General features: G+C 36.1%; 3 protein-coding genes across 3 annotated transcripts; 2 read left to right on the top strand and 1 right to left on the bottom strand.

Moving 5' to 3' along the window:
- Positions 1 to 1,158: 1,158 nt before the first annotated feature.
- Positions 1,159 to 5,243, top strand: LOC129242735 (probable serine hydrolase). The gene is made up of 2 exons (XM_054879538.1): positions 1,159 to 1,409; positions 4,071 to 5,243. Exons 1-2 carry the CDS (start codon positions 1,386 to 1,388, stop codon positions 5,085 to 5,087), a joined length of 1,041 nt encoding a protein of 346 aa, XP_054735513.1. The 5' UTR covers positions 1,159 to 1,385; the 3' UTR covers positions 5,088 to 5,243.
- A 38,032-nt stretch (positions 5,244 to 43,275) lies between these two features.
- Positions 43,276 to 120,256, top strand: LOC129241329 (uncharacterized). Its single transcript, XM_054877589.1, has 4 exons — positions 43,276 to 44,421; positions 46,910 to 47,158; positions 49,965 to 50,109; positions 119,933 to 120,256. Exons 2-4 carry the CDS (start codon positions 47,084 to 47,086, stop codon positions 119,938 to 119,940), a joined length of 228 nt encoding a protein of 75 aa, XP_054733564.1. The 5' UTR covers positions 43,276 to 44,421; positions 46,910 to 47,083; the 3' UTR covers positions 119,941 to 120,256.
- LOC129241330 (uncharacterized) lies at positions 98,799 to 103,670 on the bottom strand. Its single transcript, XM_054877590.1, has 4 exons — positions 103,615 to 103,670; positions 103,283 to 103,489; positions 103,074 to 103,228; positions 98,799 to 99,101 (listed from the first exon to the last, which is right to left on the bottom strand). Exons 2-4 carry the CDS (start codon positions 103,284 to 103,286, stop codon positions 98,934 to 98,936), a joined length of 327 nt encoding a protein of 108 aa, XP_054733565.1. The 5' UTR covers positions 103,287 to 103,489; positions 103,615 to 103,670; the 3' UTR covers positions 98,799 to 98,933.
- Positions 120,257 to 144,179: the final 23,923 nt, after the last annotated feature.

Below are 144,179 nucleotides of genomic sequence, written 5' to 3'. Positions count from 1 at the left end.
CCCAACAACCTTAGATAATTGATTTCATTTCGTTAACGAGTGAAAAATAAAATTTACAAAAGAATTTCGTTTCATTTCAAAGCAAAATTAACGACATAAAATCTAATCGTTAACATTTAATATAACAATTCCACATAGCTAAAGTGTTTAAGCGCAAACACCAGCCAAAAAACTCGTCAAATCCAATACAAATATCATAACGCAAACTCATTTCAAACCCATCCTTCATAGCGTAATTATGTTGGGTTTGCATGAATTTGAATATTAAATGGTGGCAATAGTGTTCATTTATGTGATTTTTTGTGCTTTTGTTAGCTAGTCAAAATCTGGACAACTTGATTGGCTGCCGACGTCTAAAATTTAGCTATATAGTCTGATACATACACAATAATGAAATAAATGTAAATAACCACAATTTCCATCGAACACGCGTTGGAAACGGTTGGGTTTGGCTTTGGTGCAAACGTGATGTAAACGATAATAAACTGAATCGTTCCAATAGAAACGATTTTTCTTTTTGGATGGATCCTTTACCTGCATATCGCTCATTTACTTCAATAGTTTATATGTAACTTAAAAACCCAATATGTAAGAAAAATAATAAGAAAAGTGTTCAATGTGGCTAGCGGGGCTGTTAATCGATATTGTCATGATTTATCTTACATAGCATACGAGTAAAATAAGAGTTTTTGGTCATTTTTCCATACTTATCTCAAAACAAATTTTTTTTTATTATGATCTATTGTCGTAAATGAACGATGTATGTGAAAGATGGCTCGTAACATTAGTGGAAAGCTAAGAATGATAGAAAATATAATGCACACATTTGTTCACTTTCTGTACTGACATCACTTTATTGTCAAATTCACCAATAATGAATGGGACGTACATATGTAATTTGTATGAATATTATCAGTATAAACCCAATGTAAACTAAGAGTCATTCGTATTCTCCAAGATTAACTAATCATATGAACGCTTGAAGCTATGCTCTTTCTAATGCTCATATAGTATGTATAATTTCACACTCTTCTAAGTGAGAGACATTTCTTTAATAATGTTACCTCACAAATACTCGTGCAAACAAACTGCAGAGCCAATTGAGCATTTCATTTGAAGAATTTGTTGATATTCACATTCATGCTGAAGTTTAGTTAATTCATTTCGATTTAGTTGGTCCGTCTTGTAAGTTGTTTTCGGTGTTGTTAAAAATACTTATGAATAAAATAATGTTAATATACTCGTGCGTGCATTATTAAACGGATAAAACGTTGTCTCAATTCTCAATTAAGTGGTAGTAAAAAAAAACACATTGAACTTGAAACTGTGCAAAGAGCAAACTCTATCAGCAATTTCTAGGCATTGGTATACAAAAAACTTAAATAATGTTGGAGGCAGCGCCACGTGAGGTGAGTGAATGTTTGAGTTTCCTCTCCAACTCTCACATGCTTAAAACCCTGAGTGTGTTGAAAACATATATGGAAATACCCTGCAGGAAAAACATTAGTTGGGAACTAGAATACTACTAGTTTGGTTTTCAGCTAAACTAGTTCTATCAAAATGTCAACAGTCCGGCTATGCCACAGCAAAATACCAATTCATACTGGCCAAAATATATTCTAGTTCAATATGTTTCTAAAATAACCGGTTTTAATTCAGCTGAAATATAAAAAAAAATCATTGCATTCCACTGTAGAAAATACGTTTATTCTCAAAATTAAATAAAACTTCTTTCAGGTTTAGTAATTGGTTAAATAATCAAAAATTGGCTCAAACTTACACTACACATAGTGTTAAATAAAAAAATAAAACAAATTCTTAAAAAAAAAAATGGAAATAAAACTTAAGGTATTTACTTTAGGACAATAAATTTAATTAAGGCTAGTTAAATTTTGGATTTATACATTTTGTGTACGATTGGCGCGCGGATTTATCTGCAATGGTCCGTTTTTGAAATAAAAACCTTTTTAATTGCATGTCTAGTTCATCGACATCTGATTCAAGTGCCTTCAAGAAATCTTAAGTTGTGGCAAAAAAAGTGAATATGGCATTGTTATATAAATGACTTGGATATAATGTTTTTATAACAAATGTTTATATCAGTATCTACTTTTTTATCTTAAAAAAATCAACTAATTTTAAGACAAGGCGATTACTTTATTACTGGTATTATTCTAGTCAATGACGAACTAAAATAATTTCTTCTATAAAACACCAGTATCCGAACTATATTGGTTCCATATTAGTTTGGCTGTTCCCTGCGGGGTATGCACAAATTTTGTTGAGTGAGCGAATTCGTATTAGCTGGTTTTTAGTTAATGCGTCACACATTTTGATAAAGCCGGCTGGTAGATACTCTTAGTTAGGAGACAAAGTTCAGCCAGATTTTTACAAAAAATGCACATACATATATGTATGTATGCAATGGGGGATGTATGTAATATATGTTTGTAATGCGTTGTGGCGCGGCTACAGTCAAAGGTCAATAAAATGAACCTTTTTTGTTTAGACCAGATAATCAAAGTTTGTGTTTGAAAACAATGCCGTTCAGATAAACTTGCAAAAATACTAAAAAAGTTAATGTTATTTAAGTTATCGCCATATTTACCATTTTCTTTTTTGGGAAATACATTTGAAATTTATTAAAGAGAAATTTGTAAAGAGAAAGTGAAGTTTGACTGCTAAGTGCATTTACTTTCGTGTATTTAGCTATTGAAAAGATCATCATTTTTTTTTAATACATTTTGAACGCAGAAAAATCATTTCGCTCTTTCAGATTATTATTGGTGCCCCTTTTTTTTCATGTGTCCCTTAAACTGTATAATTACCATTTTTACCGGAAAGGGTAAATCCTACCATTATAGTTATTTGGAATACAATTTCGTTGAAATGACTTCCACAGCTGGCTTTACAGTAGTTCATTCTGTTAACGTAATTTTTCAGTACATATTGACGATTTCGACATTTATCTTAATTCCGCTCTGGATGATTAGCGTAACATTTATCCTTAACAGCGATCCACAAAAAAATACTCTAATGCTGTCAAATCGCAGTTTCTAGGTGCCCAGTTGACATCACCGTTTCGGCTGGTTACTCCATTTTCAAAGTCTGTGCATAATAATTGCTAATAATAATATTTAAAGTTGGCCACACAGCCATCCATCTTGAAATCAATTTTTTTGGGGGGAATAATGCTTTCACGCCCACCATTGGCTGCAACGTCGGCTTCTTGCTCGAAATTGAGAAATTTAGAAAATTTTTCCGTAATGACGCCGCCCGATCAAAATTCACACATCAGGCCAAAACTAGCAGCTGATAAAGAGTTGAGGTCGGCTATTACTGTGTGTTTTAAAGGTCTACCTAAAATAGTTTGAATTGAACTTCTTCCTCATAATTCTTAGTGTATTGAATGAATGAATAGGTATGCACTTCGACCCTCTACTTATTGCAGTAGCTTCTCCGAACCCTCTCAATAAACCTAAGATGAAGAAAGATTGGGCTGAGGGTATGGGCCTTTATATCGGCCATAATATCTAACACTTATTTCAGGTTTGTGCCTGTTTGCCTTCCTTGAGATGGCATACAAAAGTTTTTCGAAGGAAAATCACTCCTTTTCGGGCCGAGTAAAGCCTTAGGTAGTTTCTAGGGATATCCCCGAGTACTGGAATCAGGAAAGTAAAGATACTTGAACGGGTTGAAAAATTATAAATACTAATTCAGTCATGTGGTAGCGATTAGGTCTTTAAACCCTCCTTGTCGTATTGCCTATCTGATTGAATCATCTTGCGTGTCAGCACTGAATCAGTGGAAGGATCTTTGGGAGTTTACCAATAATATTCAGAAGTGTGGACGCTACGATTAGGATCAATAAGAATTTATTCATCGTATTTTCTAATCTTAGTCACTATATAGTCACAAAGCTGAAATTTTCAAGATACACAATAGTGATATGCATACTATAAAGCCGGTGATATAAATTTGAAGAAACGTAATCCTTTTGATCTGTTGCACTATTTCTTATACATAAATAAAAAACTAATTCTGAAAATATTTTGCTCTACTTCTTTTAGTACGAAGATATTCGCATCGCTGTACCTTGGGGCCATATAGCAGGCCGTTGGTATGGCAATCGTAATTTGCGGCCCATACTCGCTATCCATGGCTGGCTCGACAACTTAGGCACTTGGGACACATTGATTCCTCTGCTGCCGCAGCACATTGGTATACTTTGTGTTGATCTGCCCGGGCATGGACATTCGTCTAATTACCCCAAGGGTATGCAATATCACGGCATAGATTTTATAGACGTTATAATGCGTGTTATCATGGAATATAAATGGCCAAAGGTTTCATTACTGGCGCATTCGCTTGGTTCAATAGTTTCCTTCATTTACACTGCGCTTTTCCCGGACATGGTGGATATGCTAATAGCCATTGATATTATTAAACCTGCCTACAATACAGAGAAGGAAGAAATAAACCAGCTGCGCGTGAATGCTGAGAAAATGCTTTTGGAAGACGAGCGTAGCAATAAGTTGGCGATGTATGAGCCACCCTCGTATACATACGATCAATTAGAGCGGGTGCTATTCGAGGGTTCGCAAAGGTCGGTTGATATTGATAAATGTAAACACCTGCTAGATCGGAATATTGCTAAGTCAAGAAAATTTCCGGAAAAATATTATTTCTCGCGTGATAGTCGTTTGAAATATTATAATCGACTCATAACTTGGCCCGCGCTAGATTTAGAACTGGCTAGAAGAATTAAGAATGTGCCATATATGGTAATAAAAGCCACCAAGTCGAATTACATGGGAGAAGATTCTAAGGAAATTATCGAAATATTGCGCCAGAACAATCCACATTTTGAGTATCACGAAATTGATGGAACACATCACGTCCACTTAAATAATGCGAGGGAATGCGCGACTGTAATAAATCCATTCATTAATGCTCATAGGCCAGCTATGCCGGATACTTGGACCGTTGATGATGAAGAGGAAACTGCAGTTAAAACGAGTAAAAGTAGAAACCGTCGCAAAAATGCAGCAAAAAGACATTTCAAATGGCTTAGAAGTAAATTATGAAGAACTGGATGCGACACAGTTGACATTTCAATATTCAATGTGAATAGCCTTAGAATAAAAAAAGAGTATTATTTGTAATTATAATTTAGTGCTGGGGAATTCATTAGCGCGGTTCGGGGCTGATATCAAAAAATAAATTTTATTTAAGAAAAATTTGGTACATTTTTTTCGTTTTTTCTATCCTTTTGCTACTAGTTTCTAGGTACTTGAGTTTGTCATTCCATTTTGAATTTGCTGGTATAGTATTAGGTAATAACTGAAAACAGTTAGCGAGAGACTGACTTATCATTGTTAGCATTTTGGTATAAATATGTCTATATCTATCCTTATTCCTTTATGCTGTTACATACAACCGTTACGTGAGCAGAATTGTAATACCTTTGAGCACAAGTGCGCGAATATTCATATGTCATTGTTCTAATTCGTTCATACGTTTAATAGGTTTTGCAACCACATAGGTCTTGGGCAAACATTGTATGTAGAAATAAGCAATAAGAAATATTTTGATGAGTAAACAATCAAATGGGCCAGCATTGAAGGGAAAACGAGGATCAGATTACTGAACCGGACGATTCCTGAAGGATTGCTATAAGAATTCAATACGGTACACCTAAAATATCGTCATGATAGTCAAATTTAAGTTATATACCGCCGTAAGTTTAATTCCGAAGAATTTATCGCTAAATATCGAATTTACTAAAAAATAATTTTTTTTATAATATATATATAACTAATAAAACAAATCAACGCAAATTAAGTTCTGAAAAAAAACAAACAAAAATAATATAAAAAATTGGCAGCGAGTTACAGTGAAAATTAAATACTAAGTAATTAATAAACTTATAACGAAAAGGATTTGTTACCTGAGCATTTTGAACATTAAGTGATAAAAAGAGTAAGGTAAAAAAAACACAATACCAACAAACAACAAAAACAAAAATTACGGAGCTTACTTACAACCGCATTCGGCAATCGCAGTAACCGAATTTATAACAGAAACTTCAACAGTAAAGGAATTTAGAGGCGATAAATAAAATGATTTATCTGCATTCACTAGAGATAAAGACACAAGGATCAGTCCTCGCCGCAAGAAGGACCTTACGGCCATCACCGACATGGAAAGAATAAATGAAGTACTTATAAGAAACTTCGGGGTCATCAATACCCTCAATATTAATACTGCCGATAATAGGGACAACCGCAGCAAAAGTAACTGAAGTCGTAAAATGTGACAGGCAGAATATAGAAGAACACCTCAAACTTTTCGACTCAAACAATCACATTGCAATAAACACCCCAAACAGGAACATACAAATTAACGATAACTTCAACAAAATATTCAAAAAATCGTAAAGTTTGAGAGAAAAATCATTTCGAAGTACGAAAATCGAGATATACATCAGAAACTTCCGTACCTAGAAATACTACTAAGAATTAAATTACTTAGAGACAACATACTTGTAGAACACACTCAGAATAGCCTGGCCTCAGCTAGATTCAACTTACAGTGGCTCAATAAAAAATAAATATATATATTGTATTAAAATGCAAATCTATTGCATTTATAGGTCACATTTATTCTCGTTCTTCAAGCGTATTTTTCAAAATTATTATACAAAAAACATAAACAAACTTCAGCTCATTCGTACATATAAAATACAAACATAAAAACTTAGCAAAATACCCTATGATCAAAAAGTTCCGTGTATGTTTAATTTAAACGAACTGCGCACGTGTGAACCAGCCCATATTTTTTTCTTATGTTGGTAGGACTGTAAAACACAAATTTATCACTTCTTAGTGCCATCGGATCATTTGAGAGATGCTGTCCGTTGCAGAAAGCCGGACATGTGGCCAAACAATTATTGGATTTTGCAGGATGATAACGCGCCATCCTACCGAGTCCAAATTGTGCTGGATTATTTGACCAAAAAAAAAAGGAAATACCATAGTGCAAGCACCGTATTTACCTTATATGGCCCCGTGCGACTTCTTTTTTTTTAAGTTACCCAAGTTGAAGTTACCGCTTCGTGAAAGGAGATTTCAGTCGATAGGGGAGATCAAAGAGAATGCGACAAAGGAGCTGAATACCTTCCCTTCATCAGCCTACCAGGGGTTCATGGAGGACTGGGTTAAACGTTGGCGCATGCGTGTTGTTTCAGACGGGTCATATTTTGAAGGAGATAAAATAAATTTGCCTGAAATTTCACTCTGTTTTGTTTTATTTAAACGTTCCCGGCACTATCTGATCATAGGGTACATGACAAAAAAGAACTCGCACATTTATATGAAGTAGAGTTAGACAAATAATATTTAGAAAAACAATATAATTTATAATTAGTCGGCAAGTCTTTATTTTTTCTTACATCATTCAGTCTTTTTGGCATGGATTCGACCACTTTTTTGCATGTTAAAGGATCTATTTCCCCCACTCTTCTTCAATAGTATCTTCTAGGTCTTTCGTGCTTCTAATAACATGCTCTTTCAGTTGGTTTTCAAAATGAGCCCACAGATGTCCAATTATTTTGAGATTATGGAGGTGTTTCAAGTACTACAGGACAGTTGTACATAAGCCATAGGCGGACATCAAGTGCCTTGTACTTGGGATCGTTGTCTTGATAGTATTGGTATTGTTTGTGGTCAATATTGCCGTTAATGAAGCATAAACCCACCTCCATGTTAAACTGTCGGACGTCAGTTTTTTTCTAGCAACTCTTCATTAGGTTTCCTTCATACATATGATTGTCCATCAGACTGAAATATGTTTATCTTGCTTTCATCTACAAATAAAACGTTCTTCCAGAACTCGAAGACACTTTGGCAATTTTATTCTCTTGTGTCGGTTAATCTCGTTGATGAAAGGTTTTTTTGGTGCAACTTTGCCATTATAATTATTCTTTCACAACACTATACGTATGTGTATACTTTCGGGGTTGCAGTTAATATTGAGCTGTTGGGCGACTTCTATTGCCACCTTAGGAGTGCATTATCCACCGTTCATCTAAATCCGAAAACAATTTTGGTCGTCTCGAGTTCTTTTTATTTACCACGGATTTGTTTTCTTTGTCACGTCGTATACAGTCGAACGGGGGTTATCTACTATTTCTGTGATTTCCCGAACGGTTTAAATTATTTCATGATTACTAATAATTAAATTTCTGACTTCTAAAATTTGGACTTTTATTCAACAAAGCAAGACTGAAATTTTATTTTATTCATTACGTTTGCTTCTTTCTAAGCACTGTTCTACCGGGAGCAAATTAATTGCACGATTCTTTGATTTAAAGTGCCAACCAATAAAAAATTCTACATTTTTGATACTTTACTTACTCAAAAAATGTATTTCAGAAAAACCTAAAAGTCTCAAAATTATGAAGTAATCAGAAAAATTGAAAAATTTTAAGAAAAGAGAAGAAATTATGGAAATTAAAAAGTTTTAATAATTGTAAAAAACACGAAAGGAATTGAAATTAATAGTACACGAAACATTCAACTATTGATGAAGTACATATGTATGTAGGAGAGTTCGAATAATTGAAAACGCTTTTTAAGAAAGAAAAACTTGCTCTGCGGTATTCCTTGATGTCTCCAAAGTGTTCGACAAAGTATGCCGCTCGACTAAACTTCACCCAGGACACAATCAAATATCTTCCAATATACATATATAAATGATACACAAGTTCGCTACTCAAATACTGCAAAATACCTGGGGAGGACTCAAGACAAAAAGAAAAGGAATTAAAGTATAGAAATAAGTCTATATGGTCCTACGGCGCACAGTTATGGGGCTGCTCCAGCCAAAGAAACGTTCAACATTTACAAAGCTTCCAGGAAAAAAATATTAAATGTGCAGTCGGTGCTCCTTGGTTTATCTGTAGCTCCGATCTCGAGCGTGACCTAAATATTGACTCGGTAGCAGACACAATAATAATGCAACAAAAGCCCCAAAGCAAGATTGAGAAACCACGTCAATATGGAGGCCTCATGTCCTGTTAATCCAACTAACTGGAGAAGAAGATTGAAACGCAAAAAACTCAAGGACAAATGGACTAAATAGAATCACACCTGAAGTGTTGTATGTACCTCATATTAAAAATTCAAAACGAATTGCTCGTTAGTTAATAATATTTTTCTTTGTAACTAGTTGCAATGTAAACTTAAAAAAAATCTAACAGGAACTAGCTTTATTTTATTCAATGCTGGTGAACTATGTATAAGAAGTTGAACATATCAAAATTTTAATAAATCATTTACACCCAAGTATGTAATAGGCTACTTAAAATGAAGCACCAATTTATTAGTATTAACCAAATTGAAAATGTCCAGAAAATCCAAGGACTTACCTTCCACAAAAAATCACATCAAGTAAATTCTTGGCTAACAATTTCAGTTATTGTAGTGGTAATAATAGCCTTAGCTCGTAATCTTCAGCGAAGTAAAACTATTGAACCTAATATAAATGCAAAAACCCAGGAGTGTTTTCAATCAAGGGCGGGGTGAGTTGCGCCAGTTTAGAAAGTTGTCAGTGGATATGAGATGCCTGGAGTTAAAATAATGAAGACGAATGAAGATGTTTTACGAAAACATGATTTTGTTCAGCTGATAATATTTGGATCGTGACAACAAATAGCTTTAGTTCTTGCCTTGTTCGGAACATGGTTTTAGTATAAAATATTAAAATAAATTTATACACTGCCATATAAATGTGGAATGTGTTTTTGGTGGTAATTATGTACGTGCATATGTCTGTGTAGTAGTTTGGCGCAGAGAACGGATGCCTTGTTTAGTTGAATTGTCGAAACTATAGTACGACTTTAGAATATTTTATTGTTGTGGAATTTTATTAAATATCATATATTTTAATACAAACCAGATCATACTTTCCCAAAGGCTTTCAACATTCAGAATTCGAATGATGGGGCATAATTGTTCTTACTTTTCCGAGATATTTTAGTTTAAAGTTAAGGAAAACGAGATTTTGGCATATATTTGAGGTTCAAAAGCAAGGCGTTTTTTTCTAAATAAAAAACCCATTCAGAATGCTAAAAGTACAAATATTTTTCTTTTGAATTGATTTGAGTTTGCCTTAAAATTGAATATTCAAGCATTTATTAAGTTTAAGACTTAAGAGTTTTTAATATTTATGGCTGATTTATCCACAATCCAGAGATTCTGCATTGCTACACAGAAATTTTCCGACAAAGTCTTTTTTTTTAATTTTCTTAGCACTCCTTCGACCCTACACCTACATATTTTTCAGGTATTTAAAAATAAGAGTTAGAATTATACACATGGGTAAGAAATATTGGCTCTAACTGACTCTAACACTTAAAACACTAAAAAAGCCTTTTTATTTTAAGCTTTATATGTATGATCTAGGGGCAATATATTTAAAGAATCATTAAGAAATTTCTAGCTGTAAGCACTCTACATTTAATTTCATTCAAAATCACCGTGAAGTGCCGGATAATTAAAAAATAATAGCTCCACTGGGTTATATGTATGCAAAGCGATAACTTTATTTTCTTGTCTTCACACTTGAAAGTATAAAAATCTAAATGTTAGCCTTACGCGCCAGGATAAGTGTGCAGTGCTAGTCATAATCTTCTTTCACTTCTCATTCTATTTGTCGCAAATAAATTTAAATATTTCTTAATTTTATCCAAAGGTACTTTTTACATGCCGTCGTATATTTGACTTATGCTCCGTCGCGGTTTTATCTGTCCACAAGGTAGACTTAAAAATGAATGGATTATGGGCAATGTAATATATAAATATCCCATCTCCTCGAAAATTTTTTCTCTCTCTCGACAATATTATTGAGAAATTTATTACTTTGTGTACAAAGAGGGTGAAAAATTAATGGGCCTGCCAGAATCGCACATTTATTCAAAGCAACGCTAACACATCCAGCCAGCGTCCTCAACAACTTAAACATCGGTGGTGCCCGCCATTCCAGCTTTTGGCACTATTGTCGTTCAAATGATTTTGTATATTCATCATCAGCTCGTAAAGTGGGTGTGTTGCAGTGTCAGTGGGAGACTGAAACAATAAAGCACATGCAAAGAAAATTGGCGACGATGACATCCAAATTGCAACAACTATAATAGCAAAACACAATTTTGCCTATAAGTGTACTTCTTGTTTGTATGAGTGCTTAAGTTCTCTTTTGGGTATGTACGTATGTACAGCGGCGAGCATAAGTGAGTGCAAGATGTTTTTTAATACTTCCAATGTTTTTCTAGCTAGAATTTTTTTGTATATTCTTCATTCTTTAGCCATAACTATATAATATAAATCCAACTTGCAGAACTCTATACAAAATCTAGAAAAAGTTTAAAAATTTGCATCTTATTTCGAACTTTTTAATCTGAATCTTAAAGAAATGTTTGGGCATGCACTAATATGACCCATGCAATTATAATAGAATAATAGTGAAAGCCTGTTTACTGTATCCAGGTTGTTCATTACATCAAGGTTAATATTTCAAAAATTATTTTATTTGCCCAAAATAACACAACTTTTCTAAGAGTTTTCCACTTAGATGCTAAATTGTCGGGTGAGGGAGAATGTTGCACATCTTTTTATTTATTTCCGAAATTGTTGATTTTGCTACTCCAAATATTATTGTCAAAGATAAAACACTAAGCTTTTTCGATGTTTTCAATAGTTTCAGATTTTTTCTTAAACGAAAGGAATTTCCTTACGGACATGATGGCATAAACAAATTATTAATATTCAAAAACTTTTGAATACACTTATACCGGCATACGTCCACCCAGATATGGTTTACACTCGATAAGAAAACAAATATTTTTGTTGCTTTCTGCTTGAGATTGCTTTGAAAATTTTGCTCACTATTTAGAGGCTCTCGACTGTTCACTGTTAAGAATAGTGCACTCAAAATTCTTAGTGTTCACTATATCCAGACACGACGGTATGTGGTATTTGTTAAATAATGCCCAATATTAAAAAAATAGCAAAAAAAAAAAAAAAATAAAAATATTTAAATAAAATATTAAAAAAAGTATCATGCAGGCAGTTATGCTCGCCACTGTAACTCCAGCAAGAAATTGTTGATGTTGTGCAAAAATGGAGAAAGGACGACAATGTGTTAAATTTAAGACGCCATTATAAATGACTATTTTAAGCTAAATAAATTGTTTGGTATTTGCTGTTTTGCTTTTGTTGTTGTTGGTTCTCTTATTTCGATAGTCGTTGGTCGATGGCTTTGCAGTTCATGTTTCACCATTTGTTTCTGCTTCTTTCCAACAAGAGTGGTGGCATTTTTTCAGCTTTGCATTTGCTTCACATCCGCTTGAAGAGCAATTTGAAGTACTCTTATGCATTTGAGTAATGAATGTGCATTTGATTGGCAAACATTTTTGCCTTGTTTCGAGTTGCTGATGCATGAAATGAATATGTCAACGATGACATTAGCACCAGCCGTTTCTGTTTGACTCCAATTCCAAAGTAAATGATTTTTGAGTAATTGAGTGCAACTAATATTTATTTTTGAAAATGCATTGCGGAGGTAATTTATGAAAAGTTGGAGTTTGTGAAGCTACCCGAGTGTTCACCCACAGATTAAGTAAATGCCTTTAATGGATCATGACACGGTAGGTTTATTTGTCGAACCCTTTTGGCATTTTCATAAATTGATAGTTTATATCACCTTTGTAGCTTCCGATTAGTTATTTGTCGAATTACAAACTTCCGGCGGATTCTATGTTTCAGCAACGTCAGAGTTGGACATTCGCAAAGACAAAGCCGATTCTTGCAGCATGCTTTCATATCCGCCAATGCCTGCCTAGTGATAGTTGCTCTACAAAAGTTGTAGACACTTCTGCCCCTGATCACTTTAGTAAAGCCGTTGTGTTCAGTTAATAATAATTTGGTCAGAGTTCTGTTGCTATTCTACATGCTTAAATATGAGAACATATTTTCCTAGCAATTATAAGGAAGCTCGAATTTCTCTTTGTATTTGAGAGGGCATCCTAATACCTTAGCAAATCCGTTCGCCTCTTTATTTCCTCCGATTTTCATAAAGCCGCGAACCTAATCAAGAGAGATCACCATCGACTGGGCATTTGAATATTAATATGAATTTGCCCAGCTCGATTAATTTTGATCTAGTAATTGGCGATTCTAACGCTAATAGCGTTGCTTGGCTGCCTAAATCAATATATTACCGCTCTCGTTCTGTTAGTAGTTTTAATTTCGAGTTTCAAAGAGCATCAATCCCAAAATGTCAGAATGATAACAGGAGTCGATATGGACATGTTTGTCTATTCGTCCAGCCATCTGCCTGCAATTTGGTGTAAATGTGGCACTACTCTTTGTCCAAGACAGTTTGCTATTGAAAATGGGCAGAATCGGTCTGTCATATAACGCTAATTTTTAAAAAAGAAAAGTTATATCATGTGTGTTATGAATAAAGCAAAATTATTCAAACTTGTAATAATAATAATAAACTTGTGTAAATAATGTGCCCAAGGTGATCAAATGCGTTTATCTCGGTAACGGCTTCATAAAACTCGCTTAAACTTTGCACACACTTTGACCCCGATTTTTCTTAGATTATCAACTAATTGACAAGCAACTACCTGTATTTATTTAAATTAATTATTATTACATTATTAATTATTGGTGGCCGCCGTAGCCGAATGGGTTGGTGCGTGATTACCATTCGGAATTCACAGAGAGAACGTTGGTTCGAATCTCGGTGAAACACCAAAATTAAGAAAATCATTTTTCTAATAGTGGTCGCCCCTCGGCAGGCAATGGCGAACCTCCGAGTGTATTTCTGCCATGAAAAAGCTCCTCATTATTATTATTACATTTAGAGGTTTTTTTAATATTTTTTTTATTTAAGGAAATTTTTTAATAATATATACATTCTTGTTTCGGAAAAAGCTTCTTGATGCCGTCGCTGGCATTTACGTACTCTGAACACTTCATCCAACCACATGTTCTGTGAGTGCCAGCTTTCTTATAATGAGTCCTGTAATGCATTTCGTCTTCCTATTTTAGGTCTTTATTAAATGCAACCTAGTAAGTATTTCCGCAACTAATATTTGAAAGGCAATCGGGTCCAGATAGTCAATATGCCAAATTTTTCGCGCGCAATTCTTTTCGAGCATTTCACAGTGCACCATGCCCTCCCAGTCCCACTAAACATGTGTCATGATCTTTTTTGGATGAAGATCCAGCTTGACTATCGGCTTTGGCGTATCTCCTGAAACCACCCACTTCTTTCTTTGCCTCATACGGATATATAGGCACCATTTCTCATCTCCCGTGACGATTCGGTAAAAAAGTGCAGTTTATGACCACGTGTTGCTCGATGATGGGCGAGATGCTGAGAAGCAATTTGAAGGTGACGTTATTTGGTGTTTTTGTTGAGCTCGCGATGCACTTAGGCTCTCAATTTTTCGGTAAATCCCATTGAATGAAGGTGATTGACAATCGTTTTATGATCGTAGCTCATTTTTTTCGCCAATTCACGTTCACCTTCAAAAGTGATTTGAGACGCTTTTCATCGAATTCAGAAAACTTTCCGCTGAATCCGCTTTTGGAACTTTGCAAACCATTCCGTGCTGTATACTCGCGTATGTGGCGGCCTGCTTCGGCAGCTTTTTGTCCTCCATGAAAAGCACAGAAGGGCAGGTGTTGAAAATATTGATTTTTGCCTCCTGGGTATTCCATTTCTAATCCTCAAAACTAATAAAAAGTTAAATAACTCAAAAACACAAAGAGTTCTGAGTTCGAATGAATACTTACCCTTTGCCAAACAGTAAACAAATCGTTGTAAAATAAATGAAAATACAAAAACGGTATGAACTTTTACCCCAACCCAATACATATATAAGTTTGTTTGTTATACAGATTTTGTCAGTCATTCTGCATTTTTAGTTTGTTTCACATTTTTGTTTATCTAAAAGTATGCATAAGTATACCAAAGAAATGAATTTTTGTTCAAAATTAACATCGTAATCTTATCTCAGTTACTATATTCACCGGACTTGGCACACATCAACTGTTTTCTGTTCTCAAAGCTAAATATACTCCTGAAAAAATTCAGCTTTGCCACTATTGAGGAGATAAATATTGTATCGTTGGAAGAGCTCAAGGTAAGGCCAAAAAGCGCTTATCAGAAGTATATTACATATGGATTGGGGAGAGCAAATATGTATTGAATAAGTATGTTTTGAGAAAAAAGAAAAGTCATCTGTCTACTCGGCCACACCTCATACACTGATCTGGCTATAGGAAATAAATGCCCAGTTAGTCTAGTTCCGTAGGTTAACACTTATTAGTTTTTTGTGTTGTTTTTGTATTTTGTTTTTTTGTTTGTTGTTTTTGTGCCAAGGAGCTATGTAAATGAGTGGTCAAAGATCAACGTTTGAATGTTAATTGTTTTATTTATTAAGAATCTGTAGGTATTAGATTGGTATATGGTGTTAGGTATGTTAAGTGCGAAAGGTAAATTGTAATATTTCAATTATTTAATTTATTTGATATGACATCTTAGGTGGCAAACTGTCAAATAGCCGGAAAAGAAACTTAGAGTAAAACAAAGTAGCTACACCACTAATGAACGCGAGAAAAATTTAGTAAAGAAATTAGAAGAGGAACATTTAAAAAAATGGAATAATATAAAAGTTGATGTCTTGAGTAATGGTTGACAATTTTTTTTCGTTCTTAACTAACTCGGTCTTTCGAGTGATTTTTCTTGGAACAAGCTTCAACTTTTTCTCTTTGAAATTTATTCTCTGCCCTCTCTTTGACTTGCAGTATCACTCGAATTAGTGTTCCTTTTTCAGCTTTTATATTTGCTGCAGCAATAAGACATTGTTCATCGTACTAATTCTCTCTACATCATTAGCTTTGAATGATTAACTTAGCTGTAGGACGAAATACGAGTACAAAGAACTTTCAAGGATTATAACTTAATGATAGTTGTTTTAAGAAATAAAAAAAAACAATTTCAAAAAAGGAATTTACATATTCATGTTTGTATGCATTTATGCATGCATGTTGTCATTTTAAGCGCTTTGGTAAAATATTTGTGGTGTGGTGGTTACCTCTCCATATAAGTATGTATGCATAGGGTTTTTCATTAAGACCGCTCGAACTTTGATATCAAATGAAGCAAATACATTCAGTGATATTGTGATATTGTTTTTTATTCTGAATTTGCATTTAAAAATGCTAAAACTCTGCAAGCAGTGACTTAAATAGAAAAAGAAAAATTGACAACGTGACAGAGTTCACAATGTCAAAACATAGAAAAAACAATTACTATGCTATTCTAGACATTAACTACAAGAGTGTAATGAAGTGATAGAAAAATTTGAGCAGTACTTGTATACCAACAATTTAAGCAACGAAATAAGTGAACAAATAAAAACTGGTGATACAACAAATAATATCACCGATACACCAACAAGTGCAAAGTCAATTACAAATCCAGTTGACTCTACTATTGTAAACAATGACAGTGAAACAAAAACAAACACAAATATCAAACACAAAAACAATAGTAAAAATATTCCCCCCATAAATACATTTGATATAGAATTGAAACAAATTATAGAATTAATAAAAGATGGCTTAATGATAACACAATTCACAATAAAAGAATATAAATAAAACAAGGTAGCAATTTACCTAAAAAACGTCGCCGACTATAAAAGACTTCGAGGATACTTAGAAAAATCTAAAGTCAAATTCTAATGATATACGCCTAAATGTTTGAAAACAAAAACTATTATATATTAATGAAAGGACTAAAGAGTAACACCGACACCAAAGACATTTTGAGTGAACTTTGCAACTATCAAAGCGATAACCTTGAAATCCTCAAAGTAACACAATTCACTACCAAAAACTCAACACAACAAAAAATAAAACTACAAATTTTTATGGTTCAAATAAGTGCAGAAAGCAAGCAATGTTAACGAATTAAATTATATTAAAACCATTTTATACCACTGCATTAAATGGGAACACTTACCTGGGCCTGAGATAACTCAATGCAGGAATTGCCAAAGCTTCTTCTATAGCGCAGCTAATTGTAACCTACCAACAAGATGTGCAAATGTAGCGGAACACATAAAACCGAAGACTAGATATTCAAAAGGTCAATTTAACTATTTAAAATGCATCGACTATGATAGCGACCATTGCACTATCAAAATCAACGCTACTCGTAGGGATGGCACATTCTATCTTACGTTGGTAGGCAGTCCAATACAAAGAACATTGGACTCAAAAAAAACCAATTGGAAAAAATTTCGAAATACCTTGAACACACAACTTCAGAAAGAGATTTTGGCACCAAACTTAACTAATTCCGAAATTGATCTTCACTTGCTTAAGCTAAATAAAATTATTTAAGCAGCTGTAGAAAAAAATGTACCAAAAGTAAAGATAAAAAATCCTACCAATACTCTTGTAAACCTACCTATAATAAAAACACCAGTGAAAGAAAAAAGTTAAATTCTTATTAACATCAAAAATCTACAAATATACCTCCCTCCTAACATTCTCCAACAAGATAAAACAAAACTAAATCTTATCAAAAAACTAATCAATGACAATATAAATATTCAATTTTATATTATCAACTTGAACACACACTTATTTCCCTTAAGAATAGCGACCCCTGAAAATTTTCAGTAAGGAAACGAACATTTCTAAAAAACGACAACTCAATTAGTCTCATAAACGTTCCTTTTAACTCATCACATATACTTCAAAAAGCTGGCCTTGATTGCAATCTACTAGAAAAAAATTTTACAACAGACAACTACTCCATCAAAAACAGTGAAGATATACCCGATGTAGTAGGGCTTCATTTTGAAGCAATTCATTCTTCAAAACAGTGCAAACCTGACAATCTCGTTCACTTACAGGTGCAAGAATGCTTCAATAAGTTTTTAGAAACAAAAACTTAATTCGACAGCTTTCGAGCAACCAAAACAAGTTTTGATGCCATCAAACAAGCCAATAATTTAACCGAAGAACAAACAGGCAACTGCTTTATTCCTTTCGATGATCTCTCAGATATATTTTCCAATCTTAAAAGTAAACTGTCCTCAGGCTTAGACCAAATACCTAACATTATTCTGAAAAACTTATCCCAAGAACTAATTTCAGAATATTGCACACTATTCAACAACATGTTGAATAATGCCTATTTTCCTCCTATTTGGAAACTTTTTGAAAAATCTCCGACCAATTAGCTTGTTACCAAACATTAGTAAAGATTTTGAGGTCGTAATCAACATAAATATAAACAGGATCACTAAAACCAACAACTTAGTGAATTCTAAACAATTTGGTTTTAAATATAGACATTCAACTATACATGCAATTAACCTTGTGACCTCCGAAATTAACTGGAGCTGGAGTAAAAAACATGTCACAGGAGTTTGCTTCTTAGACATTGAAAAAGCTTTCGACAAAGTGTGGATCGAAGGCCTGATATCTAAACTCATAGGCGTTCTTTTCAATCTCTTTATACTTGACTTACTGCATAAAATAGACAATATCATAGCCTTTGCTGATGATATTGTCATTTGCCATCCAGACAGAACAATGAAGGATATTAACAGATTGTAGAAGATTTTGCAGCAAACTGGTATCTTAAAATAAATACAAAGAAATGCGAAATCATTTTGTTTCGTCCGCACATAAAAAAATGCAACTCAAATATCAGGAAAAATCTAAATATAATATCGAACGAAACCAGAATCCCTATTCAAACCACTGAGAGAGTCAAATATCTCGGTATTCACCTTGATACATTTCTATACTATAACGATCACATTAACCTCCAAGTCGAGAAGACCGCAAGAACTTTCCATATCTATAAAAAACTGTTTTCATCAAAACTACTATAGAAGAAAGTCAAAATATTAATATATCAAACCCTGGTAAGACCGATACTCACATATGGTTGCTCAATTTGGTACAACCTTTCACCTTTAACTCACACCACCTTTTTAGTCTGACTACCTTATTTTACTACTTTTAAGCCTTTTATTATAAACAAAATCTTGCATCGTTTTTGTTCCCTTTTTCCCTGCATCAAAGATATAAAATATTTTAATAACTTCTAAGTTAAAACAAAATGAATTTCAATACTAAGGAAAAGTTACTCGACATCAGATAATATAGGTACTTGAGAGCTCGTCTAGAGACATTGTACGACACATCATTACTATACTAATACTATTGTTTATTGTACATAGTACTTAATATTATTAATTGGAAACAAATAAACAAATATAAAAAACAAACAAAAAATGAATAAATGGTGACATTCAAAGCGACAATTCCAGTCTACATAGGGCAAATATTGCAGGTGGGCCACAGAAAATAGTCGAGCGATGTTAGTGAATGTAGGAACCACGCGTGATGACGAAGTCTTCTAACTTCTCATCCAATAAGTACAGTGCACTCTATGCAGTTGGCAAGTGAGCTCCTTTTGAACTTACATATATAGAAGGCCTTTGCACGCCATTCTAAACCACGAAAAGTTTGTTACCATTGTCAATATCTGTTATTGACAGTGAGCTCACCTCCTTGCACATCTTCGAAAAAATATGGGTCGATAATGCAGCCAGATTAAAATCCGCACCAACAGAGACTTTTTCGTAGTGTAGAGGCAGCTGATGAAATCTGATATTTGTGCTTGTTTACTAGCCGCTCAGCCAGAGTCAATCACTGAAGATAATTTTCTCCACGATGCCAGGATGTAGCTTATGAAGTTTTTGCGAACAGTCCATTAATTTTGATAATAAATTTTAATAATTTCAACAGACTAGGGATGGCGCGTACATCCAGTGTGTGGGTAATTAACTGAGCTCCTTCTCAAATTTGGGGTGAGCGTTTTGAAGTTGTCTTACAAATGGAGAGGTCTACAGATTTCAACCGCCTCCCACCGGCAATAGTTTTTTATTGATGTGGTGTTTTTTTATTAGTTTTTTTATAAGGAGCTACATAAATATTCCAACTAAATTTACTATTACTCATCGCTTGCCGATAAATTTTCTCAATCAAACAATGAAATTTTGTAATTAAACAAAATTTATTTTTGGAAAAATATCGATAATCTTTCACGTATGTGCATAATTCACTATACAGTAGATTCTGTTTTTATGCGGTATATACGTTCCGCAAGAAACAGCATAAAAAAAGCTACCAATTCTATAGTAAAACTATAGATACGTTTCAAAAGTGCTAAGAACCGCATAAATCTGAAATAATGTAATAAAATCGCATAAAAAAGGGTACTAGTCCCATATTATAACTATAGATACGTTCCATAGACCGCATGAATCTGAAATAATTAAATAAAATCGCATAAACAAAAAATTTTATTTTTGAATATTATATCTTTATTTAAGAAACGTCAGAAACGAGAAATAAATGTGCATCAGAAATAGAATCAGACAATACCCGCATGTTGTGCATTCGTTTAGGATTTGGCGTAAAATCACTTTCGTCACTTGAGGAAATGTACACGTCTGATCTGGATGGTAATGCAGCCGGTTCCATACTTGTAGGGTTAGCATTTCTGATGTAATCTGTGATGAGTTTTTGCTTAGCTGGTTTATAATCTTGTTTATACAATTCCCGATAGATCGACATGCATTTTTTAATTTTTTTAAAAATCGCACTATTTCAAAACCGCATAAAAACAGAATCTACTGTAATTGATTCTACTTTTTGATTAAAACTTACTAAAAAAAATCATATGCCACAAAATTCTAGCAAAATTCGAGTGCACCTATTGAAACCCCTCTTATATGCCTTTATGCTTTTTGCTGTAAGGATGTACTAATGCTTGTGTGCATGCTTATTATCGTTTATAGAGTAATGCGTAATATGTAATTAAAAAACAATTTAAATTTATGCAAAGGGTAAAACGAGTGCTAACGAAACATCAGTAAGCAAAGCAACGCAAGGTTAGTTGGTGTGGAGTTGGTGGCGTTGGTAGTGCAACAGCAGCGCTCCGCAAGGATTTCTTGTCTCTGTAGTCATTACCGTAAATACCTTAAAGTGTGAGGGAGTGAGTGCACTTAAAACTCTTGAAACTCAAGCATTGTAGTTTTTGAGTAAAATAATTGCGAAAACAATTCATCGGCGTAAAATTTGCACATTTGCACTTAATTTAATTTGAAATGCAACGAAGTAGTGAAATATGCAAATGAGGAATTCCCGACGCTGACGAGCGAAAAGCCTTTGCGGCTCAACTACACACCCACTCACATCAGAACACATCGTATACAAATACAAATATATGCATATGTATACATATACACATTTGTATCCTTTCTATGTGAGCGAATACATTTGTATTCACATTTACAGTGGCAGCACGTGCGTTTGTATAATTGGGTTTTTGTTTTTTGATTCCAAAATTGTAGTTGGAGAGTACGATTTTGGAAAAGTTCTTACTAAATGGAAACGGAAAATCTCTTAAAATCTAGAAAAGTATGTATGAATACATATACGCGCTAGTATATAGTAAACAAATGGCATCCATTTGCTTGAATCGTAAATTGTTTGGCAATTAAAAGAAAAAAATCTGCTTTTGCAAACTGCAATTTAAGTTGGGCCTGCAAATAAGTGAGACAGCACACACACACACAGCAATTTCCATTTCATTAATCCAATTTGCATGAAAAAGTTGTAAATGAGAATTTATTGGAAACTGAGCAAATTATTTCCGAATATTGTTAAACTTTTTACTCGCATTTGTATCGGGTGTGTTTTTAGCTGCATGAGAACCATCGGTATCAATAACTATAGACTCACTGCTGAGAATGGCATACTGTGTTCACATTTCTATTCAGTAAGGTTTGGCAAGGCGTCATTAATCGGTTTATGCCATTAAAATGCTTCTAAACTGTAGAAATTCACTTTGAAAAAAAAAAATGAAAATGAATAAATCTGTTCGCGAATCTCATAGTTCACTTTTACGTCCGATTTACACGCTGGCGGCATCATGGAATTTTACGCTGAAATGTGGGCACTATCGAGCCGTGCTGACTGAATTTTTGTTTCCAAAAATTAAGCAACTAAATATCGACGAAATTTGGTTCCAACAAGACGGCGCAACTTGTCCTACAGCGCGCCTAGCAACCGATTTATTGCTATATTAAAGCCACCATTGAGGCCATACGAACAGGTTTATTGGAAAAAGTAGTCAAAAATTGGATTGATGGAATGGACCATGCAACTCGTAGTCACGGCGAATATGTGTCGAATATCATACTCAAAAAATAAATACCATGCAACTATCTGGTAGATTATGATAAAACAAATTCATTTCAAAAATATTTCTGTTTTGCATTATCATTTTAACTTCTTAAGCTCTTAAAAAACACCCGATATAAAGTATTGAGTTTATATATATATTATATGTTACGTATGAAGTATGTGTAATAAACACTGGCGGATGCAGAAGCTTGCTAAGAAGGGTTGAACTTTGCTAAAATTATTCTAAAACCCATGACACAATAATTTTTAGAAGGTATGTTGAGTTCAAAATTTTTGGCATAAGCAGTGTCTGTTGACAAACACGCGATGTTGCCACTGTCCCGCGATGCCCCCATGTTCAATGGGATTTTCACGCATTTTTACTTATAACTGGTAATCCCAATTTTATTACGAGTTTAATACACACTTACTACAGCTAATCACATCAATAAAAATCATATAAACGCAAAGGCAAGAGTGCAATGTTTTGTGTACTTCTTGACGTTAGGCTAGGTTAGGTTGACCTGGCTGGCTGAAAGCCATCACATACACCTATTCGTCCTTATTTATACCAGATGGAGCTTAACCCTTACGGTTCCTTGTAGTAGGCTTCTTGTAATACCACAAGCCTGCCTATTTTGCGAATCTAAGTAAGCTCTGAAGCTCTAACCTCTCTTCTTGTAGAGCTCCTAAACATTTCATTCAGGTTCAAGCTAATGCAGCGCAAGAACATAGAAGGTTTTATAAAGTTTCCCTCCCTTCTATGTAGTTCAAATCTGCAAAATCTGCAGCTATCGTTGTTTGCGATTCCAATTTTGTATGCGTGTGCCGCCAACAAATCGTGACCTGTCAGTATATTTCCGATAGTTCTACTTTCCTTTCTAGACAGGCCTAGTACGAATCTGGCGTATTTATCTGCATTCTGCGTATACATGATTTACGTCGTTTTACAAGTGGCTAGATTATTCCATCTCCTGTCTATCCGTATTTTCATGTTCGCAGCGTTGTTTGCCATTGTATTGGTATGTATATAGGTTTCAGTATGTCGTTTTCTTGTTCGATTTGTATGTAAACAGTGCTTTTGGCAATCTCATCTACAATTTCGTTTCCTACAATGCTTTTATGTCCGGGTACCCAATGGATGTGTAACCGTCTGTCTGCGGCTAGTCTCTCTATTCCCTCGTCATAATAACGTTTTTAGATGAAATTTCATATGAGTTTATTGCTGGTGCTATTTTTGCAGCCTTTCCTAAAGCAAATACTTCTGCTTGAAAAATACTGCAATGGTCAGGAACCTTAATTCGCCGCTTGATGTCGAGATCTGCGCAATAAATCCCTGTAACTACTCCGTCCATCATTTTCGAGCCGTCGGTAAATATATTAAGCATAGAGGATAGGTTTCATACCTCTTTTCCACCCATCTTCTTTTATTGTTGGTCGGAAACTCTTCGCCCAATTGTATTTCGGAGCCATATAATCTGTATTGGTCCGATAACTCATACCTATTGAGCTATGTCCGAATATTTTACAGGTAAATGCTCCCGTTGCGTTAAGTCGTACTGCAGATCTAGCTGCTGGACCTTCTACCACATCTTAAAATCGAATCTTCACTTTTTTCCAAATTATCTGAGAAAAGATTTTACTAGTGTTCAGTTCACAAAATCCATGAAATTTTGTGAGCTGTATACCCAAAAAAAAAACGAAATCGTGAGATGTGTATAAAATACCTATATATTTTGTTTATTTTACTTTTTTTCATTGACTTCATTATTTATTGCTTCCTCCAATTAACATTTAGAATATTTGAAAACTTATTTTAAAATATTATTAAAGCATCTTTCTGGTCTAGAGACTTGAAAATTGAAGGCGTTGAAAATTGAAAAAAAACAATCGGTATTAATTGAAAATCGTTTTTATTCATTAGATCAATTATTTATTTACAAAAAAATATATTTTTTTTTCGATAACAATAATAAAAAAACATTGCTTCCTCTAACGTAACCACTGGCGTAACTGATTGGACTGCTCAGATACGTTCGGCCGATTATTCATTAGATGATATGTCGCTATGGTGGGTAGCAGATTTACAAAAAAAAACAAAAAAAAATTTCTATATATAATATTTTGCCTGTTTATTATATTAGAAAAACAAAAAAACAAATAAGGGATTTTTTTTTCACGTTCTCTCTCTTAAAAAAAAAATAGAAAAATTGATTATAAAATTATAATTCTGCTACCCGGGAGAGCCACAAGTCTACTCAATGACATATTAAAAATTTAAATCAATCGGTTCAGTACCGCCAACTCGGAAAAAATAGTTTCGAGAAAAACACGGTTAACGTGCTAACGTGGCGTCGGACTCCAAACTGGTCTCGTTTTCAAGGACTGCAACGTCTAAACTACAACGAATTTCAATATAAAAATTTGCAAGTATATTTTTGAAAGTATAAACTATCATAATATGAAAAAAATCGATTTTTGGAAATTCTAGACCAGAAAGGTGCCTTAATGCAATCATAACATATTTTAAAATACTGTATATGAATTTATCATTCCACTGATTGATCAGACATCAGAAAAATACTCTTACGGAGTATGGTAATGCTTCTAATTCAAGCCAGCCTAACTAGGTAAACTAATTCGGTTAACGTCATCCACTGTTTCTAGGTATGTCAAGCGTCGCTTAGAGAACAGTACGTGTTAGAGCTCTGTTAGCCAAGACTTACGACTTAACTTGGTTTCCATAGAATCTTGGAGATGATTACTCAGCACGTCATCACGATTGCACCAGCTATAACAGTTTTTTATTGCACTTATTTACAATGTTTTATTTTGTTTACTTGTTTACTTAACGTCTCGACACTAAATGTTTGATGACTTTCAATGGTGAATTTCAATGAAATTGGCTGTCACCATTGCAAACTACATGAAGTTGGCAATTCAGGTTATGAAATATCAAATATTTTAAGTCATAGGTGAAATGGTTAAAGTGCCAGTCTGGCACTCCTCAGGCAGCACTGAAGCGCCGTTTTGATACCATTATGAGACCTCCAACAGGCAGATATCTAGAGTCAGCCAGAGCTACTGATGTAATGGAGAAGATTGGTGGGATTTAGGTTGGCGCACTGCCCCAGGCTGTCGAAGAAAGGAGCACCCAGGGATCTTAGTCGTCTAGCTGCCAAACCCGGTCATTTACAGAGAAAATGCTCTAAAGTCTCCTTTTCTGAAAGGTCCCCACAGCTTCTGCAATGGGGGTTAAATGGTAACCCTAGCTTTTCCGCGTGTGTGCCGATCGTCCAGTGATTGGTAAATACAGCTACGAGTTTGGAAATTGAATGGCGAGGAGTTCAAAGACTTTCTGAGTCCTTCGTATTTGGACGAATTTTATTTAAAATAGGTAAACAAGTGATATGGCAGCATGATTCCCTCTCACCTCTCAATTTATATAAAACATATAACTTAGGAATTTAAAATCTATAGCTCCATGTTTTCTAAGTTAATTGTCGTGTAGGGTAATCAACATGTGTTGGCCTAAGTTAAGCTTCACCCCAAGAGCAGACAATTTGAAATACTTTGCAACTATAACCTTACAACTATTCAACGGAAGCAGCATTTCATTGTTTTTAACATTTTTTATGATGAAAATTAAAAAAAATTTTAACTCTTAACCATGTATGCAGTAAAACACTAATTTTTGTTCTATACCTATTTATTAATTTATAAGTAGAATTAAGATCTGTCAGTTCTTTTGGTTGCGTCATATTTGTTATCCGCATAAGTCCGGTTAGTCACTATACTTACGGACATACACCGTTCGTCACGTCCGTCATTTCACACATGTAAAATGTGGATTTTTTGATTAAATTGGTACCACAAATAACACCATTTCTGTAGATGGTTAACATGGCGGATAACAAGAAGTTTTTTTTACTGTATATAAATTATTGTATTGTGCTAAGACCTAAAAAACTGAAAGTCCTCTCACTAGAAATTTTTTGGAATTTCGGACTATGAATAAGTTCGTGCGGTTTTTTTTCGAAATTTGAAACTTTATTGACGTAAAATGGTTACAAATTTAATATTCAAAGTATTGTCCATCGCTTACTACTACTTTTTCCCATCTTTCTGGCAATTCACGGATTCCCTTTGTGAAAAATTCGGTCGGTTTTGCCGCAATCCACGAATCGATCCATTTTTTGACTTCATCGTAATTACGGAAGTGCTGGTCAGCCAGGCCATGTTGCATCGATCGGAAGAGATAGTAATCGGATGGCGCAAGGTCTGGACTATACGGCGGGTGGGGTAGGACATCCCATTTGAGCGTTTCTAAGTATGTTTTGACCACTTGTGCAACATGTGGCCGAGCATTGTCATGTTGCAAAATAACTTTGTCGTGTCTATCGGCGTATTGCGGCCGTTTTTCTCGCAGTGCTCGGCTCAAACGCATCAATTGTCGTCGGTAGACATCCCCCGTAATCGTTTCATTCGGTTTCAGTAGCTCATAATACACAACACCCAGCTAGTCCCACCAGATACACAGCATAACCTTCAGGCCATGAATATTCTGCGCCGACGTCGATGTTGAAGCATGGACAGGGTATCCATACGTTGCCCGACGTTTTGGATTGTCGTAATGGACCCACTTTTCATCGCCAGTCACAATTCGATGCAAAAAACCCTTTCTTTTGTGCCGTTGAAGCAGTTGTTCGCATGCCATAAAACGGCGTTCAACGTCTCTTGGCTTCAATTCATACGGCACCCAATGGCCTACCTTTCGGATCATTCCCATGGCTTTTAAACGTTTGGAAATGGTTGATTGATCAACTCCCAAAGTTTTTGCAACCTCTTCTTGCGTTTGAGCCGGATCTTGATCGAGCAATTCCTCCAATTCGGTATCCATGAACTTTGGCGGCGCACCCTCGCGTTCTTCGTCTTCCAAGCCAAAATCACCACTTTTAAAGCGTGCAAACCACTTCTGGCACGTTCGCTCAGCTAGAGCATGCTCACCATAAACTTCCACCAAGATACGATGACTTTCGGCTGCTTTTTTCTTCATATTAAAATAATGAAGAAGAATTCCCCGCAAAGACACATTATTTGGCACGAAATTCGACATTTTCAAGTGTGGTAAAAATATTGTTGTTTACGCTTCAAATAAAAAACTTATACTGACGTTTGTGCCTTACGACAGTAGCTCTCCAATGAATGTTTGGAAATGTGGATCGATGGAATAATAATCAAGTTACGCCATCTGTTGTAAAACCGCACGAACTTATTCATAGTCCTATATAAAATTTTGTTTGCTGTGGCCCTAAACATATTGGCCCTTAGTTTTAGATAAACTAAAAGCAGGTTTTAACGACTACAAATAGGATCTAAAATGAATTTTCTAAAAGTAGCGTGAAATTAAGCACCCTATCCAAATTTTTCTAATTTTTGCAAATGTCGTCTTACCTCAATCATATTTGGCACTTGAGACAGCTGTAGTGTACAGACAGTCAAGCAATGGAGGCCGTGAATTTCAAAATAAAGACCTCTATTTTTATTTAGTAAAAGAGTTATTCAAAAACAAAATTTATAAACTAATTTGCGCTGCTTTATTGTTGAAAAAAGTACTTATTAACTCCATGTTCTTACAATTTTTAAGGCTGGTTTTTTTCATAATAATTTTATAAAATTTAAATATATATTAAAATACAATCAAATAAAAGGAAAGCATTACGAAATTTTGCGATATAATCGTGGCAAAAAAAAAAACAAATAAGTAGAAGCCGTATGAGCTTGTTGAATTAGGTAATAATACGATCACATATGCATTAATCACCTCTAAATCCACCAAATTAATCTAACCGTTAAAATATGGCAGATCACCTGCAAAATTGACAATCAGTCGTCAGAACTGCTTTGAGAGATTTTTCTTCATAGAAATTATTTTGGTGGAATATTTCGGTCTTTTTGATTTCTTTAATTATTATTAACGATATGAAGAAAAAAGGATACATTGCGCAATTAATTGGCTGCTAATAATAAACAGTGGGAGGAAATCCGTATGCGACGTTTACTGAATACTGCTTTTATTAGAATTATGTTTACAGACCTGTTTTCTTTGCCGGCATAATAATAAGTATAATAAAATGTAAGTTTAAAGTTGCGAAAAAATTCCGTTGATTTCTTATAACTTTTTCCTTGACGGTGCTGCGTATTATTTCCATATAAAAAAGTGCATTCGTTATATTATCACAAAAAGTAGAGCGAATTCAATAAAAATATTATTGTTCTCGTATTAAGAATATCAATATAACATAGAATAGACTAATAAATCCTACTCTGAGGATTCAGTGTTCGACTGTGTAATTTTATACCATCTCTGCAACGATTTTCCGAAAGCTCTTCAAAATTCTATCTAATCAATTTTTGTCGAATTGTTAGCGAAGTCTTTTCCCACATTTAATTCTTCATGTAAAATATAGAGTGCTCGTTGATATGAGGTACCATGGTATCAATAATTTCACGCTTAAGCATAGTACTAAGTTCGCGTTTCACATGAAATGGTGCCAAATCCACACAAGATGCATTGCCGTGAAATATGCGTGAAATTTCGTATGTATCTTACGACAAAGTAGTATACCAGCAACATTTTTCACACCTACTTAAAATGCACACATCATTTAAAATTGACCGAACACCGACAGTAGGAATTTTTAAGCAAAACGTTTTCGCAATGAGTATTATTAAATCTTCCTTATATTTTTTGTGTCAATATATGGGTTTTCCAAACAGAGATGTCATTTTGATATTCAAAGAAAAATGCTACTTTTAATATAAATGATCGGATGTTTATTTCATTATAAAGTGGAAGGTATGCCGTTAATAGTGGAAAACAACATCTGGCAAACGACCACCACGACCGCGCTTACAGGACAATATCCTTTTCATGAAATTTTCCATAACCGGATTGCAAAGTGGCTGCCCTATATCCTCGATAGCCTCACGAATTCCATCCTTCTGCTCTTGAATCGACCCTGGGCTGTTGGCGTAGACCTTCACGTGGCCCCAAATAAAAAAGTCACCTGGTGTGAAATCACAAGATCTCGGTGGCCAATTGTGATAACACGGAAAATTTTCCGGTGAAAGATCAATGGTTTCGTTGCTTGTGTGTCTCGTAGCGCCGACTTGTTGAAAATAATCGTTGTCCAGATCAATACCATCCAATTCCGGCCATTAAAAATCGTTCATCATCTCTTGATAGCGTAATCCATTCATCAATAACACCTGTTATTGGAAAACCCTTTATTTATAATTGAAAACACTTTGCTTACCAAAATTTGCTAATTGTTACTGGGGTGATGCTTATAAATTTGACGTTTCTTGAACATTTCACGACAAGCCAAGTGCATGTTGCTGGCGAAATTTCACGGCTGTTAAGTTAATACTAATCCTTAGTCAAACTTACTTATGTACTTGTACTATGGTATATGTTATTGAACTTATTGGACGTGCATGTACGACCAGATTTAAACTCTAAATTCCTTCGATGAAATGAAATTGCACATATCTTTAATACTTGCTCTATTTTTCTATGAATTTCTTCCAAAACAAGGAATTTTATCCCTGTGAGACCTAGGGCTCTTTTCATCGTAAAAAATTACACTGAGACGCCGACTTCAAATAACTTGCAAAGAAAGAGTGAATGAGTAGATCTAAATAAAATATTTTATGTGTCCAAATGAAATCGAAAGTATTAAAATGGCGTATAAATTTGAATTCCTTTACTGGTTAGTAGGTGTTGCTTTCAATAATTTTCAAGTCACCTCCAAAAAGTGGAGCATCTACCGCATGTCTTGGCGAAATGTTTGTTAGACTGGCTTGTGAGTGAATAACAATCACACAAAGCTGGGATCTTGTTACAAAATGGGTTTGCCGCATTTGAGGATTAAAAAAATCAGCGGGTTATTATGCAGAAACCAATGCATCCGCAGAGAGTATCCGATGACTGAATGGCATTGGCGAGAGGTGGAATCAATTGTACGATTTCTGAAAATACCAAGCTACAACTTCTTGTAGACTGAAGTAGAAGGCATGGGCTCTACTTTTTGCGCAGTCCGTAATTGTGTTGTCCGCCAAACAATAGTAGGATGGTCTCACATATTGTTTGGAAAGAAATAGCTGGAGTAGTTGCAAGACGATGAAATTTCGCACTTTCGTTGGGATTGGACAAGTTAGGGAATTATGAAAATGTGGCAAATATCTCTTTAATGTATATACTGCAAAATACCTCCATAAAAGAAAAAACATAAATAAAAAAAAGTTTACAATGTGATGTAATTCCAAATTTCTTATAGAAATTATATAAGGATCAAAATTTGCTAGTAGCCAACTTCTTGGAAAGCAATAGTCTGTACTTTCTGTAATCGCTGCGAAATCTTTCTTTCCCTTACAGTAGCTTCTTCAAATGTAAGCGTCTCGTTTTTTAACTCGATAAATTCAGTCAACGAATTTATATTCGGATCACAATTTCTAAGTTTTCACCTGAGACAGCGGAGGGCGGAGAGAAGCGTCAAGGTCGTCAGTTATAATGTCCTATTTTTGCTTAGCTATATTTATTAAAATAAATATTTGCCCGATGGCATTGATTTTTTCTCTATTTTGACAAGTAAATGCTATACTTTCATCTAAACCTACAATAAAAGCAATCATAAAAAATGTTATTAGAAACATACATTCCTCAGTTGAATAAAAATCTCAAAGAGTTTGCTAAAATAAAATTTTACTGACTCCTGCTATTATTTTGTATAAAATAATCAATTTCGTAAAAAGCTATAATAAATGTCTGTCACCCAAATATTGCTTTATAAGGTTAAATAAATCAAATATAAAAATGGAATGTTTACCGCATAGGCGGATGCCAAGTGACTGCCTGATGGTGTGATGTGATCCATAATCCGATAACTATTCAAAACCAAAAAAAAAAAATTAAAAAAAATGGTGACCAATTTTCAACCAACTTAAGCCACCAAATACCCCTTCAGTTACGACCTTGGTTATATGTGTGTGTGAATGCATATATTATGCAAAAACACAGAAAAATGTAATTGTGTACAAAAGTTATTTTGAAAAATCTGTGTATGTTTATGTCAGATCTTGACAGAAATAAATGCATATAAAATAAAATAAAATAAATCAAATGAAATTCTCTGTTTTTAATGGTTAACAATACAAAAATTTCAACTATTTGTCACCCGCCTCCTTCTCTTACTGTTATTTGCATTGCCATTGCAGGGTAAGTCAACACCAAACTGCAAGTAAAATCCAAGCGAAGGCTCTAGAGCACACACACACACAAATGCATACATAAATAACCTGACAGTACGTAAGTGCATTTATTTTACAAAATTTTGTTGCAATTCGGGCTAAATAAAGTATTTCCTCACATCTATGCATATTCATCAGTAATATTAATAGGCTATTTCAAGTGAGTAATTAGCATTTTCCCCCAACTTTTTTGTAAATTGACTGTTTTGAGTGCGGAATGTATATGTATGTGTGTTAAATATAATATAATTCGAGCGGAGTTATGTGGGCAATTCTTTGAATATGCATGAATGTTTTTCGTAGGATGTGTGGACTTTTAGATCGTTTCATAACTAATTTCTTCGCACATACATATGTTACAAATTTGGCCTTAAAGTTATTAACACAGGTTTTAAAATGTATGAATTTTGGACATATACATATACGAGGTGTGTTCAAAAAGTATCCCGAATTTTGTAGGTTACGCAGGTTACGTATGTATATTCGAATTTCAATTTTTTTTGGCAATATGTTGGTACTCATGTCTCTCACTCATGCCGACGAGTTCGACCACTTTGAATGTTCAGTTAATTGTTGGCAGCTGCTTTGCTTGCACGTGTTTCGGCTCGTCTTCGATTTTTACCTATTCAAAAAGATGGATCAAAAAGCCTGTGTCAAATTTTGTGTGAAAAACGAAATTAAGTGCGCGGATGCATTCCGAATGTTGACTGTGTCATACGGAGAAGCTACTTTGGACCAAAGTAACGTTCATCGGTGGTACAAAATGTTCTCAAAAGGCCGAGAAGATGTCCGAGAAGATGTGAACGACGAAAAGCGTGCCGGTCGCCCGAGCACTCCAACAACAGACGGAAAAATTGAAGAAGTGAAGAAAATGGTATTGGCCAATCGTCGAATCACCGTTAGAGAAGTTGTTGAGGACCTAGACATATCGATTGGCTCGTGCCATCCGATTTTTTTCAATGTTTTGGGCATGAGACGGGTCGCCGCAAAATTCGTACCAAAAATGCTCAATTTCAACCAAAAGCAGCATCACATGAACATTGCTAATGAAATGTTGGACTCTATCCCCGACGACCCAAATTTCCTCTATAGGGTCATAACTCGTGGCAAATCGTAGGCTTATGGTTATGACGCGGAAATCAAAGCTCAATCATCTCAATGGAAGCTGCCGCATGAACCAAGACCGAAAAAAGCGCCCCAGTTCGGTCGAATTTAAAAGTTTTGCTTACCGTTTTCTTCGATTGCAGAGGCGTTTTGCATTATGAGTTCTTGCCACAGGGTAAAACGGTGAATAAGGAATATTATCTGCAAGTTATGCGTAATTTGCGCGAAGCAATCCGCCAGCAACGCCCGGATTTGTGGAAGAAGAAAAATTGGCTCTTGCATCACGATAACACGCCTGCTCACACATCGTTGCTTGTGCGCCAATTTTTATCCAAAAACCACACACTAGTGATGCCACAGCCACCGTTTTCCCTAGATCTGGCCTCCTGTGACTTTTTCTTGTTCCCGAAATTGAAGAGGCTCATGAAAGGACGACGCTACGCTGCGATTGACGAGATAAAGACGACATCGAAGGAGGAGCTGAAGAAGATAAAAAAATGATTTTTTGAAGTGCTTTGAAGTTTGGGAAAAACGTTACCACAAGTTCATAATATCGCATGGGGATTACTTTGAAGGGGACCAAATAGATATGAATGAATAAATAAATAATTTTTGAAAAAACACAAAATTCGCTATACTTTTTGAAGACAAGTCTAGATGTTTCTCTGCAAATGGAGTGATCTATAATTTTGTATTGTCTCCGAACGGTAGATGGTTTTTTCATGGCCGAAATACATGATTGCCATTGCCTGTGGAGGGGTAGCAGCCACAAGAAAAATACCCACACTGGGTTTCGAACCGATGTACTATCGAATGATAGTAATAATCAATCTCATTAGACTACAACGCAAATTGAAGAAAGAAGATGGCGTCTTCTCAAAATCGCTACTTTATATTTCGCGATTTTGACAAGTGTAACGTCAGGTACAGGGTTGTAGTTTGTTTATTTCTAACATCTGGAAATACGCTTTATGCTTTCTTATGCCAGTGTGGAGCTTGCGCACTTTTTATGCAAATGTGGCCAACATTAAAAGAAAGTGTACACCATTATTTCATTATCCAAATCAGACCAACAATATTCCCCATCGCTTTTAGAGGCCGACTTCTAGACCACTTTGCTATTTCAAAAAAGCACCCGTAAAATTCAGAAAAATGCATGCAATTTTTATTTAAATCGATAGAACAATCCATATAATTTATTGTTTGAAGATTATTTCATGCAAATGTTGACGGCGACTGCCCTTCAAATGGTCCATCCGCTTAGTCCAATTTTGGCATACCCTTTCCAATGTTTTGGCCGGTATCTCACATATAAATGCTTTAATGTTGCCTTCTAATACGTTAATTGAAGCAGGCTTGTCTGAATAGACATGAGCTTTAACAAAGCCCCACAAAAAAAAATCTAAAGGCGTTATATCGCACGATCTGGGTGGCCAATTGACAGGTCCCGAACGTGAAATAAAATGTTCACCGAACTCGCCTCTCAACAAGTCCATTGTTACGCGTGCTGTGTGGCATGTGGCACCGTCTTGCTGAAACCACATGTCATGCAAGTCAAGCTCTTGCTCTTTGGGGGAAAAAACGTTGGATATCATTTCACGGTAGCGCTCACCATTCACAGTTACGTTACGATTCGCAGCATCTTTGAAGAAGTACGGTCCATTGATAACTCCAGCCCATAAAACGCACCAAACTGTGACCTTTCCTGGATACATTTGTAGCTCTTGCAATTCTTCTGGCTGATCTTCACTCCAAAATCGACAAGTCTGCTTATTTACGTACCCATTGATCCAAAAATAAGCTTCGTCGGTGAACACAATTTTTCGACTTCAAACTTTCTTAACAGAACACGCATTTTTATAATAAAATGCAATGATTTGCAAGCGTTGTTCGTTGTAAGACGATTCATGGTTAAATTATGGACCAAACTGAAGATGGTTGACAGTGAAACAAAACACGAAACGTGCGTCAGCTATTTAAACCAACTGTTTAAAAAGATAATAGCTGAAAAATCACCCGTTATATATATATATAGATTCGGTCAAAAAAGTACCGGGAATTGTTCAATAAAACGCAAAATAATTGTTTAAGCTTCAAAATTTATTTGTCGCCTTCAAAATGGGCTCCATTCGAGGCAATACACATATGCCAACGATTAGTCCAGTCATCAAGTCACCCCTTCAACGTATTTGAAGAAATATTTTTCAGCTCCTTCAGCGAATTCCCCTTAATGGCCTTTTTTGGCGAAAAAAGTGTTCACAATATGGACCTTGTGAGACGGTGCGTCCATGCGTTTTCTTTCCACAAATTGGCCCGTTTCCTATGCATAATCTCTTTCAAACGTCGCATAACTGCCGAATAATATTTTTTATTTACTGTAGAGCCATTTAGAGCGATGTCCGAGTGCACAACTCTATGACAATCAAAGAAAACGAGTAGCATGACATTCACTTCTGACCGATTATGACGTGGGCTTTTGGGTTTCGGCTCATGTGGACAGCGCCATTCAGCCACTTGCTGATTGGTTTGCATGTCAAACTCATATACCCACGTCTCATCACCTGTTATGATGCGATGATGCCCTGGATAAACGTTGGATCCGAATTCACTTGCTCAAGTATGTGTTCGGCCACCTTCTTCCGATGAATTTTTTGAAAGAAATTAATCTTTCTTAGAACGAGTCCAGCAGCCACTAGTCCAATTGATGGTGTCAAATGTTGCGAATTGATTCGTGAGACACGCTCACGAGCTACATCCCTCAATGATGGTTTTCCCGCACCATTTCCTTGACTTTGTCGAGATTTTTCTCCGTTGAAGACGTTGATGGGCGACCAGATCGGAGCAAAATTTCCACGCCTTGTCGGCCCTCTGTAAAAGCCTTATATCACTCGTAGACCCGTGTTTTTGATAAAGCACACTCGCCATAGGCTTTCTGCAACATTTTCAACAAATCGGCACATGAAATTCCGTTCAAAACTCAAATTTCAAGACAAATTCTTTGTTCGATATTTTTATCGATAGTGAAAAACGCAGAGCACACCTGCGGTTTACTGATTTAATTAAATGCCAAAAATAAGCTAATTGACAGATCATGTCAAACTCCTCGACTCTTAGATGACAATTGTACTAACATTCCAACAAAAAAATTTAGACATACTATATGTGTAACGCGCGCTTTTTAGATGAACAATGCCCTATTTTGACAGAATGTATATGTATGTATAATTGGCACTTATACTGTTTTTGGGTGTTTGGCCGAGCTTCTCCTCCTATTTGTGGCGTGCGTCTTGATGTTTTTCCACATTGCTACAAGGCAACTGACAGCTGTATCGCAAAGTTTGACATTTTTTGGCTTTTACGTACTCAGAACGTTTTGAAATACCAGCGCTATTTGTGTTGTTTACAGTAACTTAAAAGATTCATCTCGGTCCAAAAATGGAATTAAATCGTGAACATTTTCGTGCGATTATTTTTTACAACTTTCGACGTGGATTAACTCAGCAACATTGCATGGATGAACTTAATTCATGTTTTGGCGATGAAGCTCCACCAAGGACCAGTGTTTATGGATGGTATGGTGAATTCAATCATGGTCGTAGTTCACTCCAAGACGAATTTCGTGAAGGTCGTCCAAAATCAGTTGTTGTTCCGAAAACCACTGATGCGTGCGCGAACTGATATTGCAAGATCGTCATGTGACCTATCGTGAGATTGAGACAATCTTAGGCATTAGTGGGACCAGCATACATTCAATTTTGCATAAACATTTGACTGTCAAAAAAATTTGTTCGCGTTGGATCCCACACAATTTGTCAATCGCTCAAAAAAAGGCTCGTGTGGATTGGTCGTATTGTTACTCTACCAAAAAATTAAAGTGGAATTAAAAAAGATAAATATTGTTGTAATGGCGAAGTTTCACGATCTGACTGGCAGTAATAGCGAACTAGATGTCAAAACCAAAACATGAATTAGCATACGAGCCGCCAGATCTAGAAATTACGATAGTTATTAGGAACATGTATGATATATACGAGTATGTCTGAACCTCTCCATATCAATTTACTAATTGATCGATTTCTGTTGTCTCTGGCATCATTACATAATCGGCATGTGGTCTGACCAAATCTGTTTGCCTACTTTAAAATTATCCCCATAACTCAAGGGATTCTGATCCACTGCGCAAATGTAATTTGCATTTATCGACTTGTCCTTAGATTTTCGGTGTCATAGCCTGCCTTTAATAGATTTGTGTACATTTTTTAAATTTCTTGTGGTATTTCGCCAATTCTTACTTTATAGTACCCAATAGTAATTATGTTACATAGTTATAAAAATGGTCCTCATGGGTATAAAAAGGGGATTAAAAGTAGAAGGTCATCTGTAAATAAAGCTCCAAAACATTATCAGCTTTTTACTCATTATTGCTATTATAGGTATTTTATGCTTTACGAACAGTGCCCAGGTACTCGCTAAGCTGAGAAACTAGAAACCATGTATGCAAATTCTACTGAGCCCTCACATCTTATGAAAGCTAGGTTGTTGTATGGAAAATTACCATTAAGTCTATGCAAAATCTTCAAGCTAACAACAGTACATATTCCTTGTTTGCAGTATTAAACACACTTGGCTACGGTCGCTTAGCCAAATTTAATTTGATGAGAAACAAATAAACGCCGCGTCGCGTCGGTCCACTTCAGAAAATATGTATAAATTTGTTCATACATACTTATAGATATAATCATGATGCGAGGCAGTTATCCAAATCCCTAAAAAACACAATTCGTTGATAGTTATACCTGTGTGTGTGTGTATGTCTGTTTGTATAAATGCCGGTTGGTGACTATAGGTAACTTTTATTATGACAATGAGATTTTACATTTTCCAATTATTTCAAAATGTGTGCATATATACATACATAAATAGGTACATATACATAGCCATAGATAAATACGTATAACTGAGGTTGCCATGTACAAAGAGCTTTTCCCATTTCCTCGCGTAAATATTGAATCAGAACGAGACCCAGCGTATTTATCTTTCAAATTGTCGACAAACAACATAAAAACTGGAACCAATTGCACAATTCGACAATGGGGAGCTTCTCGCTTGTAATTTCGTGGGAAATATTGACACTCACAATTAATATTCTTTTAAATGCTTAAAAGCTGAGTGGGAAGGACGCCTTGTTTGCGTATTTTAATTGGGAAATTAGTGACATCCTACGAGCTAACAAAAACCAAGAGGGTGTGGAGCTTAAGAATAAAAATTTAAATAACATTAAAAAACTAGTTCGATGTATTTTCCTCAATAGGAGTATATTTTCAGCAGCCAGTTTTAGTTAATAGGTTGAAAATTGGTGTTGTTATAAAGGTGGAACAAACCATTGAAAGCCGAAAAGTGTGGGACTTGCCTTTCATCGCACTAAAAACCCATCCCCAGACTGTTTCTCTCCTTCTATCGTTAAATATTACTTCGCGGAGGGGGAACGATTAAGAAGTAAGTAAGTATACCAAGAACATCCAAGGAATTTAAAAATTCTGTGGGATAATTTATCACTTCGTCCTGATTCATGATGCTGTTAATGGATTTGTATATAATAGAATCGCCTGTAATTTTCTTCAATTGCGTCCTTTTCTAAGGTATTTGATGCAGTGTTGGTTATATCGGTTGCTGATATCCGACACATGGGTGTTCACTACGGCTTGTAACTCGGTTCATACGATCAGTCCAATAAATCGATTGCTAAGCGTGCTGATTAGCAAGTTGCGCCTTCTTGTTGAAACCAAATGTTGTCGTTTAGCTGATAATTTTTGGAAACAAAAATTCAGTCAGTATCGCTCAAATCACTCACCATTCACCGTAACGGCAGCTCCTTCCTCATTCTCGGCGTTAAGCGATTCATAAATGGTATTTTCCTTGCCAATCCTTACTTACTAAAAATGCCAGAACAGTTTTCCATGCTCAGCTGTCAAACCTTAGTTTTCGATATCGATAGCTAAAAATACCCTATATTTCGGTATTTTGTTAGGAATTTCTGATAGTTTCTTGTGACAATCCCTTGATCTTGAGTTGGTATTATTGTTATCAACATTGGGCCTAATTCAAGGATTTAGGTAATGCCTTTTAATCCTACCTCCAAGAGAAATTCATCGTGTGCCTTGCAGTTTAATTCTCTATGCTGTAAAATCATCAGATGTCACCTGAATAAATTCCTAGTTTAGACAGATGATAGCTCAGCATGCAATACTGAGTCACAGAATTCGTATTAAGATAATACTTAAGTTGTTCTTAGATTGGCCGATGCATTCCTTCACGGTTACGAGGATTCAGAATTACTTTTGAGTGTCTCAAACCAGGTAGATTGTGCTGGTATAAAGTAACTCCCTATGAGTATTCTGAATCTGGTATGTTGTCCCAGTAAGATTTCTTTCGATATTCTCTCTGGTTTAGAAGTTAAATGGTTGTTTAAAATGCAAGTGCATTTCCACTCTCCTTCTTCTTAATTGGCGAGGTAACCGCTTACGCGATTTTAGCCGAATTTAACAAAGCGCGCTAGTCGTTTCTTACTCGTGTCGTGCTAACCGGCGCCAGTTGCGCACACCAAGTGAAGCCAAGCCCTTGTCCACCTGATCTTTTCGACGCAGAGGAGGCCTTCCTCTTCCGCTACTACCACCAGCTGGTACTGCATCGAATACTTTCAGGGCCGAAGCGTTTCTATCTATTCGGACAACATGCCCCATCCAACGAAGCCTCTGGATCTTTATTCGCTGCACTTTGTTTATGTCGCCGTAAAGCTTATACAGCTCACTTGTTGGTAAGAGAGATTCTACGTTGGATTTCCATTGACATTATTATATGTAGGTGTTAAAGCTGGTCCCTAAATAAACGAAGTTTTTTACAACCTCGAAGTCATAACTGTCAATAGAGACGTGGGTGCCGATACGCGGATAAGCTGACTGGTTGTTTGATGATAGGAAGTGCTCAGTTTTGTCCTCGTTCACCACCAGACCCATTAACTTTGCCTCTTTATCCAGTTTGGAGAAGGCAGAACTAACAGTGGTATTGATAAGGCCGAGGAAGTCAATATCATCGGCATACGCCTGCAATTGTACTCTCTTATAAAAAATTTTGCCTGAGCGATTAAGTTCCGTGGCTCACACGATCCTCTCCACCATCAGGTTAAAGAAGTCACACGACAGCGAGTCACCCTGTCTGAAACCTCGTTTGGTATCAAACGGCTCGGAGCGGTCTTTCCCAATTCTGACGGCGCTGCTGATATTGAGCAACGTCATCTTTCATAGCCGTATTAGTTTTGCGGGGATACCAAATTCAGACATCGCGGCATATAGGTAACTTTTTTTCGTACTGGCGAATGCAGCTTTGAAGTCGACGAAAAGATGATGTGTGTCGATTCTCCTTTCATGGGTCTTTTCCAAGATTTGGCGTATTGTAAATATTTGGTCGATGGTGGACTTTCCAGGTATAAAGCCACACTGATAAGGTCCAATCAATTGGTTGATGGTTGGTTTCAGTCTTTCACACAATACGCTCGCTAGAACCTTATAGGCGACATTTAGAACAGTTATCCCGCGATAATTGGCACAGATTGTAGGATCACACTTTTCTTATGGATTGGGCAGAGTACACTTAAATCCCAATCGGCAGGCATGCTTTCATCCGATCATATTTTGCATAGAAGCTGATGCATGCACCTTACCACCTTCTCCCCGCCATGTTTGAATAGCTCAGCCGGCAGTCCGTCGGCTTTGTTGTTCTTTAGCCGCGTTATTGCTATTCTCACCTCGTCATGGTCGGGTAGCGGATCGACAATACCGTCGTCAACGATTGGGGTATCGAGACCTTCACATTCTCAGTGACATGCGCAGCTGTCACTATTTAACAGGTTCGAGAAGTGTTCCCTCCATAATTTAAGTGTGCTCTGGATGTCAGTGACCAGGGCGCCGTCTTTGTTCTTACAGGTTCCCCCGGTTTTAAAATCTTCTGTAAGGCGCCGAACTTTCTAGTAGAATTTTCAGACGTTGCTCCTGTTGGACAACATCTCAATTTCCTCGCACTCATGTATTTCGGCCTCTCATGCATTCGCCTTCTCACGTTGGCTCAGCTAGCCAGAGGATACTTAGGCTAATCCCGGAAGTTGTGATGTGCTTGAACTATATGTAGAAGAATCGTCTTGGCCACTCCCAAGTGAATGGCGATAAGTAACTTGTCTCACTTGCGTGGACTTCTACATATGGAACCATCCTTGCACTTCCACTATCTGGTTAAATTTGCTATACCAGTTGGTCATATCTTTTCATTGGGATATCTGTATATGAGGTATATAAATCCTTTCACAGCAGTGCAAGGAAAATTGTGTACTCGTATTGGAAAGGAAAATTAGCTCTAAGAGGAGATTACACAAAGTTAGGAATTTCCGTGGCAATCTTCACAAAAAATGTATAGAAAATTAACCCAAAAAGGAAGTTTGCTAGACAGATCACGATTTTGCGGTAGCTACAAAGCATTGGCGTTCACAACAACAATATTTCAAAAGTAAGTGAAAGCCAAAAAAATTTGACCCAAATAGCTGAAGATAGTGCATTAGATAGAAATGCTGTTTGGCTGGCAGTCTCATCCTAGTGACAAAGAAGTAAGGAAGCACTAAATTCGGTTCGGACGGAACTTTATATACCCAAATACATTTTACTAAAATTTAATTTGGAATTGCTGTTAATTTTTGGAATAAAGCATACTTATAGACAAGGAGAGTAATAGCATATTTTATTAAGTCGTTATTGAGATACACACATTCACCTAAAAATGTTCAATGCTCATGATTTTATGGATTACAACAGTGTGATATATGACGAATCTTTGTCAGAAAGCAAGACAGTTACACAGTTTATTTGGGCGCTATGAGACGCTTACATGAAGTAATTCGCCAAAGAGAAAGTATTTGTGGGAAAACAATGATGGATTTTATATATGTATATACTTGGCGTGTACACCCTTTTTGGGTGTTTTGGCCGAGCTCCGTGGTGTGCGTCTTCATGATGTTCCACAAATGGAGGGGCCTACAGTTTCAAGCCGACTCTGAATTTTTTATGAGGATCTGTTTAATGGCAGAAATACACTCGGAGGTTTGCCCTTGCCTGCTGAGGGGCGACCGCTACTAGAAAGAACGAGATTTGAACCTACATTCTCTCTAATTTCCGAATATTAGTCACGCACCAACCCATTTGGCTGCGGCAGTCACCATCATTGGCCGTGAATTTTTGACCAAGAACGAAACGAGCCATTCAATAGCGATCGAATTCCCGTTCAGCCTGATATGGCTCCCTGTGATTTTTTTCTGTTCGATCAAGTCAAAAAATCGCTACGGGAAACGCGTTTTAACGGTCGAAAGGAAGTAATGAAAAAATCGAAGACGGCTCCGATGGCTTTAGAGTTCCAGAAATGTTTCCATAGCTGGGTCAAATAGTTGATGTGGAGTACTTTGAAGGGGATAATATCACTTTTGAGGAATAAAATTGTATTTTGAATTTTCTGAATATATTTTGAGAATTGCTTGATTAAAGTGGATATTATTTTTTACTTGAGTTATCGTACGAACCATTATGATGTTACATACATTATGAGAAATAAATTATAATAGCCTTATCTCCAAGTGCGTGCGGGTATAAAAAAATCGCAAAGAAATTGAAAGCGGATATCACTGAGCTTCTTCTCGTCAATTCTTCTTTAACGTGCATTTGTGTGTTTTCTTAACTTTTTTTATTACGTTGTGTATTCCACTTGATGGCTTTAATGGTGTATTTATTTCGCTCGCTTACCAGAGTTTTTGGCTCAAAAACTTCGCACTACAGATGGGAAGCATGAAAAATTCAATTTATGCTGCTTCATCGTAAAATGACTTAAAGTGTTGTTTGCTTCTAAATAAATGAAGGAGTTGGGTAGGATGTTGTGTGACACAAATAAGCAGATAATAACAAAACAAAAAGAAAGCAACAATTTTGCTATTATGCTAGTCCATACCCTGGGGCTTAGTAGAAATTGTAATTTGTTTGCGGCGAACAGTGACAAGTTGGCTAATGTGCTTTTATACCGCGATACTTGTGCGAAAGAAGAAGAATACCACGAAAGTAGGAATACACGAGCTTACAACGATAGAAAGCTACAAGTATGAATGGTATAAGGATGACAAGCATATTAGCAGGCATTATCAAGGCTGCAAAGTAAATACAGTTTGCCAAATTGATGCAAAAGGACCTCAGGTGTGCAATTTAGCAAGGTGCCTAAAAAGCTTATTTGACCTAACATATTTATATTTATATACGTACACAAAATCGTATATGCTCGTCTGATGTGTTGATACGAGAAATAGAAAAAGTTAGATTTTTTAAACCATTTTGTTATTTAAACACTTTCAAGTTCGAACTATTATAAGTACTCTAAGGTGAATTTTACTGTTTCACTCTCCTTACAGACTGAGGGGATTCCCATTATATTTATGCCACGTCATTCCCAAATATAAACGAATGTCAAAGGATAGCTCAGAAGAGCTCCAGTAACGGAGGGATAATTGTGCCACTATGCATAAACATGGAATTTTTATTCAGTTAAAGATTTAGACCTATGCAAAAAATGAATCATTTATTTTTTCAATTTGGTGAATGCCATCAACTTATATGCTCTTGCAGTGGATATAAGGTTCTGTCGAGCATATTGTGTGAAATACTAAAACCATATACCAGCTCACTGATTGGACTTTATCAGTATGGTTTTAGACTTGAAAAAACCAGCATCGACCAGATCTTCCTACTACACCAAATCCTGGAAAAAATCCATGAAAAAGATAATGTCATAACTCATCATCTCCTTGTCGATTATAAGTCTGTTTTCGATATCCGATAAGGAATCGCCTATATGCCACAATGTCTGAGTTCGGTATTCCCGCAAAACTGATCCGACTTTGCAAAATGATATTGAGCAACATGTCCAGCGCTGTCAAGGTAGGTAAATTCCTCTCCGAATCTTTCAATACTGACTATCGTGCGACCTCTGCAAATGGAAGGAGTGTTACAGAGAGCCGGCGTTCATCGAAATGACACTATTTTCACCAAAAGTGTCCAGCTCACTGCATATGCTGATGACATTGGCATCATAGGGCACTGAAATTGTGAAGGAATTTATATGACTTCCGGCGTTACAACAACAAACGATGTCAGCCTGGACTTACATAGACGAATCACGCTTGCAATAGGTGTTACTATGGCCTCAGTAGCAAATGTGTAGCAGAGACCTCTCTCGCCCGACAAAATTGACACTCTACGAGACGTTCATCTTACCCGTGCTACTCTATGGCGCTCAAACATAGGTTGTGTTGCACACTGATGCAGCTGCACTTGGGATATTCGAGAGAAAGATACTTAAGATGCATAGTTAAGAGCATCAATATTTAGCGCTTGCGCTGACTGGGCCACGTCGAGCGTATAAATGCAGAAAATCCAGGCAAAAGGCAAGCCTAACATCGCTTGGTGTAATAGATTGGAGAAGGCGCGCGTAAGGCAGAGACGCTTGGCGAGACTTGTTGTAGTCAGCCTTAATCCGGTAACGGATTGTGAGCCTTGAGGCCATACAGGTAAGGAAGTAAGTGCTAATATTATGGGAAATTGTTGAGCAGAGATTAAAAGACACGCGTGGTTACAACGTAAGATGACGACTACTTTATTTAGTAAAAGAAAAGCCATATATACAATGGAATAATAGAAAGAAGAAAAGTAAAAGCGAGAGTTGCCAGATTTGTATTATTTTACAATACTTCCCTTTAATAGAACATCTGGCAACATTGCAAAACACATATTTCGTTTTAAGTTTATAAACATTACTTCAGGTTACAATTCTGTTATTAATTAGAAAGGCTTACTGTACCCATCCTTATATTAAGGGGGAGGTAGGGTTTAGCGCTAAAAAAAAACACTTTTTTGTGAATTTTTTACAGAAATATGGCTTAAGATACTTTAATAAAATCAGTTACATGTTATTGTACATCTTTTCAATAAGTTTTTAAAAAATATTAATAATAAAATATTGACAAAGCCCATGACAGAGTTTTTTTGGAGATATGTTTTTCGAGAGGTGCTCTGCGGTGCCAATCGGCATTCGTCGAAGAATCATCTGAAACTAAAAAAGTAGAATTTTTCAGTTAAAGTATGACGTAATGCTCCCCCCTACATTAATACAATTTTTTTTTTCATTTTTGTAGTTTTGGTGGCAAAAAAACGTAAAACGAGCATTTTTGGCGAAAAATTTCGCCATATTTGTAAGTGAAAAACAACCTTAAAAAACAAAAAATAAAAAAAAAACAGTGTAGGGGGCAGGTATTTTTGATTTAGAAAACGTGTGCCAAATTTGAAAAGAATCGGTTGAATAGTTTCGGAGTTGTGATTGGCACCGACTTTTAAGAAGTCGTTTCGGGAAAAACGCGTTTGAAAAAATGACTCTGAGAAATTATCGATGCTCCGCATTCGAGGTAGAGTGCCTACAAAGGCTATAACTTTGAGAGTTCTGCTCCGACCCACTTAAAATTTTGACACAACATTCTTGAAATGATTTACTATAAGATGAGTGAAGAAAAAAAATTCGATTTTGTGACCCTACCCCCCCCCCCCCCTTAATGGATTCATGCATGTCGCTTGTAGGGATGAACTCCAGCAGCTTAATAGATTTATTTCTAAGCCAGGATTTATAAGCAAATTGACTGCATTTATACGCAAATTGACTGCAAAACTGATAACGGTGCGAGTATTTTGCGCTGCATACAGAAGACAACCAATCGCTTCCATATATGGAACGTGTACCATTTCTTTCTTTGCGTGCTCGGTTTTGGAACACATTTCTGCAGTAAGCTTTTACGACAAGTCCAGTGGCGTTGAAACAGCGTTACAGCCGTCTATTCCAAAACGTTTCAGTATGCTGAAAATATATTCAGATTGATCAAGTTTAATTAATTGCTTAACCACGTCGCGCTGTACTCGCAAGCTAAACACCGATGAAGCCAAACCCATGACTTTCATTTTAAATCTAAAAGGCAACTCGTTTTTAATACGCTGCGTAGCCTTTTTGTCGTTGGAGAACACCAAGACGTCGTTAACATAAATCGCCACGTACACCATGCTGCAATCATTCACGCAATAGTAAATGCATTGATCAACATCACTTCTAATAAGCCCCAAGGAGATAAGCACCGTGTTCAGTTTATCGTTCCAAACTTTACTTGCTTGCTTCAAACCGTACAGAGACTTTATCAATCGACACACTCTGCCTGACCCATCATCATTACCGTCAGGCTGCTTTATATACACTTCCTCTTGAAGCTCACCATTTAAAAATGCCGTCACTGCATCCAATTGATGAACTGATAAGTCGTGCTTCACCGCCATTGCGAACAAAAATCGTAATGAACTGTGTCTCACCACAGGTGAAAAGGTTTCCTAATAATCAACGCCCTGTTTCTGCGAACAGCCCTTTACAAGTAGCCTCGCTTTGTAACGAACAACCGCACCATTAGAATAACGTTTAACTTTAAAAACCCATTTCGAATTTATTGCTCTTTTAGCCGTAGGCAATTTCGCAAGCACCCAAGTGTTATTTGATTTAAGGGAATCGATCTCCTCTTCCATCGCCAGTTTCCAAGCACACGCTTCAGCACTACTTAACGCCTCTTTAACAGGATCATCAGCATCAGCCACTGCACTCAACAATAAATTCTTTTTTAGTTTCCTTGTAATACGCTCCGAACGACGAACTGGACACATTTGCTTGTTGTTCACTATATTCTGAACAGCTATTTCCCCTTCATCAGGAGTATCATATTCGCTGTCAGAAGATTTGTTGACATCTGACAATTCGCTATTATTTTTTCCCCTGAATTGTTAATGTCACAATCTTCCCTTGCATCACCAATATCAACATTCAAATTTGGTTCAGAATGCTTTGTAGATTTGCTTGTATTTTCTAAAACGCAACATCTCGACTTGTAATAAATTTATAATCAGATTTTCGGTATAATCGGTATGCTTTAGAAACAGTGCAATTCCCTAAATATATACACTCATCTGATTTTGCAGGAACCATTGCCATACAACCAAATGCATAATGTTTTGACCGGTTTTACACCGGATCATATTTCTTCCGGACTTCGACAATTGCCTCTACATGATATTTGATTTAATAAGTAGGCTGCTGTATTTGCAGCTTCTGCCCAGAAGAGATTAAAAATACGCGAGTGGTTACAACGTAAGATGACGACTACTTTCTATTTAGTAAAAGAAAAGCCATATATACAATGGAATAATGGAAAGGAGAAAAGTAAAAGCGTGAGTTGCCAGATTTGTATTATTTTACAATAGAAATATTATTTTGTCCTTTACACGCTCCATTGCTTGTCTGTTGGCATCTTGCAGCTGTATAGTTTACAAGTGTCAAATTTGATTGACGTACCACGCCATTCGCAAGAATTATAAATCTTCCAATAGGGTGATTAATTTTGCGCCACCTTGTAGTTAGAATCTAATATATCAAATCAAATTAATTTTGTTCCTGCCTAGTCTTTAGTTCTTATGCAATGGAGGAAGTGCTTACATGCTAATTCATTTTTCATCTGGTTATTTAAATTCTTCGCTGTTAAGGAGTTGCTGGAATGAATTTTGTTTAGTGATGACTTCACTTGAAACTATTTCTTTATTTCTTCCTTATTGTTTTGAATTGATGGCATAGTATGTATATCCAGAGTGGTCGAATTGGAGCCGAGCGTTGATATAAATGGTGGTCGATTCATATACTGCGTGTATGAATGACGTGTTCCAGCTTTATATTGTACCACTGGTATACGTAAGCTGACCAAGTTGACGCTGACATCGGACGTTTCGCATAAATCTGCTGTGTTTCTTTTAAATTTTCTATAAATAGCTGCCCAACATTCTCCGAATAATTAAGCGCCATCTCTTTCACATTGATTAGTATCCCTTTCCAAATCTTCTTCTTGATTGGCATGACGGCAAGTCCTTCTCGACCTGATCTTTCTAACGCAGAGTAGGTATGCCTCTTCCTCTGCTACCATCAGCTGGTACCGCATCGAATAATTTCAGAGCGTTTGTATTCATTTGGACGTTGGACATTGGAATTTTTGGCATGTCGCATCCAACGAGGCACAGGATTTTTATTCGCTGCGCTGTGTCTATGTTGTCGGCCACCGTAGCCGAATGGGTTGGTGCGTGATTACCATTCGGAATTCACAGAGAGAACGTTGGTTCGAATCTCGGTGAAACACCAAAATTAAGAAAAACATTTTTCTAATAGCGGTCGCCCCTCGGCAGGCAATGGCAAACCTCCGAGTGTATTTCTGCCATGGAAAAGCTCCTCATAAAAAAATATCTGGCGTTCGGAGTCGGCCCGAAACTGTAGGCCCCTCCATTTGTGGAACAACATCAAGACGCACACCACAAATAGGAGGATGAGCTCGGCCAAACACTCAAAAAGGGTGTACACGCTAATTATATATATATATGTCTATGTCGTCGCTAAGCCCATACAGCTCATTGTTCCATAGCTTACGGTACTCGCCGTCACTAACATGCGAAGATCCAAAACTCTTTCGCATAATCTTTCCCTCAAGCACTCCAAGGGACGCTTCATGGGATGTTGTCATCGTGTTCGTCTGCACCATATGATAAGACGGGCATGATGGGAGACTTATAAAGTGTAAGTTTTTTTCGGTGAGCCTACTAAGTCCAAGGTAGCACTTGTTGACAAGAAAGATACTTCGTTGGATTTCAAGGCTGACATTGCTATCGGTGTTAATTCTGTCTTTTATAACCTCGAAGTTATAACTGTCAACAGTGACGTGGGTGCCAATGCGCGAGTGCGCCTGACAGGAGGTACTTTGTTTTGTCTTCATTCACCACCAGACCCATTAACTTTGCTTTTTTATCCAGTTTGGAAAAGGCAGAACTAACAGTGATGTTGTTAAAGCCAATGATGTCAGTATTGGTGGACAATACTCGCAAAGAACAGGAGTGAGAGTTGAGTGGCAGCTTTCAGATGTCGTGCATTCTTTGCGTAGTTGGATGTACGTTTTTTGCTGCAATAAGATAATAAGCCGAGTCAATGTTGGGCCCCCGGATTTCACGTTTTTCGATGACGAAATAGCGACGTACCTTGGCGTATTTTTAATTCTGGAATCTGGTGCTGCAGCGTACCTTGTTTTGGGCTCCGACGAAGTCGATCAGCCTCTGTCCGTTACCGGATGTTTCGTTGTGTAGGCTGAATTTTCCGACTGTAGGATCAAAAATTCCCTCCTTGTCCACCCTGGCGTTGAAGTCGCCATGCATGATTTTTATGCCGGGACGGGGGCAGCGCTCATAGGAACGTTCCAAGCGCCCATAGAAGGTATATTTCGTTGCATCGTTTTTCTCTACCGTCTTAGCGTGGATGCATATGAGCGAGATGTAGAAAAATTTCGCGTTGATACGTATTATTGCAAGACGCTCGTCCACCGGAATGGACGAAAGTATCATACTTGCCGACGAGGTATCTCTCCCGCTATAAATCCAACACTAAATTTACCCTCCTTTGCACAAAAGGCCATGAGAAGTGCAAACCTCATAAAGAATCTATTTATATATATATACGGCAGTTGTAGTAGACGTCGCAAGGTCTAATACCCAACTTGCCTTGCTCCATCCATCGTATCTCCTGAATGGCAGTGATGTCAGTCTTTGCTTCACTTGTCAACTGAATATCAATCAGGTACTCTTCCCACTTGCCACTTTTCGAAATACTCGGCTGCTTTTCGCAAACAATTATCTTCAACATATTGTGTGTCTGCCCCGCCTTCGCTCGAATCAGGTTTGAGGTCTTTGGCACTGATGTGTTAAGAAGCGACGATCTTGGCTCCTTGGCACCACAAGATCTACTCAGATTTCTTCGGAGATCGGGTAGATTTAAAGAAAATTAAAAGGGAATCCAGGTGTAGTACAATGGACTCAATTAATGTCTGAGTGCTGCACTTGCTAGTTGTCCCGACAAAAAAAAAAAAAAAATCTTCAACATTGTGATTGGAAAAAATAATAAGAATAATAATAAATATGAAATGCTCGTAATTTTTTTTCTTTTATATTTCAGATATCAAAAAATGCAGGTGATTGGAAGGCGAAAGCTACCGCACTTGAAGATAAATGGAATCTCAACCCCTGCATTGGGGCTATCGATGGCAAACACGACCATATCAAAAAAGAAGGGGAAGCGGATGGTAGAGTTTCCGATGCAGGTGATTTTGAGCAAACAAAACTAAAACAAATGTTCGACGATAATCTTTTAAATATACCACCATCTGTTTCTTTACTACATTCCGAGCAAGCGTTCACATGCGTTTTTGTTGGAGACGACGCATTCCTCCTCATGCAGCCTGCGAAAGGTGTAAATGGAGCGGTAAATGCAAAATACATACAAAACAAATTTTGTAACTTTTTTTTGAGCTATTTTAAGATGTATACATGTAAAAATAATGTATGCTTTTATATGCCGCCAAAATCATAGAAAAAGTTTTTTCTAATCGCGAGCGGCCTTCAGCAGGGAATGGCAAATTTCCGATAGTATTTCTGCCATGAAAAAGTTCCTCATAAAAATATTTGCCGCTCGTAATCGGCTTAAAACTCCATTTGTGGAACAACATCAACACGTAAGCCACAAATAGGAGGAGGAGCTTGGCAATGTCGAAGCCATTTCATATCGAAAGCAAAAATTTCATAAGCTTAGTGAGGGTTATGTGAATCTACGAGGGCTGCTCTTTATGTTTCTGGCAACGGGTATTTCTATTGTTGTCAGGCGTCATTTATCATTTCTATTAGAAAGGGTGACATATTTTACCTTAAACGTCCTCAGAACGTTTTGATGTTGGAGACATATTATCGAAGCTAGAATTATTTTTCAGATTCATCTCGCCGAAAAAAGGAATTACGAGTAAATCGTTAACATTTCGTGCAATTACAATATTTTTCACAATTTTCAACCTGGGTTAAGAAGACAAGAACGCATTAATAAAATAAAATCATTATATGGTGAGCAAGCACCATTACTTAGCACCGCAAAAAATTGGTACAATGAATTTTAACACCTTTGCTGTTCGCTAACCCAGGGAAGAAAGGGCCTCCAAAATCAGTTATTGTGCCAGAAAATATCGATGGTGTGCATGAAAGTATTGAGAAAGATCGTCATGTCATATAAAGTGAGATTGAGGCATCTTTGGGTGTTACATAGTACGACGACCATCCATAAGATTTTGCATGATCACCTTGTGGTAAAAAACTGTGCTCACATTTGAGCTGGAATCAAGGAGAATATCTGAAAAAAAAATAACATAAATTAAACAGTTTTCAACCGCCAATGTTGATTTTACTATTGTTACGCCAGAAACACAAACATGGAACGGTTTTATTAACGCCATAAAAAATGCGCTTGGTATTGGTAACTGGCAAACCGACAAAGTCTCGCGAAAAAAGTGTTATATGACTGGCTTTATAAAATTATAAAATGGCAAGGAAGATGTCGCTAAAATTGCATTTTCCTGCTTCACAGTTGAGCTTTTTTTCCGAAATTGAAGCTTTGCTTGCTTTTATTTGCGATTATAATTAAAAAATGGGGACTTCCGAAAGGTAAATGGTTGAAATGGATTTCAGTTGCATTAATCTGCATTAAGCATCCATACATACATACATATGTACTCTATGAGCCGAATGTGCATAAAAGCATTTTCGCAAATGGCACATGCATTTTGCGTTAAACGTACTCTGCTCCATATTTGCCACTTTTTTCTTGCGCATGCATATTTAATATTTTTTAATATAAAAACGTACAGTTATGATTAATTTTAACATAGTGGCAGCACAACTTGAAATAAATTCATTAAAAATTATTTTTTGGTGCCACGTTGCCAAATACTAACTATTTAGTTATTCATTAAAATTCTTCAAAGTATAGAGTCGTTGGAGATAGAATACCTGAAACAACACTACATTTCTCAGCACATCTAATGTGAATCTAACCTTTAACCCTTCTGCACCTTTAAGAAAAACTGTTAAAGTCACAAAATGGGCTCTTGTAAATTTCAGTTTAAAGATTATAAGATATTAATTAAAAGTTAATAAATTAACTTTTTTATTGTTATTCGAATTAAAAACATAGATAATTTAAAAATACACAAACTTTTAAAGCTTATTAGGCATGGTTTTGGCTGTAACAGTAGTTTGATGGTGACCGATGGCACTCTGCAATTTCACATACCAAACGATCTTCGAAAGTTTTTCGACAACTGACGCTTGCCACTCTTCGAGTCGTTTTCCGTTTAAGGCGATATGTAGCCGTGGATCTGATGATATGCTTACATTTTGAACTAGATGCGCCGATGCTCACGAACCTCGAATATCTTCTCTGCGCCGCATACGCTGCAGCGTCTTCTAAGTCTTCTCCAAAGTCTTCTAAGTAAAGTCTTCGCTTTGTCACAAACTAAAGCTAATAGTGAATATATCAATGAGATTGCTAAAAAGAGCTGCAGGCCATCGCTTTGCTTGCCTTTTACTTCCTTTATATATCTGGCGTTAGTTTATAGTTTCTAGTTCTATTATATTAAAATAAAATTTATAAATTTAGTAATTTGCATCCAACTATAGCTTTAGCTAAACTTAATCTTGATGCTACTAGGCTGTCTCTGTACAAGGTGGCTAAAAATTAATCACACAGTCCGAAGATTTATAATTTTTGTGAATGGCGTGGTACGTCAATCAATTGTTGCAGTATACAAACAAATAAGAAATGGAGCACGTAAAGGTCAAAATAAAGGTTTCCATCACCCAAACCATATTTTTTTTATAGCCTGTACAAATTATATTTTACTAAACTCTTGAGGAATACAACTAGTTCAAGTTCATTTATGCAATTTATCTATTTAAAGAAATAATGTTTATTTGACAGTTTTTACCTTGTTTTGTACATAACATTTATACATATCCCAAGAATTGTGTTTGCTCTATAAAACGTATTCGAATTGTCAGTAAACGCCAAAGTACTTAACTGTAAGTGTCTTCCTTTCACTTGCAATAAATAAACACCTAGATGGTGCTTCAAAAATACCGAAACTCTCAATATAACATATATCAGTAACTGCGAATAAACTTAAATACATACATACATATATACATACATACATCTATATATATGAGCATGTGCGGATCCCAGAGTGTGTAATCGGAAATGCAACTCTTCCGTATTTTTATTTTAATGTTACAGATAATAACATTTCCGCTGGGATATGTACCTACTCGTATATACTTGTACAAGCGTATCTATTAATATATTATATGTCTATCCATTTATATATCGCACCTATGTAAACGTACACATCTGCATCCATACGTACACTTGTGCATATGTAAGCTCAACCACCTGCATCATGCAATTTTGCTGCAATTGTTCAAATTATTTGTTAGCCGTTGGTGAAATTGCAATACACTTAAATTTTGGTGAGTACAGACTAGTCGCCTGCACAACACATCCAAATAAATGTCCACGAAAGTACATAGATATGTAGGAGTGCGCTGAAGTGCTGGTGTATTCGTGAATACATATGGAGAACGAAAGTGTCGACAGCACATTGAAAGCAATTGATGTATAACAGGATTCAGTTGTCATGTAGCAACCGAAATGTACCTGAATGGTTAGTAGAAATGTTGTTGTAAGGGAGAATATACGAGACAATGCCCTATTTGTAGTGTATGTGTAAATAGTTTAAAGGCCACAAGGTTTCCATCGTGGGTTTTATTAAATTTTATCTTATTTTTGGTACATATGTATGTATGAATGTATATAAGTATAAATAATTGTTTTGTATTCTCATACACCCAGCAAACGGATATAATGGTAGTTGTTTAATTTGGGTGTGCTAAATGGGCTGATTATCAGCTCATTATCTGTTGACGCCAAGAAATGAAACGTCGATTGGTCTTAATTGATTACTTTATCGCTCAGAGAATAATTGAAATACTATCAGAGTGATAAGAAAAATTAAAAATCTGTCTTGTTCTTCTCCTAAAGTTGCTTTTGGCTATTGCAGATTATGGTGTTTTATAACAGGCAATGCAACGGCTGGCACTATTCGATCGCCATATGAAATTGCATGCGAGTGGTTTTTTGGTTTCGACTCGATCAAACAGAAGAAAATCGTAGGGAGCCATAAAAATAGAATTGATGGCTGTTCGTATTGTTCTTGGACAAAAATTCACGAATAACGATGGCTCTGGGCGACGGTGGTGCATAATCCACGAGTTGCTTTCCCAAAATTTTTTTCTTTTCTACAAAGTGGCTTTACGTAGATGCTTCACCACGCCCGTATAGTCCGTATTAACTGCCTGGCATTAACGCGGTCTCTCTTTGGCATGAAATTCAGTTTCTTTGGGGCCAACTTTGCAACAACACGGCGCACACTCAAATCAATAACTACTACTGATAGTTAATTTGTGGTTGCTGATCAACTTTTCTTTGGCAGAGCGCCTCCTTCTATTTGTGGCGTGCGTCTTGATGTTCTTCCTCAAATGGAGGGACCTCCAGTTTCAAGCCGACTCCGAGAGGCAGATATTTTTTATGAGGAGCTTTTCCATGTCAGAAATACAATCGGAAGTTTCCCATTGCCTGTAGAGGAGCGACCGCTATTAGAAAGACTTCTTTTCATTGTGGTCTTTCACAGAGATTGAAACAAATGATTTACAGCAAGATTTTCAAGGAAATGCAAAAGAACTTCAAAAATGCTGATGCATCGAGTCATTTGTTTGCATCAACTGATCTTTTTTTAAGTGGTATAAGGTAAGAAGTCAATTATTTTTAGAATTTGTTTTAGGTTAATTAGCTGAAACTAAACATGATTATAAAATTTCGTTCTATTATATTTTTGCCAAAAAATTAATGAAGCCGTACCATATGCAATTTTATCTCCTATTAAAAAATTCGATAGCATTTCACAGTAAAAAACTTTCAGAAGTAGAAAAAACGTTTTAATGAAGGAAAAAATCCAAACTTTCTTTTGAGCTTAATTAAAAACAAAAAAACTAGAAATTATTTGACTTATATTTCTAAGAGAAAAATACTAGCACAAAACAAATCGAAGTCTTGAACACCTTTTGAAAAATTTATGCCACTGTATAGTGGAGCATCTCCACCATAATTTCATCAAAATTGTAATGATAACTTTTTAGGCGGGTACACTCGGTTTGACCCATAAGTGAGATATAGAGTATAGCAGATGTTTTTAGCAAATGGAATGTGGTTTTATCCGTGTAATACCCCCTAATTAATGAATAGCTTAAATATTTTACTAGGAGGTAAACATCTGCGAAATTATCCTTTTATCGGGCGAGGCTGGTAATAAGAGTCACTCGTAAGGAAAACTCCGCCTGTCATGCAACTTAATATAGTTTCATTATTGCCATGTTAACCATGTTTAAACAAATTTGAATTTCTTAAAATTTCTTGGTAACATCGTAATTTTGGTAGATCGAGACCATGCTCTTCTCTTTTTCTTAATTGGCGCTATAACGCTTACGCGATTTTGGCCGAGTTTAACAAAGCGCGCCAGTCATTTATTTCTCGTGCTAACCGGGCCAATTGGACACACCAAGTGAAACCAAGTCCTTCTTCACCTGACCTTTCCACCACAGAAGGTCTTCACCTGACCTTTCCACCTCTTTCTCTGCTACCATCAGCTGGTACCGCATCGAATACTTTTAAAGTCGGAGCGTTTGTATGCATTCGGACGACATGACCCAGCCAACGTAGCCGCTGGATCTTCATTCGCTGCGCTATGTCTATGTCGTCGTATAGCTCATACAGCTTATCATTCCATCGCCTGCGATATTCGCCGTTGCCAACGTGCACATTTAAAATCTAATCGGCAGGCATGTCTTCATCCGACCATGTTTTGCATAGGAGCTGATGCATGCACCTTACCAGCTCCTCGTCGCCTTGAATAGCTCAGCCGGCACTCCGTCGGCTGTTTAGCCGCGTTATCGCTATTCTCACCTCGTCATGGTCGGGTAGTGGAATGACAATTCCGTCGTCAACGATTGGGGTATCGGGATCTTCACATTCTCAGTGACATGCGCAGCTTTAACAGGTTCGAGAAGTGTTGCCTCCATAATTTATGATTGCTATGTACGTCAGTCACCAGATCGCCGTTTTTGTTCTTACAGGTCCCCCCGGTCTTAAAGCCTTCTGTAAGCCGCCGAACTTTCTAGTAGAATTTTCGGGCGTTGTTCCTATTGTCCAGTATCTCAAGCTCCTCGCATTCATGTATTTCGGCCTCTCGTTTCTTCTTTCGGATATTCGCCTCTCTTCCTTTTTTAGCTATCGGTAGCGATCCCACATGGCTTGCGTTGCGCTCGATCACAGCGTGGTTCTATAGGCGGTATCCTTTCTTTCTGCGGCAGCATGACATTAGTCGTCGTAGCAACTGTTTTTTCGGGCTCGCGAGAGTCCGATTTCTTCTTCGGCTGCGGTAATTAGAGAACGACAAATGTTGCTCCATTGTTCGTGCGTGCCGGTTTGTTGGACAGTACTCTCTGAGAGCAGGAGTGAGAGTCGAGTGGCGAATCTTCTGGCTGTCTGTTGTGATTGCAGCTTTTCGATGTTGAGCATTCTTTGCGTAGGTAGATGCACGTTTTTTGCTGCACAGAGGCGTGTGCGCAGTTTGGCTGCAACAAGGTAATGATCCAAGTCGATGTTGGGTCGTCGGATCGTACGCACATCTAATACACTAAGGGGCCGGACATTCCAGGTGCATGCCCTAAAATTGTATTCCTTAATTCGTTTGCAGGAGTCGTCATCAGTATAGGAAGTTCTCATCTGATGCTTTGTTTGTGTTTTCATTGAGGGGCATTTTTAGGTGGCGGGTCCCAAACCCATCACACAACCAGCTATCGTGGAATGCTTCGCCTTCTCACGTTGCTCACTCCCGAACGGGTGTTCGGAAGCTACTCAGAGGATACGTGGGATAATCTCGGACGTTGCTTGAAACGTCCTGGCCACTCCCAAGTGAATGGCGATCAGTAACTTTCCCCACTTGCGTGGACTTCTACATATGGAACCATCCTTGAGAACATATTAACGTATAGAATAAAGCAAATATTAGACTGAATTTCACTTGGGATGCTACTATGCCCAAATTTCGTTCATTCAGATGTTAAAAAAAATATGTTTTAATTTAAAAGAGTATGTAAATATTTCTTACACACATCTTTATATTCATAAGCACATAAAGGCTTGATAAGCTGCCAAAACTAAAACCAAATATACTCGTACAGTACTGTGCTAAACAATATCTTCGCAAATTTGATAGTAAAATAACTCAGGAAAAGTAATAATAACTACAATTCTGGTCATTTGTAATTTAATTTTTACTTTTTGAGTCGGATTACATTCTCCTAACCTTCGGTATGGATTTTTTTGAGAGAATATTTTTTGGTTTACATACTACTGTAGCAGTATATTTCACATAAGAATGCATATTTCTAATACATATATTAGTGACTTACATATCTTGTAATAAGACGACTTTAGGTAATGAGAATTGCAAAATAAAAATAAATTAAGAAAAACAAAACACGTCATCCGCTTCTAGGGCAAATAAGAGCATAATGTGTCTGAAATAACAAATAAGAAGCTAAAACTATATATGATTACTTTCCTGCTCGCCATTATTGTACTTATCCATATAAAATCCACAGGGATCCCAATGCTGAGCATAGTGTCGCATAGGCAACTTCTCTTCTTGATATCAAAATCGTTTCTAAAATCGACGAAAAGGTGATGCGGGTCGATTTGCTTGTTCGAACTGTAAAAAAACTGGTCACTGGTGGAATTGCAGTTGACTACATTATGACTAAATGATATGATCTTGCAGGTAATATTGAGAAAAATTATTCCACGGTAATTGGTGCACATTATATGTAGGATCATCTTTCTTATTGATGCATATATTAATACACAATTTTTATAAATTAATCAAGAATAGGGGATTTCTTTCAGAGTACACACAGAGTTACTTATGGCTAAGAGCTATGTAGACAATTCATTTATTAAAATTACGTATGGTCAGCAGAAATTTTAAAACTAAGGAATTTGAGGGCTGGTCCATAACATATACTCGTTCATAGAATGCATAAATGGATGTAACTCGCCCCAAGAAAAACTTGGAGTAACTCTTTAGGGAGCATGAAAATAAATTAGCTCCAGGGGAAATTGGCAACACACGTCCTTTCGTGTGACACGCATGCTTGGTATTGCTCATATTTTCATATTTATTTCGGCACTTCGGGCACCCCTAGGTCAATTGCTTTGGTGTGTAGGTTGGTATATGTACATTATAGTGCTTGAATTCAGTGATTGTTTGGTAAATTGCGTTTCAGAAATATGTTCAGAAAGATGTCAATATGTTCTAATTTTAGTAAAATGTGTAGCTTATTTTTGTGATTTTTTAAGCCGTTCGCGTTCCATGCAATTATTCTTAGAATATCAGTCATTGTTATTGTTATCTTTAGACCATTATTAAAATAAATAAGAATACACATGTGCCCCACCTGTTCTTCCTCGTCGTCTGTGAACAGCGAAGGCGGTATACCGTTGGCTTCAGGGGTCTTGTTGTTTTTAATGAGCTATGTTGCTGCCTCTTCTCATCTTGACGAAGTGGAGTGAGATGCCAATATATGTACTGGTTTTGGGCAGATACCCAAAATAGCAGTTATTACATTTTTCAAAAATTATAATAAAAATAAAGGAAAAAATATAGAAAAAGTTTTCGATATCATCGAGGTCCCAGGACCTGCTCTATAAGAATCCGGATTGCTTTTTATTTTTGTATAATAACTTTTTGGGAAAAAGTTCAATGTGAATTGTTTTTTCCGTTAAAAATATCTGAAAGCTTTTTTCCGTTCGACCGTTATTATTCAGCTGAAAAAATTAAAGCAATCGTTTTTTTATTTTCTAAGAAAATAAAAGTTAGGAAATAATTTTTTTCCCGAACGTTTTATTATAAAAGTTATAACTGGTTGTGTCACTGACTTTGGGTTGGGTTATTGACTTTGCGTTCAGCTCACGTAACATCAGGTCATTCATTCAAAATCATTGAAAAGGACTCCCTCCACTTTTCATTTTTTTGTTTGTTATTACCAAACAATGTAACTTTTTGAAGTTATTTCAAATTAGTTTGAAAACTTTCTATTTATTTAATTATTCAATATAAGACACTCAATCGACTTCAAGTACAAAAAACTTGGTTCGTATTTATGCACGGTTAAGATGTTGAAGAATGTGGACACACACAAACGTACGTACATGCATAGTGCACATACAAAGGCACAGTAAACAGGTAGCATCAGTAGAGCAAAAACAACAAGATAAATGTATGTATTTTGTTTTGTCTTTTCGCCCCTAGAATTTCAAAATCTATAAACAGAGATTGACAGTTGAGAGTAATTTATGCAAAATGTTACAATTTAGAGGCTAATTAAAAAAATAATAATAGTAAATGCAACCCTGCTGCTGTTACCTATTTAATGTGTCTTGGTACCATAGATGGGCACACTGCATTTTATATTTACTGCACTACAAATAGCAGTAATTTGTAATATTTTACTGATACTGAAATTTAATTTGCATTACCAGTAAACTTTTACTGATTACTGAAAAAAATTCCAGTAAAAATATTTTTTTAATGATTACTGGAAAAAATTGCAATAATATTCTCGGTTTCAAGATCTGACTCTTGTTCAAGATCTCTCTCTCTCTCTCTTGTATTTATTTCTGAGAATAAGAAGATAAGCCAAAACTAAAAATATTTATTGAGGACATAATAAATGATTTAATTTCCTTGATGAGAGTTCATTCGATTTTGACTACCCATAAACAGTAAATATGAGTATTTTACTAATAATGCAAATCAAATTACATTATCAATATTTCTACTGCAATTTTTTCCAGTAAGCTATCAAAATATTTTACTGGAATTTTTTTCCAGTAATCAGTAAAAAAATATTTTTACTGCATTTGTTCAGTAATATATAATTGGCCTCGGTAGTCAAACGTTAGTGCACTAGCCTACCATCATAGGTTGGGGGTTCGAATCCCACGTAAATACGGTTCTCGCATTTTTCCAAACTTACCTACTTTCCTAGTTTCTATAAAAAAAAAACAATTAATTCCACAACCCCAACAACCTAATCCTTTCAATCCTTACTCCCGCAGAAAAAGTTACTTGCATTGTGGCTGTTAAAACAAGCAAAAAAAAAAAACAAAATACAGAAAAAGACACAGTTACATATTGCATAAGTGGCGCCAGCAATCGGAAGCGGGCAATCGCGATAATAACGCAGGCACACCAAATTTATCGAAGTTTTCAACCATCTGTGTGACCCTTCTGCCAGAAAAATTTGACACACATATGGCGCTTCAAGCAGTAAGAAGGCGTTGTTCCTAAGCAACGACAGGTGGGCATTCCGACTAGTTAGGCCTCGTAGCGGCAGGCTAATCACCTACCCTGTCAGAAAGCAAATAGATTATCGAAACCAACGCAAGACTGAGTCTTGTCCAGGCCTTATGCTCCCGAGTGGAGTGAGCAAGGGGAGAGAAAAATATATTGGCTTATATAACATGTAATATGTAGAATGGACGCAACTTTTGTTGGCTTGACCGCATTAGAAAAGTGTCCGAGTTTCAAATCGGTACACTGCTGCATGATAGTCCCGCACCAACTCATTCGGTCCCGGCGGCCGCACAATCTGTTATGCACCCTATATTTCTTACCGTACCAATGGAAGCTTCTATACTTCCTACTACTTCTGCACATTTTGCATGCTGGAAGTTCAGCAGTAATCCTGCCCTTTTATTCTTAGCTTTCGAGCACACCCCTAAGGCCATATGGAAAAGAGCTTCTTAAGTTTTGCACAATACTGTCCGTTGTCCGTGCATACTATACATATATCCGAGCGTAAGGTCGTACAAGTGGATTAGTGACCATTTTGAAGCCATGCTTTGGTCCTTTTGTTCCTTAGATTCCTTGTTGTTGTTTACTCTGCGTTCCTTGTCCATTGCCAGCGGCATATTGCGGCAAATGCAAAAATGCGAAAATGTTTTACATTCTTTATGCTGCGAAGTCAGACCGGTTGGCGCGTTGGTATTTGGCCTTTGGCAACTATTTGAGTGAGAATTCAAATCGCTGTGTGTCTGAATGTCTGTGTGTTTATGAAAAAGTGCAATTGTGGGCCAAGAGGTTATTATATGGTCAAATTACGATTGTGTAATAACTAAAACGAAAAATGTGCGTTCAGGAATCTGTGGAGGTGAATTCAATAAGTTCAAAAGAAGAAAAAAAGTTAATGCAGAAAATTAAATGCATTTATCCAATTTGTATGTATGCATGTACTTATGAATACGTAAGCATGTTTAAGTGACCGCTGTGCGTATGAAAATATATTTGTAATGTTAAAACTGTATGGGGGCCAAAGAAAATTTAAGTCTCAAACAGATAAGTTTACTCTGAATCTGCCTTCACTTAATCATCTTTATTTGCAAAGAAAAAAAAATTTACTTCAAATTGGTTACGGAACCATTTGAAATTATACTCACATTTATTTTGGCAGAGGCAACAAGAGTACTACTGCGTTTCTTTTTATCTACTTATCGTGAACGGAAATTTTCCTGCGGAAAAACAAGTACATTTATTTTGCGTGTATACTTGTAAATATAAATAATTGGCGCGTACAATTACTTTCAGGTGTTTGGCCGAGCGCCTCCTCCTATTTGAAGTGTGCGTCTTGATGTTGGTGAAAAAAGTTATTGAATTGAAGGTTTAGAAGCAAATACGTTAAGACAGCCTAAAGGCAGTCTTGTCGATTTTAGTTAAAATTAGTGTTGTGTGGCATATTAAATAATAATAATAATACTTTTGCATTATTCCTACAAGGCACATACGACCGTTATAAAAATTTTCCAATTTTCTTGATCTAAAGCTATGAATTTTTTTTATCTGCAGCTCTTATTTTGGGCTGCAATTTCAAGCTCGGTCTGCCTTCTTTACGTATCTGCTGGATGCCCTCGCCAACTCATTTTCGTTACATCGAGATCAATATTAAATAATAGTGGGGAGAAAACGGAGCCCTGCCGGACCTCAGTATCCACTGAGATTTATTGCTTAGTGAATTGTTATAATTCTAAATTTGTTGGTTTAAGCTCTAGGTGATCTATATAAGCTTTGACGGCACTCTTTTATCTGTATTCGACTGACTGCCGCCTTGATTCTTTGGCTGTTAACATGGTCTATGCATGATTTCGGGAGCCATAATGTTCAGGTTTCAACTCTGAATTTATTTATACTTCAATTCCTTTGCCAACTATCTGAGCTATTTTTTATATATTTTTTTTCCTTGTTTACTCCTCTCGGGAGCATGAGGCCTCGACAAGACTTGTCTTGCGTTGGTTTCGTTAATATATTTGATTTCGACAGGGTAGGTGCTTAGCCAGCCGCTGCCAGTCCTAAGTGGTGGAAATGACCACCTGTCGTTGCTTAGGAACAACGCCTTCTTTACTGCTTGGAGCGCCATCTGAGTTTCACATTTTTCTGCAGAAGGATCGCACAGATGGTTGAGGACTTCGCTAAATTTGGTGTGTCTGCGCTATTAACGTGGTTGCCTGCTTCCTCTTGCTGGCACCACTGATGCAATGTGTTACTGTTTGTTTTTGCTTGTTTTAGCAGCCTCAAAGCAAGTAAGGCGCTAACTATTGTGCGGGAGTAAGGATAGAATGGATAAGGTTTTGGGTTTAAGAAAATGAGATTTTTTGTTTTTAGAAATGGAAAGTAGCTGAATTTGGAAAAGTGCGAGGACTGTGCTTTAGTGGGATTCGAACCCACAACCTCTGGGATGGCAGGCTAGTCCACTTACCCTAGGCTACCGAGACCAATTTAATTTTTTATTTATTTTAGTACATATGTATATATGTACTGTATTACGTAGAGTGCTACCACATCAATTGTAAGGTATCCCTTCTTCGGAATCTTCAAAGTTTTCACTCTTTTCCACCCTTTCATATTTTAAATATGATTAATCGACATAAGAAACCAAATGAGCTGCTTACACCCTTTTTGGGTGTAAGACCGAGCTTCTCATCTCTTTTTTGACGTGCGCTTTAAGCATTTATAACGCGTTTGGTTTCGTTTTCAGCTCTGGAATCGTCTAGGGGTTATTGGGATAGACATTATTTTCCAATGGAGTCAAATTGCAAGATATTGACGGAGATTTTACCTCATTGTTTCGTTAGATAATTTTTCCAGGAAACTTCGGTTGAAATATGGCTGTTGCATCATGCGCTGTATGACCAGTGGCTCGGTCTTGTTGAAACCACATATTGTTCATGTTAAAGCTTTTTCATGAATAAAATACGGATGCCTTATTTGTTTACGTATCTGTTTAGGGCAAAATGTGCCTCATCGCTGTTTTCATAAAACGTTTGGATAATTTTTACGTGCTGTTCAACCGAGAATCGCTCCATCACTAAAGTTGTCAAAGCCTGTACTATCAACTGTCTGAAAAACAAGAAACACAACTTAATTTTTTTTTGATTGAATATAAATAAAGATATACATCACCCTTCTAAATATCCAACTAATGCGACTACAGAGTATTAAATGTTTGGCTATTTTGTACGATTTGATCAATGATTTTGATTCCATAGGAGTGCGTGCCCAAATTTAAATATGTGATTAAGTGAGTTTTGGCCAGCGCTACAAGATACAATCATCATCCGGTCTAGGCGATTTGTTACAAAAAGATTTAAAAATTAGTTCTAGCGCACTGAATAGGGCGATATAATTTGCCACGAAATTACACAAAATGGCTAAGTAGAATGGTATTAAATTGTCGTAGAAAATGTCGTAATGAAAATCCGGCGTTTGAAATTTGTCGTATAAAACGCACAATCGTTTTTCATAAGAACAATACTTTATCTGAAAGTGTGTACACTAAACATAACATTGGTTATAGGAGGAAAAACACCACTTTATTGGATAATCAAATTATATGCTTTCTTGAATAATCATGGCCACTGATATGAAAGACGGCATTTTGGAAATGAGGAAAGTTTTTCTTCACTCGCTAGTTAAGTACTTGTACGAGTATGTAGTTACCCGCCTCTATCTAAAGTCATACCACCTTGATCAAAAAGTTCACGGAATATATTCAGCAAATTCAAAATACGAGTTTATTCCTCAAAAGTGATATTATCTCCTTCAAAGTACACCACATCAACTGCGACGCACTTATGCCAGCGTTTGATCCAGCTGTCGAAACATTTCTGGAGCATTATTTTCGGTATAACCATTGGGGCCGTTTTCGATTTTTCCATACTTCGATTACGTCCATTCGGCTGCTAAAAAGCGTTCCCCGTAGTAGTTTTATGGTTTTGACTCCATCAAACAGAAAAAAGGCACAGGGGCCATATCAGGTGAATTCGATGGCTTTTCGTTTCGTTCTTGGTCAAAAATTCACGTAGAATAATGGTACTCTGCGACGATGGGTTATCGTGGTGCAAAATTCAGTAGTTGTTTTACGTCAATATTAACAAATGTGAACGCAGGCCGGTAACATCTAACCAAAGCTAACGGCTAAAGAGCTGTGCTAATTGAGTTCTCATGCAATGGTTCCAATAATAGCTCTGCACCAACAATCATTTCACCATTTTCATTTGCTTTAATTTTTTTTAAATATGGTGGAAAGCACAGCAACTGTGATAAACGTAAACTCACTTTCGGAGGAGTTTTTCTTTTTATTTTTAAGAGGAGGAAGCATCGAAAGTTTAGTCCTTTTAGTGTTGAACTTTAAGCCGAACTAAATATCCTACCATCAGGGCACCGATCTCGCGGTACTACTGTTGAGTATTTCGTCGGGAGGCGATTTAAGCACTAGGCTCAACGTCAGTTACTTTTCTGATAAAATACGTCTGTCTGTTACCATCTAATGTTAGAAATTTTTCAGAAGTGAGCCATTGTCGGATCTGTATACCTTATGTACCATGTCCCTGCCTAGGTAAGGTAAGAAAGTTAGTTTTTAAGCGTGCTATGGTCAGCTTACCTGAATTACGCTATCTAATTTCGTAGGTGTGCCGTGAGGTTGGCGCTCAGTAAAAAGACAACGAGAATGAGTTTTCAACATTCCAATTGTCCGTCCACATTTCTTGCCAGCGTTGCGAAAAGGTGTTAACAAGTAGGGGTACTCCGTTGTGGGTATCCGGAATCACCTAAACGAAATTAAATATGCTAATACTTGTACATGAATACATGTACTATAATGTATGCAATATAAATAAATAAATAGATTTGTATTGTATTTCCGTTATAGTAACTGAATTTGTAAAAATTCATTTAGTGAACTGTTGTTCTACACCGATGAATCGGGGACAAAAAATCAAAAATCGTCCATTGTAAGACCATACAGTGGGAAACCAGAGGGGAAAGAAAATAACAGGTGGAAAAAATGAAGAGCGGGCTTCAAATTAGAAGATGACGACCAACAGTGGCTATTTACATATATATGTATTAACCGCTTCAAGCTACTGATGAAATTCACCAGGTGTGTGATATTAAAACCTGCAATATCTGCAGTTATAGCGAAAAATCGGAGGCCCGGATGTTTAAATCTTTGCCCGATGAGAGCAGGATAGTCGAGAAGAAGGTACTGAGATGATTCCACAATTCCTCATAGTCGTAAGCATGCAGAAAATTAATATGCTACCAGTGTTACAAATTAGTTACGACATACAATAAGAACATTTATGTTAGCCTTTCCTGTTTAAATATATGTGGCTGTTTATCGTTTTGAGGAGCAATAATTCCAATTGTGTTTTATCAACGCTAACCGTTCAGGTTTGGTATTCCGAAGTTTGATTACAATTTACTTCACGACTGCTGTTGCTTTTCTTATAAAAGCCAAAAACACCTGATTCAAAACTACCTGAACAGAGGATTCAGCTAGCCCCAACTATGGTCTATTAATGATGAGATATAGATAAAGAAGTATGGCGTTCTGGTTTGTCCTTCATGTATCATAAAGGTGTACTTGCTTAACTGAAATTTGGACATAAATGTGAATTAGAATATAGTTAACGCATATTTAATTTACTCATTTGAGCAATTGTTTAGTTTTATTGTAAAATGGTGGTTCATAGACTTGCACTTTTGCAATAAAATAAAGTAGATCTCTCAGTACTTTCAACGTTTTACTAGTATTGCTTTAATTTCGCATGCCCTTCTCGTGTTTTGTCTTTTTTGACAGAATCAGCTGATAGACTGAGGTCACTTGGAATGTGTTTACAAAAAGATTGGTGATATACGAAAAAGATTAACCCATGATACTTCGTTGCAATCTGAACAACGACTGATTGGACAGGTGTGTGAATACATGTGAATTGATCATGTGAAATTCGGCTACCGAAATTGAGCGAGTAACTTCGACCAAAAGATAATAGGCTTATCAGGTTTGGCCATTCACTATGGTGAAAAACAATATTTTGCGAGCAATTTCGGCTGTCACGTCACATAAGTAGTCGGCAATCGAATTCTGCCCGCTCGTTTCACACGATCAGCTAACGGTCTGATCTTAGCCACACCTCTATAAATCTTTTCACCATGATTTTATACGTATTCTTACCCTCGCCCAATTAGTCGTTATTCAGACGGCAACGAAATAATATGAGAACTGGCTGCGTCAATTATTTCATATACCACCAAAGCAATCTTAGTTTTTACCGATATCTGTCCTAAACAAAGCGAATCGGCTGATTCTTTCAAAATTGCTAAGAGCTGGTTAATGGTTTCATGCTGGCGACACCTACTAAATCCCCAACGACCTTGATCTCCTCGTCAAAAGGTATATCAAACATACGTAATCTTTAATTTTATCAGCGAGAGGCTACGAACTCTCGCTGTGCTTAATTTGGTCTGGACCGAACTCTAAAGCATATACCCGGGTACAATTTTGTAAGATGGAATTTGGACTTACAGGTTTTGAAGTCAAACATACTCGGAGACACAGAGAAATGAAAACGAAAGTATTTTCGCTAATAAATATTTATTATAAGTGCCCATCTCTAATATCACTAAAATATGGACATTAGGAAAAATTCGCCAATGAACGAATTGTTATTAATAACAATAAAAAAATGTTAGTGAGGTGAGAACTTCATATAAAAATGTATATATAACATATACATACGTACAAGTAATTTGCTAACAAAAAACTTTCACATGTAACACATGGGCTGAACAGTCCCGGGCCTTACACATAATGGGACTAGTTTTATTGCATTCACTACAATAACAATAAAATGATGGTTTGCTGACTTCAAACGTGGTCGCAGAGACATCGGTGATGCACAACGCAATGGACGTCCAAATGAGGCGATAACACCAGAAAACATTACAAAAATCAACAAAATCGTTTTGAATGATCGAAAAGTGAAGTTGCGTGAGTTAGCTGGCATCGTAAAAATATCAAAAGAACGTATTAGCTTTATTTTGCGTGAGCATTTGACTATGGCAAAGCTCTGTTCAAAGTGGGTGTTGAGCTTGCTTACGAACGTGTTGATGATGGTAAAGCAATGGCAAAACTATTTACATGAATTGAACTTCAAATTGCTCCCACATCCATCGTATTCGCCAGATTTGGCTCCCAGTGACTACTGGCTGTTCGCGGACTAAAAAAATGCTCATCGGTAGGAAATTTCGCTCGAATTAGGAGGTTATCGCTGAAACTGAGGCCTATTTTGAGGCGAAAGATAAATCGTTCTACAAAAGTGGTATTGACATGTTAGACCGGCATTGGAATGCCTGCGTTGTTCTTACGTTGGAAATTACGTTGATGAATAAAGGTAATTTTGTACAAAAAAAAAAAAAACGGGTTTCCCTTGTTAGGATCAGGGCTTTTCTGCCCATGTGTTACAATCAATTATCTGTTATTGCTTGTAACCACAGATTTGTGTCTGTATATATGTACATGCATATGCAAGTACGCATTCGAAAGAAAGCAAATCCAATTATTTTTAAGCTTGTAAACTCTCGCGTAATCTGGAAAAGTAACAACAACTTAGCCGCGTCAATCCCCACACGTTCAACGCCTTTAATTGCTTTTTCGAATGCTTTTAGGAAAATTGAACTTTATTGGAATATTAATGCAACTAGTACTTTAGAATGAGTCGCGGCGCAATGGAAGCGAAATAACTGGTATCGTCTCTGTAGGAAAATCAGTTATGATGAACTGGTGCTCATTTGGTGTATTCGAAACCATATTTTACTTTCATTCTTTCTTGCTTACAATCTATCATACTAGGTAAACTTACGCTGTGCCGTGTTATTTAGATACTAAAGTTATCCGGCGTAATAGGGCTGCCACAATAGGTACGTTGCGGCAACTCAGTTAACTGTCGTGACGTGTAAAACGAACGGTGGTGTTAAAATGAAAGTATTGCCGTATATAAACAAAAAACAAAAACATATGCTCTTGTCGTGAAAGCAAATATTATATTTCGTCTAACTTGGTAACCGTATTGTATTTCGTATAAACAGGTTTTTTTTGGTTAGTAAATATTATCATAAATTTAATGCTTATTGACATGAAAGGGGGTTTTAATAGAATTTATGGTAGTCGTAAACAGTGGACACGACCATAACTTTGAGATCGGGGCGCACATTCATTTTTCAAGACAACCTGGATAAGCCTAGCCCTTTCCCTACTCTTTCAAGCTTTAATCCGAAATTCACCCTTCATTTGAATTAACTCAATTCATTTAAATTCCACTTATTTTCGGCATTTAATTTCATATAAAATAAAAAACACCATCGATAAAACTTGCCGTACGGCAAAAGTAGAAAGTTGCCAGTTTTTACATTCGGCTCTAGCTAGGATTTGACTCCATTCGATAATTTTTTGTAGACCACCGTCTAGAGATAATTCTAGATTTGAAACATAAAATCGAACTTCTAAAAATATTCTAAAAAATTGGGTTGACAGAACGGGCTACGGGCCGTAGAAATCATGCCAATGAAATCGCACACTATATTTAATAGGAAGATTTGCACTTACGAATTAAAAAACAAAAAATTATAGAGAATATGCATGCGCTTTTTATTTCTAGCCGAATTAAATAGAGGAAGATTGTGTACTGATGAGCTTATAAATAAGTCTGTATGAAGCAAAAGTAAAAATGAAATCTTTTTCAATGCCAGTTGCGTTATAACATAGCCATCGGCTATGAGAACCTAGAGTAAGGAAGCCCTTGAAGAGTTTTAATGCTTTCCGATAGTTAAAATCTTGATATTGGCGAGGATAATTAAAGCCTCTAGGTCTCGTAAACTCATATGAACAGGATGGCTTTTATGAAAGGATTCCAAAATTCATTAGATATGTGCAATGAAACCTTCATTGGGTGGACACTCACTGCCCAAATTTATTCCGATGCCTAAGACATCCTTATGGGAAAAAATTTTCGTCCCAGGGCAGTGTTCGTTTTATAGAGGCATCTATTAGGGAAAGTTATACTACTCTCTTTCCTATTGCTTCAAAAGCCAGAATTTAATAGATATTCTTTAAAATTAACCATAGTCAGATGTTGGTTGGCCACTTTCATGGTACGTGGATACGTCAGTCGTATAAGAAGTATATAAGATCACTGCAGTCGATGTACTGTAAATTATCTTTAGTAAGAATTGGCTTTAAACCACGTTTTTTTGGGTGAAAACAGAATCCAAACATAAAAAGTAATTACATAACTGCAAAACTTTGAAACCCGTGAAAACATTTTTGTAATAGCGGTCGCCCCTCAGCAGGTAATCGCAAACCTCTGAGTGTATTTCTGCCATGAAAAAGCTCCTCATCAAAATACCTGCCTTTCGGAGTAGCCTTGAAACTGTAGGTTCCTCCATTTGTGGAATAATATCAAGACTCACACCACAAATAAGAGGAGGAGGCTAAACACCCAAGAAGGATATATGCGCCAATTATGTATATATATATATAATGTGGATATTAAGATTGGGGTAACAAGCTTCAGGGAATGCTCAGAATATTGCTTTTAAGTATAAACTTGAGACAGTGAACCTAAGAATTTTCAAAAAATTTTGCATGGCAGAAATAAACATACCGCAATTAAAAACAAACTTTTTCTATTATTTGGTGTTTCGAACTCAGGTACTAACCACCGAATGTTAGTCACGCCGCAACTCTTTCGATTACGGCACTAATAATTAAAAAAAGAACATAAAATCATAAATCATAACAAGCTTCAGGGAAATGTTCAGAATATTATTTTTAAGTATAAACTTGAGACAGTGAACCTAAGAATTTTAGAAGTTTCAAAAATTTTTGAAGAACGAATATTCGCTTCATAACATCGGGACTATTCCTTACGAATATAATAATTTGCTCCATTTATTGGGTATTTGACTGAGCTCCGCCTCTTCCTAGGGTTTTACCCTGCCTCCGAACGGTGGTTTTTTACGAGAAGCTTTTGCATGGCAGAAATAAACAGACCGCAATTAAAAAGAAACTTTTTCTATTATTTGGTGTTTCGAACTCAGGCACTAACCACCGAATGTTAGTCACGCAGCAACTCTTTCGATTATGGCACTAATAATTAAAAAAGTACATAAAATCATAAATCATAAAATCATTTCTCAAATTTTTTTGAAAATCCAAACATATGCTCCACTAACTTCGTGAAAAGACCGAATTATGAAACCAGCAGAATATCACAGTTCGAAGCATACATTTTTACTTTACCCTCATGAATGTAAGGATTCAGTACCGGGTTGCAAATGGTGAGTAAATGACAATAGTATTCCATTCGGTTCGTTTTTTGCATGCTTTTATTTGACAGATGACAAAAAGGGCGGTGAAATCCTCTTCTACATCATTCTCCGGGAGTATATGCAGAATATCAAGAATGAGTTTTGACATAGGCAATAAATTCAATTTTGACTTCAATAGCACTCTTTATTTATAGTTGACTGACTTCTTTTTCGTAACTATTTTATGAATATTTCAAATTTATTCATATCATTTAAAAGTAATAATAAAAAAATGTAAAATTATATGGAAAATCAGCATAAATGACTAACACACTATTTCGCACTGTCAATAAACTGTTTGTATGCATTTGTGTGTTGAATAGAGCAAATATGGCATTATGATTAGTTATATTATTTTAAATTCAAAAAATATATATATTTTCAGAAATTACCCTTACAAATTTCATTTATGGAGCTTTTATTAAATATTGTTTCCTACTTGGATGTAAACACAAAATAGCAGAGAAAAAGTGCGAAGAACGCACATATTGAAATTTTTGAGCACGATATCTGTTTCCGATCTGTTGTGAGATTCCTTGAGCTCTCGCGAGCTGTTGGTGTTGTACCAACATATCCATTCGCCGTAAATGGTTGGTAAATGCCACTGAAGTGATAGTTCTTTGCCGAATATGAATCCAGGTCGTTCCGATAACGTAGAACCGACAGCAGTAATGAGTAACTAATAGCCATAAGTGATTAGTGCCTGAATTAGAGATTATATTCATATTTTCAGAAAACCTATGTTAATGCATCTATGAATTTTGGATATTGCCTGTCCTATATCGTCTCAAGCCCCACGAATTGTTTCGGTTGGTTTTCCAACTTTTTAATCTAATATACCATTCAGAAAGTATTTGATTTTGGGTTTGATTTTATCCAGTTTCCCTAGGATGGGCCAACTCTTTTTCGAGGTGAAACACACAACAATCAATATTCTTTATGATATACGTCAAAATTTAATTCATAATTTACTTAAGTTTAAATAAAACTACACTTTTTAAACTAAAAATTATTTACATTGTTTGCATAGAAACGTCAACTACAGGATAACGACAACTCGGGCGTAATCCAGCAATGCAAAATTTCGATTGGCATCGGCCTCTTCCGATCTGGTCCGATCTCAAAACCCGTTGTTGAAAAGTAATACACATAAACTTTGTGCTCGTGAAGTGCCGCTCGATTTTATCCAATCTTTTCTTTTCATTTTGCCTTTCGGGACATGAACAAATTTAACGCCCTCTTTTTCTCACGTGTTGTGGCACAAAAAAAAAACAGTATTGCCTACTAATTTTTGTAGAAAAAATTCCTTTTCTATAAAATTTGCTCTGAAGTGAAAAGTAGCTTTTCCGAGAAAACATCACTAAATATGTGACACAAGGTGAAAATAAGGCATCTTACATCACCTTACTTACTCACATATGACCGAAATAGGGAGAAAATTAAACATCTTACATCACCTCTAATTATTTGCTTCTTGGTAAGATAGAACTTGTCAATTGTCACTTTGTAAGCCATAAATTTCTTTGTGTTTGCCAGCATTATAAGGTTTTTGGCATCAGAGAGCGCGCAAATGTCATATTAAAACAAAGTACAAATATGTAGTCAATCACCTGTTTCAAAAACAATTGGTTACATGGGGATCTACACAGCACCAATACACTACATTTAACCCAAACAGGCTAAAACCCGAGTATCCATCTTACTGCCGTTGCAATGATGTCAAAATGTTTGTTCGGCTACGGCTTGGGCACACGATTGCAAGCCACTCATATATATTCAACAGAACTAACCGACCAAACTGCCAGCACTGCCCTACATCACCACTAACATCAATTCATCTTCTCGACAACTGCACACAATTTTCCACAGTAAGGAGCAATATTTTTAGGGACCAAATCCCATCATCACTATTAAAAAATATATGCTACGAAAATATTATAAAAATGTCAGATTACTTAGCACAGACCGATTTAAAGAAACTTATTTAACTAATTTACCATTACTTTACCTAGCTTGCCTGTAATTAATTCATAATTCTTTTTATAACAAACCAGAGAGCCGAAGGTCCTGGCAACCAGTGCTCCTATTCTCGTGTTAAAATAATTATATTATTATACCACGTTTGTAAATAAATAAATAAAATAAATAAAACAAAGTACATACAAATATATAAAATTAATTTCATATTTGAAATTTTTACGTGAGAAGGATTTTGAATGTAGATAAAAGAATAAAATTACTTGCAGTTAATTATATATATATAAGGTATGCACAAATACCAAATGATATAAAAATGTAAGGCTAAGTACCAAAATCTTATATATTATATAATGACTTTCTCCAAATTTTACGCGCTTTCACGATTATATAGTTATATATATGTATATATTGTATTATATCTCATAGAGCTCTTGGCTTCGGGTATCATGTCTGTTGCAGACGGTCGCAGTTCGCCGGGCTGATTTGCTACTTCCCCTTTTCCGTTCAGTTCGTCATCCGAAGCACCAGACGTCTTAAGTTTGGCCGTTCTGTTTTCCTCGAATACTTTCTGGGACTCTTCAGAAATTAACAGCAGTGCAATGGAGCTGTTTTTCTGAGGTTCCTCCAATTTTGTAATAGACTAGCTGCCCATAGGAACCTAAGGGTGTTGAAGCTTGAGACCGTGGAGGATCTTCGGAATCTCCAGATTCATTTTCGGTAGCCAAATGCGGGCTGTAGGTCTTCTTGTAATCTTCGAAGCTGGGATGAGCTTAAGTGAGAGTCTCTACCAGGCTTTGCTGACCTCAGCAATGCACTTCTCCAGAAAACCCCTGGAGAATTCATCGGCACACTTGATCACCCTACAAACACGGCAGATATTTCCCGAGTCGAAAAGAGGTTTGCGATAAGGTATTCGACTATCATTTCTGACAGCCGTCCCTCAACGGCACCCCAATGTGTCAGCACCTCCCTACCACTATGGGCTCTTGCATCTACGAGTCAAACTTGGAGGTGATCCCTGGCCACCTCGCTATAAGCAACCACCGGGCCCTTAACTGAGACGAGAAATTTTTTATGTCTTGGCAGTCCGTCTGCTTACATCTTGTGATCGGTTACGTTTAGCCGCTGGTTGGTTCTGCGGATTTTTATGTAATTGGAGATCGGTAGTTTTACTCGTGGCCATGGTTTCGTACTCCGAAAGTACGGCCTCATATCTGATGGCTTAAGTGATATATAAAAAAAAAATCTACACAGTCTTCGGCAAAGTTACTTTGTTGCCATCTTTGGCAGAATTCTGCTGCAGAGTACCCGGTAACGTTGCAGCCGAAGTTACTCGCTCAATATCGTTATTCACTTTAGCTGAAGGACAAACCCGGTAATCTATCATCATGGGTGTAAAACCACTGATTTTAATTCAAAACTGTTTATCAGTTACAGCGATTAATGCATTTGGAAGTGGTCTAGCAGTAAGAGTGATTCCACACGAGATAGAATGAGTAAATCGGAGAACGACAATTTAGTATTTTCAATCACTGTAATAAACGGTGGTTTACCAATCGCTGATAGTGAATGTTTGCTCACCACTAGTCTAGGCACAGGTGTTAGAGCAAATTGAGCTATTGCTTAAAAATGTCCCTCTGTTCAACTCAACTAGAATGAATAGCCCTAAAAGAAACAAAAAATATTGTATTATTTTATATTTATATTTGTTATTTATATTTGCCGATAAATTTCTCTGACTATTAGAAGTTTTCCCCGCAGGGTTTTCTGCATATGTATATAAAGATGTACGTAGTGTAGAATAGTTGATGCGTATGTTTGATAGTAATGCTGAATTTTGGCAACCAAAGTGGCTGCGCAACCATTGTTTTTTTGTTAAAACGCTACCTTTGCGATTATTCTATTTTCTGTCACTCACTTACTTTGGTTTCTACACTGGAATTGGTCACCAGGGGGGGAAAATAAGCGCTGTGGGTATAGGACGTCGATGTTTGTAGAGCTCGCCCTTAAGTGCTTACATAGATTCACATACAAATGAATATACCTACACACATAAATACATATACAATACCTATGGATTCAGAATTTCATAAGCTTTTGACAATTGTTGTGATATTCATTTTTATCAAGTTTCTGCCTCTGCTTGGGTGAATTTGAAAATGTATTTTTTATTTGTGTGTGCAACCTAAAGCAACGGTCTCAGCTATTTTAAATTTTTTGGCAACATGATAATCCGTAAAGCTTTAAGTTTGGATATGTTCGCATTTGTATGAATAGTAGGGTGATCGGGCGGAAAGACGACTACATACATATAACTACTACATACAATGACTAATTTTTTCCATATAAAATATACAGAATCAGCAGGCACTGAGTGTTCAATTTTTATTCTCCAGACAATTATACTGATTTTCTGCTGGAAACAGGTACACAATATGACACAGTCATGAACACCCGGTTATTTTATAGAGTGCATAAAATGCGTTTAGTTAATAGCGCTTGGCACCGTCCTAAAATAATAATTGTCCGAAACTAGCAAGTGAGCGATTCTATGTCAAGTGATCCAAGTATTTTGGTCATTGTCGTCAATTCTTAAAGTCTGGTTCGTTTTGTACTTTTAATTACAACAAGAATTAAGCTTAAAAATATTTAGAAAAAAATCTATTCGTTTTGCGATTTATTCAATGAACTTTCTAAAGTCAAATATTTGAACAACTGTTTTTTTTGTGATTTTTAGAACATTATATAATAAAAAAAATTGAAGGAAAAGTTATATTTTCTGTTGATTTTTTTCACATTTTTGGAAATCATCCCTTTTCAGATTTTGGTCATTGTCGTCAATTCTTAAAGTCTGGTTCGTTTTGTACTTTTAATTACAACAAGAATTAAGCTTAAAAATATTTAGAAAAAAATCTATTCGTTTTGCGACTTATTCAATGAAAATGTTTATACTAGAACTTTCTAAAGTCAAATATTTGAACAACTGTTTTTTTTGTGATTTTTAGAATATTATATAATAAAAAAAATTGAAGGAAAAGTTATATTTTCTGTTGATTTTTTTCACATTTTTGGAAATCATCCCTTTTCAGATTTTGTTCTTATATTTTGTAGAATTTTTACAACTATTTTTAAACTTTTAAGGCCAAATATTACTTTTTCAGCAAATTGTTTTGAGAAAAGATTATATTTTTTCACATTTTTGAAAAACACCCCTCTTCAGATTTTTTCTTATAGTAAGTAATAGCTGAGTTTCTGCTCAGTGATTCTTGCAAGTTTCATAATGCGATTCTCATAACTTTTCGAGTTACATATATTCAAGAGATTTTCTCAGACGCCGAATCACCCTAATGTAACATATTCCCATGCTCTCCTCTCAAGGACATTTAGAATTTGCTTTTATTTCCATTAGGTTTTATCAGCTCTGGGTTATATTATGATATGTTATTGTTTTGCTCCAGTTTATTTACCAAAGGGATATACAAATCAAAGCGTTAACTGCGTGCAATCGACGCCGCCGGTGTTATTAACCGCCTACAAAGTCCAGCAAGTGTAAAATTCAGTATGTAGGCTACTATGGAATATTTGCCTATTTAAATGAAAGAGTTTTGTGCTGAGTGAATTGCACAATTGCAAAGAAATTTAAGTGAGGCCGAATACTGGAAGTGACTGAACACAATTTTGATCGTAAGGAATAAAATATACGTTAATCGGAAAGTAAGTAAAAAAGGGAGCTTTAACAGGCTGGCCTTTGGATATTTCTTAAAAGAATGAAAAATTCAAATGCGTGAAAAGGGCAACCGGATGATGCAGGTTGTTTCGAAAAATCAATCGATATAAGATTACTGTTCGGAATGCTTCAGTTTGCAAGAAATAAAAGCAAATTACGGATAGTGTTGTAAATCTTAGTAGATAGTTCATACAAGACGGCAGCACTCAAGTTTTCCCGATAGCTAATTACGTACAATTTTGATTCGTCGATTCCATTCAGGAATTTGTGATATTAAAATCGCAGAAATAATCGAAATTGATAGGCATGTCAGTAGCCATAGTATTACCCAGGAGGGACCTACAACTTTATGGCGCCTCCGAACGACAGATGGCTTTTTGTGAGGAGCTCTTTCATGTCAGAAATACACTCGGAGGTTTTTCTCTGCCAGTCGGGGGGCGACCGCTATTAAATATAAAAAGCCTTTTTCTATCATTTCAGACTCGGCTGGAAACATTGAAACACAGGTGTTTAGGTAAATGGGTGAACTTAATATAACAACAGATCAAATCATAGATGAACATAAGATCTTCTATTTTCGAATCGATAAGCTTACAAGAAACACCGTAAACAGGTAAAGGCTAAGACAAACTAAGCGACTGAAGAGCCGACGAGTTTGGCCATTTTGAATGTACGTTTATCGGTGGTACATAATGTTCTCAGAAGGCCGAGAAGATGTGAACGACGAAAAGCATGCCGGACGCCCGAGCACTTCAACAACAGACCAAAAAATTGATGAAGTGAAGAAAATAGTATTGGCCAATTGTCGAGCTACCGCTAGAGAAGTTGCTGAGGTCCTAGACACATCGATTGGCTTGTGCCATTCGATTTTTTCCTATGATTTGGGCATGAGACGGGTCGCCGCAAAATTCGTACCAAAACTGCTCAATTTCGACCAAAAGCAGCATCGCATGAACATTGCTAATGAGATGTTGGACTCTGTCCGCGAGGACCCAAATTTGCTCCAAAGGGTCATAACTGGTGACGAATCGTAGGTTTAAGGTTATGACGCGGAAACCAAAGCTCAATCATCTCAATGGAAGTTGCTGCACGAACCAAGACGGAAAAAAGCGCCCCAAGTTCGGTCGAATGTAAAAGTTTTGCTTACCGTTTTCTTCGATTGCAGGGGCGTTGTGCATCATGAGTTCTTGCCACAGGGTAAAACGGTGAATAAGTAATATTACCTGCCAGTTATGCGTAATTTGCACGAAGCAATCCGTCCTCCGAATTATGGCGGATAGAGACAATGCATTCTAAAAAGAATGAAATTCCTTGCCATCATTTGCCCTCATGTATTCATCTGATGTTTTCAAAATAATCGCGTGTGTAAAAGCGAATGCCAAATTTTTAATGTCTCGATTTTATGACCGGGACATGGGTAGATAGTGCGTTTGTTTGTACGAGTTGGCAAATATTCATGCATATCCGTTTTGAAGCAGTAAACTTTAAACAAATAGAATTTTTTGAATTGTTGTTTTGCGGCTTACCACAAAAGAAAAAAAAAATAAGAACTGGCATAGTTTCTCAATTTATATTTTTGGTTTTTGCCTTTTACTTATTTATTTCATTCCCTTTTGCCATTGCATTAACAGTTGAATGCTCTAAGCGCAAAATAGTTTTGAATTTGTTGTGGCTTGAAAGGTTCGTGATTTCTCCTGTGAGTGCATACATTCACACATACAATCATACATATAATAAATATTTGCAATTAACTGCGTCGAGTTCCAAGGTGACCCCATGAACGTGACCACAGTTCACCTTTGATATTTTTTCATCTCTGCGTATCGCGCACTGCCATGGCTGCCATAGCTGCATTGGGTAAGGGTATAATTGTATGTGTGTATGATTGCTTACAAACTCCCTCATCCACCTTTCCGATCACCTTGGCCCCTGTTTTTGACATGGCTCTTTGGCATTCAAGTAAGTTTGCAGAATTTATTAGAGCGAAGTAAGTAATTTTTGAAAATGAAAAAGTTTTTCTGTAGTCGAAATGCTCCGTGTTCGCTGAGCGAAAAGCATAAGCAATTTGTTGGGGGCGTCATATGAAATGGGTGGCAGTAAGCGCAGGCAGTTACTGTTGCATTTTAAAGCACTTGAATGAGTTGGACGACTGTTCCCTTCATATGTATGTATGAAGCTGCAAATAGCGTGCGCACGTCTAGACACAGCGGAAAAAAGATTGCCACTACTCTGAACCGCTAATAGGGCGCTGTGTAAAAAGTTTAAAAGTAATGAGCGTAGTTCTTACCAATGGCAGCTCTCCATTATGATCCCATATGAAATGCACTTAGACTCCGATAATGTTTACTTATGTTAATGGAATAGTGATTTATTTTTTAAAATGTTGCCGAACCAAGCATGAGTTTGAAAATTTACTTTATTGTGCATTTGTATGCGACTTTTGTAGAGTTAGAAGTTGTATTGTAATACATACATATAAAAGGTCTTTTAAGAGAGACGCCTGTATGTTAATACTGAGCAGTTTCTAGATGGTATTTATTTTTATGTTAAGTAGAATAGAACAACGCGTTAAAATCATTGAAACTTATTATGAAAATAATCGATCTTTAAGAACAACATATCGCAAAATTCCTGATGTTTTTGGTAGAAATAAACGTCCGAATGAGTCTATAAGGTTGATGAAAAAATTGAAGGAACTAATTCTGATTTGGGCGATTTTACCAGTACTATAGGCCTTTACTGTTCATGATGGGCATTTAAATGATACCATTTTTTCCAAATATAATTGTCCAAATATAATAATCCGAAATAATCTAAATTTGTACATGTTTTATTTTAAAACAACATCTAGGCGCGTCTTTTGAAATGCCCTTTATAAGTATGTACATATATCTATGTTTGCATTCTATTCTGTTTCTGACAGCAAATGCCTCGAAGAAATAATTAGAAAATGTCAAATTTTATAAAATTAATGTTCGTTATTAAATTAAATGAACACTTCGGTTAAACTTTCATTTTTTGCACACATGTGGGTGCACATCCATTAACCCTTCATGTCGAAAAAAAGGAGAGAGCCAAGTAATAGTAAAAATGAAAACAAAAGTTTAATGCATCATATTTGAGCTGCCGTCATCCTGAGCCTGCGAGTTTCCGGAAGCTCGGGAAATTCCGGGATCCCGAAAAATTTGAAATGCCGAGTTGAAAAGAGAAAATAATTTTGATTGCACTGAAAGCCTGTCTTAATTATTTATGTATATAATATTGTGTAGATTGATTCGCATTGAAAATTGCATTATTATTATGTAGAATACAAATAAATCAACCCATTCATTCGACCTTACTCTGGTTACTTTTGGTGTTTCCACTTTGTGATATACAGGTACTTGTTCTTATTTGTGAAGCACTCGTATATGTTCCATGGGGTCTATTCTCGTTCTGTGTAAACGGGAACTGTGTTTGCAGACACTTTTCACTCTGTATTTTCCCAAACGATTATTTTGCGATTCTCGTTTGTGCCATGATACAAGTGTTCCGTTTCTACTGTAGCCATGGAATTTTACATGTTGAAGCTAGAGTAAATTTGAAGATAATATGATGCAAATAATTATTTTGATTGATTTGGAGCAAAAAGCTTGTGATGAGAAACGGTAAAATAATGATTTTATTGATTGAATATTTATAAGAATTTGTTGATAGTGCTGAGACGCTCACTTGGCGATGGATAAAATCCCTTTGAAATGACCACCAACGATCACATTTATTTAGAGCGCATTGAGGAACCTGAAGTACATGTTAGTGCCCCTACAAATATCTCAAGTCGTGGTGTTTTGAATATAGCAAAAAGGCAACTTTTGTTTAAAGGTAATTCAATTGTCACTTACTTACTTATATGACCTGATTAAGGATCACCACCCGTTAGCGGATTAAGGCCGATAGCAAAAAGTCTCCCCAGATGTCTCTGCTTTGTGCGCGCCTTCTCGAATCTATTACACCAAGCTATGATAGGGTTCCCTCGACCTGGTCCTTCCATCGGAGACATGTTCTTCTATCCTATCTCTAACTTGGCATCCGAACACCTTCTTTGCTGGAACTTATCCATCCATACGCCCGATGTGGCCCAGACGGTGCAAGCGCTGAATATTGAAGCGCTTCACTATGGCCACATCGCCTTAGAGCTCATACAGCTAGTGGTTCATTCGGCGGTAGTAGTTATAGCCAACACGAAGAGGGCCGAAGATTTTCCAAGTATAATTCTCTCGAATACGCCAGGAGCGTACAATTCAATTGTACCAAAATATTTAAACTTGAAATAACAATAATTCAAATAAGCTCTTTTTCTTTGGTGAGATATATTGATCATAAATATTACAATAATATCAACAATATGCGCACAAACCCACAAATAAGTCTCCTCACGTTTACGCTAGAATACAATCTGAAAAACTGTTCGGAAAAAAGTAGAATTTGATAGTGATTTTGTAACTATAAATTAAAAATTAAAATACTGTGACAGTTTTTTGCAAAAAAATACAGAAAAATAATTTTAATTCAATTTACGTAATGAATAAAATGAACAAAATAAAATATTAACTCAAAAATTAAAAAATTGCAGTTTAATTTAACAACTTAAAATCAAATCGCAAACACAGGAGATCAATGATTCGCCTTGATGTTGACCTTATACTGACTTTTATAAAAGTAGATTTCATTCTTCAACAATAACCATATAAATTCTAGTGTATGACTTTGTTAAACTAAAAAACAACATCTCAAATTTTTATTCAGTTTTAAATTTTTTAAACAAAATTTTTAGAAACTGTTCGGTCATACAGTTTTATAGCCACGCAACTGTACTCGCATTTGCACGCTTGCCACGGATCTCCTTCTTCATTTTTCACACACAAATTGTCAGTGAAAAGGAAATTTGCATAACAAACTATTTTGACGTTTCTTTTCGGAACGCGAGTCGAAAGTGTAATGAAAATCGTCGAATAACGTTTTATTCCAGGATGGGTTTAAAAAATCCCGGGATGGGTTTAAAAAAATCCCGAAATCTCGCGGTCAGAATTTTTTCACTAATATTAGCATCTCTAAAATGTACATTCGTAATATTAGCAGGAGATAATATTACATACCTTTGATATGAATATTTTTTAATAATACAGCGCACGCTCGATAACGTGAACTACTTCAAACCAGGACAGTTCACGTTAACAAAAGTGATCACTTCTTGGAATGCCCAAAAGGACTAAGTAAATATATTTTTTCACATTTAAATTCACATTTTATTCTTGTTTTACATATTTACATATTAATTGAAAATTAAGTCATACCATGGTTTTATTTAAAAAAATCAGACATCTTTTTTTGTATCTTCTGTTTTTCTAATAAAACTTGAAGCACAGCTTTCTCCCTTAACCGTCTTAGCACACTCATATCATTTTGATCGACGTCTTCATGACCAGCGCATATTAACGCCTTGTTGAAAATTTCAACTGCTTCAGTCGGCTTAGTTTTCTCCAGTTGCTCTGATACGCTGTCATCATCGGATTCGTCCTCTTGTTGATGATCGTCATCTGCATTACCCTCCTTGATATCTTCGTTCCATTTATGAATGGCTGGTAACGTGAATTCAATCTGAAATTTTTAATAAAAAAAGTTTTTTCAATAACCCATTTACATATCTTTGAGCATATCTGCGAACACGAACGAACCTCAGGATTTAAACTACTAAGGAGATCGATGGGGTTGCTCATCAAGGTACGAAGTTCAGCTTCCCATTTTTCTTTTAAAACCGCCAACGGAACACTGTCTTCGGGATCATCATTGTTTACCGCAAAATTTAAAATACTGTTTCAGCACTTAGCTAGTGTTGCTTAACCAGATTTCGAGCTCTTATAGTCGGTGGGACCCTGAAAGTTTTTAAATCAGCGTGGATTCTTTGCCTTTCCAATTACCAAAAGCTTGTGGGATCCAGTGGCGTTTGAACATCATAAAAATGTGATTCGCCGCTTCTCGAACTTTACCCCTGGGGCTCTCTTCTCCAAACTTGATGCGTACGTTTTCTCTGGCAAAAGTCCCCAGAATAACCCCGACTCATCAGCATTATTTAACTGATCGTTGCACAACTCCAATTCGGATATTTTAGCTTTAAGTTTTTCTTTAAACGGATCCACTAGCTGAGGTTGCGAAGAGAGTTTTTCGCCTGATATTTTAAGAAGACGAATACCGTACCTCTTCTTGAATCCTTGGAGCCATCCATCACTAGCGAAGAAATTTGCTTCATTTTCTTTAAATTTTGCATGCAGTGTTTTTGCCTTTTCTTTCAACATTAGATCACTTACTGGCCAGTTTTTATCTTGCATTCGGATAAACCAACGATGAAGAGCTCTCTCCATTTTCGGCAACTCTGAAGAACACTGTGTTTTTCTATTTCCAGGTCCACAGTACGTGTTGTTTACGCATTTTGAAATCACTTGCTTTTTCGCTTTAATGTTACAAATTGTTGATTTAGCAGCATTATATTTCTTTGCTAAAATCGTGACAGATGAGCCTTTTTTTTAAAAGCCGAGAGTTTTAGCCTTTTATTTTAATGTCAAGCACACGGGATTTTTAGAACTCATTTTCACCAAAAAACATAAGACGAAACATTCTTTGCAAAACCAAAACCGGGACTGAAATATTTTACTCCTTACATGCAATTACGAATAAAATGCCTATTTTATAATTAGGGAATTCCCCAATTTCAGAATTACTTGTGATCAATGTAAACTACATTCAAATAATTGTAACGTTTATTGTTCATGTCATAGAACTTTTTGGGTTTGTTCACGTTTTAGAGTAGTCAATGCACAAAAATGTCTGTTCACGTTTTGGGGTGTTCACGCTTTAGAGCGTTCACGTTATCGAGCGTGCGCTGTATTACAATACAACCTCGGTGGGGTGAACTAGTTCGTTAAAGGCCTGTTTACTCAACCACTTCATTGTGTTCAATGAACACAAATCAAAATTTAAATGCAATTTAAGATAATTCACTTATTAAATTGTTACATTTTATTTAAAATATAATATCATATTCAATTTAAACATTTCATAATTTTTTCCAAACAAAATTTTAAAATTGGGTTGCTTCTTTTAAGACAGTTCTTTACCGTTTCATCCTTAAAATTTCGAAGGACAAGTATATTATCAAGAGAGTTCGTGTTTTCTTCGGCCAACCCGATAGTCTTGTCAAAGACACTAATAGCTTCCGATGCCGTTATAAAATGTTTGTCTTATTGTTTGTTCACACTACTACTTAGCGCAAAACAGATATTTGTTCATCCTACCGAGTATGCAATGTAAGAAATTGGGTGTTCACTCGATCGAGGATTTCAGTTAAGCCCCGGACCCATTCAAGCTCGAATGTGTTGTAAAATTGTAAAGGATAATTCATTCGCCGTGAAATATACCAAATTCAGTGCATATATGATATTTAGCCTTATCAAGCGTAATTAAGTATTCTGTGAAAAAATACAACCATCTCAGGTATAATTAAAATTTGCTTTAAAAATGCTAGTTACTTTTGTCATGAAGCAAGTTGCCTTTTGAATTGGTTACTACGTGGAACTTATATATAACGGTTATTTTCAAACCTACCAAAAATTGGATATTTCTGTAGCTTACAATAATATAATATGTATTTCTGTAGCTAAAATTCAATGTATTTATTACGATCATAACAAAGTTTTGGAAAATGCGTGAGCAAATGGAACTTTCGTCATCTTCTCTATTGGGTTGGGGAATAAGATCATAGCGTTTTTGTATTTTCTTTTATTTTAAAACGATTTGTTTGCTGTTTCGCAATCATTCGATTGTTAACTGTTATTTTTGAGTTATTTAGTTTTTTATGAGTTTTGAGGCTTAGAAAAGGAATACCTAAGAGGCAAAAATTAACATTTTCTTTGCTTTTCATCGAGGTCCAAACGCTGCCGAAGCCGCTCGCGACATTTGCGACATGTATAGAGAAGGTGTCGAAGGTTATAGCTGTCTTCAGCATGGAAATGGTTTGCGAAGTAAAAAACTGGCTACTCTGACGACGATGACACGTCCTGCAGTGGAAGGCCTTCTGAATTCAATGAAGAACGTCTCAAATCACTTTTGAGGAAGAACGGTCGCCAAACCAGTCGTGAATTGGCGGAAGATGGATCATCGTCCAAAAAAGCTCATGATATATGATTGGTGGGCTGGAAGAGCATGGTGCATTGTGAAATGCCCGAAAAGAATACCACGGTCAAAACGAGGTTTTTTACGTTGCCCTGCTACACCGCGTGAATGTGATCATACTCCATTACGACAATGCCAGGCCCCATGTTGCAAAGTCATCAAAGCCTCACTCCGAGGACTTGAATGGGAGGTCCTTCCGCATCCACTGACCGATTACCATCTCTTCCGCTCCCTGCCAAACCATATGAAGCCTGTTACCCTCGAAAATAAAGAGGTCCTTAAAAGCTTCAACTTCTTTGACACCAGACCAGGCGATTTTTGGTGGAACGGCATCAACAAATTGGTCGAGAGGTGGAAAGAGATTGTAAAGAGCAACTTTGAATATATATTTGTTTAACCTATTGATATAAAGGGTGATTTTTTAAGAGCTATAGGAAAGGTTTTTTAAAAAACACACGTAAAATTGCATGAAATTTTTATTTAAATCGATAGTACAGTCCATATAATTTACTGTTTGAAGATTATATCATACAAATGTTGACCGCGATTGCGCTTCAAATGGTCCATCCGCTTAGTCCAATTTTTGGCATACTCTTTCCAATGTTTCGGCCGGTATCTCACATATAAATGCTTTAATGTTGTCTTCCAAAGCGTTAATTGAAGCAGGCTTGTCTGAATAGACATGAGCTTTAACATAGCCCCACAAAAAATAATCTAAAGGCGTTATATCGCACGATATGGGTGGCCAATTGACTGTCCCCGAATGTGAAATAAAATGTTCACCGAACTCGTCTCTCAACAAGTCCATTGTTACGAGTGTTGTGTGGCATGTGGCACCGTCTTGCTGAAACCACATGTCATGCAAGTCAAGCTCTTGCTTTTTGGGCAAAAAAATTTGGATATCATTTTACGGTAGCGCACACCATTCAAGTACGGTCCATTAATACCTCCAGCCCATAAAACGCACCAAGCTGTGACCTTTTCTGGATACATTGGTAGCTCTTGCAATTCTTCTGGCTAATCTTCACTCCAAAATCGACAATTCTGTTTATTTACGTACCCATTGATCTAAAAATGAGCTTCGTCGCTGAACACAATTCTTCGATAAAAAAGTGGATCTTCGGCCAACTGTCCAAGAGCCCATTTACCAAAAATTGTGCGTTGCGGTAGGTCGTTCGGCTTTAATTCTTGCACCAGCTGTGCTTTGAAAGGCTTCACACCTAAATCCTTTCGCAAAATTTTCCACGTTGTTGAGTAACAGAGGCCCACTTGCTGCGAACGGCGACGAATCGATAATTGATGGTCATCATTAACACTGGCCGATACAGCTGCGATATTTTCTTCAGTTCGTACTCTACGTAAGCGTGTTGGTGGTTTGATGTCCAATAATGTAAATTTGGTTCTACATTTAGTCACAATAGCTCGAATAGCCGCTTCAGTGGGTCGATTAAACTGACCATAAAATGGAAGAAGCGCGCGATAAACTTTCTTAACAGGACACGCATTTTTATAATAAAATTCAATGATTTGCAAGCGTTGTTCGTTGTAAGACGATTCATGGTTAAATTATAGACCAAACTGAAGATCTTTGAGAGTGAAACAAAACACGAGACGTGCGTCAGCTGTTTAAACCAACTGTTTAAAAAGATAATAGCTAAAAAATTACCCGTTAATTATGGTTTTTTATTTAAATAAGGGTCTTCGTTAAAAACGCTACGAACTTATTTCCCAATCTAATATTTTACCTATGCCGTTCATTTGAATGAAATCCAGCCTATTCTCGAAGGGAATTTATGAGACAATCACTTTATTTTATAGTTTTTATAAATTTTAGAGATGGAGAATTTAGGATAAAATATTAAAAAAATAAAGACGCATCGCGCTATCGTTGGAAAGTAAAAACTGAATAAAAAACGCAAACAGCGATGTAGTAAAATACGCCATTTTTCGCTTGTTACTATGGCTATCGCTTATGTTTTCCGACCCATTTCGTATTTCCAACATACCTATGTATGATGAACGTTGGAAAATTAAGATTGAATATGAGTTCATACTCATTTTGATATTCATATTGAATATGGAATTTGTGCTTACTCCCTTCATAGGGTGTTTGGCCGAACTCCTCCTCATATTTGTAGTTAGCGTCCTGATATTGTTCCAAAAATGGAGGGACTTAAAGTTTTAAGACGACTCCGAACAGCAGATGGTTTTTTATGAGAAGTTTTCTATCATTTGATGTTTCACACCCGGAGATTCGAACGCGGACACTTCCGAAAGGTAGTCAGGCAACGACCTATTCGACTACGGCAGCCGCCATATATTGGATATCGGAGATGATTTTCGAGCGCGCGTCATATTATTGGGTTTATAAAAATATTAGATTATATAAAAATTGTTTGTGCCCGATGCATACTCTCTTACACTTTGATATAAGTGGTTTTGGTGGTGCATGTCAAATGGTGTGCTTAAGTTTAATTCAGGTTTTGATGGTAATTCACCATAGCAAGTTACAAGATAGAGTAACGCATACAACTGGTACAACTTTTTTTTATAAAAATGAGTTCTTGCATCCATTTCAGGTCAGATACGATGGCCTTTCGAAGTAGATCTTCTACAGTTAAGCGAAAAAATTTCAGACGTCTGGCTCGACAAGTAACCAGTCGGTGATGACTTAATACCAATCAATGAATTTTTCGTCGGGACTTGGGTCTACACTTGCAAATTATCCAATTTAACCAGGGTCCTATAGTAGGTGACCATAGCCTATTTTATTTACACACTGGCTACGTTGCGCATAGAAGATGATATAAATTTCGCAAAGACATCTTCTTTAGAGACACATTTTTAGATGATGTCAATTTCTTTCGATTTAAGTTAAACAGTACGTTCGCCACATAGCAAACATCACGTAAGAAGATGGAAGATTTGAGGGTATGACTATCTATCGCAGTAATTGTGCAATTTTCTCCCGATAGACTTTTTATTGTGGACTTCAAAGTCAACATCATTCAACCCATTGCTCAAATTCAGCTGGATCTATGCAGCAGGGCCATTGAGAATTGGATCCGTGCGACTATATGAAGCTGTGGCAGACCTTTAAGCGATGCCAGTTTCCATAAATAATGGCACATGGGAAACTTAAACTTTTAAATAAAATAAGAGTAAATTCGCCTAATTAAGTTCAAAGAATATAACGATGTATAGGGTTTTTCAGTAACAGCGCTTCAACTTTTGAACTTTTTTGAATAAAACACAAACGGTTTGACTTTTTTAACTAATTTTTTTTTATTATCTAATTAGTTTGAACATATACATTTAAGTATGAAATTCGATTTCTTTTGCATGACCACCGCGTGCACGTTTTACGAAGTCCAATCGTTGAACCCAATTTTCGACCACTCTTTTGCATAAATCGGCCGAAATTCCAGCAATTTCGCGTTCAATATTGGCTCTAAGCTCACAAATCGTCGCCGGCTTGTTACTGTAGACCAATGACTCCACATAACCCCAAAACAGGACGGCTTGTTAAGTGGACCGTAAAATGGCCGTAATGCTCTTAAAGTAGCAGCAACAGAACGATTATTTTCATAAAAAATTTGCACGATTTGCAATCGTTGCTCAAGTGTGTAGCGTTCCATGATGAAATGTATACTAATGAAGTTTAGAAATGACAAGCGAAAAATAAAAAATATTGCGTCGTTCGCCCTCCCTATCGGAAAAAAGTTGAGACGCACCTATTGAACAACCCTATATTTAGCTTGCACTTAGCAATTTTAAAAAGTTTTGAAGTGGAACGGCCGCCTTAGCTGAATGGGTTGGTGCGTGATTACCATTCGGAAGTGTACAGATTCGAATCACAGTGCATGAAAGAAGTGATAGAAAAAGTGTTTATAAAAGCGATCTCAACTCGTCAGGCAATGGCGAACCTCCGAGAGTATTTCTGCCACGAAAAAGCGCAAAGCTCCTCATGAAAAACTATCTGCCTTGCGGCAAGTGGCACACATAATATGATACAAATATGTGCATAGAAACTTCAGTGAATGAAAAACTCACTTTCCAAATTGCAAATCAATTATTTCTCGATTGCTTAAGTTAATTGGTTATGAAATCGAAACTATCCACATTTGAATGATCGTATGCGCATTCATTCAATTTAAAAGGATTAAAAATGGTTGCACAAACACTCGGAATACAAGCTAAATTTGAGTGTTTTCCAATATACTACAGCAATGCGAAATATTTCGTTTTTTTTGTGGTATTTCAAGTGAGATTATTAATGTGTGAGTAAAATAATTTGAAATGTCATATTTTTATCCATATGAAAATAAATGTCCTCTCTCGACGACTAAAACTAACACTCTACAAGACTCTCATCATGCCCGTCCTAACGTATGGCGCAGAAGCTTGGACGATGAAGCGACGCTTGGAGTGTTCGAGAGAAAGATTCTGCGTAAGATTTTTGGACCTTTCCACGTTGGCAACGGCGAATATCGCAGGCGATGGAACGATGAGCTGTATGAGCTTTACGACGACATAGACATAGTGCAGCGAATAAAGATCCAGCGGCTACGTTGGCTGGGTCATGTCATCCGAATGGATACAAACGCTCCGGCTTTGAAAGTATTCGATGCGGTACCAGCTGGTGGTAGCAGAGGAAGAGGGCGGCCTCCTCTGCGTTGGAAAGATCAGGTGGAGAAGAACTTGGCTTCACTTGGTGTGTTCAACTGGCGCCGGTTAGCACGAGAAAGAAACGACTGGCGCGCTTTGTTAAATTCGGCCAAAATCGCTCTGTTGCTATTTCAGCGACACAATCCTGATGCCCTTAAAATGGATTGGAAACTGCTCAACGCATTAAAACCGCATGCGAACGGATCTCAGTACCTTATACTCCCAATTAACAAGAAGGCCGAATACCTGTTATACTGTCGCTTCCGTAAGATGTCTTGGGGTAGTGTACACCTGCGCCTTAAGAAACTACACCCTAAGGACAGCAACGAAAAACTCAGAAGCGAGGAAGGAGAGGGTGATCTCGGACTGGAATCCTTGATGAACGCTACTTTTACGCTTCAAAGTACTGACCCAAACGGAGGGAAAGATTCTGCAGATCAACTTCGAGTACAGTAGGATGGCATCGGTAGAGCTCCTCCTCGTGCTTGAGGAAGGTAGCTACGATGTGGCTCTAATCCAAGAACCATATATATCTTACGCAACATGGTATCTGGATTAGAGACAAACAATTTTCAATTGTTGTCCTCACCTTCTGTTCTACTGACCATTTACTTAGAAAAATACGAATTTTCAACAACAAATCTCAGGTACTAGCCTATGCTGACCACATTGCTCCTATAGCACAAAGTGAAGCTGAACTTTTGAGAGCATACAAAAAATGAAAACACCAAGCACTAATTATAGATGCAGTGCTCCGCACATAGAGAAAACTACGTAAAAGGTGATCACATTGTATGCACTTTCTTCAATAAGGTTTTTTGACAGATCACGCGTGACTACTGGCGAACTAAATACATAAATTTCATCAGTATTCATTGACATTTCATCACTTACGTCTCAACAACGTTTACAAATCGTACAATTCTATTACGAGAATCGACTCTCTGTGAAAAGTGCTCATCACGCGTTCAGGCCAACTTATGGTATATGGCAACGAGGGCCATTGTTGACTTAATGGCTACGTCAATAAGCGAAATTGCCATATTTGGGTTGATGAGCACTCCGAAGCCACTCAAGAACAGCCATTACATCTATGGAAAACTACCGTTTGGCACGGCTTATGGGCTAGACGAATCATCGGCCCATATCTCTTCGAAGATGAGGCTGACGCCAATGTAACAGTGAAGGGCGAGCGCTATCGCGCCATGATAAACGACTTCTTGATGCCAGAAATTGAAGCCCATAATCTCCAAAACATTTGGTTTCAACAAGACGGCGCTACTTACCATTGAAGCCGTGAAACAATGGATCTACTGCATCTTCGTATCGATAGCAATTTATCTCTCGTCTCGGACAAGTGGATTGGCCACCAGAATCATGTGATATCACACTTTTGGACTTTTGCTGAATACTTTTTGGATAAGCCAGCTGCAAATGTGGCATTGGAAGCCAACATTATTAAAGTTATTCACGAGATAGTGCTCCAGCGAGTCATTCAAAATTGGTGTTTGTGGATGGCCGAATTACGACGCAGTTGCGGCAAATATTTGAAAGCGAATATCTCTAAAAAATAAATGTTCTAGTTACATGAAAATAATAAAAATTGGCCAATCAATTTGAAGTTTTATTGTTTTGTTTCAATTTAAAATCCGATATCTTTAAATTGATCACCCTTTACATGCACCTTACAAGGAATCGGAAGCCGAGAAATTCCTTAACTGTCGATAACGAATACATCGAGAGGGTGGATCAATTCAAATACCTCGGTTTAATCATCAACAACAATGCCGGTACATCTGTGGCCATAGGTGATCGAATGTACTCTGCGAACAAAGCATTCTATGAGCATAAAGCATTGCGCCATATGAAACTCATCAAATAGCGATTGTTAACAAGAGTGCAGAAACTGTGCATATATAAGTCGCTAATTAGGCCAATTCTTACATACAGTTGTACTACTATAGGTACTTAAAGCAGAAATTCAAACATAACACAAATATTAACTTTCGAAAGGAATACTCAGAAAAATATGGTGCACTTTGCATGGCAGATGGTGTGTGTCGAGTAAGATATACTGAATAGCTTGATGTACTTATAGAAAGAGAAAATGCAGTAATACGTGTATATGTAAAGAGTCAACGAATAAGATTCCTGAGTCATGCCAAAAAAATAGAGCTACTAGCATAAGCTATTACAGAACATAGGTGGGAAAAAGAAGCAGACGAAGACCGCGGAAAAGGTGGATGGATTCTGTCGTAAATGATCAAAGGACAAGGAGCGTTGCCAATTGGAAAGAGCTGACTAATGATCGGGTTAAATGGATGATTGCAGCTGCGGAAGCTATGGTCTGCCCAAGATTGTGGAGCTAATGGTGATGATGATTTAATAGGTGGCGTAAAATTAATCATCGGAAGATTTATAATTTTTGCAAATGGGGTCGTATGTCAATCATATTTCACACTTGGGAAGTAGACAGCTGCAGTATTGAGACAAACAATGTAGTACATAAAGTGTGCTTTTGTATTAATTTAGTAAAAAAAGTTATTTAAAAACAAACAACAATTGTTTTAAATTATTGATTATGCGCTAACTATTATATTTGGAACGCATCGTTACGGTTGTGGGAATGAAATTATAGTATCAATCGTTTTGGCCGATTTTCTTTTATGGATCGCATAGAACGCTTTAATATACATAACTAGCATTGATAGACACTTTCAGCAGTTCACTAGTAAGTACTAATATTGCTAAATATTTATTCAAATTTTTAGACTGAGATTGATACTTAAATATACATATAACTCAAGCTCATTTGCATAAAAATATAATCATGGTTCAGAATTAACACCAACTTGCATTCGAAAGTAAAAAAATATTGCTTAAGGAATCATTTCGTACTAATTTCAAGCAAAGCGATTATCAGTTAATTGAATTCGGTTGCGTGCACACAGCTAACTCGGAAGTTGTTGACAAAGATAACTTCTGGCCTTTATGTGCGTAAAACTTTGTTTGCACTCCAAAATGAGAGACTTTGCAGGAGTTAGGAAACAAATGGTTATCTTTACAGCTAAGCAATTGCTAAATTTAGTGCACACTTGGCCTGCGCATGCAATGCAGGGCGGCCCATCTTATGTTTAGAATTTCATTTAATTCAGCTGTAAATAAAATACTTATAAATATTTTTCACTAATTTTTTTTATTGGGAAAAGTAAAACTTGTCATTAAATTTGAAAAACAATTTTTAGTGCCCTCTCTGAACCCAATTTTTCTGAACATTTTCGGGAGTCTCGATGTTTATCTTATTAATAGCAACTTCAGATTTACGCCTAATGTCTTAAATCATCCCTGGGTGGTAAGCGTGGCAGTTATTCTTAATAATAAATAAAAAAAAACTTTTTCATCGTTTTGATGTTTCACGGAGATTCGAAGCCAGACTTTAATGAATGGTACTCACGCACCAACCCCTACGCCAATAGCGGCCACCTATGTTAATCAATTCGAATATCAAGAAGATGGCAACCATGAATGCATTTAGGTTAAATGAAGCGGGTCGCTGGAAGGAAAAAATGTATGGACTTGCCAGTCTATTATTTCAATAATAATTTTGCGACTTCAATAGTAATTTTGACACTCTCTTTCTATTTCGGAAGGGATGGAGTGAGGGACTTTCACTATATGATTTCGGCTCTCCAGTACATAATACAGATGGTCAAAAATTAATTGTATGTATTCTCATATACTTAGATGGAGGGATCAGAGACCATGCCAAGTCAGCAGAACGTTGTGCCCCTACACCCACAACCACAAACAAACGACAACATTGATAAATATGAAATGAAGGGATGCCTGTGCCGTGATAAGTGGTTTCTGGTTCATAAATGAAGCAGCCGGTATCCCTTACATAATGTCACAGACCGTATAACTTTTTGGTAGCGAGGATCTGGCAATAAAATGGTGCGGAAGAGCTAATTGGATTCTTGGAGAGCCAACCTCATATTTAAAATATGATTTAGCTTGCTTTATCTTTGAAATTACTAGCATTTTATGTTATGAAATTAATAGCATTTTGCTACAGAAAATATTTTTCCTCGAATTTATCTGAACAAATTTGGTTTTATAACCATTTGTGGAAATTGACATTGACGCATAATAACGTTTAAAAAAGAGAAAACTGCTCAGAACTCTTCACTCCACAAAATAACTTTGTTTGGCAATTATATGAGTAAGTAAAATGTGCTGAGATAAGCGACTTGACTTAAGGGGTTATATACTTATGGACTAAAAAATCGAAATTTTTTTATGCAATACTCTAAAAGTACATCATCTTAAAAATATAAATTCAAAAAATCATAAAGATCGGAGCACTAGAACGAAAGTTACAGATCGTGGAAGCGCGCGACCTTTCTTGGAACGAGAAGTGCACGCAAACCTTTAGACGCGATTATCTCGAAGTCGTGTTTTTTGAAAATTACTATCGCGGTGATCATATTTATCAAAAATTATTTGACCGATTTGTATAAACTTTTTTTTTAATCATTCGAAGTTACAACCTTATGAATCTGAACAGTTCACTTTTTATAAATATTTGCATAGTTCGCTGGAATTAATTTTTTTTAATTTTTCAACCCCTCAAAAATCGTTTTTTTGGTGAAAAGTGGTTTCATATCGAGATAAATTATTTTTGGGTAAATAAACCCTTCAGATTCACTAAAAAACTTTTTTCTACAATATTTTAATTTTTTTGATTTCAGTTGAGCTGCTCATGCGCTATCGTGATCACCGCAAGCCTCTTCTAGAAAACGGCGTTTCGGGGGAGGGGCGATATCAACAATAAATAATAACATTTTTTAAAATAAAAACACCAAAATGTATTCTTCGAGAGTGACCCTTTTGTATGATATATGCCTCATTTGAATAAAAGTTCTAAAACATATTTAAAAAAAATTATGACATTCGTCCATTTTTTCGTACACATACGAAGTGTGTTTAAACAATAAAGCGAATTTCAAATTTCGCGGGCTACGATTATTATTATTTTTTATGTTGGTACACTCGTCTCGAAGATATGTTCACGGTTTACGCAATATAGCAGGTTTAGTTTTTTTGTGAGAGGCATAAATAGGACAAGTGTTTTGCGGGCTCGGCGATTTTCTGTCAAAAAAATATATATATAATTATTTCCCGTAAAATATAGCCATTTTGTACCCAACAGTCGTAATAAAAGGTGAGCGTATTATGAAACTAGCATATAATTGAAAAAATAAAATTTTGTGAAAAGATTGAGTATTCTAGCAATTGATTTCTGATCTATGGTTTTTTTAAACTTTCTTTCTTAGAATTATCTCTAGAAACCGAAAATACCGCACGATTTGTCGAAAAGTTTTTACGAACGGTTTGACCAACCTCTATTTGTGTTTTGTTTAGAAGAAATTTCTGTTTATTAGCAACATAAAGTTTGTCAAGGAAGTATTTTGACATCTACTAATCTAGCGAAATTCAAGCGTATTGCTTTAGAAAATATATATTTTTTAATTGTATTCTTTCAACTTTTGGTTTTATTGGACTAATAGCGGTTGCCCCCGCGAAGTGGGGAACCTCTGAATATATTTCTGCCAAGAAAAATCTACATTTTAAAATCCATTTACCGTTCGGAGAAAGTATAAAACTGTTGGTCTCCTCATTTAAGATAAGTAACATATTTACAGTATCTATCCAACGAATTCCGAACAATATGTATGAGAATACACGGTGGCCTAATTTGGTTATAAATAAAATTGCAGCACTCGGTAGAAACCCACTGCATAGGTGGACATTTTGTTTTCTGAAAGCGGTTGCCCCTCGGCAGACAAAAATGTTTTAGTGTAGTTTTGCAATGAAAAAACCTTCTCATAAAAAACCATCTGCTACTTGGAGGCGGCATTCAATGTCCAGTGAATGGTATTTTCCAAACTTGACTGATAAAGCAAATTGTTGAAATGGTTGTGAAAGTCTTGCGTACTAAGGCCCATACTTTGCAAGGCCCATCAGTCACTCGAATTTCTTACTGAGTTTAGTAGCTCAACTTCTTTGCAACTCCAATCAAATTTTTGTTTTTGGTTGCACAATTTGAAGTATTTTTTCCTGCAAGAAACGAGTTTCTGTCTCATCATCTCTAAGAGAATCCAGGAAACCTATAATTTTTTCGCTCAATTTTTCACTTTACATCTGTACCTCGTTTAATTTTGTTAACCAAAGTGGAAACTTTTTTATTGATAAATATTTTCGAGAGCACAATTCACCTTTGAACGTGGCTGCAATTAGCTCCTGGCAGTTAAGTTGGGTCTACAAACCAGTTTCAGTGAAAATAAATCAACCGACTCCCTTACAGAAAACGGCATTTTTAGCGTAACAAGTACGAGAATATGTTCTGAGTAAAGGGGTTTCCAATAAGAGGTGTTATTTTTATATTCAAAGAAAAATGCTATTTACTAATATAAATGATCGGATGTTTATTTCATTATAAAGAGGAAGGTATGCCGTTAATAGTGGAAAATAACATCAGGCAAATGACCACCGCGACCACGCTTACAGGACAATATCCTTTTCATGAAATTTTCCATAACCGAATTGCAAAGTGACTGCCTATGTCCTCGATAGCCTCACGAATTCCATCTTTGAGGTCTTGAATCGACCCTGGGCTGTTGGTGTAGACCTTCTCTTTCATGTGGCCCCAAAGAAAAAAGTCGCAAGGTGTTAAATCACAAGATCTCGGTGGCCAATTGTGATCACCTCTTCGAGAGAGAACACGGCGCGGAAACTTTTTCCGTAAAAGATCAATGGTTTTGTTGCTTGTGTGGCACGTAGCGCCGTCTTGTTGAAAATAATCGTTGTCCAGATCAATACCATCCAATTCCGGCCATAAAAAATCGTTCATCATCTCTCGATAGCGCAATCCATTCATTCATAGCACTTGTTATTGGAAAATACTTTATTTTGTCGGCTATACTAAAATTGTGTTGTCTAGCGTTAAAAATAACCCCTGCAAAGTAACTAATTAACTCTAGTAATGGTTTTCCTTTCTTGTCTAGAACAAAATCTTTGGAATTCCTTGTAGCAGAGAAGCTTGGCAGGGGAATTCTTGTCTATCTTTTGCTCTTCACTAACGCGTGCATTTATCCCCCAACACAAAAGTAAGAAGTAGGTTTATTTTTATTGTTGACTACATTATTTGACTATTAGTTGAAAACACAAAAGGATTGTATACTTGAATGAGCTTTAAACAAAGTAAACATAGTACAAAAAAAAAAAACAATAGTTTTGTAAAATAATGTTTAGAGCCGAATATATCGAAAATGGTTAAGTTTTGGACATTATGCCATATGATCAGAAATTACCTAACTAATTTCCTTAAGTATGTATAGTATATGCCAGTTGAGGGCAATAACTAGAGATCGGATTTTTATGCAAATTGAATATTTTAGTATGATGAGTTTCTACCTAGGTGCGAACTTCATGTGATGTTAAACAAAAATATGCACTTGCATAAGAATCCGATGTCTAGTAATAACGTATGGATCAACTGCACAAAGCTCTTTGAATCCTCTTTGATTTCATAATTTGAGTTGTAAGGTCTACTACTGCTTTAGACGAAATACGTAGGGGCAGTGTGCAGTTTACTAGCCGTTAATTTGGAAAATTATTTTACATAACACATTCCCTGTTTGGGTGGCAGTTCGCAATTACAATTTGAATAGCTACTTTCACTAACAATTGGCTTTAATACACTACCTACACTTATAATTAGTTGGGATTATTGATTGTTAAGTAAAGCCTTCGTATGGCGATGATGCTAGGTACCAGTTTCACACATACAATTATGATTGGTCAATGCCATGGAAATACCCGACCACAAAAGCAAACCAGGCAATGCACAACACATATGTACGAGGGGTGCCTTTTATATGTCGGGATTTGGCAACCCTGGTGTTGCAATCTGGCAACTGACAGCTGTATCGCAAAGTTTGACATTTTTTGGCATTTACGTACTCAGAACGTTTTGAAATACCAGCGCTATTTGTGTTGTTTACAGTAACTTAAAAGATTCATCTCGGTCCAAAAATGGAATTAAATCGTGAACATTTTCGTGCGATTATTTTTTACAACTTTCGACGTGGATTAACTCAGCAATATTGCATGGATGAACTTAATTCATGTTTTGGGGATGAAGCTCCATCAAGGACCAGTGTTTATGGATGGTATGGTGAATTCAATCGTGGTCGTAGTTCACTCCAAGACGAATTTCGTGAAGGTCGTCCAAAATCAGTTGTTGTTCCGAAAACCATTGATGCTGTGCGCGAACTGATATTGCAAGATCGTCATGTGACCTATCGTGAGATTGAGACAATCTTAGGCATTAGTGGGACCAGCATACATTCAATATTGCATAAACATTTGACTGTCAAAAAAATTTGTTTGCGTTGGATCTCACACAATTTTGTCAATCGCTCAAAAAACGGCTCGTGTCGATTGGTCGAAGGAAAGGCTCAAAAAATACGATTGCGGGGCTTCGAAACACGTCTATGACATCGTGATAGGTGATGAATAATGGATTTACGCGTATGAGCCCGAAAGTAAACAGCAGTCGACTGTATGGGTGTTTCAAGATGAGCCAAACACAACAAAAGTTGTTCGCGCACGACGCACTTCAAAGCAAATGGTCGCCTGTTTTTTCGAAAAAACTGGACATGTCGCAACCGTACCACTAGAACAACATAGAACAGTAAATTCTGAGTGGTACACACCCATTTGTTTGCCAGTTGTCTTCCAAGAAATTAGGAAAACCAATTGCCAAAAACGGATCACTCTTCACCAGGACAATGCGAGCTCTCACACATCGGCTCAAACAACTGCATTTTTGAGCACCCAAAACATCGAATTAATGGGTCATCCGCCGTATAGTTCTGACTTTGCACCGAATGACTTCTTTTTATTCCCGTACGTAAAAAACAAACTGAGAGGTCAACGTGTTTCGACACCTGAAGAAGCGGTTGCGGCATTCAGAATGCATGTTTTGGAGGTACCTCATTCAGAGTGGCAAAAGTGCTTCGACAATTGGTTCAAACGCATGCAAAAGTGTATAGATCTTCATGGAGAATATTTTGAAAAAGAATAAAGTGATTTTCGATGATTAAAATTTGTTTTTGTTCTCTAGTCCCGACATATAAAAGGCACCCCTCGTATAAGTATTTGTGCATATCTAATTACCATCCCAAAGTGAATATACGCCACGTACATAATCGTCAGAGTCACAATTGTGAATTGCCACGTAACTAGCGAATCGCAGTTTAACTAGTTGCCTTACTCCTTGTAATGCAATTACTTATAATTATATTTCATATAAATAGATAAGTAAACAAAATATTTTATATGTGTATATTATCACGTAGAACAATTATAAGTTATGACCTCGGACGTTGTCATCCACCAGCACTAGTTCGCAAAGTGCTCGATTTAATCATTCTGATCATTTGTGCGATTAATTTTTTGGTCTTGCTCAACATATTTTTCGGCATAAAAAAGCTATAGCGTCTCAAGCGCTTCAGTGTGTTTAATTTTGTTTTGAAGAGGTTTTGATCGGATGACTCGCAGTTTGCTTCGACATAAACAGTCTTATGCGCATAACGTAAGACTTATACCAGATTTCTTCGTGAACGAATCGACGCCCTGATTGATTTTGAGGAGTCCGCGTCAGTGATGTTTCCAAATCATGGTGAACCTTATAACCAATGAAATGTATAAAGAAAATTTGAGATTTCTAAATCGGTGTGATTTGCATATAATATAACGAGTTAAGTTTTAGTCCTTCTCCTTCTGAAAAAGAGCAAAAAAAAATAATAGTTTCGGGAAGTTATAGCCACATATATGCACGCCCTCAAATGCCGTATGCACCCTGTATATTACCCAATACCAGCCAGTTTTAGATTCTATTTTTATTTTAGAATTTTACATTTTTTTTTGTTCAATGTTCATTACTGTTGTTTATAAAGTTTAGTTTATTGTCTCACCAAAATCCATATTTATCCAAATTTTTAACTTTATGCAAAAATTAGAAAAAGTGGAAAAATGTTAACCAAATTTAAAAAAAATATAATATATAAGAATTTGTAATCAGTTTTAAGGTAGTGAATTAAGTGGCAATTTGAGTTGCTAGAAAATTCATTCAATTTTTTGTATTTATCAAAGTTAACGTGAATTTTAATCAGCTTCAAACTTGCACTTTGGTACAGTAAAATTGAATGTGCTAAAGAGCTTCATACCCAAATTTTTTTTTAATTCTGATTAATAGTTTAGAACATTTTTATGAAAGGTTTGCGAATTTTTACGAAAGGTTGTAAAGTTTTTATAAATTTTGCACAAAGTGTGAGTCCTCGACTGATAATAAAATAATAAATAAAGTTGTAAAAAATAATTGAAGTTAAAAGTTACATAAATAAATAGTCAACACTTTTCGAAATGCTGAGGTGCCATAGTTTTTCTCTAGCTGTATATGTTTATGTCTATCTCGATTTCTTTATACTGTTATATCTTTGGGCATCAGTGATGGTAAATGTAGGGAAAATTCCCTACATGTAGGGATTTTTGTCGAAAAATTTGGGTGTAGGGAAAAGAAGGACAGATTTTGTTAAATTCTGTAAATGTAACGAATTTTCAAGAAGGACAGAAAAAAATTTGAAATAGCGGGAAAAATTTGAAAAGCTCTTTTAAAATAAAAATCCGCAGTAAGGTTTCATGCCAGACTTTTTTCTTAATGGCAGAATATTGTTAGTTTTCTGGTGCTTTGTACTTTTGAAATAAGTTTGCAAGTAATTTAGTTTTAGCTTTTTTTATATTTAAAATGCATATATATTTATATATGAGTTCCCCCTCTTCGACTGACTCTTCGGAGGAACACCAGGAAAAACAATGCAAGTATCGGAAACAAAAGTTCAATAACAAGTGGCTTGATGATGACAATTTTAGTGGCTGGTTGGAAGCTGTGGCTAACGATCCATTCAAATGAAAATTGGCTGCGTGCGACAAAGTTTTGAACTGCGGCAAGTCTGATTTTCAGAAGCACGCCGAATCAGAAATGCACCAAAAAAATATGAAGGCAATAAAAAATACACCTAAAATAAACAGAGTTTTTTAAGAAAAAGACGAGTAAACCAAATGGTTCCAGAAATTTCCAATTAAGACTTAGCATGTTCTTCGCTGAGCATAATGTCGCGCTGCAAGTGGTGAACCATTTAATCCCACTCTGAAAAAATAAAAACTCTGCATTGCTTTAAACAGAACTGAATGTAATGAGAAAGTCTAATTTTTAGTCTTTTTGCTGAATTTTTCTTTACATTTGTGTTTATAATAGTCGTATAATAAATATGTGTACTTATATATATTTGAAATAAAATTTGTTTTTATTATAAAGTGTCAAAATAGCTCCAAGTCCAAAACTTAAGCAAATAACTCAATTTTGACGTTACAAGTGCCTCATTATACATAGTGTAAACACAGGAGAAAAAATGTTCCGAATTGTATAGGGAAAATTTTTTGTAAGCGTAGGGAAAAGTAGTGATTTTTTTTGGGCTGGGTAGGGGTTTTTCAAAAAATCATTCACCATCACTGTTGGGCACAAGTGCGCTCGGCTATAAACGTACAAATATTGAGTTGGTCTCAAGGTACATATTTTAGTCGAGCTAGCGAAGTGTTCGGTCCTAGCTATTAGTGAAGTAATTGGTTTATTAGATCTAATAAAGTGCGCGTTATAATGGCACTAGGGAAATAGTTAGCTTACCAGTACCAGCGAGGTGTCTGAGGAATGGTAGTGCTGAGGGAGGGCAATTCCTTTCTCCTAGGATATGTTAACGTTAAATTCAACAGTTGATTACAAGGAAAACTGATTGGAGCGGGACTGATGACGTCCACCTAAATTAGGTGAAGTCCCTTGTTCGAGTGTAGCTACGTTCACTGCAGGGTATGTATACATATATGTATGTACTATTATATGCTATGTATATACGAAACATTATTATGTATATATGTGTGTCGAAAGTCTAGCATCGATGAAGCAGCTTTCAAGCACTCACATGTAGCTACTATTGAGAAGCTTATCACGCATAATATCGAGCACGTGAGATATTTGTACCATAATACCATAAATTCTTAGTGAATAACAATGAAGGAACAACACCAGAAACGACAGTAACTGGCAAAGCATTCCAACTCAGGCATGACTTCAAATGGCACTCTGAACAAGAGCACAAGCCGCGCAAGAACAAGAATCGCTACAAACAACGGAGCAATAGATATATGTATTAAACATTTGCTGTTGTTGGAACTGTTCAAATTAAAGTCCTGCACATGAAAGTTGCTATGACTGCAGAAATGTAAGATATTGGTTGATTATGCCTACTACTGTGCGTGTATGCACACTCACTATAAGGCTACATATACAAGTACACGAATTTTCAATGCGAAGCTGGTTGTGTGAAATGAGCGTGACCTGTGATATGACATTGCTTGCGAGAAATTGATAGTCTGGTGTCCATACGCACTAGTTACAGAACTATACACGAAAATACCAATGCTAACTTAATTAATTAGTAACACCGCAGTGATTGCGCTTGGAAGTAGATGCATTATAAAATACGCTCTATTATTGGCCTAGACGTTTTAAAGTATTCACATTATAGTCATCATAGTAGCCGTAATTAGATTATTGAAGCTGGAGCTTTAAAAATGTCGTAAATTGGTGTACCATAAATATTTGTAGAGAATTTTGGGCACACAAACGTCATGGGTGGTTCGAATTTGTATGTGGTTATGTAATATTCTACCTTCTATGTGAGGTATAAGATTGACCATTTATTAAAAGTAAAAAAAAAAAAAAAGGAAAAAAGTACCGCAATAAATAGTTCTAGCATTTCTTAGCAGAAAAATTCCACCAGCTTTCCATCCCAATTCCACGAATGTGGAAAATGGAAAATGTCGCGAAATCATATGAAATCTTTAGTCTAGCAAAAACGCGCAAACGGAAAATTCAAGACATTATTACTGTGAAATTTATAAAGTTTGAAGATGATCGCAAGCGAACTAATATTAAAGCACGCTGGCGTGAGTATTATGCACTCTTATCAAATGAAGAGTTCCAGCAGAGCGATATTCTCTACCAGTATCACTTCAGGGCCCTATCGCAAAATAAAAAAAAAACAGAAGTCTTCATTGCAATCGCCTAAATGAAAAAACAAGACAGTTGGACCAGACAAAATCCTACGAAGATGTGGAAGATACTAAGGAATGACGGCAGTAACTTTCTTGCAATGCTTTTCAATAAAATCATAAGCAACATTATAGCAAAAGCATGGCGCAACAGTTACCTAATACAGTTTTATACCAGATAATGCAACAACTATCGTGGTATAAGGTTTATGTCTCATACGATCAAAATCTGGGAAAGAGTAATTTTCGCTCTTATCAAAGAAGTGGCACATGTCAGTGGAAATCAATTTGGCTTTGTAAGCGGTAGATCTACGATAGATGCCATACACATCTTGCGACATCATGTGGAAAATATCGAGTGCAACGAAAGAATTTTCATACAATATTTATAAATCTGGAAAATGAGTTCGATCGAATTCCAAGAGATCTAGCTTGGAGGGCACTTAGCATACTCCAGAATGCACTGTAAATGTGGTGAAGGATATGTACTTACCATACATGGAACATTACAAGTCTTCTGTGACGGCGGTGCATCCGAGAAGTTCTCCATAAACGTAGGGGTACATGAGGGCTCGGCCCCCAGCCCCCTTATTTTCAACCCGGCTATGGATACTCTAACACGCAAGCTACAAGATGCATTGCCTGATGCTTTACAAAATAAATTGTCACAGTGTGCTGCAGTTTTGGAAATAAATGGCTTACGCATATGTAGACAGACAACAGAGCACGTCACTATCGCTTTTAATGACAGTGATCAGATTGCGTAACTTCACTTCGATGCTGAAACGATGCCCATGTCCGAGGGTTTCAAATTCCTTGGCTCTATTGTTAGCGATGATAGACTGGGGAGTGACGAACCGCATACAAGCCGGCTCACAAAGTTGGCGTCAGAAATCTTGTGTCAGGAGCCTTGTGTGATAAAAAGATTCAAATAAAGTTAAAAGGCAAAATTTATAAAGCTAAACTGGCGAATGGTTAGGTCTGCAACGGCGTATGTCTGAGAATTCTTTGTGAACACTTTTTTCAATACATACCCCAAATCCTTAAGAATTAAAAAAGAAATCTCTTGAACGAACCTTCATTAAAGAATTATGAACATTCAACAAAAAAAAAAAAGGAAAATAGTCAAAATTGTTTAAAATGTTTATGCCTACCATTTTGTAGCAGGATGTATGGTTCTGACAGTGAGTTTAGAGTCGAAAAATATCACCCACTCTCTGATTTCGTCTACAGGTTTCAGTTTTGTCCTTGAATATATTATTCGCGTAATATAATATATACATAGCTATAACTCTTCTACTTGAAAGCATATTTCAATTGCCATTTGACATTTGAATATAAATGAAGAAAACTCTGTCTAAGTCAGATTCCCATTAAACTGAATCTTCAATAGCATAGAGGAAAAAATCGACAAGAGTAAATGTAAACTTGTATCATTAATACAAATTATGAAGAGAGATGTACCGAAAATACTGCCTTAAGGGGCACAAAACGTTACCTGAGAACGACAAATATTTGTGTTTTCGAATACAACTCTGCAGGTCCTAGTAGATAAATACGAGGCTGTCCAATTTAGGAAGGTGGAGTGAAATCTGAAATAACCGAATGTACTAAGCAATATTTTAAAACTTTAATAGAGACCTTCGAAAAGTCCGTGTATGATATCTACTTAATAGATAGCCTTAAAGTCGTCAAAAAAATTGCAAGATTAGGCACCGAAGACCTTTCACTAACAAAACCATGTTGATTCGATTCCTATTCCCAATTTTCAAAATTACCGTTATATGAGTTTTTTTCTAATTCTTTTGAAATAGTCCAGCAGAGAGCGACATATAGTATTGAAAGTTAACATTCATGATTTTATGTGCGTGTAGCAAATTTTTAGGAGAAAAGGTGACAAATGGGATGGCTTCAGAGTTGCAATCGCTTCTTGAACGTGATCTTCCGTCACGAAGAATTAAATAACAGTTAAAGTGAAAGTACATCGCAAGTAAATCAAGAAAACAGTTCTTATTTTTACGAAGCTCTTCGTTTTTATTTTGCACAAAATGGTTGATTTGTTGACGTTAAGGTCAAGCCATCCCCAACCAACTGCTCTTGTGTTTTTTCAATGTTAAGCTAATATTTCCTCAAAACGCATACAGCTTTCGTTTCATTTTGATCCCTTACAATATCGAAATTCACGCTTTTATTTTTAGCATTGCTTATAATTAAATTTTCACTGATGTCCCAAGTGTTAAGATCAACGATCTCAACATCGATAAGCTATCAATAGTATCTTTAAAATATTCTACATATATTTATTTAATTTCATTAAAGTTTACATATTTACAACAATTATTATACAAACTAAAATACGCAGGACAGTTTTTCATAAAAATTATTCCTTTTCATTAAATGTTTAATTTTAAAATTGCATTACTTTGCCTGACCTCTTTCCAACGCAGAGAATGCCTTCCTCTTCCTCTGCTACCACCAGCTGGTTCCGCATCGAATACTTTCAGAGCCGAAGCGTTTGTATCCATTCAGACGACATGACCCAGCCTGCGTAGCTGTTGGATCTTCATTTGCTTCGCTATGTCTATGTTGTCATAAAGCTCATACAGCTCATCGTTGCTAACGTGCAAAGGTCCAAAAATCTTGGGCAGAATCTTTCTCTCAAACACTTCAAGGGACGCTTCATCGGATGTTGTCATCGTCCACTCTTCTGCACTATACGTTAGGACGGGCATAATGAGATTCTTATAAAGTGTTAGTTTTGTGCGTCGAGAGAGGGCTTTACTACTAAACATTATTATATGTGATACTGCCATTATTATAGGTGCTAGTGCCTAAATAAACGAAGAATGTTTCTAGTTAATGTGACATAAATGTTACTCAAAATGCAGCTTCGGAATATCCCTCATATGCAGCCAACTTTCTAAGCCTTTGTCTCCTCAGTCGTGTCAAATCTCAAATGTTTTATGGTACCTTTAAATTTTGAAAACAAAGAAAGTCACTGGAGGCTAAGGCTGGTGATTATGGTGAAAATACAAATTATTTGATACATTTTTTTCGATAACAACTTATTGAAATACGTTTAACCTTAATATCTGTCAAAACCAATCTAAAATGCAAAACATGCAACGGAAAGTTAGAGAAACGAATGTATATAATAATATAAATAATAGTAGGCGCTTGAACCCTTTGTTGGGAGTTTGGCCGATCTCCTTTTCTTATTGGTGATGTGCGTGTTGATGTTTTACAACAAACGGGACCTACAGTTTTATGCCGCCTTCAAATGACAGATATTTTGTATGAGAAACTTTCTTATGTCAGAAATACTTTTGGAGATTTACCATCGGCTGCCGAGAAGCGAACGATATTCGAAGAAACTTTTTCTATCAGTTGATATTACATGCACAGGGCTACCGATTCTAACTTAACTTAATCTATGATACTTTTGTATTTCAACAAACTTCATATTTGTCAAAGACGATTTGAAATAAACAAATGAACTATGAATTTTCAGTAATAATTTCGCGCTTAGCTTTTTTGTTCCGAGTAAGGTTGAAGCCTTTTTCTCCCACCGACAACTCAAGAACAACACATTTGAAACCCAACAACATGATCGAAATCGTTTTAAAAAAATTGAATTGTATTCAATTTCGAAGAAATTTTTCGGTATTTACTTGCAGAATGCAATGGATTTTTTAACAAAATTGGCTCAGGAAGTTCATATCGTAGGAAAACGTAATTGCTTTGGGTTTTAAATTTGTCAGATTGCAACCAGTCAATGGTTGACCGCCTTCACTTGCACTCTTTGAGCGAGCCACATGTAGACTTCATGCATACATACATTATACCTATGTATGCATATGTACATAATTTGGATTTGCACGCACAAATGCTATTATGACATTTAGTAAGTCGGACATACAAAACACTGAAGGCGATCAAGAAGAAAGAGCGATTGTGGGTTGCATAAAATGTCTAGCAAATACATAAATTTGTCAACGCATCACATTTGTAGGGCAAGGCTGGAGAGGAGTGAAAGAAAGCGATGTATATATTTGTATACGACTCACGGCATATTAAGGCATAAATACGTGCTGTGGAAATACTTGTACACACGGATATGCCCTGAAACCAGCCTTTCTTGTGCTATGCACAATAGCAGGCAGCAGAAATTAAGTTAGTAAGCCACTGAGAAGAGAAGTTCATTTGGCCCAACCAAACTTTAATATATTATATTATTTGTAGTGTATGTGAATTCATTCAGTTGGAAATGCCAAGCAATCAAAGAGTATATATTGCTGATAACTAAACAAAACTGCAAACGGAATAATGCCGTCAACTAACTATTTGAATAGTGCGAATTTTCGTAATATGCTAAAATGTAAATAGCTTACATACACATATCCGCATAATATTTCATTACGGTTGAGTTGTAATTTAGTCAGCTCTCTGCAACGGTAAACAAACGTCTTATATTTATGACTCAAAGGCTATTTATTGATATTTTAATATTATTAGTAATAATAATATTGATAACACTTTGACATATACTCACTCTTGTTTACGCCTTAACTTTCTCATCCAAGTTTTTGTATCCATACGTTTTCAAATTGTATACCGTCACCGCGGCAATTAGTTTTTAGGGGAAAATTTTCATTGAGAAAACAAGTAATTTCCTCTCCCTTTGTTTGTATATTCTCGGGGCATGGCATCTCGGCGAATTCGGAAGGCACAAACTTGCATTCTATCATTCTTGCTTGGAATTTGGCTAATGCCTGCTGAGTGGCAACCGTTGATGTTTATTAGATATGAAAGTTGATTGTTTTACCCTTGAGCATTGTTGGAAATATTGAAAACTAAACTCCAAAGCTGGCGTAGTGTTTTCCTCGCCAGGTAATGGCAAACCTCCGAGTGTATTTCTGCCATGAAAAAGCTTCTCATAAAAATATGTAAGCACCAATTACAATATAACGGGTGATTTTTTAACTATTATCTTTTTAGAAAGTTGGTTTAAACAGCAAATATAGCTATAATTTAACCATGAACCGTCTTACAAACGAACAACGCTTGCAAATCATTGAATTTTATTATAAAAATGCTGTTAAGAAAGTTTATCGCGCGCTTCTTCCATTTTATGGTCAGTTGAAGCGGCTATTCGAGCTGCTGTGACTAAATTTAGAACCAAATTTACATTATTGGACATCAAACCACCAACACGCTTACGTAGAGTACGAACTGAAGAAAATATCGCAGCTGTATCGGCCAGTGTTAATGATGACCATCAATTATCGATTCGTCGCCGTTCGCAGCAATTGGGCCTCTGTTACTCAACAACGTGGAAAATTTTGCACTCTTTAGATTATTTTTTGTGGGGCTATGTTAAAGCTCATGTTTATTCAGACAAGCCTGCTTCAATTAACACATTGGAAGACAACATTAAAGCATTTATATGTGAGATACCGGCCGAAACATTGGAAAGGGTATGCCAAAATTTGACTAAGCGGATGGACCATTTGAAGCGCAGTCGCGGTCAAAATTTGCATGAAATAATCTTCAAACATTAAATTATATGGACTGAATTTTATGTGTGTTTTTTTGTTTTGAAAAACGTTCCTGTAGCTCTTAAAAAATCGCCCTATATATATTGTAGTTATATTATATTATATATAATATATAAACGTTTCAATACATTTTTATCAAACCTACTTTTTTTGAGATAACCGAAGGTATAGCTCACTCAAGTAAGAAAACCAAAACACAAAAAATTCTAGGTCCTTCCATTTGAGGAACGATTTCAAGACGCACAGCATAAATAAGAGGAGGAGCTCAGCTTAGCAATCAAAAAGGATGGATGCAAGCGCAAATTGCTTATATAAACCGCACTGCATAATTATAAGCGCACAATAATTTATTAAAATTTTTACAATAATTTACTCAAAGCGTGTTAAGAGAAACGTTCGCAAGAAGAGCAAGAAGCAAGAAGACAGTAGGCAAATATAACTGCTGCAAAATTATACGCGGAGGTCTCACTAAGTACCCATGAACACCATTTTTTTCTTAATTTAATAATTAACATAATACCCTTTTAGAAAGATACACTTTATCCCAACACTCCGGCCAATTTTTTAACCCCTCCAAAAAATTGGATTTGTCGAACTCTCCAAAATACGCCTCTGTCTCAGCGTTGACTTCCTCGTTTGAACTAAATTTTAGTCTCGCAAGCCATTTTTTAATGTTAGGGAACAAGAAAAAGTCCGAGTGAGCCACATCGAGTGAATACGGTGGGTGTGGCAGCAGTTCATAATGCAATTCATGCAGTTTGGCGACGACAACTCCGTTTTAATGTGCTGCTGAGTTATCGAGATGAAACAGCGCCAACTTTTTCGCCAAATGCGGCCGTGAAAGCCCTAAATTTTTTGTAAAAGGGGCGAATAACTCAATGTAGTATCTTCCAGTGATATTTCTTCCTTTTTTTTAAAAACCGTTGCCATGACCTTTCCGGCCATTGTTTTGATTATTGCTTAGTTTCTGGTATGTAATGATGAATGTAGGCTTCCTTTGGATCTCGCTTAAATTGCTCAAACACTGCTTCGAAGTTAACATCCGCCTCCGCTTGTTGTCCACCGGGAGCAATCGCGGCACCCATCGGGCCGATAATTTTTTCATCGTCAACTTATCATGCAAAATATTGATTGCCATTCTGGTCGACACATCTATATCTGTTGCTTCGCGCACTTTCGTTCTTTGATCAGCGAGAGTCATGTCGTGGATTTTTTGAATGATTTCCTCGGTAACCGTGTGTGCCGAGCGTCCTGGTCGCTTCTTATCAAAAACAGATGTTCGCCCACGTTTAAATTCGTTGAACCAATATCTAACTGTGGGCATAGATGGCGAAGAGTCCTCATAGACGGCATCCAACTTTACTTTTCTTTCCCCGTATTTTTTCCCATCCAAAAACAAAAAGTGAATTACCGAACGATACTGCTCTTTTTACATCTTAGCGAAAATTACGAAACACATCTTAGCTTCCAAATCCAAACTAATAATATGGATCGTTTTGGAATCTGGTAGCTCAAAATAAATAAAACAGCTTTTCAAAAATACAGATAGTTTTCCAAGAGTTACCAATATTTTTGTAAGGTTATATTTTCTGATGAAAAAAAATTTAACTTGGCTCGGCTCAACAGATACAGTAAGAAAGTATTGGAAAGATTTGCGTTTAGATCCAAGATATTTTTCAAAAAGAATTTTTGGCGGTAGGTATCTTTTGGTGTGCAGAGTTGTGAGTACGCTTGGAAAGATCAATTTCCAATTCCCATAACACGCATTAATTCCGATGGGTACATAAGCTTCCTTTCGGATAAATTGCTGCCTTTTTTAAATGTACATTTTGACGAAAATCTTGTTTTCAAGCAAAATAATGCGGCTTGTCATTCATTTCATGGCACTTTATAAAAGGGACTCTTATACCACGCAACTACTGCAAAGTTATTCGATTCAATGCTGAACAGGTTCTTATTGATGAAATGAATTTAAAATTTGACTCCTAAGCCACTCAGGTTAAAATGTCTGTATTTAAAACTCTGGAAAGTGAAAGGCTATATAGTCAAGGAGGAAGTTTTTGTTTTTAGTTTTGACGAAGAGAAGTAACAGAAAAAAAAGATAGGATAGACTAGAGAAATAAAGATAGTTAGACCAGTGAGAATTTCCCAGATTCTTTGATAAATCTGAAAATATCCTCCAGTTTGAGAGAACGGATTTTATTCGTTCTCATGACATCGGAGCCTAAAATTCGCAGCCATGTTTTAGGAAATGCAGACAAAAAATGCTCAGTGCTATCTGCATCCTCTAAGCAAGGCAGGCAAATTGGGCTCAATGATTCCAATGGTGGTCATATGTTGACACTCAACCCATGGGTGTCCTGTAATAGTACCGATCATCAACCGAACGCCTTTTCTTCAAAGTTTTAGAAGAAAGTCCGAAAATTTTCTGTTCGGGCTTGTCACAAAATACTTTGCGGTTCTGCAGCATTCTAGATCGGACCATCGTTCTTTATGTAAATAGCATACGTAATCGCTGATCCACTTCATGATTCCTGCAGAATTGATTCCGATTATTGGCTCTGGTCTCTGTGGGGTACTGCTGATTCGCAGTTGGCCAATTCATCGGCAATTTCATTCCCTTGTACACCGAAGTGTCCTGGAACCCGTATAAGTACATGCTTACTCTATCTTGCAGCATAATTAATCTTCTTCTTACATTCTTGAACAATATTTGAGGTTTGCTTTGCGTTCTCCAGAGCCTTTAGTGCAGTCTGGCTCTCACCGCTGTGTCAGAGCCGTTTGGAAAACAGTTACCATTCCTGCCATAGAGTAATGATACTTATTACTATCGTTTAAGTACCATCCGGTTCCATCGGTAAACTAAATATCCTTCAAACGTCTTTGAATGCATTTTCTATTACTCCATTGCCTGAAACTATGTTTTATTGATATCAAATTTCCTTCCAAATGAAACTATGGGCTTAAGGTCGCAAGTCGAAGTTCCACCTTCGTGCCAGAAACCATATTTATGGAGTATACACATTGCTTTTATTGCTTGCTGTTGTATCTTAAGATCCAAGGGGAGCAAACTAAGCATAGCATTTAGGACATCGCCGGAGGTTATACTCACGGCACCCATTATGCATAAACACACACTTCTTTGCAGCCTGTATAGTTTCCGAAATGTGAATTTAACCATAGTCCATCGCCACCAAACCACAGAAGCATAAGAAGTGATTAGTCTGATAAGCGCTGTGTATATCCACCAGACCGCAGCGGATTTCAGACCTCAGGTTTTGCCAAAGACTTACAGCATTGTTGAAAAATCCCAAATGCGCGATCCACATTCAGGGAAACATGTCTTTGCCAAGTCAGTTTCTTATCCAAGATTACTTCTAGATATTTAACGTTATCGTAGAGATTGAGTGTCACACCTTTTAGTGCTGCAAAACTAAATCCATCCAATGGGAGTCATTCTTGCTTGGACGTGACGGTATTAGTTCGTGTCTTATTGATAATAAAAAATACCCAAAGTTTTTTTGTCGCTTGTTTTAATGTGAACTTGTATTTTTTAACATACTTGTGCCAACAAGGCGGCCGCCGTAGCCGAATGGGTTGGTGCGTGATTACCATTCGGAATTCACAGATAGAACGTTGGTTCGAATCTCAGTAAAACCAAAATTAATAAAAACATTTTTCTAATAGCGGTCGCCCCTCGGCAGGCAATGGCAAACCTTCGAGTGTATTTCTGCCATGAAAAAAAGCTCCCCATAAAAAAATATTTGCCGTTCGGAGTCGGCTTGAAAGTGTAGGTCCCTCCATTTGTGGAACAACATGAAGACGCACACCACAAATAGGAGGAGGAGCTAGGCCAAACACCCAAAAAGGGTGTACGCGCCAATTATATATATATATATTTATACTTGTGCCAACAATGCATGAAAAATAGTTTCCCTAAAAGACAATGAAAAATATAAGTAAAATTATTGTATGTTCCTAATTATGCAACGGGGTATATATACGAAATTAGCTCTTACTTATATGATCATATGCTTCAAAATTAAATTGTATCTACTAAATAACAAGATGAGTAAAAGTGATTAGTAATATTTGGATACGTTTTTCTTTACATTTTGAGATCCAAAGACCTTTTTTTCAGCTTCCAATAATTGTGGTACAAAGTGTTCTGGTATTAAGGCACTTTGCATTATAGAGCCTTTGTTTTTGATTATTTTTTTAAATATTTTCTTACTATTCAAAGCAAATAGCACGCCCTTAATTTTTTTCAATATTTTTCCCTGAAAAATTCATAAAATTGGCCTAGTTCTTGAAGCTCTAGAGTGCTTTGCCTCTATAGTGGGTTCTTTTTTTATATCCGTACTATGTTGCTACTTAGTACTTGTTTATTTAATAAAATTTTTCTTAGTTTTACTTTATAGTATATAATGGATTTTAATTAGAGCATAAAAAGTATTTTTATATTTTTTATTATTCTTGAAGTCATAAGCCTAACGTAACATAAAAAAAAGGAAGAAACTTGCCTGCATTATTTCATAAAACAACCCACAGAGCTGGCATACAAAGTCCGTTATACTACATATCTACATACATATTGGGAAAAGTTTCACAACTCTACGCGAAATTAGAAAAGTTATTTCACTTTTTTATGTGTTGACAGATTTAAGTAGGCACCTGGCGCAAATCGGCTAATTCACAATAAATCACGAAATAAATTTATCTTCTTCTTTCCTTTAATTTGCTATTTCTCGCGCTTGTAATGGTTCTCCCAGTCGTGTTGTATATTCTCTGATTGTGTATTGAATATTTTATGATTCGTAATTAAATGTGAGAAGTACTCACAATATCCAGGTATATAGGTATGTATTACACTAAAAGGGACCTCTCTGCTGGTTGGCTTAACAGTAAAATTGAAATTGCGCCTAATTTATTGCGACTATATACAGGGTGCTCCTAGTCACATTTGGAATTCAATTTAATTTGGTTATAAAGAAAGCGCACATTTATATTTCCAATGAATTTTCTTTTATTAGAAAATGTACTTAAGCCTTGTCATTAAACCGAAACAAAATTTCATTCAAATGAATTCCACGCTGGCCTAACATAGCCCCATTTTTCAGAATATCAGTGACAACTTGGATTACTGAGACTTGAGCATCATGCTGTGCTTAAACCAAGTCTGATTCGAGAGATTTCTAACCCCGGATTTTTTTTCTCACTATTTCGAAATCAAAGCGTATAGACTCCATTGCTTGTTCATTGTATTTACCTGAGCCTGATTTACTCTCATCGAAAAATTCCTGGGCATGCCAAAATACGTCGTGGAATTTCGGCGTAACTGGTATCCCTTAACTTAAGTAGCTAGCCCTAGCGGGTCATAGCTGGGACCTAAACTTATACAAGAGCATGCATATACAACTTCTTGAAAATCGCCTAAGACTTAAAAAATGTCAAGTATCCAATCGGCATTTTGCGCTCTAGTCGTCAAGTCCTGTTAACAGTATTTTGAAGGAATTACCTTCGAAATTGGCTCCCTTAACATTACATAATTTTGCCCATTATTAGAATTCGTGTCTCAATTGGAATTCCTGTAACATGTGGTTACATATAGAGTTAACTACTGCTAACATTAACTGAAGTTGACGAGGTGAAGGGACTTCTAGAACAGATGATACTCAATCACTTTTTTCGAAGATTGGCGGAGGCACATTTGCAGCACATGCATTATTTTGAACATTCTTTCTGGGCTCCTGCGTCCTGCCAATATAAGTAAGTTATTATTTCGTATTGGTCTCATTGAAGATTATCTTTTGAAGTGCAGCACCACTTTTAATTATTCATGCTACTAGAAGACATGATTCATGTGAGAATATCCGCCAGCTTCAAAACGATCGCTAACATTTGGGAAGAATCTGCTGTTCACCTTTAATCAAGGGTTAAAGCTTTTTCATCTCAGAATGCTTGAACAAGTTTGGAGCACACCGTGATCATATATCTGCCGACGAGTCAACTTCCTTCAACTTCAAGCATAAGGTTTATTATCAATTGGCTGTTCGAAAGAATTTCCACCATATGGTATGCGTCACCGACACTAACGGGTGGGCCATATAGCGTTTGCTTTTTGAACCACCTATTTTTTTGAGAATGGTGACTCAAATGACATGTCAAATCTGTTCATAATTTACTTAAAGGTTTGACATTTACGAAATGGAACGCTATACGGTTGAACAAAATTGGGAAATATTGAAAACTTATTTCCAAAGTGGTGAGTCTTCTTCTTCTTCCGTGGTTACAATAAATGGCGAGTGTCACCGTGACATGCTCAACGAGTTTTTGTTTCCAAAAATTGAAGAGGATGACATGGACGACATTTGGTTTCAACAGGACGGTTCAACTTGTCACACTGCCAAAGTTACACTCGAACTTTTTGCTACCGTTTTTGAAAACCGAATAATCAGCCGAAATTCCGATATCAATTGGCCGCCTCGGAGCTGTGACTTAAGCCCGTTGGACTATGTTTTGTGGGGAGCCGTTAAGGACAAATGCTATGCGAACCATCCAGAGACGATTGATGCTTTAAAGCAAGAAATCGAAGTTGCCATTCATGAAATTGGAGCCCAAACAATCGAAAATGTGCTTAAAAATTGGGTTGATCGAATGGCTTACTGTAAAGCCAGTCGTGGCAGTTATTCGAACGATATTATTTTTCATTCATAAATGACAATGATCAATATTCAAAATAAAACAAAAAAATTTGAAAAAATATTGATTAATTTTTTTTTATAGCCGATTCAAAAAGCAAATTTTACACCGCGCACACTCAAGCACACCGCGAAAGAATTGAATTGCTTCTACATATTTGGCGTAAATTGAAATTTTGAAAAGGTCGAGCCAAGAAGCACTGAGAGTTGGTGGCTCCTAAAACACTCAGACTAAAAGGCCCATTGCATTTAGAGCTCTGGAAAGAGGGTGGATAGTCAAGGAAGAAAGCAGAAAGGTATGAGAGAAAGAGATAAGAAAGAATAGAGACAGAGACAAAGGAAGATTGTCGTGTGAGAATTTTCCAGATTTTTTGGCAAATCTGTAAATATCCTCCAGTTTTAGAGAACGAATATTACTAATTCTCACGACATCGGAGCCCAAAATTCGTAGCCTTGATCTAGCAAAGGCAGGACACTCACAGAGAAAGTGCTCAGTGCTATCCCATGGTGTTCATCTGCTGACACACATTGCATGGGTGTCTTGTAATAGTACCGACCATCAACCGACCTTCCAAATTTTAGTAGAAAGCAATTCTGCAGCGTTATAGACTGGACCATTGCACTTAATGTAAATTGCATATATTATATAATCGCTGATCCAATACATGATTTCGGTGGAACAGATTCCGATTATTGGCTCCGGCCCCTGTGGATGAACCGCTGATCCACGGTTGGCCAATTCATTGGCAATTTCGTTTCCTTGAACACCGGAGTGTCCTGGAACCCATAGAAGTACAAGCCTGCTCTGGCTTGCGACAGAATTAAGATTATTCTTACATTCTCGAACAATCTTCGGGATTCATTTTGCGTTCTCCGGAGCCTTCAGTTCAGCCTGACTGTCATTGAAAACTCCAATGTTTTTTCCGCTCCATCTTCTCTCGATTATCCATTCGGCTACTTCCAGGATGGCAAAAATTTCCGTTGGAAAACAATTGCCATTCCCCCAATAACATAGTGATACTTATTACTATCGCTTAAGTACTATCCGGCTCCAGACCCTATTTCATTCTTGGACCCATCGGTAAGGAAAATATCCGTCAAACCTCCCCGAATACATTATGGATTGCTCCATTGCTCACGCAATGGAAATTTGACATCAAATGTCCTTCCAAATTAAACTATGGATATCAGGTCGTCGTTAAGTGCCGAAAAAGGCGGATACTGCTCAGATAGTTTCTTAAAGATATCTCTGTGTTAATATTTGGCGTAAGGAGTACCCAATTTGCAAATCTCTAACCATAAAAACTGTGCAATGAAATGATGCATCATTACGAGTATAAGTACTGAAAACTGGATTGGAAAAGTTTGAATGCCAAAGAGTAAGGGCATTGCAGCTAAACTTAATTGCCTATTTATGGTGTGAGAAACAAATCTTAATACCAATTAAAATGGCATGCGAGTATGCATAGTAAATATTAATACCTAGTCTGATGCATCACAGTTCTTAACAAAATTCAAATGACTTTAAAGCTTTGATTCATCAATTATGTAGGGAAGAAGAATAAATCTCCAAATATGGTATGTAGTATAGGCGGGGAAAACACCCCGAGGAGGAAATAGAACACAATAAAGTAGGGTAAGTAAATACAAAATTTTGAGGAAGTTAGACGTAGAAAAGTAATCTGAATCCTTGAAAGCGATGCAATAGATCTTTCAATACAAATCGACTATGCACGAACGGGAGAGAGAGAAGCCCAATCATTGCTTGCTGTGGTTTACACGCCGAAAGACATATTGATTCATAATTTTTTTTAAACAAAAAGCGGAGTCAACGTTACCATCAAAGGTGAGGGCTGCAGGCAAACGACACGCTACGTTCTGATTCCTGACGTCAATACGATTCGTCTCTTTGGGCAATACGTATCACCAACAAAACATTGCATAATTTATGAGATAATACGGGTTATGCAGGAAATGTTTTTATGAAAATGGGGCGAAATGTTATAAAATTTAGTCCAGGGAATAATTTTTAAAAGTGTCTTTTAGATTAGTAGAAAAATTAAGAAATTTGATCAAAATCAGCTATCCGAGAAAGGTGGCCCACACTCGAGAACCTGTTAATATTATCTGTTTGTTCTTTAATGGTAAATTTTTGAAATTTAACCCAAATCAGTAAAAGTAAGACTTCTTCTAAAGTGGATCGCTTGTCGATGGAAAGTCTTCATACAGTAATGAAATCTCAAATTTGGGACTCAAAAGTAGTTCTGATTATACCGCCAGGGTGAAACAAACGGAGTGTTTTCGATAAAAATGGAGTAATTTTTCGGCATCTGCATTTTCCCTGCTAACCGCATTAAACAGTTAATTAACTTCATGGTAGCCATGAAATTCCGCACGTCCCATAACGAGAGAGCTGAGATATTTCTAGAAAAAATTTAACAGTTTCTAGGCTAACAAGAATACTGTAGTATCTCGACATCTTACCAAATGCGCGGTAAACCCCAGTAAAATTGTCAAAGAATTGTGACTAGTACTCGATACTAAACTATCTGGTCACCTATTAAGCTCCAATAACTCTCCAACTAAATCCATCGTAGTACGATTCTACAAAAACGACATTATTGAGTTCGAATTGTCACGTCGTAAATTCGAAATTCGTAGAGTACCACCACTGGGAGTTCATTCGTAGCAGCCTTACGTACATTTTTCAAAGAATTCGTTACGATGCACAGTGGTTTAGCCCCATCAATTTTTGTAGAAAATTAAAAGGTGCAGCGTAGGGCTTAAATTTTTCGTGTAAAACTTTTAAGGATAAATCAAGAAAAAAAGTAAAATGGGTAGATCGGTTTATTATTGTATAAAGCATACCTCCTATACGAACCTAACCACTTTAACGTTTTAAAAATGCGATCCAAAGAGCACCGATAAATGTAGGACTTCGAAATTTCGTTAATATCGTAAGTAAACATACAAACAATGAGCGAAATCGGGCTAAGACCGATTTGAAGACCCTTGTTCAGAGTTTCCCACGTCTTCTTCTTTAGTTACAAATACTCAATGCAGATTGTAAGCGATCACAGTAATAAATTCATTCCATTTCATCGTTAATTTTCATATAAATAGCTATGAAAAACGATTCATTTTATTTACTTTAACAAAGCTATAAGAAATTTTAAGAAAACTATAGCATATTTTAATAAAACTATAAAATATTTTATATTATATTATTTCTGCTTCAAATTTCAATCGATTGCTTCGATTAGTTTATCGTTTGTGGCCTGTATAAGTAGCGATGCTCTTGCGATTGGATTGCCATATTCATATATACTCGTAAATGAGTTGTTGCAGGTCATTAATTTCGCCAGCCGATATTGTGGTCAGCCAACTGAAAATGATGCGTTTACGAAGCCCTTTTTCTTAGAAAAAAACAAATCTTTTATTTTATATGCAGCATGCTACTTTTTGGTAAATGTAGTCTTGACAAAATCCGATGAAGCGCCGCTGTTTAAGAAAAAGATTATGCCCAAGATTTTTGGACCTTTGCACATTGGCAACGACGACACAGACATAGCGCAGTGAATAAAGATCCAGCGGCTACGTTGGCTGGGTCATGTCGTCCGAATGGATACAAACGCTCCGGCTCTGAAAGTATTCGATGCGGTACCAGGATTTTTAATGCTTGAAGAAAAATAGATTTATTAGTAAAATGAGTCCTCAAAAAAAAGATTGACAGATAATTGCGGCTGGAATGGATTAGATATTAATCCTAACTAGCATAGAAATAAATAAGCTATATCCCAACAAAACAGTGGGAAAAGAAAAACATACCCATTGAATCAAGCAATGTACGGAAAAAAGCATTAGTTCCTTTAATTTAAATATTTATGCACACTAGATGGTCAATCAAGTAATGTAATCATTTTCAATAATTAGACACATTCCTCTTATGCTGTCACTTGAAACAAATATCTATTTTGTATTTGAAAATCTAACCATCATTACCCGCTGTACGAGGTGTTTTGATTGCCGGAGAAAATGTTTAAAATAAAATTTTGATCTTCCACTTTTATTTCACGAGTATTAAATTTATTAAAAATGTTTTTCATTTTAAGTAGCTGTATGTGATTGCAAAAAATATGGGAAGGGAACCCAGTTTATAAATCGTATTAATTGATGACGCCCTGGCAAGACTTGGTCTAATACCTTTAATCAGGCCCGTGCGCAGACCCTCAGATTTAGGGAGGGTTCCAACTTTTGTTGCAGTTTGATATAACTTTGTTTGTGTTTATAAATTTATGACACAGTACACGCTTAAGTCACAGTTTTGGATATGATGAATCATTGATTGGTGATAAGGATAATTAATAATCAAAAAAAGATTGATATTAATTTATTATAATATGCTTTATAATAACTCATCAATGTTCTCATGCTTTATTCGTAAATAATTTTCTCTGTTCATCTAAGCAATCTATGTTATTAGCTATTATCAGATTTTATAGAAGTAATTGAACATATACTATACATTTATTACTATTTGAGTAAAGACAAATGCCTATTTTTTTTCATAGCGATTCATGTCACGTTTGAACCCTGCAAACCGCCCCGTGCGTACGGACCTGCCTTTACGGTGATGAGGCTGATATCGGTTGATAGGCTACAGACTAAGTGTATAGGTAAATAACTGCACTAATGAAGGTGAAAACTTTGTATTGTTTTGAAGCAATTCTTCGCTATTCTGGGCACCTTACTCGATTAAATTGTTGCTGCTTTGATTAAGAATATTTTTTGAAAGAGGAAAATGCTTGCGTTCCGTTATTCTGAATCATCATTGTCTCATTTTTTGAAGGGATAGGAAAGCAATACTTTTCACAGAAATTCATTTTAAATTAGGTACTTACGTAAATGTCGCTTGGATGTGAATATTACAAAATGCCAAGGAAATCTAAACAAAATACGATGTTGAATATCAAATTAACTGTAATATAATCAAAGTTGCTTCCTATTAAAAACATACTCTCAATTATCCTGCTTGTCATAAATGTCTGTTTAAATGAAGCAATAACAAAAAATTTAATTAAATTTTTTTGCAGATGAATGAAAGTCGTCACAGCAATACGGAAGTCATCTGTAAATCTTGTTTTGTCTACAACTTCCGCTACTTTTAGCTACTTTTTAAAAATTCTTAGCCACTTGTATATGTGTAGGTGTATGTACATACGAGAGGATGCACTGTGTGTCGGACGAATTCAGTGAGTGACCAAAACCCTTCAATGCTAAAAACAGATCATAAAAACAATTAAAATCATTTTGAAATAGTCTTTGATAGAAATATAAGGTCAACTCAACAAATTCACAATAAAAATTTGTAAAAATTAATTTCTTCTACCCATAGAATCCGTAGATGCGGTTACGATGTGAGACTCTTTGCAAATGCAAAGATTTCATTAACATAAATCATATTTCATAATTCACGAAATGTAAATACATCGAGGAGTATTCTAGCATGAATTTGTTTTTCAGTTGTACTGTATTTTTTCAAAGTTTAATTTTGTTAATTGGAACTTTATTTGTAATCTTTTATGATTCTTATTTGTCTTGATCAAACTGCAAAGCTTGCCATCGTGGAGCTTCGCCATAATATATATGTATATTGGTATTCTCCAAAACCACAACAAAATGATTACCAATTTAAAAATCGCCGGAAATTTTTAAAATCTAAATTTAATATTTCAAAGTTCGGAAAATGTATCTCATTCAATAGGAGAGTTTAGAAGAAAAATGTGTTCAAGGCTAGCCACGTATGAATGAAAAATATATTATATTTATTAAAAGATAAAAGAATATCACTTATTTAATACATGTATGCTTAGTTTTAATAAGACACGAATTTCTCACAACAATAATTTACACTTCAATAATTACAAACTTTGTACTAAAGTGTTAATAGTCGAACTAAAAATTTTAGTCTAAGCTGTACCCGAAAAAAAAAAATTATTATAAAACTGAATAACTTCATATTTTGGAACAAATTCTGTTTAAATTAGTTCTGAAATTTTTCATTTCGGCCACTCGAGTCGTCGGGCTCACAGTGCAGCTGTTTGTACGTGTTGAATTCTATTCATATAAATGCAGTGAAGCCTTTATATAACGAAGATGAAGTGGTTGAACAAGTGATTCCTTAATGTGTATTAAAATATCAAAACTTGAGTACGACGGAAAACGCATCATTTTTGAAAAAATTCTTTATATGTAAGTATAAGTAGTTTCGTTTTCTTTCAATTTTTAAATGTTTTAAATTGGTGCTAAAATATTCTGTTATCTTAGTTTGTTTACACTGATTTTGAATAAAAAAACTTAATCGATTTTTCTACAGATGTAAAATCTTCAAAAAGATGTATAAAGTGGTGAAACGTTTCGTTTCGAAATATGTTTGAAATTTGTTAACTTTTGTTGCGTGGTCAAATCGACTTGTGCTTCACTGGATATCCCATTATGACAGGTACTTTAACCGTCAATTCAAAACACTTTAAGCGTCAATTCAAAATATAGAATTCACAATTCCTATTGTGCAAAATTACAACTAAAAATTGGCGTGATGGGTATTTTTGCTTGAGCGTATTGGCGGGGTTGCTATAGCAAATTAAAATTTGTACTGTAACATTAAAAGCAATAGAATATCGAAAAAAAATACAATGACAAATATTTGTAATATACGAGGGCGAGTCAATAAGTCCGTGACTTTTTGTATTTCTGACCTCTTTACTGAAAAGAAATACTGCTCCTGTCAACAGGCATCTGTGAGTTGAGTCCTGTCAAAATTTGAACGTGCTGCGTCAGTTAGTTTGTGTTTTACAGCTACCTTTATCAGACTACCCAGTAATCACAGACTACCCAGTAATCACAGTCGACCACAAACGCAATCGTGTAACAACTTCACAGGAAGGTTTGGCGTTGTTTAATCGCAATATGGAGGAGTTTTTGCGCCGTTTTGTAACCGTGGACGAAACATGGATCCATCACCATACACCAGAGACCAAACAACAGTCGAAACAGTGGGTTTCTAAGGGTGAATCGGCTTAATAAGCACACGAAATTTAATTTTGTCCATTTTCTCCTCAAATACTGGGTAGTCTGATAAAAATAGCTGTAAAACACAAACTAACTGACGCAGCACGTTCAAAATTTGACAGGAGTCAACTGACAGATGCCCGTTGACAGGAGCAGTATTTCTTTTCAGTAAAGAGGTCAGAAATACAAAAAGTCACGGACTTATTGACCCGCCCTCGTATCTCTTAGCTATAATAATGCTTTTTTGTAGAGAAATATCTAAGTTTGTAGGACATTTTTTTAGAATTTTGGTACGATTTTGAATAAAGTTACTCAATTTTTATGGTTCCATAAAATACCGTTTTGGAATCAAGTCATATCAGCTGTGGGCATTTTGTGACGAATTTTGAGTCGGTACTTCATCATATTATAAGTATATTTGTTAAATAGAGCTTGGCGGTCGCCGTAGTCGAATGGGTTGGTGCGTCACTACCATTCGAACTCACGCATTCCCGTGCATGAATATGAAATATTAGAAAAAATGTTTTCTAATAGCGGTCACCTCATAAAAACCATTTGCCGTTCGGGATCGGCTTGAAACTGTAAGCCCCTTTATTTGTGGAACAACACCGCAAATAGGGGAGGAGCCCGGCGAAACAACTAACAGAAGTGTACGCGCCAATTACTTATTTCCTTTAAATATTTTTAAATAAAGCTTTTTGTTGTATCAAGGTTCTATTTATCAAGTTATCACTGTATACATTTACACATACACTTACACGTACGCAGACATGTACGACTGAAATAGCTTCTAATATATCGGGTGTCTTTTTAGCTCCATGAGAACTACCGAGAAAGATAACTATGGTTTAACAGCTTAGAATGGTAAATTGTGTTGACATTTCTGTTTAGTAAAGTTTGGTAAGTCATCATGAATCGTTTAACGTCAGAACTACGTTTCCAAATTGTGGAAATTTGTTTTGAAAAATAGTCTGTTCGCGAAGTTCATAAAGTCCGTATTTCTTTTGAAATGGGGAAGAAACTGCTTTAAAAGTCAATGCCGAGCGCTATCGAGTCATGCTCATTGAGTTTTTGTTTGCAAACATTAATTCAGCGCATTTAACAATGGATGTCTTGCAATATTCAAGCCACCATCGACGCCATACGGCCAAAATTGGACTGATCGAATGGACCATATAAATCGTAGCTGCGGCGGACATATGCCGGATATAATATTTAAAATATAAATGCCACGAAAAAAATTCATTTTTACAATATTTCCGTTTCGTATTATCATTTTAAATTCTCAAGCTCTTAAAAAAAGGACCCGATATGTAAGTTCTTAGGTATGACATGAATTGCTACTATTGTAGTTTGCCTACTGAGCACCCAAACACACATCGGCTCATTCCCACCCCTATTTCGGCTTGCTTCTGCAACAAGCACAACAGGCTTGCCTGGCTGACTTGTAATTTTGCTGTGTGGTGAAAGCCAACGTAGCTTTAAAAGTACTTTAGCAATCAAAACAGTAGAACCGGAAAATTTCGTTTAACGGCCACCTTGAGGTATTCCCACCCTCTTCGCCATGTTGTATTTTTGTGCTCAAATAAAAAGAAATAAAAAAGACTAAGCACAAAATAATCTCAAATGATAGACGCAGAAATTTCTGTATCTCAGAAATACCGGAAAGTCACGAAAACGTGTGCACATTAAAAATTGCCACAAAATTAACTTGTGGAATTAAAGTGCGGGTAGTGTGAAATGTTTGAAATGTTCGTTTAACATTCTGGAGAGTGCAGAGATAAATGGCCGCGCAAAGGTGGTACATTGCCGTTATGCTTCGGCGCTAATTTACATTAAAGCGTTAAATGAAATATTAAAAACCAAAACACAGAAGTAGGCGTAATGAACAATTCGTATATTAGAGGCTGGCTTGCAGGGGAACAAAGTTTGATTAGCGATATCAATTTTTAAAAAGAAGAATAGAAGACAAGCAGATAAATAATTAAATACAATTTTCCACTTATTTGAGTACCATCCTTTTTTTTAGGGCTGTAGTTAATTTATCGATACTAGAAGAAGCAATCCGAAAATTGCCTGAGAAATGAATAAAAGAAGTGGCTAGCGATGAGTAATACTGTGAATAAAATACACAAACCTTACCTTCACAATTTTTGGTTATAATGCTCCTAATAAATGCCTAAATAAATCCTCCTGATATACCCGATACTAACAGTGATACCATCAGTTTTTCTTTCCAACGCCATAAATCGGAACACCGAGTAAGATGCCCTTGCTTAACAATTAGCGTAGGCTTTTTTTGATTCATCACTCATTTGTTGGGTATTCAAATTAAATCATTTGTTTGACAATTTTTTACTTATGTTTTAGTAATTAAGAGTACTACCTAGCTGTAAAATGTAGCAATCATATACCGTATGTGGGATAATTGCAAATGCTTTAGGTTTGAGCCTCAGAAGGATATGGAAAATATCAAAGAGATCACATAAAATTGAGTAAAAACAAACACAAAATAAAAGTAATTCTGCTCCAAAACTGGGTTGGATTGTTTTTTCCTAAAGGCTTGTAAACAAACTGTAGTAGTGAGATTCTTTTGAATGCATGTATTTTTACAATTTATTCACTGCCATTAAGGTTCTGTTAACTTAGGCAACACAAAAACTGTTTGGAGCCTTTGGGACTACCGCTGAAAGATTCAAAACCCAAAAGAGTAAGCTTGACTTGGCCTACTTATGTTTCAGTAGGTTGTATTTTAATAGAACCCGTTTTCTTGACATTAAATATACTCATATCAGGCAATTTTCAAGTAAAGGGTGATTTTTTAAGAGCTATAGGAAAGTTTTTCAAAAAAACACACAGAAAATTCAGAAAAATACATTACATTTTTATTTAAATTGATAGTACAGTCCATATAATTTAATGTTTGAAGATTATTTCATGCAAATGTTGACCGCGACTGCGCTTCAAATGGTCCATACGTTTAGTCCAATTTTGGCATACTCTTTCCAATGTTTCGGCCGGTATCTCACATATAAATGCTTTAATGTTGTCTTCCAATGTGTTAATTGAACCAGGCTTGTCTGAATAGACTCGAGCTTTAACATAGCTCCACAAAAAATAATATAAAGGCGTTATATCGCACGACATGGGTGGCCAATTGACATGTCCCGAACGTGAAATAAAATGTTCACCGAACTCGCCTCTCAACAAGTCCATTGTTACGCGTGCTGTGTAACAAGCTCTTGCATTTTGGGCAAAAAAAAGTTGGATATCATTTTACGGTAGCGCTCACCATTCACAGTTACGTTACGATTCGCAGCATCTTTGAAGAAGTACGATCCATTGATACCTCCAGCCCATAAAACGCACCAAACTGTGACATTTCCTGGATACATTTTTAGCTCTTGCAATTCTTCTGGCTAATCTTCACTCCAAAATCGACAATTCTGCTTATTTACGCACCCATTGATCCAAAAATGAGCTTCGTCGCTGAGCACAATTCTTCGATATAAAGGTGGATCTTTGGCCAACTTTCCAAGAGCCCATTCACCAAAAATTCTGCGTTGCGGTAGTTCGTTCGGCTTAGGCCGTTCGGCTTCAATTCTTGCACCAGCTGTATTTTGAAAGGCTTCACACCTAAATCCTTTCGCAAAATTTTCCACGTTGTTGAGTAACAGGGGCCCAATTGCTGCGAACGGCGACGAATCGATAATTAATGGTCATCATTAACACTGGCCGATACAGCTGCGATATTTTCTTCAGTTCGCACTCTACGTAAGCGTGTTGGTGGTTTGATGTCCAATAATGTAAATTTGGTTCTACATTTAGTCACAATAGCTCGAATAGCCGCTTCAGTGGGTCGATCTGACTGGACTGACCATAAAATGGTCAATATATCGCAGTGTCCATAAAACATTAGAATATCAGCGTATTCGTTATTGGTATATAGTACATCGCCATATTCACAAGCAAGTTCATGAACCACGTCGCACAGTTAGAAGAAGAAATAGTCCAACAATGCAAGTCACGTTTTTATAGACATTTTCCCAGAGCACATCTACCACGAAGGAATCGTATAAGCAGACTTATGAAAAATGGTACGGTTGAGTAAGAGTGAGATTATATAAGAAATGTTCACTGGACATTTTTCGATTGTTTAAATTATCCCAGGTACTACATAATGCTTCGTTATGTTCAATACCTGCTGAGTCTATTCAATTACATTATTCTTAGCAAATTATAACGTGTTGGATAGTTAAAGAGTTATGCTAAATTCTTAATTAATTTGAAGAATTATTTCCGTACAAAATTTTTGTTTTTAATGATGTGAAGTAGGAGGCACTTAGTAAAAAATCGTAAATTCAAGCCTTTATCAAATAGCCATTTAAACTGATTTTTATTCATTAACCTACCCTTTCACAGCAACAAAATCGGAACTCTGAACAAAAATTTCAAAAGGATGAACCTACAAACAAGAAAGTATTTTTTGTTAAATAATCCTCAAAAACGAATTTCTGGAAAGTGATGATGTTCTTAAATACCCAATGACCACTTTCCTGGTAACCGTGTATATGGTAGCGCTTTCTTCAGTTAAGTCCCTCCGTTCCAACCAGAAAACCAATTCTTAATAAGGCAAAATATCACCCATTACACGATTTGTCAATACATACATATATGTTATGTATATGTATAAAAGTATTGATCGAGCTATATCTTGACGCTGTTCTACAAAAGAAGAGAAAGTTTTAAAGCGACTCCAAACGGCAACCGGTTTTTTATGAAGAGCTTTTTGGCAAAAATACACGGATAATCAAAAGTAGCAACGCTCAAATTACTCCAAAAAGATTAATATATTTATTATCGAAATTTGTCGAGTAATAAGCATCAAATAGGTGTATAGTAAATGTCCGAACACAATCAAAGACTCTAATACGCATGCCCTTTACTCCTACTATCGATGTAAGTACTGCTGGTTTACTATCTGAGTAGATGAAAACTTTGTTATTTACAAGTATTCAGAGATTTTGTTTTATTGGTTTAGCCTTTCTTAAGTCTTATCCACCAGATAATTAATGTATTTTATGGTATTGTAAAGGTTGCATGAATCAAGAGTTGTAATTGACCCAGTCGGGCCGGAGTAAAAGCATATAAAATTGCAGGCTAATTAGGGGTAAGCAGAACTGTTATTTCTTGTAGTACAATGTTTTAAAAACAATCATTGGGAATTTCAAATCGATTGAGTTTATAGTTTCTGTGATATACACTACTTAGTCTGTTGCTTTCGGTGGCCAAATTGGTAGCCGTTGGCTTTCTAATTTGTCGTATTTATTTTTCTTGGCAATTTTCTCAATGGGTTAGAATGTTAAATAAATTACATATTTAAATAAAAAAGAAATTGGTACAAGGGGTCCCAAAATTAGCCACCCTATAGGAAGATTTATAATTTCTGCAACTGGCGTCGGACGTCAATCACATTTGACACTTGTGAACTAGATAGCTGGAGTATACAAAGAGACATGCAATGGTGTGCGTAAAGATCCAAAACAGATGTCTATCGCTCGAAATCATTTTTTTATTATTGAGTGAAGAAGTTATTCAAAAACAAATTTTGCCGATTAATTTTTGAATTGGTTCAAGATTTTCGGCTTTGTTGAAAACTAAATAAACAATTATCGTTGAAAATTTGTAGATTTGTAATTAAATTATAGATTTACTATTAAACTAAAGTATGTAATTTTCTAGGCCTTATTTATTTTAGGCTAAGCTCTACAAAATCGTGTGGCCATCCCAATGCACAACTTGTGAGGGGGCGCCCAAGACTGGTCCAAAATGATAATAATTTTGTGGTAATTTAATTTTTTTTTAAATTGGCTAAAGTTAAGTCTATAAAAAATCTGTATTTTAATTTTATAAATGAAATTTAATGTGTATTTATTTATTGGCCTCTGAGAAAGTTATTTCTTATTCTGATAGTGCACATGTGTATGTGTATATTTGAGTATTCATTTGAGTGTCCATTTGAGTATTAGATTTGGTAATTGCGTAAATTTATATCAGCATTTTTACTTAAGATGTGTTTGTGCGTAATTTTAGAATACCCTATACGGACTCTTATTATTACTATTTGAGGTCTTCTAAGAAGATCGGACTTCTCGACCAGTTCGTTGATGCCGTTCCGCCTGGTGTCATAGAAGTTTTTGAGCCAGCTTTAAAGGATATCTCGAAGGTAACGCCCTTCATATAGTCTGACAGGGAGTGGAAAAGATGGTAATCGGTCGGTGCAAGGTCCGGAGAATACGGCAGATGCTGAAGCACCTCCCATTCAAGCCCTTGGAGTGCGGCTTTGACGACTTGGTTGTCGTGAAGGAGTATGGTTTGACCATGCCGATAAGCTCTTTTCAGTCGAATAGCCTCCTTCACGCGGTGTAGCTGGGCAATGTAGAGTTCCTGGTGAATTGTGGCATTCATTTCGAGAATTCCTAAGTGCAAAAACCCTCCCAATCGCACCGAACACATATCTTCTTTGGATGAAGATGCGGCGCTTGACTCTCGGCTTTGGTTTGCCAAAGTTATTTTCAAGTTCAAGTTGTCTTCAGACTATTTGTCTGGTACCCATGTGTGGCCAGGTGTCCAAATTAATTACAGTTTCGAATATATTTATATAAGAAATTTAGTTACTGTCGAAAAAATTATCAAAAATACTAGATTTAAATAGATTATTATTCAAATTAGATAGAAAAAACACATAAGTATGTAATTATGAGCTTTATGCGACTCTGATTATAATATTTCACTAAAATAAAAAAGTGTACGTCTGGTGTATTAAATTCAGTTCAGTTCAAACGTGAATATTTCCCCACTGGTTATAATAAAAATTTATTTGATGAATGCCATCATCACATTAAAAAAATTAAATGCTATTTTTGCATACGTTAAATCTATAAAATAAGAGCACATGTTTAAAGTTGCCTGCCATCCTGTGTGTAGGGTGCCGGACACACTACATAAATACCCGAAAAGTAAATCAAGCTGTCGCATTGCTTTCGTCGGCACGTTTAAACACCGCAAACTTAAAATGAAAAAATATGAGGAATATGAATAAAAGTTCTGTTTGACTTAGCATTCGCCACTGAACTCCACTGCTATCCTTCCACACATAACGTCATATTACTACTCATTACACAATTCGCTAGCAAACCGAGCACCACCACCAGCTGCGGCACCTCTTACCCGAAAATATTGCGGGTAACCATGACAGCCACATCCTGTGCTGTAAGCTTTGCGGTTTGTCGCGACCAAAGCGCTTCTGGTGCAGGCGTATGTGTATTTGCAAGCGTGAGTGTTTATTCGTAGCTCTATTTTACGCCTATTTGACATAAAGTGCGATGAAGCGGACTTTTTCACAGACTTTTCAACGCATTAAAATTTCTGTTGTCTTCACGTATGTGTATATGTAGGTATGTAAGTATGTGTGTGGGTATATTTTTATATATAGACTTTTTTACATTTGGCTTTTTCTTTGCACGTTTCGGTAAATGTATTTACGTTTTCAACATTGCCACCTTTTCCATTGTTTTAATTCCCTGAACGTGTTTATACGGGGAGGAAAATATTTTTCCACTTGTCATTTTTATTATCACAGCCATGCTCTTCCGCCTTCAGCATTCCGGTAGCTTTCCGCTGCATCTCTTTGCTGCATCATCATTGGTTTAGCTTGATTTTTTTTTTTTAATTTCAGTGTTTCTTCCTTTTTCGCACAAAAAAAAAAACTTCATACAAGTGTCAGATATGACACTTTAAAAATATTTACGTTATGATTACATGTAGCCTTGTTAACCACTCCAACGCCGGATTGACTGCCACAAGGTATTATTATACTGTATTTATTTTACTTTATTTGCTGTTTTGTCGCAACTGCTTTGCATTTGTATTATTTTTGCGAAGCAGAGCGTCAATAATTTTACACTTTGTTGAGTTTTTAACTGATGGCTTTGGCATGTTGGTTTAATAACAACAACAAAATCTTACCAGCCTTTGTAAATTTTCTACTTGGGAATGGAAAATCGTTTCGTAACAAATAATGACAAATCATTTTCACATTGGCTGTCTACATAATATTTACTCGTAACCTGGGATTTCACTAACTTTTTAAAGTGGTTTAAGTAAGAGTTTCGCTGATTCAAAATAATGAAGGCTTTGCGCTTGAGAGAAAATAAATAAATATTGTTTGGGAGTTTTGCTTGTTTGCGCGCACTCTTTCGAGGCGAGAATATCCCACGTAAATTCAACTACCACGGCCAAAATATTTTTAATGGCACATATGACATTTTCGCCCACAAGAAAATATACATTATTGCGTAAAAAAACATATACAGTGAACTATAGAGATTCCACCTATAATATTTTATCAGGCGATGCGTTACGGAATGCAGAAAAAATTGGCTTAAAAATCCATTTTCGAAAAATAGCGCAGACAATAATTTGGTGCAAAGGCGATATATGTGTCGATATACTATAGTAACTAGTGGAAGCATATAGTGGAGACTGTAATGATAAAAAAAACATTTAATAACCAAAATTATAACTAAATTATTGAAACTTGTTATGAAAATGGTGGATCTTTAACATATCGAAAGCTCAGTGGAAATTTGGTGGAAATAATCGTCCGAATGAGTTAATTCAAAGGTTGGTGAAAAAATTAAAAAAAAATTGGTCCTTCGAGGCTAGAAAATGACTGGCCGACCAAAAAATGGATGTTCTGTTGAGAATATGGTATGTTGATGTAGCGCAAAGTGTTATTGAACAATCCTCAACATCGATATCTCGACGTTCTCAAAAATTAGGTATACATGAATAGTGAAATTTGAATGAATCTAAATGTTTACATGTTTTACTTTAAAGCACAATCCAGGCGCGCTTTTTGAAAACCCCTTTATTTATATATATAAACTTATATATCTTTTGTATATTACTCTCTCATGGTGTTTTTAATATGTCGAGCAAAAATATATCTACCATGATATTATGTTTGATGACTGGAAGGGTAGAACAATTCTTGGATATAAGATGATAAAATGTTAAAAATTGATTGCATTTAGTGCAGTTCGAAAGATCTGTGTGCCCCATTCTAAGTCTGTTAAATGCCTTAATCTCGCTTACAAGCATATGAGAAGTATATCGAAAATCTGATTTATTTATTGTATGGTCTAAAGCACGCTTTGCAGGTCTTCTCAGCAGTTTCAGTTTCTCGAATAGAGAATACCCAGAAAAGTTTAATTTTTCTTTCGCTAGTTATTAAAATACATATCTTTTACTTTAGTGGTACTAACTATTCCATCCAGATTTTGAACGAGTATATGAACAGTTAGGTAAATAGCCTGGCACAAATATTTTCTGGACATTTTACTCATGAAGTACATATATTATATATACGTGTATCCTTGGCCGGTTAGCGGCTTTGTGCTCTCCATCTATGCATTTTAAATTTGTCAAATTAAGGAATTTGTATTTTTACGTTAATAATAAATAAGTTGGATATTCTTTATCCACTATCTACTAAAAAATTTATATTAAATTTAAACTATATAAAATACTATATTATCATAACTTTTTTTAAGAATCCAAGTTGCACATACCTATGGTGTCCGAGACTGAAAGGTAGAACCATCCCCTCAATTCTCATTGTTTTATAAGTTTGCTAGCTTTATGAGCAAGAAGTCTTAAATACGGTGTGACTGACAACTCAGTCCTGCTCTTTTTTAAGGGACTGCAAATGAAACTATTGGGTGTTTTTTAAGGGCTTAGGAACTTGAAATGATAACATAAAACAAAAATATTGTTGGAATGATTGTTTTTTATTCTAGTCTGGTAGATAATTTCATGGCATTTATTTTTCGAATATGATATCCGGCGTATGTCCGCCACGGCCACGAGTTACATGTTTCGTTCCATTGATCGAATTTTTGACTATAAATCTGGCTGTAATAAGGTATTGACCATAAAACGGCTTTTTTACAATAAATATGGCCGTATAGTCTGAATGGTGGCTTGAATATTGTAATAAATCGATTGTATGGCTCTGAATTTCGCGAACAGATTTATTTCTTCCAAATAAATTTTGATAATTTGAAAGCGCTGTTCTGGCGTTACACAATTAATGATAACTTGCCAAATCTTATATATATATATGTATATAATTGGCGCATAAGCCGTTTTTTGATGTTTGGCCGAGCTCTTCCTCCTATTTGTATATATTTATGAGGAGCTTTTTCATGGCAAAAATACGGAGGTTCGCCATTGCCTGCCGAGGGGCGACCGGTATTGGGAAGCCTTCCTTTTAATTTTGGTGTTTATCCGAGATTCGAACCTACGTTCTCTCTGAATTCCGAATGGTAGTCACGCACCAACCAATTCGGCTACGGCGGCCGCCAAATCTAAATCCTACTGTAGAGAAATATCAACACAGTTTGCCATTGTCAGCTGTCAAGCCATGGTTATCGATATCGATAGTTCTCATGCAGCTAAACAAATACCCGATATAAGCAAACGTATAAAAATTGGTATTTTTTTCAATTTGGCATTATGGTATGTTTCTTATGAGAGCACTGCCAAATTTAATTATACTTTGCTAAATATATTCGATTACAAGGCCTTTCGCTAGAGCGTAGAATGCCAGAATATATTATATACTTCATGGTTGAGATTTAAAAATATCATCGGAATTTCCGAGAAAATTTTAGAAGTATGTTTATGATAATTTTGAGTGTAAAAAAATTTTAAGTCATCGATAACTATTATTTTCAGATTTAAATTATAAAAGCCTTTAAAATAATCCCAAGTAAGACAATTTTAGTATTCAAAGACTTTGTTTAGTGACTCAAATAAAAAATGCTCCGGATAATAATTATCTGGGAAATGCATTTTTAAGTCCTTAAATTAAGAAGTCTTTGAATAATAGTTATTAGAAAGTAAACAACAACAACAACATCAAAAAATAAAAATAAAGAAAACGCCGATGAGAGGGTGTTCAAAAGGAAGAGTAGAGCGCTGCAATCTCCAAAGAAAGAAATAAAAAATAATGCCGCAAGAAGTGTGACTGACGCTATACGAAACGACTAGCCGCAAGTCCTCCAGTTCTCAATACGCAAGTCCTCCAGTTCTCTCGCCAAACATAGATGGCAAAGATGGCCAATGGTGACAGCAGGACCAAAGACTGGCCCTAAGCTATCAAACACAGGAAAACCGAAAAAGCCGTTAAAATTAAGCAACAATCGGAAGCACTCCTAACCAAACCCGCAGAACTACATAGCTACGCGAATGTTTTAAGAAATCCCCGTAGCAAAATAAAGTCTAGTGACGCGGAAGCCAAAATAAAAGCCGTTCGAAAACCTAGAGCGGGAGTTGTACTGGTAGATCTGGATAAAGGCGATCGGCTATTATAACAGATCTTGAATCGAAAACTTCGCTCGAGATACGATACTTAGATTCTCTTACTACAAAAGAAGAAGTGGTAGAGGCTCTAAAGACGACCCTCACTATAAACACGGAAGAGATAGGCGTAAACTTGTCAGCAACAAATAGCAGATGCGGCGATTAGATGCGGCGAACCGGGCCATAAGCTCAAAGAATGCACCAAAACCCCAAAATGCTGTTTGTGCTCTGAAGTGAATCACAGCTCGGCTGATGATATACCGGGATCGGGAAGATGCGCGGTTTATAAGGGCCAAAACGTAAAATGAATATATTACATGCAAACATGTAAAACCGCAGACGCGCTCCTATCACAACTGATAGCAGAAAAAAACACAGACATTGTTATAATCAGTGAGAAAAATAAACAAAAATATACCGGGAACTAGTTAGAGGACCCCACCGGTACTGCGGCACTCTTGTCCCCGCCAGGAAGTGGGGTAAACACAACAGGAAACGGGAGCGGAAATGGCTATGTGTGGCGCGCATCCAACAAACCACAAATAAGCTGATAACTAACGCCCAGCGATAACATCGACATTGAGGATATGGCTCGCGAAATCGGGGGATCGTCGACTTTGTATGAACTCTGTGCCTCTTATTACAAGGTCTCATTTTACATAATTTTTCCAAGAACTCATCTACCGAGTAGGTCGAGAGACGGTAATTGCGCTCATCATTCAATTAGTTGCACTTTTATACACATCCGTTTACAGGATATTAAAATTTGAGGACTTGCTTTTACGGCAAGCAGATTTAAGTTCTTTTAAAAAATATTTTTATTCTTCATATATTTGCATGAAAAAACAAAAAAAAAACAAACAAACAAAAAAACCATGGAAATGAGAGAGAGAAATTAAATAGTTTGCAAACGGCAAAAATTCTAACAGAGGTTTTGAGCGGTTGCTTTACTAGATTTTTATCACCATATTTAATAAAAAAAAATTTAGCGAAATATTTCTCATATTTTTTTGTGCTATTTTGTTAAATTTTATATGTCCTACACATTGCGCTAATACAAATAACTAACAGAGCGTGACTGAATTTGTTATTGTCCACTTGAAAAAGAAATTTCCCATTTTAAATTCTTTCTTTGTGTTTTTTTATAGTTTTTGACATTATAGCCTCTGGAAAAAACCGCCGCGTTGAGTTGTCAATCTCGCCTTGATGAATAAATCTTGTCAATGACAATTGAAAAGACAATTGCCAATCTTGTTTTCTATTGCTTTCTTTTATATGTAAGTAGTAAGAATTTTATTTGCTTAAATTTACATGAGAAATAAAATTACTACCAGCCCACTTGCGAAATATCATTAAATCAGTACAGCCGAATCAGCATAAATTCTATCGCCAGGTGTGAATAATCGATTTTTCTCGGGCGTTGATAAGAATACAGTTTCGAATCTCAATGGGCTGCCAGTATGAGTTTCAACTATTTACATATCATTACGTGAAGTGACATTGGGTGCGAGCTCAAAGTTAATTTTGTCAAAGCAGAAATAATAAAAATTGCATCAGCCCATAAAGCAAGACTCTCCAGGTATGCATCACCCTAGCTGAAACAGTTTGGTTTGTACGACGGTTTAAATGCTTTAAAACCAGGAATGCCACTTACTAGGTTCAACTAATTTAGCTCGTTTTGAACTGAATCACTTAAACCAGAATTATATACCTTGCTTTCCAGGCGGCATGACACTCTGCATTTTATTCAGCTATACGATTTGTCACCTGAAAGTTCCAACGCTGTGTACATACAATCGTGAGTATAGTCCGGTTAAATTAGGCCAAAACGTAAGGGTGAAGCTACTAAAATTCATAACAAGCTGAAAATTGATGAAATTATTCAAAACATATGTACAAATAAAATTTTAAAGCTCCCAATCGATCCGGCCGGAGGGAAAAAATTGACTTGAAGTCAAAGGTTAAAAAACTGGGTTTTCCGTGAATTTCTCGAAAACGGTCAGTTTTATCGCAAAATTAACTCAGATCAATGATTTTTTCCCTAAATACCACCGTTTCTAAGATATAACGAAGTAAAGTGTAATAATATGCATAAGCACGCCACGTATATACATTTTTGTAGCTGTAATATGAGTAAACATCCTTTTTTATCGGTGATTTTAACTGAGATTTAAAATACAAAATATACACATAAGTATAATTCTCAGGATATTAGGTATAATGAAACCCAGCCCCTTATTTTATATGCTAGTGTAACCTTGAAACGACAGCTGTCCATCTGTTCAATTGTGTGCGTGGCTACGGTTGTATACCTGCTTTGTGTGAGAATTCCCTCTAACTGAACTATCGCTAGTCTTGAGCGTCATTCCGTAGTGAAAACACATGTTTATTCTTTATTCTTTTTTCTATTTTCTATTTTATGTTGCTTTAATTTAATTATAAAAATGTCAGAATATTGTTTTATTTGTGCTAAACTTTTAACTGAAAGGGCAACTGTTACTGTCGAACGTGCTGCTGATTTTTCAAAAAAAAATATATATATATGTTATTAAATGATGAGTCGAGTCACATTGCACAATTTTGTTTTCAAAATTAGATTCTTCGGTTATACTCGTCTTTCAAGGCAACTAAAAAATTCCACTAGGTCCTTTACTGCTGTGTAAGTTATCAACGGATAAACGAATACACTCGTAAATATACATTGAAATAGATAAGTGATATCAACTCACAGTTTTCCTTCTGTCGAAGACGGAAAATAGTACAATAATAAAAATATGAATTTGATCACAATGCAGGGGAAGACGTAGAGGAAGACGTTGCGCAAGCGGTCAGCCTGAAACTCTACGGTAGTGCTATCAAAATCGAACTACTTGCTATAGTGAATTGTTTACAATTAATTTAATTGTTCGCAACTGTGAAATAAACGCAAGTTACTTTTGCAATATGTACAGGGTCCAGCACTCGAAGTGTAACCAATTTCAGATGGATCGCGCAGCTGATGCACAGCCATCAGCTGTCCGTTCGTTGGCTAAATGATAGTCCAGAGTATTGTTTACAAACGCACATTTTACCGAAAGTCAATGCGAAAAAATGAAATTAGTAATGGATTTCAAACGTAGTAGTGTGATTGCATTATATTCGGCTGGAAAATCACAACCAGCGATTGTTCGTGAGCTCGATATATATATATATATATATAATTGGCGCGTATATCCTTTGTGGGTGTTTGGCCGAGCTCCTCCTCCTAGTTGTGGTGTGCGTCTTGATGTGTTCCACAAATGGAGGGACCTCTAGTTTCAAGCTTTTTCATGGCAGAAATACACTCGGAGGTTTGCCATTGCCTGCCGAGGGGGAGTAAATAAAGTTTTTGTTTATCTCAGCATTACTCGTTATAATGGTACTGGTAGCATCGCGAAACGTCAAGGAGGTGGTCATCAAAAGACTGCAACGTCACGGTAAGTGTTTCAAAAAGTTAAGAAGCGACTTGAGCGATATCCCCGACGAAGTGCCAATCAAATGGGAAAAGAACTGAAAATATCAGACCGTAGAATCCACCGCATACTGATAAATGATCTCAAAGTCAAGCCTTACACGAATCAAAAGGCGCATGATCTCACACAAAAGCAGCAACAAGTCAGACTTGAGAGAGCGAAGGAGTTGCTTCGCTTAGCCGAAAGCCGTCAATTTCCGAACTTTGTGTTCTCTGACGAGAAAATTTTTCAAATTGAGCAATTCGTAAGCTCTCAAAATGATTGGGTTTATTTGACCAACCGTTGATATGAGAATTTGAGTCATTAATTGGCCACCAGCAGACAGCAGACAGCACCCGCCACAGGTAATGGTTTGGACTGCTGTTACCGCAGATGGGCGCTCTTCAATCGTTTTCATCGAGCATGGTGTCCAGGTAAATACGAAATATTATCGGGAATGAATTCTGTAGATTACTTTGAAGCCGTGGGCAGAAAAACATTTCGGTGGTAGGCCATGGACGTTTCAACAGAACTCGGCACTGTCTAACAAAGCTTGTGAACTTTATAACGTCCACACAATGGCTCTGAAGTTCAACAGACGCGAATCCGATGGATTATTCTCTTTGGGTCATTTTGGAGCGCAAAGTCTGTCTGGACCGTCTTAAAGCCATAGCCAAGGCAAAAGGGGGTTATATCGAGCAAAAGTAAATCGATTCTTAATTTTGGATTATTTTCACACAGTTTTTACTATAAATTGAATAAAAGTAATTTTCCAAACTAAATGTATTGCCTTTATAATTGGTTACACTTCGAGTGCAAGACGTTGTATTAATGACAATATAATTAATTAAAATAAACCATATTGGATGTAACAAAATTCTGTGTTTGGGTTTCTGTTTCAATTTCAAATTGGTCCCCAGGGGTCGCATAGGGGAAGGATTTCTTTCCTTATATTATTGTTTGTGCTTTGATGTGGTTTAAAGTGCTACACCTTATACTCTCCGCCACCTACCCCAAAACAAGTAGGAAAATAAGTAAACATTTCCGATTTGAACATCTGCCTTATAGCTACAAACAATCTTTCAGTGGCCATGGTCAAAGTTTTATCCTTTTTTTCAATAAATGGCTCAATTCTTAGCAAAATGTAATCAAGTGGTGAAATTCTCTAGAGTAATTGATTTCGTGATTTGATTGTTTCTTTTAAAACAGGTTTTAATTTAGAAACAATTGCTAATCTGCAATCGAGTCCATTTTAACTGTTATTATATTTCGTTCGTTTTCCACTATGAACACTCGTCAGCTTGCCCCAACGCAAGCAATTCGAATTCGGCTTCGTATTTATCTTCATCTTCGATTTCGCCCATAGAGTGAAAGTCTGCAACCTTAGAATCAAATGTTACTTACTTCTCAAAGCTGCAAGAGGCCACGCAGACAGAGTCTAAAATCTCGTCCAACTTCGTGTAGTTCTTTCAAATTTTAATGGAGCTAATGGGCTGACCCACCGTTCTAGGGCCTAACTTTATAAGTTTCACTAGGATATCAAATTTAGGCAAATACCTAGTTGAATAGTTAGCTTATTTTCGTGCTATCGAAAACAGCTTAAAATAAACGAGAAGATAGGGACAGCTGATTCCTTTCTCAAAGATCTTTTTCAGGATTAGACATAGGGTAAAACTCTGGTGGATTGGATAGATCTGATGCAATACTGATAATTTAAATAAAGTGTTTGACTACGGACTTCAGTCTTTCTCACAGTACCGCCAATTGGGTAAAGCCAGCATACAGAACAATCATCTGAATTGCGCTCTCTATCGGGTATTTGTGCTTTAACAACTAGCGCGCTCTATACGGCATCCTTTTGTTTTTAAGCCATGTGAGCAGTATATTCAGCTCATCTCATGAATTTGCGGAATCTAAAGATCAACACTGGCATATATTTGTATTTAAAATCATTACTGGTATTCAAAGAGGCTAAGGAGTCTTGCTTGTATATCTCTTGAGTAAGTTACCAGAGGAGCCTTTTCATGGCAGAAATATGATCGGAGGTTTGCCATTGCTTGCCGAGGGGTGACCACTATTGGAAACAACTACAAATTTTTCTATTATTTGGTGAGTCATAGAAGGAGATTCGACCCTGTTCACCTCCGAGTGGTAGTCACGAATCAATCCATTTGGATTCGACGGCTCTATACTCTCCACATTGATCTGCATTAGACCCACGGCACTCTTTATCTTGCAAAAACTGTCGTCGGGCATAGAAGATTGCAGATTCTCATGTGTATTGGAATTTGTGGTTTGTTTTACGTGTCGGAGCCCAGCGTTTTACCCAGTTCTAGGAGTTTTAATAATGATGCACTTAAATAGCGAGCTGCTTGGAGGAAATTCCACCCCATTTTGTTAATAAGGCGCTGAAAGTTAGCATCAAAGCAATCAATCGTAGCTGATTTCAATTCCTCCACCATATCTGTTTAACTTTAATGAATATTTCTTCGATGATCGAAACGGACACCTTAAAATTTGCCTCGGCTTATAAAGAAAAATACACTCTCTTAAAAAAAAACTTTAAAGTGAATTGCAAATCCTTCAACGCAACTAGAGTTAATAATATTACGAAAGCGTACTGTACTAAATGAGCAGAAAGTAATTAATATTTTCGAGTGAGTACTTCGAGTCATCTATTTAACTCTGTATATGCATGTAATTATGCAAGTGCTTACCTACTAACACAGTGTTAGGCAGTGCCCTGTAGGAAATGAAGGTTACTTTAAATTAACTTGGAAATGATTTGGATTCGACTAAAATTCACTTTTAGCTATTTAACAATAATCAACTTTTATGGTCAGTATTTCCCAATTATCAAATAAGCTATAATACTCATTGTAGTTAAAAATAGCCAGTCGTGGATACTTATACATTACATGGCATCTAACCAATAACTAAATATTTTGGATCCATTTTTAATTAATATAGTAGAATCTGAACTAGTTATGCTGACGTTACTCAATCCAAACGTAAGAAAACTAAATTTTGTTTCATGTACATAGACCGCTTCCCATGGTATAAATCGGAAATTATAGCAAATTTTTAAGTTTATTAATCATCTGACTTATTAGTAACTGTTTTTTTTTTAACTCACACTATGTAAATATCGTTTTTTTAATTAATGATGACACAGTCATCATTGTTATTCCAACAACCCGCTCTGGGTCTTGGCTTTGTGTAACATTTGCCTCCAGTTCGATTTATCCCTTGCTTGAGTTTTCCAATAACGTATCCCAAATAGCTGAGCGTCACGATGTGCGCCATCCAACCATCGAAGTTTTGGTCTTCCTTTGCCTCCATTTCTTCTTTAGGATTTTCTTGGTTGGATATGCTTCGTCTACCCTTATAATGTGATCATTTTATTGCGCTGACAATATTCAGATGAATCACGGTTTTTGAAGCTCGGTATTGAATCGTATTCTCCAAATTGTTTTACAAACATCACCAAGTACTTTTCGTAGTGATAAAGGATGATTAGATTGGAGGTACTTTTCCAATAGAGTTTTGTTTTTTGATAGATTTCGCGGGACTACCGTCAAACTAAATAAATAATTTTTTTCATTATTCATTGACATTTCTTCAATATACGACTCAACAATATTTTTAAATCATACAATTGTATCACGAAAATCGACGCTCTGTGAAAAGTGTTCGCCGCGAGCTCAACAAGCAAAATTGCCATATTTAGGCTGAAGAGCAGTTCGAAGTCATTGAATAACAGCCACTACATCATCATGCGGCCTATGGGCTGGAGGAATCATTGGCCAATATTTCTTCAAAGACGAGGCTGGCGACAATATGACATTGAATAATGGCGAACGATATCGTGCCATGATAAACGACTTTTAGATGCCGGAAATTGAAGCCCATGATCTCCACAACATTTGGTTTCAACAATACGGCACTACTTGCCATACAGCTCGTGAAACAATGGATTTAATGCGTCGTCGTTTCGGTGAGCAATTTATCTATCGTCTCGGACCAGTGGATTGGTCACCAAGATCGTGTGATATCACTCCTTTTGACATCTATTTGATTGAGGTATTGGAAACCAATATTACTATAGTTATTCTCGAGATACCGAGGGAAGTCCTCCAGCGAATCATTCAAAATTAGTTTTTACGGATGACCGAATTACGGCACAGTTGCGGCCAACTTTTGAAAGGGATTATCTTAAAAAATAAATAGCATAAATGGTTATACACAAAAAAAGAGATTGTCTGTAAAGTCGGTTTACTGACGATAGTTTAACGTGACAACGTCATAAGAAAATACTGATGTAATGGTTGCAATTTTCAAAACAAAATTTTAATTTTATTTGTTTGATAAATATTTTGTATGAATATAGAGAAGGAGGTAAATGGAATCGCAATGGAATAGGTCAAGTTACATTTACACAAACGTGAAAAATGACGAAACATTTATCAAATTCATGAAAGATATGTTCCATTTCGATTGTGCATCAGACGTTAATAAGTCAACAACACTAAGAGGCACCATCATCGATTTGCCTTTTTCAAGACACATTACACTCGAAACACTCACTTTCATTTCCTACTTTTCCTATCATCGTCCTATTCTCGACAGAGAAATGGTTCATTCCCATGCACACAGGAAGAAGGCATATGCAAATACAAATATGTGAATTTATATATATACATATGCGCATATACATACACATACATACATATATATGCTCACTCAAGTAGGAGAGAGCCAGATGTCGAACGTTGCCGAACGCGGGGGCCGATTGTGCTCTTTGTCGTTCGTTCCGCGCTCTCGTTTGTAGTTCAAGCAAAGCAACGACGCATGAGCAAGGTAACGACGATTGAGCAAGATAACGACGAATGAGCAAGATAACGACGCATTTTTTCGTGCGTGCAGCCGGCTAAATCGAATTATAAGACGTTATCACGTCAAAAATAATAATGATTGCCCAACGATTTGAATTTTCATTGTATTATTTTCGAAAAAATCCGATACCTCTAAATTGATCACCCTTTATAAGTACTGGTATGATTAGAGTATAATAAGTCGTTATTTTCGCTGATATTTTAAGAATGTGACATTTTATATATATATTTTTCTTTTAATATATAAATAACATCTTAATATATAAAGAAAATGAACGTTCGTAATTGGAGAAATGAGGCAAGAAAGAGACTGAATTGTAGGAGGATTGTTGATGGAGCTATGGTCCAGCACAGACTGTGAAGCTAAGAGAGAGATATAAAGAAAAAATACTAAACATTAATCAAACATTATATTCATCATTATAAAAACACATTCGGGTATTGTTGTATTTGCTTTCTAATATTTATCGCATTGCTACCACTTTTACTTACTTACTTACTATACTTACTTTTTCTAAAAATTTTGTATATTTCAGCACAAACTTATTTTAACTTAAGAAACTATTCCGCACAACCAGCCCCTAATTTTTATTTGTTTGAAATTTCTTCAATGTCACGAGTACGAGTATGTCACCACATATCAAAGCGTTCTCCAATGGTAATAATTTGTCACAAAAAAGAATTTTTAATATATATATACAATATATATTCAACCAATATATTTATATTATATATAATATATATTTTTCTTGTATACAATTTTTTTGCAAAACCGAGGTTATTTGAGTAAATTCTTTTCATATATTTTCTGTTTACTTACTCAAACCGGAAAATAAACCAATTTTAAAAGAATGGGCATGCCCAAAATACTCAGATCACTTGACATGGAATCGCGCTGAAAGAATTTTGCTACTCAACTTTTGAATCTCAACTCTTTCTAGGCTACATCAAATCTCGTGTCTATCTTGATACACTGAATATCTTAAGCCACAAAAATCAGGTACGTATCGTGTGGGTTTCACGGCGCATACCATATATTGGTAACGCAATGGCAAATAAATTTGCCAAGAAAGGGGCGGCCTCTTCTTTATTCCTCCACTCCTATTCAGAAAATAAAGGAAAGACGAAGAGGATCAGCTGAGACAATCTACCAGGCTTTTTAAAATCGAAATCAATGGTAGGTAGCTTTAACCTAAGCCGATTTGCAAATTGTGCAGAATAAAATAATAATAATTTCAGAATCATCATAGGAATTCCATCAGGGCATCGTAGATTGAATCATTATCTTAATAACCTGAGAATACACTCCAATGAAACTTGAAAGTAATAATTGATGCTTAAGCAGGATAAACACTTGAGTAAACATATTTTACCAGAGGAGGAAATTAAAATCAATAAACCTTAACAAATACTAAAATTCATTGAGGAAATACTCTGAATCCATAAAAGGGCACAATAAATCTTTCAGGTTGCAGTTTTTATTCTTTCTAAAAATCAGGAGCTTTTATTCCTGCCATCTTTAATTCAAGTTTTTATTAAAAAAAATGATTATTTTGGTAACGTTGCGATGACACATCATAAACTCTGGATGAAAATTCTGCTGCATTACCTGACAATTACTTTTAAGTTAGCCTTTTGTAGTTAAATAAAAGTGAGATTTTTTTTCGTAATTCCAGCAAAAATGCTAACTATATTTTGGTATTGGTATTTTTTCTACAAGGCAATGCATTGCACACATACATATACAATATGATTTGTGGTTAGCAATCTGCAACAGCTGCAACTAATGCACTGCGAATGGAGTGGCTGAGTGTCAGTCAGCGTTAGTTGGTGCCAAATTACTCTGGCAGCTGCATTTCGAATATGCGACGATTTTAACAACTACCGTCTAAGTATGAGTTTATGTTGACATTTATACTTTCATATGTAACTGTAGTATAAAGTTTATTCTGAGTTGCGCAGAAAAAAGGCGTACGACAATGAAAAGTTTAACTGCATTCAATTTGGCACTTTCGAGTGCGAAATGAGTCCACAGATAATAGTGTCAAACATCGCAATTACATACATATTTACATGTATAAGCATCCTTAGTGAACACTCCAAGTAACTTACAGCATTTGCTTGAAGAAAAATTTATTTACGGGACATTCCATGCGAGTTTGCAGAGTAAGGCTGGAGTAAGAATAATTGAGAAATATGGAACCTTGGTGTGTTTTATAAACAAAAATTGCAAGTAATATACATTTTGTTTCTTTAACTCAACTTCCTGATTTTGGAAACTTAAACCGCATCCCTAACATTTTCATGTTTTGCTACTGATTTCTCGGTTCCATTGCATAATTTGAGTTATTAGTGTAATAAAGAGTTATCAAAACATCCATAAAAGCAGATTTCTCATAAATTGCTAGTCGTGACAAGACAAAGAACAGTCTGAATTATGTAAAAGTTCAGTTGGTATACACCACGGCAATATT

This window comes from Anastrepha obliqua, chromosome 3, assembly GCF_027943255.1.
Source record: "Anastrepha obliqua isolate idAnaObli1 chromosome 3, idAnaObli1_1.0, whole genome shotgun sequence".
Lineage (NCBI taxonomy): Eukaryota > Metazoa > Arthropoda > Insecta > Diptera > Tephritidae > Anastrepha > Anastrepha obliqua.
Note: the sequence above shows the minus strand (reverse complement) of the source record. Positions and strands in the feature narration are given on the sequence as shown.

Bases quoted from the DNA above. Each gene is read 5' to 3' on its own strand.
- LOC129241329 (XM_054877589.1), top strand. From the start codon at position 47,084: ATGACGACTACTTTCTATTTAGTAAAAGAAAAGCCATATATACAATGG. The intron at 47,159-49,964 runs GTGAGTTGCCAG...TTTATATTTCAG, and splicing joins GAAAGGAGAAAAGTAAAAGC to ATATCAAAAAATGCAGGTGA.
- LOC129242735 (XM_054879538.1), top strand. From the start codon at position 1,386: ATGTTGGAGGCAGCGCCACGTGAG. The intron at 1,410-4,070 runs GTGAGTGAATGT...TACTTCTTTTAG, and splicing joins TGGAGGCAGCGCCACGTGAG to TACGAAGATATTCGCATCGC.
- LOC129241330 (XM_054877590.1), bottom strand. The intron at 99,102-103,073 runs GTAAGTACATAT...ATTGGTTATAAG, and splicing joins CTTGTAATGTTCCATGTATG to GTTCACCATGATTTGGAAAC.